Source organism: Phyllostomus hastatus, unplaced genomic scaffold, assembly GCF_019186645.2.
Source record: "Phyllostomus hastatus isolate PE091 unplaced genomic scaffold, TTU_PhHast_1.1 phas_scaffold_1674, whole genome shotgun sequence".
Taxonomy (NCBI): domain Eukaryota; kingdom Metazoa; phylum Chordata; class Mammalia; order Chiroptera; family Phyllostomidae; genus Phyllostomus; species Phyllostomus hastatus.
The window spans coordinates 8,649,032-8,793,210 of NW_025334011.1; the positions used below are offsets into that span (position 1 = coordinate 8,649,032).

Consider the following 144,179-nt stretch of genomic DNA (forward strand, 5'->3'; position numbering starts at 1 on the left):
CACATGAAATAGCCAGAAACGGATTTCTGTCACTTGGTAATCAAAAGAGATTTGACTAAAACCACATCAAGTGTCCCTAGGGCAGCTCCTCACATGTGGTCATTAGTGTATTTGGTAACCAGTTTTTGTTCGTTGAGTATGAAGTCCTTGGAAATCCTTAAGAAGCCTCTTAGAAAACCCTAAGAAGGAACTGAAACATCATTTCTACTGATATTAGGTGAGCCTGCCAAAACAATTGATGGGGATATATATTTTATACATGTTAAAAGTAAACAAGATAATAAAATTGAGTTTATAATGAGAAATATTGGCTCATCCAATTTGTGATTTATCCTTTTTTTATTTTCCAAATTCACCTTTAGCCAAACAACATGGGTAAAATATAACAAATGAATAATAAAATTATCCAAAAAAATCTTTAGTCCGTGAAATTATATCAGATTCTCAGGATGCAGACGATCCTAGTATTCTAAGACTACATTTACTTTCTATTGTAGGGCACTCCACACTGTGCCCTACACAGAAAGGGCATCATCTGGCTCTCTCAGAGAGTTCCAAAAGGAATATGGCAAGAGGAGCAAGCATGAAACAAAGAAAGAAATAAAATGCAGAAGGTCAGATCAATGGGGACCTTTCTGAACTCATTTTATAAAATTTTCAGAACCATACAACACACAAAGTATTGGGTATATAGAAAGGTGATCGAGACTGTACCCTCAGAGAAGTTGCAGTGCAATAGGAGCTGTAAGACAATTATACAAACATAATACTTCAGTCTACAGCAGTGCTCTATAAGGGAGGTATTCAAGGGTAGAAGACTATGCCACCCAAAATACACCCCTTTGGCATACTGACTGTTTTGAACTGAAGGTATTTGAAGAGCAACAGGTGCAGCAAGAGGCTTTCTGGTTACCCCACCCACCCCCATCTGCCCAAAACCAAAAGAAATTCTCCAAAAGAAACTAAATTGTCAAAGACCCCCTTTCTGGGAGTTTCACCAGCCAGCAAAAATTGACTGTCCCCCAAGAGAGGAAATTAGAAGTCGACACCACACCCAGGCAAACCTTGTCACAATCATCCTACCTCCCATCTAGTCTGCTACAGCCCATTCGTCTCTCCTAAAAGCCATTCACTCTTGTTTAAGAAGTCGGTATCCCTTCCTCTTTTCCCTATCAAGGTGGTATTTAATCCTGAATTCTAAGCCACCTTGGGGAGTTAGTCCCTTTTACCCAGGTGTCTCCCTTGTATACAGGAGGTATGTGCATTAATAACCCACATTTGTTTGTTTTTCTCTTGTTGACTTGCCTTTTATTACAGGGGTCCCAGTTAACAACTCTAAATTGTAGAGGGAAAACAAGCCTTCCCCCTGCAGTAGGTCTATGGTTACACAAAGCAGAGAGCCACCACACCCAATTGAGGACATGTGGATTTAAAGCCAAACATAGCATTTGAGATGGGTTTTTGATAGCAGGTAGGTTCTGAGGCAGGAATGTGAGAGGAGAGAGAATGAGACACAGAACTAAGCTCAGAACACCCTGCTCCCTCTACGTGGACACCACTCCAACCCCTGTCTCATCCTAACCAGCTCCTTCCTCCTTCAAGATGTGGCTCACAAGTCTCCTCCTCCAGAAAACATTTTATGACCAATCTCCTTTGCCTAAGTCCAGCTGAGGTGCTCAGCTCTGTGTTTCTCCCCATCGAAGCACTTATTCATCACATTGTATAGGATGCCTCTGAGTCCCCCATCAGGTCAACACTTCTGAACATACTGATATGGGTCCATTACTTCTCAGGTATGTTGTCAATTTGTTACTAATAATCATTCAAGCATTATCATTCATAAGAAACTTTACCCTTTTTTTTTCACTTTTAGAGACTACTCAAGGCATTTCCATGATACCCTCCCCCATCGTTTACATTATGGCAGGTTTACTTGGCTGGGAGAAATAAGGTGCTACATGAGAATTTAGGCCATGGCTTGAGCCTTCCAATGCCCCATTAGGGCAGTAGTCCTGATGTTGCTAAGCTTGATGTGCCACTGTGATCTGTGTGGCTTCAGCAGTGCTATGACACTTAGATCATGACAGGCAAGCCATTTCTTAGTGGACTGGAAACAGATGCACTCACACTAGAATTTGGATAGTGATATTAAAATTATTGAACAAATGCAAAGGGTATGGGCAGTGGCCAGCCAGAACATGCACTGGTAGTGCTGAAGCATGACCATGGAGCCTCTGCTGCCCACTCCTTTGCAAATTAGCCTTTTTTTTTTTAGAAAGAGCACAACTCTAGAGGATCTCAGAGAAGAAGCCAGGATGGCCAGGACTGCAGGGGGTATTTTAGGGGTCAGAGAAACTGCTATTTACCAACTGGTACAGAAGTATTTCAGAACATTTAATAGCGGGGCATGCTGCACTGTTGTATCCTGCAAATACCAGCATAGCCAGCTGGAAAAGAGAATTGGGGCAATTAATGCTGAAAAAAGAAAACACTCAGATTTCATGTGTGCTGAGACTCTGGAGAGGATTCTAGACTGTGTTTCATGAAAAAAACATAGCTCATAAGATATTTCTAGATGTTCCAAGAGAAAGAGTTTCTGTGGTCAAATAAGAATGAGAAATAACCATGCACATTGTATGCCTCTCATATTCCACAACACATCAGTGAATCGCAAGTCCTGGAGTAAAGGAAAGCTCTCATGAGCTTTGTTTAGACTGAATGGTTAATGAACTTGGTTCCCAGAGGTAATCCCTTTCTCATGAAATGACTTAATTTTTGTATAACACTAGTATTCTGTGCAACAACATTTGGGAAATGTCACCCAAAATATCCTCTCCACATTTAGATATACCCAGGGTGGTGAGATCTCGCAGACAGCTCTGTGAGATGATGCATACAAAGGTCAGATCAGTCCTGCTGCTGTCATTTCAGGAGGTTTATCCTACACTTTATTTCAGAGGCTCAGGAGCTGTGGCCACTTGATTGCTTGTTTCCAACATCTGAGAAAGTCCTTACATACTAACCCCTAATGTCAGATGTCATCAAACGTTTCCTGAAAAGAGCCAGATTATTAATATCTTCAGTTTTGTATACTGTCATGACTCAACTCTCTTGTTGTTGCCACAGGCACTATATAAATGAGCATAGCTGTATTCCAATAAAACTTTATTCACAAACATAGGCAAAGGGCCAGATTTGCCCTGTGGTCCACAGTTTGCTGAGCCTTGATCAAAGCTGAAAAAACAGTAGCCTCCTCAGCCTCCCTTCTTTCAGCCTTAGAATGGTCTTTGCTCTATTTGTGTCCTCTTGGGGAGGAGGGAGGACTACATCTCAGAGATAAACTTAAGTTTTCTAAATTAATGGAGATAAATTAACTAAACAAGTCCTTGTTACCATTCAAACTTATGCAGAGAAATAAAGGTGGGGTAGAGAAGGTAACAAAATTCCCAAAGGCAATATAAATTGTGCACCAGGGACAACAAGTAGGAAGGCCCTTTCCTGAGTTCCCCGAGACATTTAAAGTTAGCCTCACTTCAGCTACTTCCATGACACTTCTTGAGACAAAAAGCCTAATGACAATTCTTTGGCTCAGAATCAAGAAGCTGTCACTTTAGTGATCCTGCTGCTTGCTACTATTTTTATTTGATAAGCAGAAACTCATACTTGGGCCTAGATTTGGGGCAAGATTATCCATGATTCGTGGCTTAGAGACAAGAGGGCCCCATCTCCAGGTTGGCCTGTGTTCGGGTTTCTCTGGCAGAAGTACTGTAGATGTTTTCAATTAGGTGGAAAACAAAAACCCCAAGGAGTATGGCTTTACCCCAAATAAAACCTCCCCTTGAATATAATTTCTCTCTTTCTCCTTTCTATATGTGTGTGGGGGTGTGTATGTGTGTATAAAATGGTTGAGACAGCTGCATTACACAGGTGGTATCCTAGGCAGTAAATAACATGACTTTTATAGATGGCTTGAGACACACAGTCTCAGAACAATTAATTTTACCACTACACATTTGACCTGAGAGCACTTTTTATCACAGCAGGAATTCCTTATCAAATTCTCAGGTGCAGGTGCCCCATAAACACTTTGAAGGCATATGGACCTCGTGGCCAAGATGGCTCATAACTCGAGAAGGGAGGGAGAGGTGGCCTGGGAAGAGAGAGAAATATAAAGCACTGACCTCAACTCAAATAGGCAAACCTGAAGAGTCAACTCTGCCCATCTGTGAAGTCTGTATATCCCACACGCATAGTGCCAGAAAGCCTTGGGAATTTAGAAGTCAGCCATAATAGGGACAGTTTCATTTTGTTGTCCTGAGGCCTGCACACTCATTTAGTTACAAGTAGCTGTATTTACATTTAAAAGAACTGACAAAGATTTTCAAGTGGAGGAGGAGGACTTCAACCTGCTTACAAGCCAGGTCAGTGGAGGGCTCACCAACACAGCTAGCCAACAAGAATATTTTATAGGAAAAAAACTTATATGATTGGAAATATATAGTTCTATGTGTATTTAAATATTTATATACTTGTAATGGGTGAAAGGGGTCAAATGTACAAAATTCTAGTTATAAAATAAGTAAGTCCTGGGGATGAAATGTACAGGCTGGTGACTGTAGTTCATAGTAACTGTGTTGTGTATTTAATGGTACTTAGAGAATGGATCTTAAAAATACTCTTCACAAGAAAACATCTGTAACTATGTAAGGTGACAGATATTAACTAAACTTATTGTATACAAATATCAAATCATTATGTTGTACACCTGAGACTAATATAATGCTATATTATCAATTATATCTCAAAACTTAAAAAGAACAAAAATCACACATATTGATTTAATAGTTCAAGGTTCTGAAAGTAAAGCTCCACCAAATCTTCCTGGTTGGTGGGACCAAGATTAAGAGACAGAGACCAGAGACTGGGTGCTTCAAAGTTGTTTGCTTCTGCAGTTCTATTCAGCATGTCAGTAAATCTGTGCACAACTATTACCTGTGATCACTGGATTAGGAGGTGCAGGAAAAACAACCCATCCCAGAGACCCACATTTGAACAAGTAAAGGAACTTTTATACATGTTAAATCCCAACATGATGATGTCTTTGATGACCTCCCCATTCTCACCAACCACACCCATTCAAGTATGGATTTACCAGTGCATTTGGGACGTGTGTCAGTGGTATAAAAATAAAGAAGAAAGGAAAGAAGGAAGGAAGGAAGGAAGGAAGGAAGGAAGGAAGGAAGGAAGGAAGGAAGGGAGGGAGGGAGGGAGGGAGGAAGAAAGGGAGGAAGGAAGGGAGGGGAAAGAGAAAGAGAAAGAGAAAGAGAAAGGAAAGGAAAGGAAAGGAAAGGAAAGGAAAGGAAAGGAAAGGAAAGGAAAGGAAAGGAAAGGAAAGGAAAGGAAAGGAAAGGAAGGAGGGAGGGAAGGAAGAAAGAGAGAGAGGGAGAGAGAAATTCATGTCTGATACTACAGACAATTGCTTTTATTTGTTCACAAATTATTTTATGAAAATAAAATGCCTAGTCCAATTTTCTCTACTTGATTGGCTAAACAAAGATTTACTCAACTCAGACAAACAATCTGCAAATTAGAGAATCCATAAGAATTTATATTTTAGGATTTTGTCTCTTTGTTTTTCCATTACATAACTGCTGGGGCATGACATTTTTGTTAAAAAGTGGGGGGATTACTATTATAATTAGCTTTTGAGACCCATCAAAATCCTGATACTTTTCCAAGTTCAACAAACATTTGTGATGGACTAACAGCCCTGAATCACAGGTACATGAACAGAGCATGACTGTTAAGGCAAAAGTAGAGAAGACATTCATTTACTGACTTTCCAGAAGCCTCTCATGAGACATAGATTCTTACCTTCCGGGAGCAAGGAGAGAGTTGGAAGGACAGGAAAAAGCACTAAATGAAAAAAACCTGACAAGAATGGCTCTTCTGAGTCTGAGCCCACAGGTTATTTTCATGTAGAACCATAAATTTATAGATTTTAAAATTCCACTTCTACTTAAAAATGGTAAAGAGATTATATAACACTTCTCTAACTCTCTTCCTTAAAATCCCCCTTTTTATTACATCTTTTATATCCACTGTGTCATTATAAATAAAACTGTTCCAGTTCCTTCCTGACCAGAGACTCCTGACTTTTGATGGCCGAGGGCCTGACTTCAGGGGGGAATTAAGTGGCTGATGCGACACATACATGCCACCAACACATAACTAATTAGAAGTAATCACAACAAAATTCCAAGGCAGCCTTTCACCCAGGCCTCTTTCTAGGAAGATTTCATTCTTTCTTTAAATTCTACAATGCCTCTTTCAAGTAGCATCTCATTATTTTTCTCAAAAGTCTGAAATGTTTGGCACTTTGTAAACCTCTGATGACTCCTTCTCTTTCAAAGGACAAAGTGTTACAGAGATTCTCTTTGAAGGAAGGAATAACTGCTAATAGGATAAAAATGACAGAATTTTAAAACTTTAATTTGGTACTTGGGCATCTCCCTTTTCCCTACAAATAACGGGGAATGGATATTTGAGAGGACCACACATAGGAGGATCTTCAAATCTATTTGATCAGCAGCCAAAAGCCCTTGCACGTCGGCCCTGCGAGTGGAGTAACTGAACACTCCAGACACGTAGATTTACAACGCGAGTCTACAGGTGTTCGTCGGAGACACAAACCACTCTCCACTGAACTATGAAGTCGTGAGAACACCCCATAAATTTTTTTTAATTTAAAGAAAATAATGATGAGACTACAACTCTGTGTCCATTATACTTTTATAAAACAAACTGGAGAGAGAAATCTTTCCTGAGCAGAAGGCCCATCCCTTAAATGTGGCTGCCCTCCATAGACTGGAGGAAGCCACAAAGCCTTTCCTCTCCCACGTGTGCTCTCACAGCTTTCTGTCTCCTGGAGAATTTCCCCAGGTTCCACTGAAGTTCTTCTATCTCCCCAATAATTAGAGAAACTTCCCCAGGGGTTAGGAGTGTACGGGAACTGGCTCTGACCTGCTCGTGTGAGCTGATTCTCTGAATCTCTTCCCGACTCAAGGTTCAGTGACATCATGTTGAAGCTAGAAATTGGTCATGGTGGGGGTATTTATACCATGGGAACTTGCAAAGGCTGTAGATCAGGGCCTTTTTACTCCCTGGAGATATACCAGTTGTCAAGCATATAGCAGTGAAGCAGTGCTGTGAACACACTGCCCTACTCTTTCCCCCTCCCCTTCTCCCATATCAAATTCTATCCTCCGATAACCATAAACTTGAAATGCCCCAGGAAATTAATTTACGAAGTTATTTGGGGGGGGGGTAGTATTTACTTTACTATTTCTGTCAAGCATATATTGAACAGCATCCAATGATAATACCTTAACTCATAGTAAAGCATTTCTACCTATTAAAGCCTGGATATTGATGAGGGATAGTGTTTTTGTCTAAGACAAACTTCTCAGCATCCTTTAAGTTATACATTAAAAGCAGCTCATGACTGTGCCTGAAACCAGTGCTGGCAAAGGGTGTTGAAGGTGGGTCTGCAGAAACAGCTACCTGGACAGAGGGTTCAATGTTGCCTGGAGTGCAGAGACAGTCTTGTCCAAACAAGAGTGAGAAGTTGATTTTTAAATAAATAAGTATCTTTTTATCATAGGGGGATGAGTAAAGAAATAAGGGTGTTTCTTTGACGCTGTATGTCTCAGGATCTACAGAAAGAAGGCTGCACACATCAGTTTTGCATTTAGGGCCTAAGTGCTAAGGCTCCCTTGGAGGCTAAGGCCGCCTTGGAGGCTAAGCCTGCCGTGGCATGAACACACTGAAGCAGGCATCAGCACAGCTTTCTGTAAAGGGCCAGGTAATAAACATCACAGGCTAAGTGGGCCATCTCTGTCACAACTACTCCTTTCTGCCACTGTAGTATAAAAGCAGTCGCAGATAATACGTAAAGGAGAGAGTGTGGCTGTGTTCCAGTATCATCTTGTTTATGAAAGCAAGTGGCATACCTGCGGGATTTGTCTCATGGGCCTTAGAGTTTGCGACATCTGCATTAAACCACCGTGGAAGTGGAGCAACCAGATATCACATACCTGCCGATGTCATGTGACAGGAACTACAAAGTGCCCCTTTTTAATGTAATTTTGCACCAACACCCCCCCACTCACAAAGTTTAACTAAATGTGATTAAAACTAGCTGCAAGTTTTCCAGAAATACAGGAGCTAAAGAATCAAGTTAAATGACATCATAAGAAACTACACAGACATATCTAGAATGTGGGACATTCTAGGGGGGCTCAGGACTATTCCTCTGTTTGAAGCCTAAGTCAAACTAACTGTCAAAAAGTTTTTCAGACATCAAGGAAATTTGAAAGTTCTTGGTATTAGATTGATACCAAGAAATTATTAACTGTGCCCTGGCTGGTGTAGCTCAGTGGATTGAGCGCAGGCTTGCAAACCAAAGCATTGCCGGTTTGATTCCCAGTCAGGGCACATGCCCGGGTTGCAGGCCATATTCCCAGTATGGGGTGTGCTAGAGGCAACCATACATTGATGTTTCACTCCCTCTCTTTCTTCCTCCCTTCCCCATTTCTCTAAAATAAGTAAATAAAATCTTTAAAAAAATAATACAATTAAAAAAAGAAATTATGAACTGTGTTAGGCATGATAATGACATTGGGATGATGTAAGAAACTATATTTTTTAAGATGCATCCTTAAATATATTCATGAGTGAAATGATGTGGGGTCTAAATTTTCTCAGAAATAATTGCTTCAGGAAAAAAATTAAGATAATAAAGAATATATGGCATAATAATATTTTCTGCATCATAGTAAACATATCTCTGGAGTTCCTTCCTTGAATCAGATTTTTTCTCAAAGCAGAGTTAAAGTTAGTTTGACACTTGAGTTAAATTGCAATATAATTAAAATGCAAATAAACAGAGTTGATTGGAGAAATTGGAGAGAGATTTTAGTGATGATTTCTTGAAAAGTGGCTCTGAAATGTTATTTAATTTTATTTTGAGGAGTTACCTCTATTTCAGTTCCTTGTAGATGTGCGTGACTGAACTGAGTCAGGGTGTGGATGCGAGCACATACCCATGAAACGTCTCTGAAAGCACGAACAGATACATGGAAACATCGTTGCCTTTGAGGAGGAAAACTGGGTGGTTCAGGACCAAGAGAGTGAGGGAGACTTTTACTCTACCCATTCATATCTTTGAGTTTTTAATCCTGTGGATGAATTTCTCATGAAAAAAATAAATACAATTTTAAAAATAAATAAAATCACCTCGTACATAAGCTTTCCCTTAAGGTTTTGTAGCCCCCTTATGTCTCTCAAGTAGGATGCCTATCAATGCCTTCATGAGTTACTGTCATATTGTGACTTATGATAAGAAATATATTTGGTCTTTACCCCATTTCTGGCACAGAACTCATAAAACCCTTAGAATTTCCTACATGATGAAATCTACAATAGTGTCTTTTTTATATTAATGGGATGATTATTGGAAAGTACCTAAGAATCAGGACTGCTTGTCAAGGTAACCAACCCTGTGGTTGGAGGGTTTCAATCCCATTCCTTGACCTTCAGGGAAAGAAGAGGGATTGAAGTTTGAATCAATCACAATGGACAACGATATAATTGACCATGCCTACATAATGAAACCTCCATAAAACCCCAACAGGACAGTTCAGAGAGCTCCCAGAATGGTGATACATGGAGGCGCTGGGAGAGTGTCAGTCTGGAGAGGGCACGAGAGCTCTGCCCCTACTCACAGCCTGGCCCTATGCCTCTCTTTCATTGGATATTCATCTGTATACGTCAATATACTTTGTGATAAAATGGTAATCTAGTGAGTAAATAGGTGCCCTGAGTTCTGTGAACCGGTCTGGCAAACTAATTGGAACAGAGGAGGGAGTCATGGGAATCTTTGATCTATTACTGGTTGTTACCTGGGGTTCTGACTGGTTTCTGAAGTGGAGGGTGGTCTTGTGGGACTAAACCCTTAACCTGTGGAATCTGGTGCTATCTTCTGGTAGACTGTGTTAGAATTGAGTTGAATTATAGGACACCCCATGGGGGTCAGGCAGCATTGCTTATAGGAGGTATGGGGAAACTCCACACACACATATTGGAATTGGGTGGCCAGAACTCAAAGTAGATATCATAAAATCACTTGGGCAGTAATTTATTGTAGTTTATAGAATCATTACATGTTTGACCTAGACATATTAGCCTTACCCCAGTCTATTCACCAAAACCAAAGTCAGAGTCTCATGGAAACACAAGACCATCAATCAAAGGGTGGATATATTAGCAGGGGAGGAAGGACAGGACCAGCAGAAATATACTGGGAAGAACATGCTCTTTTTCTCTTTTCCTTTTCTTCTGCAGAGTGAGCTGTCTTCATGTCTTAGCTTTTATATGAATGACCTGGCAAGATCAAACATAAAGGCTTCTTCTGATCCAGGGTTCCCCAAACTGAGAATGTAAGAAGGGAACCAGCTTGGATCCCAGAGGAAAGCAGGACGTAAGGAAGGGAATTGATGATTTGCAACATATGCCCCTTATCTGTAGCACCTTGAGGACAAAGACAACAATGTGTAGACTATTCCCATAACTGGGCCCTGCCCATTGATAAAACTCATTTATTTAATGTTCCCAGAATGTATCTTTTATTTTCCCACTTCTCCAATTTTTTGTATTCTTTCCCTTCACTAGAATAATGTTTCCTATCTTCCTACTTTCTAATGTTCCACTTTCCCAAAGTCCATCCATCCTTCATACTCATTTCAAGTGCTCTCTTGTGCAAGAAACCTGTACCAAAATGCCCCACCCCAAGGGACAGGGGAGACACCTAGGACTTTGGGCTCTGGACTGGGGGTCAGTGGCCCTCCTCACTCACTGGCTGCAGCCTGGAGGTGCTCCCTAACCATCCTGGCTCTCAGGGCCACAGCAAGAAGACAGAACTGAAGTAGATCATTTTCTAAGTTCACTTTTTGCTTTGCCATTTCTCCTTCCTCTAAATTCATAGAATGATTATCTATTTAGTCATTTTTCATTTTAACTAGAGTCCTACGATTTGCATATTTATAGTTCCCAGCACATAGAAGACAATACCTATCACTGATTGAAGGACTGAGTTGTCTTTTTCTTAGGAAAATCCTTTTTAGATTCTTTTATTTATTATTTCATTGGCATGTTTATTTGTGCCCTTTTAAATTGTGGAGCTTACTTAAGAAGAAGGAATTTTACTATTATAAAAAGGTTATTTTACTATTTTAAAGACAAGAAATGACTATCTTTTAAAAAGCAGAGCATTACTGGGGAGACAGACTGAACCCTGTGTGGCCCTTACCTGGCCGTGTGGTCTTGACCCTTCTGTCATTAAGCTTGGGGCTCGCAGCTTGCTCTCTAGCAAAGGGGGCTCTACATCCTTGGCAGCACAAATCCTGGCCACCAGTCCTGACCACCATGCCCTCAGTTACTCTTGTTTTCTGTTCAGAGTTTCACTATCTGTCAAAACTAACACTAATGACACATGGGTCATTAGTAAGCTAGTTTAATGGAGCAAGTGACAGCTCCTCATTATTCAAGATTGATCTTAAACATATCTACAACTTTGTATTAAATTTCTACCACTTCACTAAGCTTGCTAAATATGTCCACTAAAAAAACAGGATTCAATAAAATTCAACAAATAATTATTATAATTCCCAATGTACAATAACTATTATACAGACACTATTAAGTACAAGATAAATAATATACTTCCACATATGAGCTTTTATTATGGGCTAGGGTCTGTGCTAAGCATTTTATCTATATTATCTCATCTAATTGGTATGCTGTTTATATAGTGACTTATTATCCTTGTTTTGTCATTGAAGAAACTGAGGCAAGGATATTAGGGGACTTTTCAAAGGCCACATAGCTATTAAAAAACAGAGTTTCTACCTAGATCTGTTTGGCTATAAGCTTGTGCTCTTATCTCCTTTGTCATGCTCTCCACTTGCCCCAGATGCTTGTGTCTAATAAACTGGTTAAGAAATCTGAAATTAGAACTCAGACTCCCAAGGGCTGGGTTTAGATCCAGGCAAATTCCTGTGACAAAAGTTAGATTATTCTGTGTCCCTTGCTTCACCAATTCTAAATGATGCTACCAACATTCCCTCCACTGATGTTTGACTAAATGCCCCTGAAAGATAATAAATTCCTACATAGGGACTCCCTTTGACCCTAGATAGCAAGAGACCATTTTTGTCGAAGCACCCATGGTGTGGAGGAGGGGTGAGGAGGGCAAGGATGACAGAAGCAGCTCCCTCTCTGGGGCCTCACCTCACCTGATCTCAATGCCTCAGTTCAGCTGAAGTGAGATTAGGATGTTTTTAAAAGAATGAAATTCTTTTATGGAATTTCACTTCCATACAGCAGTAAGAGAGCAACTAAAGATAAGAAAGGAAAACACAAAAGCAGAGAGTGCGGTTTTCTTGTGCTAAGGAAGCATGGAGTGGTTTATAGCTCATGCTCTTTCAAGTACAGGTTCTGGTTCCTTCTGACCAACCCAGTCAGAACCAGGACTGGACCACAGCCAGTTTGCACTTGGCACCCATGCTAGGCGAGGTCTGGGCAGGTTTGTGGACCATCCAGGAAGCTGCTTTCTCTGGCTTGGCTCCAGGCATCAGTGTTGAGGCTGGGGGTGGGGTAGGAGCCAGGGAGTGGGACATTTGTCTAAAGTGGGGCTTTAACAACAAACATAAGGAGGATATGTGTTGACATAACTATTCTTAAGTCAATGATAAAAAAATTAGAGAAGTAAAAATAAGACCTATGGGCAAAGGGAGATAAGGATTGTGCCATTTTTACTTGAACTCTTTTCTGTGATCAACAGTGTATATTCCACCTTGACCTTGGTCTTTCTATGTCAGGCCTTAGGCATCCAGAGCTCTGAGCTTTGCTAGGCCTAGTTCTGCTGACCTCCTGGCATATTCCCCCTTTTTCCTTTCTATTCTAGCCTACAACAGCCCTCCTGACTTGCCTACGAAACCGCCTGCTTCAGTCCTCAGAATGTAGCCCTGATTCGGGTGCCCCATTTTGCTCACGAGTCTTTTTTGCTTTGCTTTGCTCATTTTCCTAACACCACATATCTGCAGTAGCTGGTTCTACTGCATACTTCTGGGCTCACTCAGATTCTTCACCTTTTCTAAGCGAGCATCCACTTCTAGTCCAACTTAGACTCATGATGGCTTAAAAAAAAAAACCCAAAACTCAGCCAGGATGCAACATGTACAGCGAAGACAAGAAGACCAGTCAGATGGAACCCCAGTGCTCCAGCAGAGATATGGGGTGAGGGGACTAGCCTGGGACCAGTGGGGCTGGGAGAAACGAGCACTATCATGAAGGACAAATTTACCTTGGCCACTTACCTCATAGGACAAAATGAGGACTGACATAATACATGTAGCACACCTAGAACAGTACCTCTTACATAAGAAGTGTGTGATGAATGTTAGCTATTATTTTCATTAATTATATATACTGGAGTTTGCCTTCATGGCTGAATAATGCTATTATTGGTATTGATTATGCATTCTGGGAATCATGTCTTCATTTCCTGAAGAAGCAAAAAGTAATTTGCTGTAAAATGTTACTGTTCCACTTACTGCATCTACTTAATATTGTACCTACTGCAGACCACAAATTAATTCATATTCAGGGCCAGATTCAAGAGACAATTTTCCACATTGGAGCAGAATTTGTAAAACTGCATTTGTTAAGAATGAGTACAGAATGGTCATTTGGGAACTAGCTTTCCACGTCCCTGGCTTAAAACTTTATTCTTATCCATGTCTCTCATCACCTCTGCCAGTTATTCAGCTCCAGCCCTTTTTATAACCACTATGCTACACGTCCTGATTGTTTTCTCTGCCTGTTTTCATGAGTTTGTGTCATGCCCTCAAGGATTATGACAGAATTATCTACATCTCCTAAGAGGTGAACAAGGGCAGTCCGCTGCTACTGCCATGAAATGCTTGACTTCCAATAGCCTTTTGTTCTCATTCAAGAAAACAGAATCCTTTCCTTAAAGGATTCTTTCAGCACGTTTGACTTCTGTCAGCTCTGGGGCCTGCTTTAGTCAATATTTACCTATCACCCCCAAACATGTTGATGTAGAGCTCAAGGGAATTAAATCGATCTACTTTCCATATACCTTGTTGGGCCTTTTGTTAGCTATAGCTTTTTGTGAGCTGAATATTTTTTGACAGACACAGTAGAAACCCTTTATACCACAGACAATGGGGCTGGACATCCACACTTAAGAGCTCTACAGCTGTGATTCATTAGGCTATTATCATCTCTAGTTGCAGTGGTTCTAAAAGCATCATTAGACCTACAGGGTATTGAACCCATACAATAAATGTTATGACAAGATTCTTCTGTACCTGAAATAAAGCAGTGTCTAAAAACAAACACATTTAGGCAACCACAAGTACTGTGTAACCTAACAATTTCATAGATTTTGGCTAGTGGGATTTTTTTTCCCTCTCAGCCTGTTCCTCTACCCCTTTCCCTTTTCCCTCTTCCACCTACCCCTCCTCCTCCCCCTCCTCCTCCTCCTCCTCCTCCTACTTCTCATTCTCCTTCACTGAGAAGCCATATATTTGACTGTAGGACATTCCCTCGGCAGTGCCGTATATCTTTTAGTCATGAATATAATGTTTTTTTAAATGAATATGATGCCTTCAGTTATCTTGGAGCCTTTTCTTCACTTGTTCTCTCTCACTTAGGGGTCTGAATGATTTTTCCAATATAGGTTTTTTTCCACCCACTTGCCCCCTACCTCTCATTGCACTTATGTAGGAGCTATTTGGAAAATGGAACAACCCAAAACTTAGTCTTCCAGAATCTTCTCTTCTTAATCTTCTGGATGTGCTCAAAAGGAGATCCCTTCACACAGGAAGCATGAACATAAGGCATCTACATGTACAACATGTTTTCCTGTAAAACCTCAGCAGGGATACTCAGGGCCATTAGCAAGGTGAGATATGATCATTTCCAACAATGTAAGTGTAAGATACAAAACCAACACAGACTTGTTAGGCAGAAGAGACTGTATCAATTAAATCAGTCTTAGTCGTCCTTACTAATTACAAAAATGGTCTACTCTAAAAAACAGAAGCAAACAAATAACACATATTCCACTTTAATCTTTCTAAGATAATCATTATGAAAACTTCACAGTAGGGTACTCTAAATGGTGTTTCCCTAGTGCATTTTTATAAAAGAATTTAGGTTATATACAACTTGAGAAACACATACCATCTGCTTAACATAGGTCTACCCAATTGCAGTCCAAGACGAGAGACCAACCCAATCTAGAAGAAAGAAACCATCACAATTTCTGGAGTCCCAGCAACAAGTCCGTCCATCAGTCAACAGGTATTTGCTGGTTGCCTGCTCAGAGTCGGATGCCACTCACTCTCCATGTCTAGACACCACAAGGAGCAACAGAGGCGGCGCTACTAACCTCAAGTTCACAGCCACATTATCAAAGAATATTTCATCTCTCAGTTTTGGGTTGCTTCGCTGCATTTAGTTTCTCTTCCAAGAACTATGATGAATAATTTTGCATAAACCAGTAAAGTATTTCTGTTTTATTTTAGGTTTCCCAGAACAAAAGGATAGTATGATCCACAGGTAAATTTAGCCCACCATTTCTAATAAGGCAGAAAATACTTTTAAAAATATAAATGAAATGTTTCTTGATTGTTCCTCAATCACTTTAGCAAAATAAAGTCCAGTTCAAGTCTCTTCCAAGATGCCCTATTGTATTACCTCTGAAGAAAGAAGAGACAGGGATATAGGATATTAAAAGGAGACAATTTAGGTAGCCCTTGTTAGAAATACTTTTGAAATTGTGGATTTAGTATCAGAAAACTACTAAACAAACACAAGGTGACAGGTGCCATTCATCGAAAACCCTTCTTCTAGGGGCCAGCTGGGCCAGTCGAGTCGGGAAAGCAAAAGCCGGAAGACCACAGTCAGGGCTCCACCCTTCTTGGAACAGACTCTGAGCAGCAATTGGCCTGCTCTGTTAAGTCAGCCCCAAGCTGCCTCTCCCAGTCCCTGCTCCTCGGGATAAAGGCACGGAGAGATCCACTGAAGAGTCTACATGGCTGCCAAGCCACTTGGACCTCACTCAAAGGGACAAGAGCATTATCTTAAATAGAAATTCCAGAACCACTTGTTTTGTGACCATTTATAGCTTCTAATTGTTCAGCTGAATAAAGGAAGCTATTTAAAAATAAATACTAGCTACACTATTATTGTCATTCAAGGTTTTACCCCTTTTCAGGTGCACATTAAGTGATTCTCTTTCCTGTTAAAGAAATGTCCCAAAACTCATGCCCTTGGGGAGGTCCGAGACAGCAGGCTGGGGTGACGTGATGCAGGGGTAAGCCTGCTGTGTGGTGATGGTAGACTACACTGCACACTCAGTTGGCCAGGAGTAGGGGAAAAACTGTTTTCACTTTGGTAGCTGAGAAGATTACACCTGGAGGAATGTGATGCAAGCTGGCGAGATCTCATTTCTATAGCGTGGATACATTTTGCAAGGTTCACAGCTGGAAAAAGTGTGTCTCAATCCCCAGTGTAGTGTCTACAGGTGCTCCAACCTGAGCAGCCTTCTGGGTATACAGAGCATAGCAGGTGTGATCCCAGGAACCCCATATCTAAAACCGGAATGAATCTGCTTTGGGTCTGGCAGTAACAGTGGTCACTGTACTGCATTGTGATCACATCTAGCATGTGATGTCTCTTAGCTGGGAGTTACGGGTGGAATGTGTCTGTAATGCAGTTATAAATTGGTTTGTTTTTATTGGGCCAGACCCTCACTCTCTGAACACAGTATTAACTCTCTCATAGAATTTCAGAGGCTAAGAATCTGGAATCTGGCCTGGGGGTTAACCTTTGCTGAGCACTAGTGTTTGGTTCCTTACAGGATGTTGCAATGGGACTTCTGAAACCCTTCATCCCCACATTTGGGGAATGGTGTTAACTTGCCCTGTGGTGGTAGCACAGGCAGGACAAGCTCAGATCAGCACTGATTCCTAAAGGAATTGCCTCTATCACTGAGTCACAGAGAAGGCTAAATCACAAGCCACAGGTAGCTAGGGGGAGGTGAAATCAGGAAATTGATCCTCACAATAGTCAGAATGACTTACAGCTCCCTGAATATCTTTGACACCAGCATTCGTTGTGATGTGTGGCATGGATTTACCCATTAATGTCAGAGCATCCTCAGAGACATCTCTGCAGCTTCTAATTCAGAATTATAAAAGTGCAAGCTGTAACCATGGTAACAACACTACCAATAACAAAGACCCAAACATAACCCCAAATAATTTTTGCATTTACCATTCTCCCATAGTCTTGTATTTTCTGTTACACAAAATTTAAAGACTATTTCTTGAGTTGTACTTACTGTATATACACTACTTTCCATTTTACATTGAAAGTCCGTTGGGGACAGAAGCCACATTCCAATCATCTTTGTAGCAAATATGGGACAATGAGGCCATAGTCTTTGGTACCAAATTGACTTGTGTTGAAATGTCAGATCTTCCTAGGTTGGTGGCCTTATGCAATTTAATTAGCTTCTCCATGCTTGTTTACTTAGGTGTAAAATGGGGATGACACCTCCATCATAAAGTTCTTAGTTCATTTCTTTAGTTTATATCAACTGTTCTATGCCCCAGGGTCTACCAGAGCATTTTACGTGAACATGGTTAATATTAAAAATATTTGAACTCAATTTCTTAAAATAAGCAGCTAACATTTTCAAAAAGGGGAAAATGTTTTACTCAGCAGTCTGACAGGAACGAGTAAATGAAAACCAGAGAAAGCCGGAGGACTGTCCAAGGCCATAGAACACATTGGAGTCAGGTCCCAGGGCAAAATCAAGGCTCCTGAACCTTAGGTGAGTTCTTCAAGGCCATCTAAAGCCTTCTTTAAATGTATGACTTCACAAAGAACAATGGTCCCTCAGAAAACAGAACAGAGCAGGAAGGCGGCAGGTCTTTAGCAATTCTATCAGAGCTAAGCAGCTGCTGGATGCACCACACACCAGTTTCGCGGTCTCAGTCAAAGGCATTAGGAGAACAGAAATAGGCACTACGATACCTGAAAGGTACATTTGATTAGGCAGAAGGATACTATCCATACTGTGGCTTACAAGCAAAGGGCAGGGAGTTGAGAGAGATAAGAAAGCACAGTACACATAATTTCCCCACCCACACCTTCTTCTCCATACACTGTGCTTCCTTCCAGTTTCATGCCACACTTGAAAACAGAGAGAAGGAAAAAAGAAGCACTTTCAGACAAATACCACAAATGATATTACTATAGGCATATTAAAGGGGCTGCCGCCAAAGGCCCCCCCAATGGAGTTTTCTCCTGGCTCAGGTGACAGGGTATGCAGGAGGAGCTCTGGCCAGGGGCAGCGGGCCCCACTGTGACTTCCTGCATTCTCGCAGAAGAATAGTCCATCCAAGGGTTTCCATTGTGAAAACATACATTGCATCTAACTCAGTGATTCTCAATCCCTTTAAATCTCAAATATTATCCTTCAAGTAGTCAGTACGGACTAGCACGGACAGTGCCAGTCTTCTGGCCTTGTGCATTAACTCAGCTGCTCCCAACGGTCTCAGGTCCTAAGTGTTGGACTCATTGGACTATCTGATTTCTTTATATGTAAAAGTGTCTCCAGGATAAAAAAAACAATGAAGAAATTGGTATAGATAAATGAAGTCAGGGGCAAGAACCACTATCTACTAAAGATCAGACAGATACTCTGATCAAACATCTCTGAAGCGAGAGGCTCATTTCCCATTGGAAAATCGGTCTTTCTTCATGGAACCCACTGGAATGACACACTACTTCAGATGAGTCCCTTGAACAGAGTGGGACACTAAAGGCCACACTGTGTGAAAAGTTGACATATGCAGGGCTGACAGACCCTTGCAGGCCCTTGTAAGGTTCTTCCCCAACAATATGTGCCCCTCTCTCCCCTGCAGGACTCGACCTCCCCTTTGAACGTCACTGAACTGAGGGAACACAGACTCTAGGGAAATTGATAAATGCTCTTTATCATCGAGGGGGAGGGCCCCTGTTACTCCGTCTCCCTAGAGCCATCTTTCCCCTCACCTTCTGCCTCCACTCCTTGCAAAAGAAAAGGTGACATGCTGGAACTTTAGCACAATCTACACTAAATAAAATTCCATAAAATGAGCACACACATTGAACACCCAATCACACTCACTTTGAAAAGCTTCATAGAGAAAGCAAAGTCTTGAAAACCAAAGAGTGATGTGTCTAGAGTCGCGGAAGGAGCGTGCTGCAGCATCAGAACCACAGTGTCCATGTGTCTGACAGTGTCAGGGGGAAGGGCGGGCGCAGGGGAAACCAAGGTGCCCACAGGTGTTCGCTCAGCACTTGCACTCAACCAACCGTTTTGCTCTTCATTGTCTGTCTCTTTCGAAAGGATGGACAGTTGGCATAAATTGGTATCCAAAACACTGTTGTGTGTCAAGTTTTTCCTTTTCTTTGAAAGGAAAACACTACAAAGGAGATGCTAATTCACTACAGGGAAGCCCCAGGCCATTTGGCCCTGACTTAGTACCTGAGCCCAAAAGATGCCAAAGGCCCCAGCAGATGACCCCAGAGAGTGATGCCTGGGCCGGAGGGGAGAGCCCAGAGGGAGGGGTAAGGATGCAGTGACCTGAAGCACCCGGGCCCCATCAACTCAGCTCAGCTTGCATTTATCAAGAGGGAACACGGATCTGGTTCTTCCAAAGCAGTTTGAAATCCAAATTTCTATGTGAATTATTCTCATTTCTAAATATAGGTAAAATGCTGTTCATCATAAAGAATAAATCTGCAGGGCAGATCTGCCCCAAGGGCCACCATGTGTGACAAGTGGGTAAGCAAAGAACAGGTGAGGAAAGGGGCAGACACCAGCCAGGGAGGAATGGGTAGGTTTTCACAGCACAGAGGGGCAGCCTAAGAATAAGCATCAGGAGGGGGAGTTGGCAAAGGAGCCATGCAAAACACCACATAATCAGTGCACGGGGGTGGCGACTGGGATGTGCATCCTGGAGCCTGAAACCGTCATTTGAATGCCAAGTTTGCTGATAAGTCACTTGGCCTCTGTGAGATTCCACTTCCCCGTCTGTGAACAAGGCAATGATGATGAGCTTACATGGTGGCTGAGAAGATTAGATGGGCAATTACTGTATATGGATCTGGCTGATAGATGTTGGTTAACTTTCTTTTTCCTCCTTTCAGGAATAGTTGGGTCTCTAGAAGATAACTCACTGTTCTGAAGAACCAAATTCTTACACCCTGGACAGTCATTTACTGCAGAAGGCCACTGCAGGATTATGCGTCTTTGTGAGAACTCAAAAAAATATGCGGATTTTCTCCTCAGAAAAATTTTCATAACAAAACACATACAAGTAAACTTACAAATACAGTTTACATTCCATTTCAGGAAGTCACAAGTCCTCTAAAACCTATCCAGGAACTCCAGGTCAGAACCACTCATTTATTATAACTCTGCCCCAAAGCATCGGAAAAGAGTAGGTGCAGTGACCATCAGTCCCTCATGTTCATGACAACAGATTCAGAGCCAGATACAGGCCAGGGTGAAAATCTGGATGTGTCTGAGAGTGGGAGTGCATGTTTATGGGCCTGGCTGATTTTCTTGGTCCCAATATCAGGAAAGGAATTGTTCTAAGGTGTGTACCCGAAACAATACATGATAAAGAATAAGAAAGAGAGGAAGGAAGGAAGGAAGGAAGGAAGGAAGGAAGGAAGGAAGGAAGGAAGGAAGGAAGGAAGGAAGGAAGGGAGTAGAGAGAGAGGGAGGGGGGAGGGAGGGGGGAGGGAGGGAGGAAGGAATCGTGGATACCACCTGCTTGGATAACCCACATCTGATTGAAATGTTTCCAGGGAGCAGGAAGTCCCTTGGGATGTAGAGAGACGGAATTGAGTGGGAGGCAAACTGTGTTTGTCACTAACCTTAGAGGATGCTCTAAGAAATGCTGCCCCATATGACTTGTGAGCGACTGGGGCCCACAGATGGGCACATCGAGATATTCAAAAACATCTCTTAGGAACAAAATGGGAACCAAAGGCAGTGATGGAAACTGGTCTCCTCTCCCTGAAGGTGATGCCCTCTGTGTGTCCTAAATAAACACCTCCAGGTCTCAGGCAACAGTTTACCGCCACAACATCTGCCCACCTTATCTGTTGTGTTAAGCTTTGCAAAGTAATTTTCAGAGGCTTTTTTTGAGAATTCCACCTGGATACATTCCTCACCTCTCAGGAATTACTGCACTTAACACAGAAATGGCTTTAGTAAGCAATTGCTCTTTCGTCTTCATGTACCTAAAATTCAATGCTGAAGCCTTCTAAATATTTTCTAAGTAATATGTTTGTAAATACGGCTGGTCCCTCTAAAGCTCTGAAAAAATCTATGATTCTGTGGTTCTCCCGTGTTGTGAAGTTAAGATAACCAAAGCTAAGAATCGGATATCGAGAAAGTTCTGTGCAAATGGAAAGGAGGCGGGGCCTAGAGATCCCAGGCTGAGGCAGGGGTCCTCTCACCTCAGACTCCGAAGGCCTCCCACCGCTGGCCACCTGTGAGGCAGGGAGCATCTGCCCAGGGAATCCAGAGCGTTCATGAACCCCCACACAGGGCGGTGTCACGAATCTGTGTTTCTCCTTAGCGATAGTACTTCTAAAGAAAGCAGATGGCACTTTGGACTTGCAGACAAGGAGCAACAGCTCTGGGAAATGTAAGCCCCAGAGGAACTGGTTTGCAATGCACGGGTCACCATCTTTCGAGCTCTTTACTTTGGAAAATGGAAATCTATGAGCCCTTTTTTTGTTCATTGTTAAAAGCGTAACTTCATAAAAAGTATTTTTCCATTTTTATTATCTATTGCTCCCCTTACCGCTGCAAAGAAACGGGAAGAAATATAATACATAAGCAGGGCTTTCGAATCCATAAGTAGGTAAGACTTAGACAGTGTCGTCGGACACTTTCCTGGGAGACCTGTGTTTTGTGGGTGCTGGGGGCTCCCCTGCGCTCAGGACCTGCCTTGTGTGGAGGACGAATACCAAAGTCAGTGATGACCTCACAGCGTGGCCTGTGGATGGAAGGGGCAGTGGAGGCTTGAAACGGGAACTGAGTTAAATGAATCCTCAGTTTGATTGGAATGCTACTGAGTTGAACTGGAAAAAGAAGGAATCGCCAAGAAGAGAGAGAAGGATCCAAGGTCTAGAAAATTATGTTTAGCTATAAAAATAGATTATTTTTGTATCCCCAAATTTTATGGAGGGCTATAACAGTAGAACAGCTCACCATTCATACATACTTTAGCGTGAATTAATGTGAACAGAACGTTTGTTTTCCATCCGGGGGATAGAAAAATACAAGAAGCTCTTGTAAGGAAGGAAAGAATAAAAAGGAAAATAATATTGTGTTCTGTATGTGTTATTATCTCCATTTTACAGATAAAAAACTGAGGCTGGCAAATTAATTTACCTGTCATCACACAGAAGTAACATAACTACAAATTCTTCTGACTTCACAATTTTGCTTAGGGCTAAATTCCTATTTTTAAGATCCCAGATTTCTCAGGTTAAACCATTTCTTGCTCACCCTCGGTGCTTCCATTCACATCTGCCACAAGGTGGCAGCATTTCTCCAATGATACAGTTGTCAGTAACTAAAGCTGAAGGAATTGGATAAAACAACTGGAAGTAGAAATCAGGCCCCTGATGCAGAACATGAAAAAAAGAAAAAAGTTCCAAACTTGGGGCTTTTTCTAACAAATAAGTGTTCTAGCAAAATAAGAGTTTCAAACCCAATCATTACTTTTAAATGTAATAGCTTCCAGCCCCTCGGCTGCTTAAAAAATTAATTCCTATTAGGTTACTTTATAGCCATCTTTTTCTCCACCACACCACTAGATGGCAATAAAGACTCTTAAATTCCTAATACCCGTTTTCTTTTCTGAAAGTTGGTGATTCCCTCCCTCCCAGAAGTCCAGCCGTTTATGCCTTCATCCAGGGTTCCCAGGTCCATTCTGTATATACTGAGGTGGGCAGGCTGCTCTGATCATGTGATAGGCCCATCCCCTCTCTCCAACCTATCGCTGGGAGCTGCTGTGGGGCATTCACAGACTCCCACTGTCTCTGGCTGGTCTAATAAATTTAGTAATTTTCCACCTCTAATCCTCATCCCTCCACACTTAACTAAGGCTTCTCTGCTTCCTCCTTCAAATAGCTTCTGAAGGACCAGCTCCTTCCTGTTTGGCATATCACACCTACTGCTGCAACACCTGTGATGCTCTGTTACCTGCCAGTCCATGCAGGACCTTAGACATTGACAGTTCGTGAAATGTGGTTCATAACTCACTGCATCTAGTGCTGCAAGCGGCCCCCAGACACAGCTCCTTGTAGCTGAAACCATGTCTTGGATGTTGTTTTTGAGGCTGTTTCAGCAAACAGCCTAGCTCAATGTACTCCCAGTGGGGTTATTAGGAGAATGGGTAATTGTGAAATTGTGATTTCCTTTGTTTCAGTGACACTGCTGGTAACTATCCTGAGAGAGGGCCACTCTCAGTACCTGTGCTCTGACATAGGCCTACCGCTGGCCTGGTGATCCACGAAGTTGACGGTAGCAGTGGTGACTTCATGTCACCCAGAAGGAGAGGAGACTTAGCAAGAGAGGGAGAGTGCTGTGAGCACAGGGTGCTGACTCAAGCCCGTGCCACACTCTAGGTGACTTTCACAGCAGAGGTCACGGCACAACTGAACCTCATCTCTCCAGGCAGGTGAGCCCCCAAGATCGGCAGGTGGCTTGAATACCTGCCGTGGAATAAATTTTTCTGAGATGCGTTACATTATGCACCAAGATGCTATCCCTTTTCAGCAATAAGTTCTTGGCTGAGCACTGCTGGAAAGGGAGAATGGAGAGGATTTAGGCAGGTCACCTGGGAAACAAAGACAAGGCTGCAGGCCGGCACCTCTGAGGTGTGTGCGGGGGCGCACTGCAGAGCAGGCTCCCATCCAGCTCCTCAAGCACTTGCAGTTGGCAGAAGAAGTGAATGGATGAATGAGTGAATTAATGAATAGGAGTTGTCCTCAGAGAAAGAACGTACTTTTTATTAAATGATTTCGATCTCTATACTTTCCTTTCCTGTAATTCAAGACTATTTCTTCACCTGTCATGTTACTGTTCAGATGGCATCTCTGTGCCGAATGAAGCAATGGCTTCTTGGCAGTCACTCATGCATGCTTGGTGTTTGCAGACAGTTATCATATCGTTAGTCATTGCCATTTGGTCCAATTTTCATGTTTCCACACAAACGAGTCCCTCCCACTCCCTCAGTCATGTCTGTCCTTACTCTCTGATCTTCTTCCAGTATTTCCATCTCTTTTTAGGCCCCAGAGCACCTCACTGATAATTCATTGTCTCACGCAAAACATCAGAGGCACCCAGAACAAAAATAGGGTGTGCAGACTCAGGGGAGAATTAAACATTTTCATGCTGCTCCAAAACTGGAACCAGGAAGAAAGCAGCCTCATTACTGAGCACTCTACTTGTAAGAAATGTCCACACCATTTGAAGGACTTGAGAGTGAGCACCACCCTTAAACTTTGTGTCAGAGGTGCTGCCTTGTCTGGCCCTGCTCCTGGCCCTGGGGAATTGGTTACACAGCCATGGGTAACTGATAGGAGGATCTTCCCGATTTGGCTCCTGGAAAGTTTATTCTGGACAATCACAGTGCCTCTACTACTCCTTTAGTCTCCCTACAGCATCCTACAACCTACTGCCCTGTACTCCAGGGCCAGCGGGTGAGCACCAGGGGCAGGCACCTGCCCAAAGCTTTACCGCAAATTAAAAGTGTACTGTTACAAACAGTTCTGTTCAGACAAGGTCAATGATGTTTAGCTAGGTCAAGAGATTCTTGACCTTGGATTTTGAATCAGGAATTGTAGAAAAGATCTGTGAGAAAACTAAAGTAATAATTCATTAATTCCTGCCTATAGGATTCCCAGAGCACCCTTGAATCCTGAATCTCCCCCTTGACCCCATGCAGCATTGGTATACTACAGTTCTTTTTCTTAGATTTCCTTGCTATCCCTGTCTCTCTTGAGCTAACCTGCTGGAATTTTTCCCCTTAGCAACACAAAAATCGACCACCCTAGGTTTTTAGCCTTTTCCTCCTCAAGTTCTATTCACCTTTTATGTGGAGTGATACTGCATTGCTTCCTCTAAGCATGCATCATATTTCATTCTTCTGCCCTTTGGCTAGAAGGCTGTCTATTCCATGTCCCCGAGAAGGGACACTGTGGGTGCAGATCCAGACTCGCCCTAACCACACATGACCCTTTAACTCATCCTGCACCCATCCTCCAGCTTCTCCGTGCTCTGCTGTGAATGTCTTGCACCAGCACTTCGGACCCTCACAGGCCTGCCCTGGAGAGGCCCGGCCTGGACCTGCTCTCCATCAGGGTTGCCCATAAGCAGTGGCAGACTGGCACACTGGAAGTGCAAAAGCCCAGCTCTTTGGCTTCAAGGAGGACAGACTCTGAGGTATAATTCATGCTCCAGAGCTCCCTATGGGATTGGGGATAGGACATCACCTAAAATTACAATCTTGCTTGGCTTCCTCCTCTCCCTCCATGATAGTCCTCGCTCCCTCACTGGGTTCTCCCAGGAGCACTCCCCTGGCACCTATCCTCCCACAAAACTTATACCTGTGCTTCCAAGTTATGCTTAATTGTCCTTCTGTGAAGTGTCCCTGACCACCTAGGGAGAGAGAATCGGTCACTCCTTCCTCTGGGCACTGCTGACTTGCAGAGGACTTCAGTGGTTGTGTACACAGGACAGCCTTCCTAAAACAACCAACCGTCCGTCCCCCTGGCCAGTGTGCCCTGAAGGCGGGGGCACGCCATCAGACACAGACAGACCTGTGGGTCAGAAAATCCCTCACATTGACTTGAGATCCGCCTTCTTGTAATTTTCACATTTTGGCCCTATTTTTACCTTGCAGACCATAGAGTCGGACCCAGATTATGGTTATTTCCCATCAAGTCTTCCCTTCAAGCTTAGCAATTCTGGGCCCAGCCAGAGTCTCACCCACTGGCTTTGATTCCTAAAACTCCACTATCCTTATTACTGTCTCCTTGGTGCTTTTGAGTTGGTCAAAATCCATCTTAAAGTCTGGCACTCAGAACTTTAAAAACAGGATAACAAAGCAGTGCAATAAAATTTAAAACATGTGCTTTAGTAGCCCAACTGACTATAGACTTCTAGTCTTCCTCAATCTGAGCACAGAATTTTTCTTAGTGAGCAAGATAGCTACTAAGAATTCCTGTGTGATGCTCCACACTACTGGTCCAATGGGGAGAGGGGTCAGTTAAAATCAGTGGGGTCCTTTATACAAACTTTTGTGAGACCCATTTTCTGCCACCTGAATTTCCAAGAGTGACTTTTGAACCTAACTTAAGGCTGTCCATTTTCATCTGATTTAGTTTAACTTACTATTGCAGCTAGACAAACATTTTTGAATACTGATACCACATTAATCTTGCCACCTTTTCAGCATTTAGTTCAGTCTGTGACAAAGAGGAGAACAAGACAGGACTGAGGCAGAGCACGGTCACTCCGTGGTGAACCCGCACCCAGGCAGACGCCGACTTGTTAACCCACAGCCTGCGGGAACCAGTGCTCAGCGAGCTCCGAGCTCTGAATTTTCCTGTGCAGCGATCCAGGCTGAAATTGTTTGCCGGTAGCGTGACATAAATACTTCTTTTAAAAATAGCCCAAATCGAGTTTTAACATGTCTCTGAAATCTTCCTAACCTACAAAGCAAAATTACACGGAAATTAAGAGCCTGACTTTTAGAGTCTGACCCAGATAAATCTGAGTTGTACCATCTACTAGTCTGGTGACTAACTGAACATGTGCCCAGCATCTCTATTCCCTGATTTCTCTGCCCCCCTAATAAAAATAACAATGGTTTCATTTCATAGGATAGCTGTACGTAAATGAGTTCGTTTCTATCAAGAGTTTAACAGAGAACCTAGCATGTAGCAGTAACACATTCAATGAATGGCATTACAAAACAATGGACATGTTTGGGAGGGGCTGCTGGTTTAAGGGGGACCAATCAGCAGGACTCACAGAGAAGAAGACATGTGCTGAGGAAGCAGAGCTGATGAGGAAGAGGAAATGGTCTGTGGGGCCATCTGCAGAAGAATGTTCCAGACCAAGGGATGGGTCAGGACAAGGCTTAGTGAGTGCACAGACTAGAGACGGGAGTGAGACTGGATGTGCATGAGCAAGGAGAGGATGGTAGGAGATGAGGCTGAAAGGCATCAGGGTTGGATCTTACGGGACCTCAGATTTCACTTTGAGTGAGATGAGAAACCACTGTATTAATGTGAATAACAGGATGAGCAACATAAATGGACTTCTGTTCTAAGTGACCATCTAGCTGATACATGGCATAGAGGCCACAGAAAGCAAGGGTGTGGGAGACTGCTGCAATAATCCTGCAAAAGATGATGGTGTCTTGATATGGTAGATGGTGAGAAGTGGTCGGTTCCTAGATCCACTTGGTGGTCTGCAGGACTACTGACGTGCAGTGAAAGAGACAGGAATCAAGGATGAGGCCAAGTGATTTGGCCGGAGAGACCCAGGAAGATGGATCAGGCAGAGACTGGGGAAGTGGGTCAGTCCTCATAGGTTAGGTTATACTGTTTGTGGTGCTGAACAGACTCCCGAGTCTCACTGGCCTAACCCACAGAAATCTCTTTTTCACTCTTAGTACACGGCCGGCTGCCGCTTGGCAGGGAGCTCTGCTCAGAGTACTCACTCAAGGACCCAGGGGACTGAGGCTTCGTCAGGACACTCTCCTGTTGTCACCATATCAATCAGAAGGGAGGACGTGAAGTCACTTCCACTCCCGCTTCCTCAGGCAAAGCAATCACAGGCCTCTGCCTCACCTAAAAGGGGACAGTGGGAAGGGAAATGCTGCCATGTGCCTGGAAATCAGACAGCTGGGAATATTTGGTGACTAGCACCAGTGACTACCCCTGGCGGTAAAATAGGGAGATTCTCTCTTTTTTGGATGAGGCCGTCTGAGTGGAGGTGTAATGTGCAAGTCTGAAGCCCAGGAAACCACAGTATGGAGTGGATTCAGGCTTGTGGGACCCAGAACTTTTATCATTTTAGGGGAAGTTTCTTTAAAATAAAGAATTCAAGACTCAGAACAAAGTTAAGTACAGGGCCTTAGAGGGCCAAGTGAGAAGCCTAAAAGTTTAAGCTTTGTAAGCTTCAAGATGACTCCGCCTCTGGGCAAGAAGGCCTGGAGCTATGGATGGGCGAGTCACCATGTAGTAGGTTTTAACGTAACAGGACTGCGTGAAGTCATTTATGAAGAGAATATAAAAAGGGGTCCCTGAATCCTCGGGTCATCCTGCGCTTGAAGACTAAGAAGCAATCAGCAAAGAGACTGAGAAGTAGCCAGTGCCATCAACTCACTAACAAAATAATTTCCTTTCTCTTTATTTCCTTTGTGTCTGCTCCCCATAGGCTGCTATTTATTTTTATGACATCTCTTTTCTCGAACAATTGGCAGGATGGCCACTTTCTCAGCTCATTTGACCTTTAACATGTGCATTCATTCAGACACTGGGGGTGGCCTCAGACCCGTCCCATTCAGAGGGAACCTCAGCCCTGCATCTGCAATGTCAGGGGAAAGAACTGACTACTTGTCAAGAGATTAAGTCTTAACTTCTAGCTCTGTTACCAGTTTATTAAGTCACTAGCTCAAGGTCACGTAAATTCTCTGGACATTAGTGTACGCATCTGTTAAATAAGGGAGTGCATTTTGTTCTCTAGAGTCTTTCCAGCTCTGCCTTGGGCCCACGCAGTCCACCTCCCCACGGCTGGGCCTCAGGACTGGGACACATCAGTTCCCACCATAGGTGTTTAACCACATTCACCGATTTGTGTCAACATGTCAAGTCCCCTATTCATCTCACATTGATTAAGATATGATACTACTGAAGGTAGCAAATAAATGAAATGTGGAACCTGAAAAGGATGTTTGGCAATAAAATGGAATGATTATGGTTGTGGAGTTCAAGGTAAAGGGTAGGAAGTATTACCTAATCCCTTTATAAACCTCCCCCTCTTTTTAGAGGGATTTATTTAATGAATGGAGACTTCAACTAATAAATAATTTAACCATAAAAGAGATAGACAGCTTTCTAGGATTGCGGGAGCAGGGGAACACACACTGTGTATCTTAAACAACAGAAATGTGTCCTTGTGGAGGTGTGCAGGTATGCAGGTGTGGAGGTGGGGAGGTGGGGAGGTGTGCAGGTGTGGAGGTGGGAAGGTGGGGAGGTGGGGAGGTGGGGAGGTGGGGAGGTGTGCAGGTGCGGAGGTGGGGAGGTGGGGAGGTGGAAGTCCGAGATCGAGGAGTCAGCAGGGCCAGCCTCCCTCCTAACTCCCTACATCCTCGGCTCGTGGCAGCACAACTCCACTTCTCGAGGCACTTTCCCTGTGTGCCTGTCCCTCTCTGTGTCCACATCCGCCCTCTTTTTAGCAATGCAGTCGTATTGATTTAGGGCCCACACTAATAGCCTCACTTTAACTTAGTTATCTCTAAAGACCCTCTTTCCCAATAAGGTCACATTCAGAGGTACTGGGTTAGGGCACTCACATATCTTTCTGGGGGGGACACAATCCCACCCATAACACAGACCTACTTACAACAGCTACTCCCCAGCTTCAGTCTCTCCTCATTCTCCAGGGTATCTACACACTGAGTCACATCCACCCTGAGCTTTCATCTCTGCCTTCTTAGCACTTCACAAATCCATGTCCTTGCATCCTCCTGTTTTGGCTCAGGTGCCCTGGATCTATCCTCTGGTCTAAGACAAGAATCTCCCACCCAGTTCCTCTACATGATGGTGGTGGTCACCCCCCGCCCACAGGCCACCCCATACCAATTCACCCTCCCCTGAGCAGCCAGTGTTACTTTGCTAGGATGCACCTCTGAACTTGGCACCTTGCCGATAAAAATCCCACAATGGCTCCCTACAGACCTTCAGCATAAAGTACTATTTTCCAGCACAGAACCCAAATCTTTTCTCCATCTGGATGCTGACTGCCTGTCAAGCCTCAACCTAAAGGCTAACAAACACGAGGTGGTTCTTTGAAGAGAGCGTTTTGTCTGCACCCAAAAGGGCTGCTGCCAGGGTTTCAAGAGCCTCTGTACCATTTAGGAAAAGATGCCTGATCAAGGAGGGTGGATCACAATAAAGCACCCCTTCCTCCGGCAGAGACTGACTGCCTCAGTGCAGGCTGCATACACAGCTCAGGGAGTGAGGGCCGGACAGATTTCAGTCCCCAGCCGTCTTCCTCCACCAGGGCAGAATAATATGACACATCTGTATATGGCTGCCCGGTCCTGTACCCACATGCATGAGGAGTTCCCCAGGAAAATATGCATAAAATCTCAGGTTTGCATCTACCATTAAAACTTCTCTGATCTCCCAGCTGATGAGCTAAGAATAGAGGGTTGAATGGGAGCACCAAGGAGAGACCCAGGGCCAGCACCTGTTGCTCTATAAAGTTGATTTCCTCAGAAGGTGAGCTCCTTCATGCTGGGTGCTGGGTCTTACCCCTCAGCATCTCTGGCATTCTGCATGGTGTGCAGGTATGTAGGTACTCATTAAATCTCAAATAAGATTCTTCCATCTGTTTTTCTTGACAATTTCAGAATTAGTGCATTCACAAGTCCTGAAATGGCTGAAAACACTGTGAATAACTGAGGGGCATGAGCCTGGGCAGAGTCCCAGGCAGGCTGGCCCACTCTGGAGGGAGTCCACTCAGTGCAAGGGGACAGTCCTCGATTGTGGCTCTAGTCCCAGGCCAGTCACCAGCCAGTGTGATGGCTAAACAAATCAGTCACCTGTTTATAACTTTAAAGCTCTTATATTCACAGCTTTACAAGGTCTTGTTCACATTTCTTTTCTTGCTACCTAAATTTTAAAATTTCACTCTATCATATGACCTAGAAAGTGAGCATAAAATGATTCTCCATCAATTATATAATAGCATGAGTTAATCAATGAATGTAAACCTTCAAATTGCTACCTAAGGTCAATAGATCGTGAAGAAACGAATGTGTTGATGTGGGGAGAGAAAGGAGAGGGCCCAGAGCATGGAGAGGCAGTGGCGTGGGAGCTGGGAACTTATCAGCCGCACTGAGAACAGCGTTGTCTGTTCCTGGCGGAGCTGAGCTTCTGCTTTTCATCCTTCAATTCTCGACAGGTGTGGGGCAGGTGACCACTGACCCCCTGGGGCCCAGGCCCATCCCAAGCAAGGGCTCTTTGTTAAAGCAAAGAAAAAAGAGACTCTCTAGACACAAAGGCACCTGGGAATTATGCTGAAAGAAGTGGCCAGTCCTAGAAGTAACAACTATCTTCCTTGATTCCCTCCTTCTCTGCTAGAAACAACAGTTCAGCTGAGGAGAAAGCGTCTGGGAATTAAAGGCCTAATGGCCTACATCTGGGCCAGGCTGACAGCAGAGTACCATTCCCTTCAGGGCCGTTCCATCCTGACAGAGTACGGACCCTACTCTGAGCTTTGAACAGAGGAAATTCTATTCGTAAAAATAGTTTGGTAATAACCCTGCACCCTCACCTCCTTTCCCATTTGCTCCTGGTCACCACAGCAGGGCTGGACTGATCCCTAAGCAAAAAGAATACCCTAAAGCAAAGAAAGCATTTTACGATTCTTGAGTCTTTGGTGGGGCGCCTAAGAACTCCTTGGCCTATGCTTATTTTCTGTGTAAGTCTGAACCGGCTGAGACAGCGAGCACTCCAGCCTGCTCCTCTGTGACTTGCACCAAGGCCTTGTTTGTTTTTGAGTAGGTAGAAAGGATTTGATGATGCTTATTCTCCAGAATTATATGAAATTTGTTTTATGGTGTTAGCTCAATAAGTTACTGCCATTGAAAATAATTCTCCTAGTTAGCTAATTGTATTCACTTACCTAACTTATCTAATATCTATTTGCATAGCAAGCAGTTATAATTTCCCAGGAGAATGTATTTCCTGGCTTCATTGTTGTCCCATCAGATTGTACATAAGTGAGTTTGTATTTCAGAAGCTCTGATGCTGCTAAGGTCACACCTCTTCTTACCCTCCCACTTGGCAAAGCTGTGCTATTTATACGCCCCTCTACATTTTTCTTCCTCTCAAGTCCTTTTGTCTTTTCTTCCTCTCATCTTTTTCTCTTTTGCAGAGGTCATCCTGGATTAGGATCCAGGGCTCACTGTGGCCAAGGGAAGGAAGGTACCCAGTTCCACCCCAGAGCTGGAGCAGGCCCCTTCGAGGACTTCCCCTAACAGGTATGTCAAATGCTGTCGCTGACCACCACCTTGGCAGCCTTCCGAGGAGGTCCCGCTCTGGTCCACCGAAGAGCAGCTGACGAAAGGCAGGAGGGGATTCTGATCATCGCTTGTCTGAGCCTTGGTCTTTTAAGACAAATAGTGACTCATTTATAAATGACTAAGTATGAACAGGCACTTTATATGTGATTTTATCTATATAAACAAGAGTAATTACAATAGCTGCTGTGGCAGAGATGTAGTCTACACAACAAAGTGATTTTTGCAGTCTTTGGAAACTATGCTTTCTTAATCCGGTCCCTTTGAAATCATACAACTGGCTTCATACAAAGGTGTTTTCTGGCTTTGGGTCTGGGTAGCAATCGTTGGTTACTATACTGAGCTCTATCCTGTTGTGTGGCATAGGGTGCGTCTGGAGGGGTGAATTACCAGCCTTTACCATTCCTTTGTTTCCTATCTGGTAGCACTTAGCCTCTCATCCCTTCCTCTTCCACACACTGAAACTAAACACAACCAGGCAGAAAAAAGAGAAGGTTGGAAGCACAAATGCAGGGTTTGCTTGCTTATTCACCTTTCAGTCCAGCAAACTGAGAAAGTGTTTTCCAAACCACAGACTCTTAGACTGCCAGTCCACATCACTTAGTCCAGACCTACTACTTACGAATGAGGACTCTGAGGTGGAAATGTGGGGCGGCTCCCCCAGAGCACCAGAAATCTGAGAGTGAAGTTTAGCCCTTAGTTCTCACATTCCATGTCTAATAATTTCATAGGATGTATTTCAGACTTTTCCCATGGCTGTAAACATGTTTTTTCTTCAATTTTTTTAATGATGAATTTTTATATATTCTTAGAAGATAGATTTCTTATCTTGATTGGTACTAATAAACATAACTAGAAAACACTAATAAATGCTAGTAATTATTGGGAGTATTACCAATATAATAATAATAATAATAATAATAATAATAAACTGAGAGCCTTAGATTTCCTTTGCTGATCTCTGGGAATAGTGCAATCCATAGGAATGGATCAGAATCACTTAAGTTTATACTTGTTTCCAAAACCCAGTAAAGCAAAGCCCTGTGTATCTCTGACAGCCAGACTGATAACAGGCTGGTTCATGGATTCAATATATATTCACTGAGCACACATTTACTCTCCACACAGCTCACGTGTACTTATGAGGATTCATAATGGCATTGCAAAAATAATTAATGCCCATGGTCCACCAAACTGCAAGGACTCAACCAAGTTGACCACACATTCTGCTGAACTTACTTTCCCACAATGATTCACTCAGAAAAGATGATTTCACACTAACCTTCGTTTTCTCCAAGCAGCGTAGGTGGGAGGAGGAAAAGAAAGCAAACCTGGTTTCATAGCAGAAAACTCCCTGGTTTGGCAACCTTCAGGGAGTACCTGATTCTCTTGTTTATTCTAAGAAATACAAGTTCCCTTCTTCCTCTTTAATTCCCAAAATTATGATTGCTAACAATCATTACTTAGAAGTCCTAAAATGTTGAATTATGTGCACACTGAAACTTAAGCATGCTAACAGGTAACAATATTCTAAGACAGCTGCCTCATACTGTCCAATATTCATACCCATTCAGATGTTTCCTCTCTTATCAAATGGACTCTTAGAAATAAAGCAGGGTTTCAGGCTGGCAGAGTGGAACAAGTCTGCTGAAGGCTGCTAGGGATTGGCTGTCTGGGAATTTCCTCATTGCATTAAAGAAAATATATGCATCCTTTAAGAGTAGTTGATTCTTCAGCACAGAATTGACGCAGTGGTCTCCTCTGCATGGAGACAGCCTCATGTGCTCCTTGTGAATGACGGGTCCCTCACCCATAAAGTTTGGACACAAACCCCAAATGCCAGCATATCTTTTGTCAGCATGGGACAGAGTAAGACGGTCTTGATTTTATGAAGCAGAGACTTGCGGCAGTATTCTGATCATTCACACGCAGTAAACACAACTTCGGCTCGAATTACCCAGAAAGTGCCTCCGTTGAAAAAGTGCCTGCTAGAAGCCCAAGCTTTGCAGGAGTCTTCTTTCCCTATAAAACGTCTTAAGGGTAAGGCTAATAGAGTTGCCATCAGAATAGCTTCAAGTTTTATACGTTTTGTTAGTGGTTTCCAGGTCACTAACCACATTTTTCTTCCCTGGAAACCGAATTCAGGAATCCCTTTGAATCTTTAGCTCCAAAAGAAAATGAGCCTAACCCTCTTTCTACTGCAGTTGTGAATTCTCTGTCAGAATAGTGAGACATGTTTGGAATAGAGGCAGGCCCTGTCTTTTGTTGAGACAGGCCACAGGGTAAACAAAATGCACCCAAGTGGAAGGTACATTCCTATGTAGTTCAGCAACTCAGCTTCCAATTGTGTATGTCTGTCGGGGGGTTGGGGGGGTGTGCTTCTTTGAGATTCTAAGTGCAAAAGGCATATGGACAGCCCCTGGAAAAAAAAAAAGAAGCAAAAGTGGAGTAAAAGTGAGGGAGAAGTACAAGAGATGTGAGGAACCAAGCAGGGGTGCCAGAGCCAGGCCAGTGGAGAGGCAAAGCAGAAAACCTTCGGAGACTGAGGCAGGACAACCCGTTAGTGTTGATGGTCTTTGCCAGATGAAAGGCCGCCCTGGGGAACCTGTGTCCTCAACGGGGACACTTCAAAGAGGGAAAGGCTCACTCTTCCTTCCCTGCTAAACTCAGCCTGTTCTGAGGCTCCCTCCAGGCCTCAACTCCAACCCTGCTGCGTTGGAATGCATGGCGTGCCTGGACGGAGCGTCCTGAACGGGATGCTGCTGGCTGAGGTTGCGTGCTGCTCTCTGTGCTCGTGTTTACCCAGGCTCCCAGCCAGCCACGTGAGCTCTCCACACAACTACAGTCTGCTGGGGAGTCCAAATCCACAGCACTGAGAAGAGGAGAGTAAATGATCTCCACGGACAAGTTAATACATGGTTTATGAACACAAGTTTAAACCTCTGGCATACATTAAAACAAGAAGGTATGTGTGCGAATGGTAGCTCTTGTGAAAACTTTTTGATTAAAGTCAGAATCACATTTTTTAGGCCTAATACTACTTTAGGAATTTTTTTTTTCAGTAGCCACATTTACCTAATGCCATGACATAGAGACCCGATAGCGTTTTTGCAAACTCACTGTCATGCTCAAAATGACCACGGAGATTGGGAGTCAGCACAATTTCCGTGAAGGGCCAGAGTAAATATTTGAGGCTTTGCGGGCCAGCTGTCCAGTCTCTGTAGCAACTACGAGACTGCAGCAGGAAGCAGCCATCAGAGAATGCATGAACAAATGAGTATGGCCATATTCCAAAAAAACTTTATGGGCACTGAAACTTGAGTTTCATATAGTTTTCATGTGTTATGAAATATTATTTTTTTAACTATGGCTATTTTGTGGGCTGTGGAAATGGGCAGACTTGGCCAAAAGCCCGTACTGTGCTGCCCCTGATGTACTGGTTGAAAGATAAATGTTGCTGCTGTCACGGCAACAACTATGGGGCCACAAGGTTCAAAGACAGGCAGTGCAGGGGGAAAGGAGACAGCATTTCGGGGTGCCTTGCTACGTTAAGCCGATGCCAGAACCAGCAGCATCAGCACCCCTGGACCCCACCTGGGACCTACAGATCCAAATCTGTATGTAAAGAAGATTAGAAGGCAATTTGCAAGTTTGAAGGTTATGTTGAGGTTTGAGAAGGCTTGGCTGTGTGGCAGAAAGTTTGGGCTCTGGAATCAGAAGGCTTAGTTTAAATCATTGGGCCTCTCATTAGCTGTGTGGTCTTGCACAAATTATTATTATTTTATTATTAACCTGCCTATTTCCATGCCTAAAATGTGGGGATGATGATCTATGCTAAACACTTAGTACCTGGCAAGTGATGCTTAGTAAATACTTACTATGATTCATTTTCATAAAAATCAATGCCCACGCACATACTCCTGAAGGCCACTTCCAAAGGACACACACAGTTTTAGCCAGTCACTTGAGTTGCACTTCTGCCAAGGATAGCCCCCACCCACCCATCAATCCCATCCATGAACGAAAAGAAAGACGCCACACCTCCGGCTGCAGAGTGTGAAATCTATTGAGAGTGGTAAAGGGACGGCAGGGAGATGCGTCAGGTCTGCTGAGACGGCGTGCAGCACACGTACATGCTCTGTTTGGGGAACCGCGTCATTAAAGTTTCCAGACACATCTCTGTTTTGAACAGGATGTTTTGTTTTTTCATTAGCACGGTTTACTACTCTATAGCTTCTCCTAGAGTAAATAAATATAATGGCATTTTACAGAGCAACTAGAGACATATTTAGATGTTTGACAAGGTGAACTATTTCACAATTGGGTGGAACTCTGAGTTAACAGCAAGATGTTTGTCATTTGTTTTGCTCACTGCTGTGGCGGGGGTGGTAACTTTTCTAATTTATTCTTTGTTCACATGTTTAGTCACCAGCAGCCTCCAAAAGGCAAGGAAAAATAACAGTCTGTTAAAAAATTAAGTTGTAATTAGGCTTTGGGTTTTCCAATACCCTTAAAGTCAGATAATTTAAATTTACAAGAGAAAAAAATATATGCGTTATGGAAAACTAAGTAACAAAAAACCACTGAAAAATACATCTGTCCAACACAGTAGTCAGTGGTAAACAGCTCAGACGGGTAAAGAAAAGAAATACTCCTTCTAGAACATTAAGCAGTCCAATGACAAACTCTGCTTTTTTTTTTCCTAGTGGCTATTTTCCTACCACAGTGTTGAGCTTCATTATTATATTAAATAACTTATATGGGTACAAAGGAGTTTGCTAACCAGCAGCCAACTCAAAACCTCTTCGGAAGAGGGAGGAGAGAAATTCACAACACAGCACACACTAAGTCCAGTCAGCTTCCAACCAGTCCTCCTCCTCCTGGCCATACCGCTGAGCTGAAGTTCGGGATCTCATGGGAGGGTTCTTTCCTCTCCCCCCTCTCCCTTTTCCACTTAAGTTAACAAAGAAACATGGGCTTCCTAAGAGCCAGCACTCTGCTGGACAAGTCCCATTAGCAGCAAATGTTCAACCAAATAAGAAAAACACACACACAAAGAAAGCTCCATCCAGGTGCAGAGCGGTGATTCACATGGAAATTCCAGGAGATGAGTCATGTGTGGAGCCAGGGTCTTCGGAGAGTTCCTCCTCAAGTGTCTTCAGAGAACACTTCAGTCTTGCAAAATCTGAGTCAGTCTGTCAGCTGTGGGGAATCAGATCCCGTCTGCTCTTGAGTGAGACTGCTTGCAAGGACTTTATGACTTCGTAGCACTAGATGCCAGAGGACAAAGGCCAGGGCCCTCAGGACTGCGTGACCCAGCAGCAGCCAGAATCCAGTTTGTTAAACTCGGCCTAAGAGGCTTGACCTGAGCAATAAAAAAGACAACATATGAACAAATGTGTCAGATTGTTTTAAATAGGGTTAAAATGCTTTGCCAAATACTATAGTTTAATTTTTCCTATGTTTTAAGTTTCTTTTTTTATATATATATATATTTTAAAAAAGAGAAAGAAAAAATGGTAAGTGTTGTAGTCCTGGTTTTGGGGGCAACACTTAGTTACTTAGTATAAATATGTATTAATGGAAAAGGCAAAAGCTTTGTTTATAGGTAAGTCTATATCTTGAGTGTCTTTATATGAAAACAACAAAAAAAGAAAAGTCATTAATGATAGCTTTTAGCTATGTGCTAGTCTTATCACAGGTGGGTTTATTTAGTGAATAGAAGCATCTTCATACTCCATGCCCACTGAGGGAATTTAAATAACAAGTGACGAGGAAGGTGTGTCCCCTCAGAGGTGTGCAGGTCATTGCCACTGCTAAACTGAAGTGTCTGACTGGCTCAGGGGCCAGCGGGAAATGTACAAACATCTCGCTGCCTTCAAAGCTAATGCTTGTACATGTTTTCAGGTAGAGTCATTAGCCTTAGAATCCGCCTAACACATGTGGTTTTGCAAATGATCATAACCTCTTTTCTTTTCTTTATCCTCTTTGTGGTTGCTGCCACGCCTTGGCCAACACCTGAGTGACCCAGTCTTATTCCTCAACACTGCAGGAGCCTGTGTCCAGCACTGTGGCCGACATGGGGACAGATCCTGTGCCAGCCCTTAAGGGGCTTACGGAGTAGTAGGAAAAAGCAGCATGTATACCGCCAAACCACACAGGGGCATAACAGGAGGGGAAGGTGGCCAGAGTGCAGATGGGTCAGGGCGCGGGGGGTATTGGAGGGAGGGCTCTAACGTTGGACAGGACATGGAAGAGGCAGGGTTCATGGCTGAAACTCAGACTCAAAGGAGAGTTGTTCTTCAAGGCCCCTTACAGACAATTTTAACATGGTTAAACTAGTCTTTAATGCCAAAATACCACTCTTCCGTGTTTGTACACATACTCCCTCATACACCCTTCATTCAATTTGTACCACTACTAGTCCCTCAATGAATTCTTATGCAGAGCATTATTACTGAGCACTGCTGAGCTAAGCTGCATCGACGGATGCACTCATGGCTTCGCATCTGAATTTACACCAGTGCAGTGCAACCTCTTTTTTAATGTCACATTTCTAAATTGTCTCCTGAATTCTTGGGTCACATTTCAACCAGTCAGCTGTTAAATGTCACTGTATACTGCATGTAAGTACATACAAATATGGGAGGAAATTACATAATTCAATCTTTAGCTTTTACAATCAACCTTTGCACCTACAGACCCTTCCAAAGGAACCACTCCTCCATGGGGATGTGGCATGAAAGAATAATACTGTGAAGGGAGTAACAGCCAGAAAAGCATGTGGAAGGTCTGGATTTCACAGGTGAGGCAGGGGCCAGGTGTCACTTCTATGGAGTGAACTCAGCTGCTTAACAATTTTTTAAAAATCTGTATGAAAAGTAACAATAGCTAAGTTGCACTCAGGGGTCGTACCAGCTTAATATTTTTTTAAAAATAGAAAGGAGGATTAGAGAGGAGAAATATGGAAGGCAAGTTTTATCTAAAAAGGATAACTAAAAAGAGCAATTTCCTAATTTTTTATCCAGCATGTTGTATTCTAAGGTTCATGTTTTATACATACGTAAGTAATAGTTAAGAGTGCTGTTAGTATCTTTTCATATCAACGCTGAGTAACAGAAGATTTTAATATAGGTGTGCACTAGCGGGCACAAAATTCCATGAAAGTAGAATTGGGCATCAGCCCAGCAAGTGGTTCCATCCCCATGACACCAGGTATTGGCCATACCTTCTTCATGTTTGGGTTTACCTAGCCCCAGACTTGTTCTAAGGATGATAATTCCTGTGACAATGGAATCCTCCCTTCACCCTTCCTCACTGAGAAGTACAAGGATGGCCTAGATTTTCCACCAAAACAAAATCGCACAGAACCAAATACACCTTAGATATATATCCTTGTTCATGATACCTTATCTGACAGTATTTAATGAAGGCTCCCAAACGACTGTGGGAAGAAGAGAAAATGTGCTTGTCCACTGGTATAAAAAGGTACATATTCCCAGTGTCTTAGTTTAGAAATACAAATACAACAATTTTGATTATATCATTATTATATCCTGGAATGCTATTGCCTATTAAAGTATTTCAAATGGTTAAAATACAAATCTACCTATCCTAGTTTTGTTTGAAAATACATTTATTTAAAAATACTAATAGATTAACAAAATATTTAATTAGAAAAGATTCTGGGTTATGTTTAAAATCCCAGTTCTCTCTCTTTCTCAAACCAGAGTGGGGACTAAGATCCAGTCGGGATGTGACACAAATGTACTGAGCCAGCTGGCACCGAGGTCTCTTTTATCTCAAGTCAATAAAATTTTAGTGTTAGAACTATTCAGAACTACAGTCCAAACTCCTTTGAGATGAAGAGAATGAGTCAGTGTTCTCTTAATCACAGCACAGGGTAATTTCAGTTCCTCCTTCCTTAAAATAATGGGAGATAGAAAGAAAAACAGGCACTGTATAAATCTGCCAATATATAAAAAAAGAAAAACAATAAAACGGAATGATGGCAATGAGGATTTTAAGCCACGGAGAGTTCAGTTAACAGGAGATAAGACACAGAGGACTAGGAGCACACAGGCAGGGATATCCTACAGAAAGTGTGGCTCTCTTCAGGGAAGGCCGGCCCCTTTAAATTAAGCCAAGCGAGGAGAAGCAATGAGACCCACCTTAAAGACTTCCATCTGTCTTTCTCTATGTGATTTTCAGGTCCTTCGCTTTCATAGGAAGCCAAGTACAGAGCTACAATCAACCAAAAGTGAGAACACATTAACATTAAAGCCTTCTCCTGACATCTTATCTACCAGCATTCATCCCCCCTTTCACCTGGGCTGAACCCTGCGGCAAGAAGCACTCCTTAACACATCAGTTATGACAGCAGCGTCCGAGTTCCATTAAAACACAGAATATCATTTTGCCCCTGATCGACCATCTCCACAAAAACTCAAGGGCCTCTAGGCCAACGTGGCACTTCATTAACTATGAGACAATTTATGAGGCAAAAAAGGCTTACAAATGCAATCGCACGATGTTATCCTATACTCACATTCATGCTCTTTACAAAGGAGGGGATGGGAGGGGGATCCACTTCTGGTGGCCTAGATTTTTTTTAAACCCGTAGGTGAAAAGCCAATGGAAATTGTCTAGGCCAATTTTCCATTCTTTTAATATACTTTCTTTATTTCTAAACCTAAAAGCATCTTCATTCAAAGATTTAAAATCTTGTTATTAATCCCATATAGAGATGGAAAATGATCAATCAAATCCCTTCTAGAATGGTAATATTTATTCCAAATGTTCTTCAGTTATTATCACAAACATTATCCATCTGCTACAGGATTATTAGTTAATAGATGCTACTGATTTCTATAATATTAGGATAAAACACATCAATAGAATAAACCCCCAAGTCTTTTGTAAATAACTTAACTCTCTACTGGTCATTTTTCCATTTGTCAATCACTTTATCTGCCTCAAATTCCCTATTATTTTAATAAGTAAAGACTTTCCACTGCTTTTTCAAACAGCAGGAGGAGGCAATTAACTGTTTTTTCACCTTGAATATGATCATGCCACAAAACCTCTTCCTTTCTCCCTTGAAGCAAGCTCAAACAAAGAAAAAACATTCCTTTAAAAACTTTCCACTGATGCCCAAACCTTTGCAGATCTCATATTATAAAGAATACTTAACCCAGAAAGATATTCTTTATGGTGAATATTAAGTGAGTATGTGGAAACTATGTTAGGGATATATAATCCCAGAGAAAATCCCAGTTTTCTCTGCAACAGAAAATTCTTCAGATGGAATAGGTCAGAAGCCATGCCTCCTGCTGTATGCAGAACCAGGCACCAAGCATGTATACACTCATTTCCTAACAGCAGGGTTTGGGGGTGCCAGTGGCAGCGCCAGTGGAACGGCCTACTCACAATCCTCACTGAAGACTGGCACTGTGAGCAGGTACTGCAAGATCTTCCGGTCCCTCTCAAACGGACATTCCACTTGTTTCCACGTCATGAATTCACTCACTTGTTTGGCCAGTTCCCAAAATTTCTATAGAAGAATAAAGAATTTATTTGTTTATTATATAAAAAATTATAAAGAAGATTATTATATAAAGAAATTCTTTATTTCTTTATATATAGAAAAGCTTACTATATAAAGAAATTCTTTATTACATAAAGAATTTAAAAGTAGTCATCACAAACTATAAGCTTAGGCCCTGCCTGGTGTAGCTCAATGGATTGAGCATGGGCCTGTGAACCAGAGGGTTGCCAGTTCAATTCCCAGTCAGGGCACAAGCCTGAGTTGCAGGTCAGGTTCCCAGTCAGGGGCACATGAGAGGCAACCACACATTAATATTTCTCTCCCTCTCTTTCTCCTTCCCTTCCCCTCTAAAAATAAAGAAATAAAATCCTTAAAAAATTATAAGCTTGGAAGAACTCATTTTATTTAATGTTTTTCTCTGGCTTCCAATATTCTGAACTACATAATTTTTTAAATTTCATAAAAACTAGGTGTAGGTATCTGCTAGGTACAGGTAGAAATTTACTCAAGTACTTCCAAATAACTAATAATAATGATGCAGCTCATTTATTCTGCTTGGTATTATTATTCTCTTACAAAATGTAGGCAAAGAGAAGACTTGGTTCTAGAACTCCAGAACCAACTTGGCTGCCCAGCCTCAGGTGCAGGGCTAGGGGCGCTCAACCCCACCGAGCTCAGACTTTTCAGCCTTACCTCAAAGTTGACGTGGCCGTTTGGAAGGCGGTTGGCACAGCCCTCGTTGAGGAAATAAATATCTTTGATTAAAAGACTGAAGAATGGTATCACAATCTGAAAAAAAAAAAGATTCTGGTTTGTTTTGTGCAGATAAATATTTAGCCTCTTGTCAAACAGTATAAGAAATTAATGAACAACATAACATTACATAACTCAGGGTTATGTAAAAGGCCAGAGTGAATTAAGATACAGTGTTTCATTTACCATCCATGACAGCAGCTTCCCAATTTACACAATGTTGCTTAAGACACAAATGCTATTAACAACCAAAGCACAGCAAACACAAGTAGCATTGGACAGTGGATGTCTTCATGTATTCCTATGGTATTCCTAGTTTTCTCAATGCAATGGCATATAATAAAATCTGAAAGTTCTAACTATAATCAAAGGGAGAAGATCTAAAAGAACTCTTGTTTTTCATTGGTCAAATTATTAATAGCATACCTGTCATGGAAGGTACCAAGATTTTAAGATGTGTCACCCATCTCCCTACTAGAATCTGTATGGTTATATCACTGCCTCATTTTAGATTATTTTTTTTATGAGGATTTCATTTTACTCTAGAAGACATTGCACAAGGTAACGTGAGAGCTCAGGGTTTTAAGTATTAGCTGCCCCAGACTCTGCACTGAGTAAACCTGCCTTCGGATGACAGAACAAGTCAGCACCTGTTCTCAGGGGAAATCACCAGAGAAGTACCTTACACCAATGTGGTGAGAGGTGCTGAGTGAAGGAGGAATATACATTTGCATATTAAAATTAATGGTTATTGGAAAAACGATGAGCCTTTTCCTGTCTCATATCTTTGGTTTGATGAGTTCGTATTTAATTAATGAACCTAAAATACTAATAATCTCTAAGAAAGTCTCTGAAATCATACTAAGCCCACAGTCAACAGAGAACAAAGCTGGAACACAGTAACTTACACCTTCTCTCAAATGCCATCATGACTTTGAAGATTCTAACCTTGCCACAATGCAAATAATGCTCCAAACACAACTTGTGGGCTTATGCTGTTTACCCAAGAGCAGGTTTTTGAAGTTTGCCTAGCTTATGACTCATGTGATACATCTACACCAAATGAATGGGAGGTCTGCAAAACACACACTTTGGCTCATCACCAAAAATATTAAGTATCTATTTCTACTTCTAGAGAGCGATTCGGATTCTCCCCTAAAGTCTTTTTTTAAAGCTTTGATTATTTTTTTTTGTTTCATTGATCTCTGAAATAGCCTAAGTGAATGAATCTTGCTTCTAACCACCCCTTGGAATATCATACTTTTAATCATCTGCTACTTGTCTGTGATGGGAGTCTCTCAAGCTGAATCATTGAAGATCCCCCTCTCCCTCAAATGATACTAGTGTCTCTGTTATTCTAGAATTAAACAGATGCAGTACCAATGACAAGAGCACAACACCTAAACCTCGTTTCTTGGAAAGACCACTTGTGACTGAGCAGCACTGGACTTTGGCCTCCAACAAACGTCAGTTTAAAATCTGACTCCACCATTTGCTGGAGGCGTAAGCCCGGGGCCTGGAACTGTGGCTGGGGGTCCAGCCCACCAGCTGTTTTGGGATAGCTGAAGAACCACAGTTTATGTTTTTAAATGGCTGGAAAAATATCAAACAAATAATATTTTGTGAGTGTGAAAATGATATGAAATTCCAATTATAGTAGCCATACAGCTCTACCAGGAAGGAGCCATGCTCGTTCATCCACATATTGTCTGTGTCTGCTGACATGCTACTGACTGTATCAGAGTTGAGCAGATGCAACAGAAATGGTATGGCCCATGAAGCCTCAAATATTTAGGATCTGATCCTTAACAGAGGAAGTTCGAGGAACCCTAGTAAAGCCTAACATAAGAAAGCCTAGTGCCCTCATCTTAAAATGGCAACAGCAGCAACTAGCTCATTGAGTCATGGTGAGGATTAAATTAAATAATACAAGTTAGACTTCAATGAAGCACTCCCCCCAAAAACAATGGGCCCCATACAAAAGATGGGTATATTACTGATGTGCTTAAAAGATTATAAAAATGCATCATCATAAGGTAGCCCCAGGGAAATGAGGCTACATTATAATCGAGATGCAGTGTTTACACATTGTAATAGCTTTCAAGCAAGAACTCTATTTCTGTGCTCTGTTCTGTAGTGCTGGGCTGTGAGAGTCACAGGGTGCTGATTACACACTGTCTTGTACTGGCATTTAAACTTTTCATAAGTTTGTGTTGTGTGCCTCTTGTTGGGTGACGAAGGCTACACATTATGTGATTTTTGCATTCATGGTGCCTGCCAGATGCTCTACTGCTGACTGAATCACTCTTCCAAGGAAACAGAAATATAAGTAATCTTTCTTAAGATACTTTCCTGCTCTGTTCCTTATGCTCCTATGCAAGAAAAAAATCTCATGGGCTTCTTCAACTTCTCTTTTACTCACATCTAGTTCCCTTCAGCTCTCTAGCCCCTATCTAAATCTAACAGAACAAAGGTCCTACGGACTTTGCATTTCCGTGAGCTAAGGGGAATGTAGGGTTACTAACAGCAGAGAGCAACAGTCTGGTTCCTAGGAGGTCTCCGACGATGGAGAACTCACATAATAATGGCTTCCAGTTCCCTCTCAGCATGTCCTTAATTCAGAGACTTGGCCACTACACGGTAAAGGCACCACCAGTTCCACACCTGGAAATTCAGGCTGATGAACACACACAAGCTCCCATGAACAAAAGGAGAATGGGAAGAGGATTTAAAGCCACATGATTGTATGAAAAATAGTTAAAAATCTGGAGGCACGTGTTCCCATAGGAAAAAAAAAACTATTTGAAGACCATTTCAGGCCCCTGTATGGAAGACAGATTTGATTTGTTCTATTGGAAAGTATTAGATGTGCAACTTTGGCCACGTGAACTCGAGATCTGAAAGAATATCAAAGATTCTCTTACTCTAGTTTTGTGTCTGGAAAGATTTTAAAACAAGAAATTACTTAGGAATGTTTATATCATAGACTTTGAGACTGTGAAAAAGAAATAGCATATTTCTTTTTACAAGATGGTAGTTTCATTTGTTTTATAAACTAGAGAGTACAATTCATGTGCTCACACAGAACTGATTTAAAAAAACACCCAGACTGCTTCAGCTGGTGTGGCTCAGGTGTCTGGGTGTCACCGCGCAAACCAAAAGGTGGCCTGTTGGATCCCTGGTTGGGGCACACACCTGGGTTGTGGCCTCAGTCCCCAGTTGGGGCATGTGTGGGGCACTGGTCAATATTTTTCTCTTGCATAGAAGTTTCTCTCCTCCTCTTTCTCCCTCCCTTCCCCTCTCTAAAAATAAAAAATTAAATTAAATTAAATTTAATTAATTAGAACTAAGAAGACAGAATTTATTAAATGATATAAAGGGTAAATAATTTGGGTATTTTTCCCCTGGAGAGTGCTATTAGGGGCCCACAGATATTCAATGAGATTTGGGGGGTGGTGAGACTGTTTTGACCACTGCAGCAGCTCCCCGCTACGAGGCATGATTCTGTGGCTGCCCCGTGAGGCAGAGCCCACGGACCTGTCACTGTGGGCCGGGCAGATGTGCAGAGGGGCCCGAGCCCCCGACACAGACTGGTGAGGGAGAAGCTGCAGGCAGCCTCCAACGTGTCCTCACTCCTCAGGGCGTGGGATCCTCCCTGCATGTGCTCACCTTCCGAAGCTCAGAAAACTTCGGATGCAATCTTTTCTCAATCTAGTCACAGGAGTCCTGGGATTTGGCCAAGTTAAATTGAAAATCTTGGCTACATTAAAGAAAACTCCACAGGGCTACATTATAGAAAGTTAATTCTGCTTCATCCCCTCTCTGATCTTGTTTCTTTATTTAAAGAAAAGTTCATGTATTTACAGTATCTCTCCAATATTATCAGAACTGCTATTTCAGATTTTGTTGCACCCCAAGTTAGCTTTTTTAAAAGGTGGGGGTTATTTTGGTGTTTGCTTTTATTTTAGATCCTGAGGCTAAGGCTTTTTCAGGGGAAGTGATTAAGAAACTCTGAACTATTTTTACCTTCATTTTCTTCTATTTGTTGAAGATACAGTTTAAGTTAAAAGGCAGACAGATTCTATGCAGAAAAGAACTTTTATCAAGCAGCCTTCGTCAGCCCTTTACCACACCCAGGTATTTACTTCTTGTATAGCATGATCTCCAAATGTTGAGACGACTCATCCTTCCAATGTAAGGAAATCAAACACTGGAATGTGCCGACAAAGGGCCCTCAGAGTCAAGAGCACGGTGGAGCCAGGGTGGTATGAAATTGTTCAAGGGCAGGGTAAATAGAGTAAGAATTATTCACTTCTCAGACATCATTCTTGTGCTTTTCTGCCACCCACATATCCAATTAGTAACAGCAGGCCTAATGCTGCAGCAACTAACCTACTTTCTGAAAATAAATGACTTAACCACGGGAGGTAAGCTGATTCTTGTAAGGGAAAAGGTTACATTCAGTCAGCTACCTTGTGCAGAGCTTAAAACATCTATTTTCCATTAAATCAAATTACTCTCTAATAGTATTAGTCATCTTAACATATGACTGAATTTATTTCTTGAAATGAGGCTGACACATCATGAAATAATTATTTAAATAATGCAGTAATAACACAGTAACATACATTCGCAAAATTCTACACCAAGTTACTCTTTCCCTTTCTGCAGCACAGCTTTCCTTTAGCACCCCCCCTTCCCTGTGTGGCAAGAGATAAAATTTCTACAGTATATCAGCTTTCTTAGCTTTGGACAGGTAGAAGAAGCTCAGTATAACAGTTCACATTGCATTTCAGTGCAACACACGGCAACTCGGCCATGAATACAACTCCTGTAAACACATACCTTCTCTCTGCTGCTGTGAGCAGTTAAAGACCTCTGTGCGGCCCCACGAAGAGCTGTTCGGTAATTATAGAAATTGCTGGAAGGGTCCATCTGATGCTGTAGACAAAAGAGAGGAAAGAATAAACTATTTACTTCTCACCTGCAGAAAGCTCACAAGATCAGGCTTTTAACTCTACATAAAAATTTCAAAATAACTTGGGAACTCATTAAGAATGTGATTTATCTCTTTTATACACACACAGGCATGAAACACGTAAGAACACAAATGGTTTCTTTTCTGAGGTTTGGTTTATTCCCATAAGCTAATGTCAGCTTTGATAATGCTAAACCCAGACCAAATTCTTTCCAGGTTAACTGTTGAGATTAGACTTCAAACTGGTAAGAACAAGTCAAGCACCAACATAAGAGACCACCCCTGACGACATTTGAAGGTGAATGTATGATGGTTAGCCATCAGACAGAGAGCCAGTACTTTATAGTGAACTTGCTCTTTGCTGTTGGTAACAAATCATTCATAAATGATTGAGGCATACTACCTCATGAGAAGGAAAAGAAGTTTATTACACACTATGAATAAAGCAAAATGTAATATATCCAATGTTAATTCCAATTTGGGGCAAAATATACTTTCTTAGTATCTCTAAAATTAGCAGATTCAAAGCACCAATATACCAAGGCAATAATGATATGAATATGGTTCAAACACAAGTGCCTTCATGTACAAGTCTTACTGCCCTGAGAATCATATGGGAAGGGCTTTTTCACAGGTTAGCTAACTGTGTTGAAAAGATGGAGAATGAGTGTTTTTGTGGGGGTAGGGAACTCCTTCCTTGGGGTGCTGTAAATAAGTAAGGTCAGTGGGTGCACACTGAAGTAGAACTCCAGACTGTTCAGGACCCAAATTCCACCCTGACACATGATGGGATGAGACTGACAGGTCACCACTTCTTCAGTCAATTCACCCTGAAATGCGCACCTCACTCTCTGAAAGGGCTCATCTAGAACCTGATTCATCACCCCGCCCCCCAATTCTACCACCTTTCCTTTCCCTGGGTCTGAACGGTAGGCTTTCTTCTGTGTAGAACTATCTGATCAAGAGGCAGGATCACATAGAGGAATCAGCTTTTTCCAGGTATATAATGTTACTTAACAGCAAAATACAGCTTCACGTACCTCAAGAATGTCGAACTTCGCGGTCTTCACTTTGGCCCAAGTTTTCTTTAATCGAGAGACTGGGCTCATATTCATGCCAGCTTCCCATTTAAAATGGACGAGGAAAGAAAGTTGAAAGAGAGAAATAATAAAAGTCATTCTAACTCAGAAAACATGTTAAGTGTAAGTTAAACTTTATAAAAAGAAAGCTGCCAAGAGTTTTGCTAGGGGATTAGTACCATTTTACACTCCCACATCCTCACCAGTATTTGGTGCAGCCAATCTTTTTAATTTTAGTCATTCCAGTGTGGGAAATGATATTTCACTGTGATTTTAATTTGTATGTTTCTGATGATTAATGACGTGGATGGAGTACCTTTTCATATACTTATTATGTACACTTAGTACAGCTTCTTTTGTGAAGTGTCCGAATACGTTAACCTTTTTTTCACTGGGTTACATGTCTTACTACTGATCTGTGGGGTTCTTTATAGATTATAGATACAAGTCATTTTTCAACTATGCACATTATAAATACTTTCTCCCATGATATGTCTTGTCTTAACATTTCTCTAATGGTAAAGAGGAAAAATAAATAAGTAAATACTAAATGTATTCCATGAATTCTTGCATACTTAAAATTAAATCATCATCTATTACCTAGACTCTGGATCTTCAAGGTCCCCTATTTAGATACCATTCTGGTCAGTATTTTTATGGAAAGGACAAAGGGGAAATGATATGAAAAGAATATGGAAAAAGAAATTGGTGAGAGGATTTATTAGGATCAAAATTATTGAATTAGATTTGGTGGATTCTCGGGCTCACACTGAGCCTGACTCTAAAGAACCAGGTAAACACACAAATGTTTACTGAGCACGTGCAGTGTGTGTGAAAGTTGTATCACTTATGAAAACGTTCCAGTTTCTTAAGCCACCCTCTTGTCCACGCTGATTAAATCATATACTTTAATTTCAGGTCAAATATTTCTATAATATTGGATACACAAGCTTCCCAAACACTTTTTTAGCACAATTTATACAAATATCTCATCTACAAGCTATTATATGTAAATATTCAGATGAGGATAAATTGACTAAATGTATTTCATGAAGTTTAGTACACTTCAAAAAGATTATACAGACTTGTACCAATTCTGTACATTCTGAACATTCTGAAACAATTCAGGATTAAAAAGTACAGTTTTCATGAACAAAACTGTATTATTTGCGAATTTTCAGAAGATACATTTCACAAGACCTACAAAAATGGACCTAGAAAAATAAAGGACATGTATCCTGCAAAAAATACTCACAGATTATTGCCATCAAGGAATTAAAGTTGCCAATGTTAAAACACTCTCGAGCGACGTCAATGAAATACTCAATCATCCTTGCCCGATGCTTCTTCTTTACAGGCTGTACAGAAAAAAGAAAAATGAGGGCAGTAATCCAACATGCAGGCCCAACAGATGTAAAATAACTATAGAAAAATTATAGGGAGTACTCAGAGAGAGAAAATTCATTTCCTCACCATGCAGATTTCCGTAGCAACCAAGTAGCTGAGGCGATTGAACCATTCCACGTAAGCCTCTAAGTTTCGTGTTTTCTTCCGTTCAGCGTAGCAACTCTAAAAGGAAAGCAAAGTGAGCAGATGAGTTGGGCAAAAAGAAGAGTGCATTAGACTCTCATTTTTGTCAGTTTATTCTCAGTTTATGGATTAGGAAATCTTTATAGGAAAAGAGACAGAGAGAAAGATGGAAAGAGAGAAAAAGACAGAGACACTAATGTTTTTGACTTTCTTTACAGAAATATCAGAATCTCTTAGTATATAGAGTCCAGTGAAACCCGTAAGGTCTAGAAATGTACTCTGATACTTTCATTACAGTGTCCTTCCCTCCCAGGAAATTAAGTTACTCTGGGTGGGAACTGTTTTCAAAAATACAATTCAAAGGAAGGGTTTTAACTGCATTCTAAGACCACATTGCCTAATGCAAGGGGTATGAATACCAATGACTACTAACGTAACAAGAAGAAGAAGAGAATGCCTGAGACTAGAAATTTTTTTCTAAAAACTAAGCCTAGGACAAAATTTTGGAGCATGACGTAGCAAGAAACCATATTTCAAGACAGATAAATGGAAGTCTACACCATCATGGTCGTTAGTAGGGTGAATAACTTATTGTTGAAAAACCAAAGAAGTTAAGCTCATCTTGGAGATCAAGGCCAAGCCTGAACAAGTTAATTAGACCCCTTTTTCCTCCTTTCAAAAGAAACAAATACATAAAAAAGTCCACTAGCCTTCTATTGGTTGCAAAACCTAATCTTCACTTCCTGTACTGAGGGAAGCTGTTCTAAGGCCGGAAAACAGCTGTGGCCCCTACTCCCAAAGGGGAATTTTCATTAGTGGGTGATACAGTCTTTGCCTAGTAATTTGAAATGCTTCTGGAGGTCACTGGGGAAAAAATGTCTATGTGTGTACACTGATTTGACAGTCCATGCCCAGTGTAATTTTCCTTATATGCTCGCTTCACTCAGACAATAAACCTTTCATGAGGGATTCACCTTAACACAGGAGGCTGAGCAGTAGGGTCCCTGACTCACCACCCTGGATGTGCATCCTGTCTTCACAGCCCCTGCGATTGTTGAGTCACGAGCAGAGCATTCTCTCGTAATTTCTTTTTCATTTAATCTGCTAAAACCATTATGATTGTATCTCCTAACTGCATCACTGCAAATGCTTGCATCTACTTGCTCATTAAATTTCCCAGTAAGGAAGAAGAGGCTCAAAGTCGGTAAGAGGGTAAGAATACTGGAAAGGCATTTGGACACCTGGCTCAGGACAACTGCAAAGAATCAGACATGGCTGATTTTAACGAACTATAAAAATGATCCCTGAAAGTATAGTCTTAGACATGGCTGATTTTAAAACCTAAAACAAAATAGTTCCAATTTTTGTCTCCTACATCCACTGTTGTAGGCTAAGGAATTCCATTTCTGATTTCAGGGCTGACCTCTGGGTAGACTGATTACCTTGTCGTTGTCCAAAGGGTCCTTCTGCACAAATGCCTGAACAAATTCTTCTGGTCCAATGTAATTGAGCCTTTCCTGAAACACAAACCCAGCAGGTCAACAGTGTTTTAAAAAAAATGAGTAGAAATGGACTTTCAACTGTGTATTGACTTTTGGTACTACCCCCATTTTTTAATGCAGCTTGTAAAATGAGCCTTTAACCCTAAGCAGAGGCAATTTTCTGCTTAAGTCAGTGTTCCACTAGATAGTGAAAGGCTGACCTAGTTAAGGGAAAATTAATTAGAGGGGAAAGATGAAGAAGGTCAATGAACTCTTTGCTCTTTCAGTCTTGCTTAGTATTTATCTTAAAGTGAATTCCTAGAATATCAGAAACATTCATATTCAAACATCTAAACAGAACCCATTCCAGCTATTCCATAGATTATTTTCCACTTGGATCATGCTAACCTCTCCCGTGGCATCACTGCTGACAAACACACTGTCTAGTTGCCACAGCAAACCAAGCCTGTGGCTGCAAAGAGTAGGACAATAACCTTACCAGCTCTATGTGAGTCAGCTGCTGGGCCAATGTGTAAGGGTCACTGCAGGCAGTGATGATGTCCCTCTGTATGGACTGTGGCTTGGTCTTGAGTACTGTGAGCCGATCTGTAGATGTGGAGCTGATTTTTGCCAGGACTTCCTCGTACTGGCTGAGAGCTGCAAGTTTGCGGATCAGACACTGGATCATCTGCTGGACGTTCTTCCTATACGTCTGCCAGGAAAGAAGCACTGGATTATGCCTTCGATCTGCACATCTATTTCATTGCTATGTGAACACACAGACCATGTACTTAAAAGATTTCACCGTGATGGTGAGGAACCACCTTGGCCCAGGGCAGTTACAGAAGGGTTCAGCGAAGCTCATACAGTTTAAAAGAGACACATACACAAAATGTATCTTTTCAGACTTGTAAGATTTAGTTTTTTTACTGGGCTGCTTTTGAGAGTACAATTCAGATTGGGTCAAGAAAACACTACAGTGATGTTTGAGATTTGCTATAGAAGAAATCCAGTGTACTAAGAATCACATATAACTAAATGTTCTCTGAGCTGGTATAGGAATGCACTGGTTTAATTTTGGTGGATTATAATGCACTGATCCCAAGTCAGAGCATCCTTTTCCTAACACTTTTTCTTTTGGACTGCCTTTGTGATTTCCCCATTCCTAACATTCCCAAACTCACTAAGGGCACAAACAGCTACCTGACAGAAATACACCATTACTTCCCACTCAGCCCTCAACCACCTGCCTGACTTCCACGCATGACATGGGTGACCACAAGGAAGCAGTAGATATTGGTGTTTGGTGCCTGATCTCTTCTTGACTCATGCCTGTTTCTTTTGGATTCACGAGCCAGTGCTAAAGATCATAACCAAACTCTTCCACGTGGCAATTCTCCTCGTAATGCTACTGTCATCTGCTACTTTGTTCACTTCTGCATTATGCTAGAGCCACAACACTTAAGAAAAATTGGTTTTAAAAGCAATGCATGTATTATCAATAAATGTCAATGACTGACTTTTAAAATACTTGTTAAGTCAAAGAAATAACTTCCCAATCAATCTCAGGGGTACAGTTATCTTGAAGTAAGTTATGAAGTTCTTTCATTCTTCCTCTTCTAGCCCCAAATCGCCAAACAAAAAACAGTCATCCTTCTTGGTAAAGTCCGAGGGCCGTCAGAACCAGACACATGGGCTGATTCAATGCCAGCATGGTCCTCAGGTTAACGGCCCCATAAAGGGACAGTCCCAGCAAATTTAAAGATGTGGAAAGCCCTCTATATGCTTCACTGCCTAATCAGCTCCTTTTTAAAAGGTTACCATAATATTACGGAGATTACTTATCTGAAAATTAAATGGTGTCTTACCTACAAATATAAAAACCACATTATTTACAGAGGCAATTTGGTTACCAGCGCATATTACAAGACCTCAAATGAGTAGATACCTATATATTATTAAGCCAAGAGAAACTGCATCTGGAAATGATCAGTTCTCACAGACTCAGGGCAAAAATACATCCCCAGACTTTCTTTTCTTCTTCTCGACTTATCTGGTGTATAGTCCACTGAGTTCTTTAAACTCGGTGGAAAACACACTTTTTTTCTCTTAACATTCACAGACTACCCTAAAGTCACTAATGAAATGCTTACGTGTTTAACTGAACCTTCAAAAACCTATCTTCCCCACAGCATTAAGAGGATCAGTTTTGAAGATGCTATCTATTGGTAAATATGCTTGTCACACAAAGAAAATGCCTCTTTCTTTGGAATTCAAAGCAGTTAAAGGCTGAATTTAGTGCTACTTCAAATTTTACATGGAGGGACAGGTGGGGAAGGGGAGAAAGCACAAAATGTGTGAGGAGGGTCAAAGGGTACCAACTTCTGATTATGAAATAAGTAAGTCCAGGGGACGTAATGTGCAGCATGGGGACTGTAATTAATCATCTTGTTCTACATATTTGAAAGTTGCTAAGAGGGAAGGTCTTAAAAGTTATCCCAAGATAAAAAAATTAACTATGGATGGTGCCAATGTTAACCAGACTTATTGTGGTGATCAGTTCACAATACAGACCAAAGTTAAACCATTGTGTTTTACACCCGAAACTAATGTTCTATGTCAATTACACCTCACTAAAAACAAATAAATAAATAAAACTAAATCCCTGGTCCCTATTTTCCTTGCCTCTTCTACTTTCATTGTGTTGGGTTACAATAAAAATTTATGAACTTAAGATGGTTTCTTCAGTCTTCTGTTTGAAATGTCATAAGAAATGCTCCTCAGGTGATTCTGATATGCAGCGAAGGCGGAGAACTGGCGCTCTACCTGCTACCTAGTGAAATAGTCTTATTCTATACTTCAAAGAATGCCTTTTTAGGGGAGAGGTAGTAGTGGAATGTACATTCAAGGGTTCGGCCAGGGAACAAAAACAGCAAAGCATAAGGGGAAGATGTATACAATAGAGAATAGGGGGAAAACTATTCAAATAAGAAAGAACTAATCTGTTTGCCTTTCCCTGTCTCTCTTCCTCCCACCTTGAGTGTGTGTGTGTGAGAGAGAGAGAGACTGAGAGAGAGAAACAGGGAGAGCACGTATGTATGTGTGTGACCTCTTTTACAAGTTTTCTGCTGCCATTGTTCCTGAAGAAACCAAGCTTTGTATTGTTAAGCATGCTTCCTTACTGAGTCATGAATTGCTAAATATGTACTGATTCTTTCTTATAACTTCAAATGCCAATGACAGTAATTACCTGGCAAATAAAGATAAAAAAGACTAGCCCTTTAACAAAAAGAAAACTGCATTGAACCCACTATAGTCATTTGTCATGCAATTCAATCATTAGTTTCATTTCATGTTCCTTGCAAGCAGTCCCAATAGTCCACTTTATTTGGGGTAAATCCCCAGGGGGGAACATATTAAGCCAAATTGTGTGGAACTGTCCTAGCAGATTCAGAAGAACCTGACTAAATTATGTGTGGGGCACACCTAGATTCATTGACTGTCAAAAAATATCTGTGAAGTCCCAGGCAAGAAGAAACAAGTCCCAACCCCAGCCCACGCTTCTTCCCATGGAAAGAAGTAATATTTCAGTGGAGGGAAATATTTTGTTCTTATTCCAGTAATTGAATAGGAAACAAATAGTTTGTTCATTTATTCATTCAAACAGTACTGAGTGCCTATTAAGTGCCAAGTACTGAGCCAGTAGTTAGGGATGCTATGGGAGCAATGGGGGCAAAGCATGGAGTCTAACGGAAAACCAAGTCCTAAGAAGAACAAATGATCACTAATGACAGAGTGCTGTGAAGGAGACAGTGAAAGCCAATAACGGCAGGGGCGTGATTGTGACTGGGGTGGTGAAGGAAGGTCTCTCTGAGGAGAGACACTTAAGCATGCGACAGGTAAGTGGCACGCCACACAAAGAACTCAGGAGGGAACATCCATCACAGAATTTTAGAGCTGAAAGGGACATTCAGCTCTAAACATAACACAGCATAGTCACCTCTATGATGAACAGAAATGAAGAAGAAGCAAGGAATTTAGGGAACTGCCAAAGCACAGAAGATCAACCATTGGCCAAAAGTGGACACAATTTTGAATCCTAAACAGAAAGGAGGAACAGCATCTCACTGTAAAACCCAACCTGATCCAGGCAGGTGACATCTCTCCACTCAACCCCAAGCTTAATTAATTCCTGGGGTGGACTTGGCAGATGTTTTCATCTCTTCACACTCAATAGCATCTGAAAACTTCAAGGTTTATCAAGGGCTTGTTATTAACACAGGAATGCTGGTCAGAAGCCAGAGCAGAGGCTCTTTGGCCCTCTGCAAAGTTCCACCCACCCCTTGAGTGGCTTGATCTTGTTTAAAAAAAGATCCAGCTAACCGACACAGATAGAAACGATCTCCCTCTCTCCCATGACAAGGACAAAAAGCCATCCATTTGGCACTTTCAAAAACTTACTTTTTATTAGTGTTGATTAGAAAAAGGTGTTTCTCTTGGAAAGGACCAAGTCACCATTTCTACCTTTTATCAGAGAGGCAGGCTGACTGCCACGTCAAGAACCCAACACAACTGACCTGAGACAAAGCACCCACAGACTCAGGCTCAGCCTTCGCACGGGAAAGCGTTCTTATGAAGTCACTAATCTTTTGAACAGCTTGTCATAAAGTCACTGAGCCAGCATGGACCCTGGCAAGCAACTCAACAGCCAAGCCCTCTCATGAAAGATTGACTACAAAAGTAAAATGTGATGCTTAACTGTTGCCTTTGCGAATGAGGGGCTTACCAACTTATACCTTGCTAGACCCTGTTACCCACCAAGTGGCAAAGTGATTGTAACAGACCTAACTTGCTAAATGATTCAGAAAACCACTCGTTCAGCCTTATGGAAATAATGGCTGTCTTCAGCACCGGATTCAATATAATGTCATTAGCAAACAGTAAAAGGGTTAATTCCATTTTCCCAAGAACATAATGCAGGAAAACAAGTGCACATTTTTCAAGTGCTAATCTTATAAAATTTTATTCTGATTTTTTTAAGTTGGGGTAAATGGTATTAAAATGTATTCATGAGAAGTAGAAAAGATCCGGTGTCTTGTTCCGTGATCCTTACAGCACAACACCGAAAGAATGAGTTCCCAAGGAAACGCATCCATAAATGGGAAAAGCATTGTAAAACGCATGAAACCAGACATCACTACAACTGCCCAATGCTTTGTCTATCTCCTCCTATGTGAAAATGGTGTACCTGTGCCTAAGTAACTTGCTCCCAGGAGCTCACTAGCAACACCGAAACTACAAAGACATCTTCCCCCAACAAGCCTCAACACAGAATACCAGCCCTCCAGGCCTGCTTCAAAGAGGATAACCCTAAATTTGTCATAGCCAGTTAGCTCTTATCAAAGGCTCACTTGAGGAAAGTGGTATTTACAAAAGATTATCTAAGGGACTTTCCATCTGCATCTATTGTAAGTGCTAGCTTTGAATTAACTTCCGGGCACCAGATGACTTGGATCCTTCTCTTTCTCCTCTCTCACAGAGAATCACCTTTGCTAATTTGCACATTAACTGTTTGTTTGTTTTATTTCAGCAAGGAGCACTTGTTATAAACACTGTACAGAGCAGTTTCCCTGATCTCATTCTATGGCCCCTGTACAAAGTCTGCCATACAAAAGTTTTTGAAAATTGCATTTAATATAATGCCCTGAAAAATTAGGATGCATTCTCTCTTCTGACAGCAAAAATTATATAACCAAATGTATTCACCTTTTATCTGGAGCTTACACTCAAATCTCAGCAGTCCTGTCTTCTTGGATGGGTTCTCAACATTAGCCTATTTGTTTTCTCATTTCCATCTAATGTGGAGACACACTATTTCTATTAACATACTACTTGTACTGTTTATTATCTATTAACATAGTAATGTTACTTCATATCTACTAGTGTTTATATCTACTAATATGATATGTAACATCTAACGCTGCACCAAACCTTTTTGGAAGGAAGAAAGGTGTAAGTAAAGTCAAATTACAACACACTTGCAAAGGGAGATGCTCTTGCTTGGTTAACACTCTGGTCCAACCCTTGAACCATGATCTCCTTTTCCCTTTGAACTAGCCCAGCTGAGACCAAACTGGAAGAGTTGAAGAAAGGGGGAAAAAAAAGACTTTGATACATGATAGAAACTAGTAAATAATAAAACCAGAGAAAAACCAGGATTTAGTCAGTCTGGCTTGAAAGCTAGGGCTTAATCTCCACATTCTGTAAAGAACTCTGGGAAAAAAACCTTCATTTCTGACTTCCTGCTTGGAGGGTTCATTCATGTGCCATCTCTATACCCATGAAGCCAGAGAGCTTCCTAGACTGACTGGGCCATTTTCATCCAGGCCAAGAGCTCCTCAGTGCCTGCCTTCTCCAGTTTGTAGCATTCCTACTCTCCTCTCTTTATGTGTGTCCTCCTGGTGCCCCACCTTCCCCGGGGACTCTTAAGAAAGCACATGTGTGGGTTATAAAACAAAAAACAACAAATGAACAAACAAGCTCATGGATGCAGACAACAGAATGGTGGTTCCAGGGGAGAAAGGGGTAGGGAGTCGACAAAGAGGGAAAAGGGGGTCAAGTATAGGGAATCAGAAAGAAACTAGACTTTGAGTGGTGAACACACAATTGAGTATGCAGATGTATTATAATGCTGTACGCCTGAAGTTTATATGTGATTGATCAATGTTACCCCAATAAATTTAGTAGAAATTTTTAGAAAATACACATGGAAGGGGGTGTGGAGTAAAGAGGGTCAAGTATATGGTGACAGAATGAGACTTGGGGTATCCAGTACACAATGGGATAAAAAGATGATGTTTTATAAAGTTGTACACCCCTGAAATTTATATAATGTTATTAAACAATGTTATCCCAATAAATTTAGTTTAAAAATAAAATTTAAAAATAAACAAAAGAAACAAAAAAGCCCATGCTTGCAACATAAATCCTGTACATGAATTGACATGAAATGAACATACCCCAAAATTAATCACATTAGACCATATCCTTTGAGGTGGGATTGTATAAGCATCCCCATTTAACAGGAAGCTGTGAGATTCCGATGCCTAATTCAGCATCACTCCCCACCAGGCTCTGCCTAGAGATACAAGCAGTTGTTCTGAAGTCAATCACCCACCTCCTCGCCACTGGCTATTCGGTGAGCCAGATCTTTTAAGTTTCTCATCATTCTTTCATCCCGGAAATCGTAAGGAAACGTTTCTGTCCATTCTGTCAGGAGTTGAAGGATTTTGGGTGCAATTTTTCTTATCTGACTCTAGGGAGAAAAAGCAAAATCTAATTCAGTGATGTCAGTTACCATGGACGACATCAAATAAATAATTACAAACAGTGACACTGATAAACTTCTAGTGCAAAGTCTTTGGGGTTGAAGGAGAAGTTCTAGTCCCCCTGTCCCCAAGTCAATGCCAAGTGCCACCAGCTTAAGGCAGGATCTAGGAATCTTCCATGACATTGGATCTGTACTGTGCTCTTGATGCTGTTCCCAATTCCCTTTGCTTAGACATGATATCATGTACGCACCTCAGCCTGGGGATAAACTAGGGTTATGTAAGGAAACCAACTGCACAAAATCCAAGCCACAGAGTTACCAAATCTAGTAGAAAAATATGTAAAGTTCAAAACATATCATTACCTTATCACTGTTAGGGTCACTTAGTCTCTGGTGCTCAACACATAAGTGGCAAACTTTGGCCATTAGCTCATACGGGTGCATAAATAACCGAGAACTGAGTAGAAAGGTAAATATGTATGTTCTCTGTGGCAAAAGAAAAAGAAAATCACATGGTTACATTCCCTTTGAAACTCACATTTTTCCTACATATGTCACATCTTATTTCATTAAGTTCTGTTCATCAAAGTTAATTGGTACAGTTTCAAAAGTGATGCTTACTAGTAGTAAAACACCCATAAAATGAAGTTCTCCTTTGCTTTCCCATGTATCTTTTCCTTTAAACCATACTAAAAATAACAGAAATACAGGGTAAGTTTAGCTACTGAAATTATTCACAGCACATATTCACATCCATCTTCTGGGAGCCAGCACACCTGGACATACAGCTCACTCTAGTAAAAAAGAATGGGATTCAGCCCAGAGAGAGAGATCTCACTAAAATATGAATCATGTCCTATGTCCAAATATGGTAATTCAATGGAAACCAAAGAAATGCCCAATCCACAGCAGCTCGAGAACGTTGCAGTGTGTCAGGGCAGCACACTGAAGTGTTTGTGTGCTGTGTCTCAGTGTTCAAAGGCAGGCTTTCAAGTATTCTATTTACTCACTCAAAGGCTAAGCAATGTGATAAAATACAATATCACACTATACACTTTTCTTTAACCACATTGTCTCCCAAGAAGCCAGTAATGAAGTAGCTCTCATTTGTTATAACAGTTTCAGACTCCCAGTGCAAAGAAAAATTCCATAGGTCTTTTTGCCCCATTAGGCGCCTTTAGTAGCTCATAAACACTGATAGGGCTGAACAAGGGACTCCTTTTACTTTTGATTACAAGTTTTCCCTGTGTGGCAACATATCTGAAAATGCTGTGTAAGAAATCACACACAAAGAAATAACTCAGTAAGAAACATTATGTTGAATTACAGTGGTGAGCACAAACTCTCCTATGCACAGGAAGGTCATTGTTACATTTATAAAAATATATGAATCTGCTGTCTACATATTTTCACAAAATCATTATCAACAACAAGTTGCTGGTTGACAGGGCAGCTGAGGCACAAAGGAAGGAAAAAAATATCACTTGGTCCCAAATTAGAAAAGCTGGGTTTGACTGCTGATACCAGAAGTGAGACCATATGCAAACTATGAATTTGTTTTCTCTAGCCTTCTGGAATTGCTTTAAGGACTAAGCCAATAAAATGAATTGTCTAGATTGGAAAGTATGACCTATACAAATGCCTATTATCAAAGTAAAACATAAGCAAGCATGTCATCTGATGTCCAATCACAAAGAATTGCGTCTTGAACATAACACTTTTTCTCTTTGCTATGACATTTTTCTAACTTTACTTTTTCTAGCATAGTGATTGTCTTGGAAACAAAAAGGCATTAAATATTCTGAGAGTATCCTATGTTCTCTGGCATGTCTATTTAAGGACCAAGCTATATGCCAGAATCAAGTCTATAGATACTTCATTTAGATGATATCTGACTACCTGCAATGTGGTACCAACCCTGAAAAGAAACTGACATGCAGACCACAACTAAAATCTGAATCATCCCTAGGCTCACTTTGATCTTAAAGCAGTCAGTAATTGTATGCAATTTCTTACTAGAAAAATTCTTATCATACCAGATATAATCCTGTAGTTCCTAAGGTCTCTGCTACTATATTATAATTTCTGCTGAATTATAAACCAAGGGTGTGTCTAGAGTACAGGGATACCTACATCAGGATAGTAGTCCACAGTAGGTACTAAGTGCTGGATGAGTGCTTCCAGGGATCCAGAGAGGAGGTTGTTGTCATGGTAATACAGCCCTCCACAGCTGTCCTCTGCAGACTGATAGAGGTTTCGGTTGTAACCACTGCTATCAAACATTGCGGAAAAGGGAGGCGTCTGAGGCATGCTTTCCTAAAATAAATAAAAAAGGAGAACATAAGTGTTACTGCTGTGAAGTCCAAAAGAAAAGTAAGCTTTAATAGGACTAAGTTTTAACAGTAAGGAGGCCATTTTCAAAACAGGTTAGGTTCTGATACAATATCAGAACTCATCAAGAAGCAAATTGCTCTTTGAGTAGCATGCATATGGATACTTTTGAGTACTAATCTCATTCAATGAAACAGCATAAAATGTTTAGATCAAAGGAACTAATTTGGACTTAAACTCAAGTCTCCGGCTGCCATATGTAGATATCAGTCCTTTACATTTAGTCATTGCTTTACCCCACTGAAACACATATTATCCTAAGGAGGAAATATGTAAGCCTTCAAAGCTGGGAAGTATTACCTAACAGTTAAGAAATATCAGACTAGCATTGGGCATAGATCAGGAGCTAACAAAAACAAAAGTTGAAAAAGTGAAATTGTAATAGAGGCCTAGAATGGAAGTACACTCTGTGTGTGTGGTCATAGATGTATGTATGTATCAAGAGATTTAATGCTGACTGCTCAGCTTTCACTGGAAGGTGGGATATTGTTGATTTTCACTCCTTTGTGTCAAATTCTTTTGGGGGTGAGGAGCTGTACAAAGCCTCAGTTCTCAGTAAACACATGGGCTGAGAAGACACTTGACTTGGAGAACAAGAAGCAGTGTGTCAGTCCTCTCCATCTGTGGGCTTTGCATCTCACAAAGCCTTGTCAGAGGGTGCCCAGCAGAGTCCAGTGGCTATTAAATTATTCCTTGGATTCCTAGGGACAGAGCTCCCAGCGTGGAGAACAGATTCCCCAGTTCTGGCAGCATATCTGGACAATGGAGGCATTCAGGAACTGCCCAGACTGAGGGTTTCAGAAATCAAACAATGAGAGGAAGCCGAACTCCAGCTTTGGGCTGACAGGGACAGGGTGTGTGGAGGCTGCAGGAGGACAAAACCTGGGCTAGACCTTCTTCTCAGGATGCCAAAAGACACTGGCATCTAAGTGGGGCAGGGCTGTGCAGCCCTGTCTGAGAAGACACATCCCTTGCTGCTGGGGCATCTGTTCCAGCTCCAGTGAACGAGGGCCACAGCCTCACCAATGTGTGCAGGTGCCTTGGCAGGGGGCAGCCAGGGGTGAGGTGTTGGAGAAAAACAGCATCCCTGATACAGCCAACCTGGCAGGTGAAAATGGCATTTAGGGAAAGCAGCATTCCAAAAAGAAATGCAGAAAAAAACTTCAGCAATTTTGTACTCTATTCCATCCACACACCAATGCTGAGGGGAGAATGTAAAAGGATCCCTGAAATCATAGCCAAAAATGGGAAGAGTGATTACTGAGAATCACTCTCTCTGGGGAGACTGGTTAACATCAGGGTCATCATCGCTGTGCCTCTCACTTAGGCAGGACAAGGTCATGGCCAAAGGATCAGGAACTATGGAATGTAAACGTTAACACAAATGCTCCACACTTCATTGGCAAGACCTCACATGTAGGATTCCCAGTTAAACAAATAACTCAGTGTTAACATTTCACAAGGCAATGGACAAAGTATGTTTCTGTCCTCTTCCAGTTGCCAGTTTTCTATGAGTATAATTCACGTGCAATATAATCTTTGTGCAAATTCATGTGCAAATCCTTGATGAGAATAAAAAACAAGAGCCTGTCTATCCTTGCCCAGAGAAACGCGAAATTGTTCTTAAACTAGAACATGGGGACCTGGGATGAGAAACATCTAAAAGCTACATCTGAGAGCCTGAAGGGAACACTAGGTCTGGCTTTCCACAGCGTTAGATGGTTAAAGCCTCACAGTGTCCTGCATGTACAGGATAACAAGTGTAACTCATGCCATCGTGCCCTGGGGGTTTCTTATTTCTCTGCCTGGAACCATGAATTTTCCTCAGTTTCTCCACTTACTACTTGTCACTACTGACAACATACTTGTAAATTGCTTTTGAGAAATGGCTGACCAGGATTTGAGAATTTCAGAAAATGTTGTAAGTTCAAAAGGACCATACAAATCATCTGGTCCAGGACGGAAAATGGATTTCATTTCACGTTCTATAATAACAGCAATCAATTAGAAATGGTTGCCTAAAGGCCTAAGGATGAGAAGGAGGGATTCAGAGGCTTCAAGTGGGTGGAAGGACATGTATCCTAAGTCATTAACAATGACTACAAGACAGTCACAGAAGAAGCAAAAGTCCAGTGCCACTACAAATCTGGTCCAGTCTCCTCTTTTTGTAAGCGTGCGAAGTGAGACCCTGGGAGGTGATGTGAAGTGACCAGGCTGAGATCCCACCATGATGTGGCCACAGCCTCAAGTGCGCCCAATGGAACTGCCCAGAATTTTGCACCCAGGCTGCCTTCAGTTTATTAACACTAGGCGTTAACCCATAAACTAGTCATGAGTCACTCAGAGTTCCCTTTCAAGGAATCAGCATCAAAAGCCACCAAGTATTTGTACATCTTCATCACACGCTCCCACCAAGCAGATGAGCACTTGGATCTGGACAAGGACCCTGATTTAGCGAAGCCCTAATCTGGTGCTTAATAGCCCTGAACACTTTGAAAAGTCACTTACCCTGCAACACCCACCCTGGCCGGTTTTTCATCTGGAAAATGACTTCCAATTTTCCTTACCCCTTCTGAAACTCTAACAAAACTGCCAATTTTCCTTGTAGAAAAGTTCTTCTTAAAGCCTTATTAGAGCAAAACCAGAAGGCTTTTGTATTGTTCCTCGGAAATGTGTCACACACGGAATGTGTCTGAGGAGGTACAAAGTCCCAACACTTAGAAAACCCCCTCCACCAGACACCAAAAGAAAATACTGCTAATAGCAATGGAAACCAAGTCAAGAAAAGTTCATTGGAGTTATAGCTTATCGTACTTAAAAATCAATTTTAAGAAGGTAGTATGTCACAGATCATTTTCTACCTTCCAAAGTTCTGTTGCTAATCAGCTGATTTAATTTTCCCATGAGCCACCTTGATCGTTGAAGTTGAACATAGCAACTGCTGAGATTCAAGTCATTCCAAAAGACTCCAGCCCCTTATTCATACACAGTAGTCATATTTTCTACCTTCCCATATATTCACAACAGCATCTTACAATTCCTTAGGCCTTCTCCCTTCCTTAGCTGCACATTCCTCTACTATGGGATCCTGTGTGCTAGAAAGGGTCTCCACCTCCCATAGTCCTTCATGTCTCTGTGCCCCTGAAGGTCCCTCACCTGAGGAGCACAGTATGCAGCCCCTACCTGTGTGAGGTTTACCACCTATGGCCAAAGTTTTGGACTCTACGACCTCCATTCTGTAGGCATCCTCACTCAGTTTTGACTGCCTAAGAAGCTAAGGTTCTTAACCTTAAAGCTGTAATAACTCTCGTGGGATTTTATATCAGATTAAGAGACAGAAAGGGCAGGGTTTCAGATGTCAAGTTCAAAATTTATTACGCCACATCACATTCTACTGCAAGTGGTCTTCTTTGAACTTCTTTTGACCATACAATGAAAAATCTGTCAGTTTGTCCCAAATTGTAGGCTATTAGAAAAATTTATATTTTACATGCGCTACATAAATCCTTGCTCCAAAGATGTATTGAGGACACTAATTACTTTTCTTATAAAGCAACACTATCAATAAAAGTGTTTAAGCTACTGACCTTTGCAATGAAAACACAGTCCCATCTAGATAAAGATTTCAGAGATTGTAATACACATTTCTTCATGTTTTAGTATCTTTGTAATAAGTTTGCACATAGTCAAGTGAAAAGAAAACTAATAAGATGTTTAAGTCTTTTTTAAAAATATATGAAATAAAAGAGCATTTTACAATGGATGGCATCTTAAAGTCAGTGAAATACAGTAATATTTGCTTGTGTAGCCTTTATAGATTTGCAGTAAAAAATGTTAATGAGACAAGTGACCGAAAGAAAGATCATGGGTCACAGAATTTGCTCTCCATTTCTGGATAACCTTTAACAAATGGCCTGCCTGGCCATTTTCTGGAAAGATCAACCGCCTAGTGTAATAGATACACTTGATAAACAAGGGGAAAGGTCAGCAGGATGGTACAGAAAGTACTGTTTGTGAAGTGTATTTTTAAATACCTAACAAGTAAACATAGTAGTTTTCCTACCAAGTATCACCCACATCAAGAACTACTGTTGTTCAGTATTACTCGGATTTAACACCCAGGATTTGAGTTCTACCTGCTTCAGTTCTGAAAATGAAAAGACTCAGAAGATTAAATATTGGGCTTGGTTGTTGTGTAAGAAAAATACAAGATCCAAGTATTAGACATGACAATCCAGAGGACTACTTATCCCTGGGCACTGCTAACTCCAGGACTCATTTGCTGATGATTTCCTAGCAGACAAAGGGCTAAGTGTGAGGCTCCTATCCCATAGCTTCCATTTATTTCTCCTTCAATCTCAGTATAGTTCTGATTTCTTACCTGCAGCGAACTTCTTTATAGCTCTTACATTTAATATTTTCTGTCTCTGAGGTCCTGTGACATCTCAGTTTGCTCCTCTCTGCCCTTTCCAACATGATTTTAAAATCAATTTCTCCAGGTCATTCTTCTTTAGCACAAATTTTGTCCAACCCAACATACCTATCCATGGGTACCTGCTAACCTAAAACATTGTTTAGGAAAAATGTACTCTTTTTCAAAATGAGAATGTGTGACAGCATCAAGTTAACTACTGCCATTCATTTGAATATTAAGTCAAACTTCAAATTAGTTCATCCCTTTGGAAAAAGAGAGATTTATGGGAGACATTGAACAAGCTGCTGACTTCTTACTGAGTGGTTAAAATCATTCCCAGTAAGATAAGGCAGAGGGCAGGTTAAACTCCCAAGTAATACTCACCTTACAAAGTTTCATTTGTAAACCAGTTCCTAGAAACTGAGAATACATTCTATTTGTCCAGAGGCTTTTAACTTTTTTCGGGAAATCACAAACCTCTCTCCACAAGAAAGGCAACAACTTTGTGTGTGTTCTTTCAAGGAGCTCAGACTCCAGGTTAGGATGCACATGTGCCAACCTGCACAGAACCTAGATTTGTATCTACTCCACCTCAAAGGAGGAGAGCAGGGGGGTTCTGAAGGGAATCCTGGTCTAGCACATTCAAGACTCCTCCTTAGAAATCAAAGAATACTGTACTTTCATCAGGTATACCAATCACATGGAGCTGAAGAGGATTTTAAAAAGGACACTTCTTTTGGCTTGGGTAGAGATATTTAAATAGGCATTTTCCCCCAAATTGGGGCAGTCCTTTGGGATGGAGAGGATGCAATGAAACAATGAAAAACAGATTCTGGTTTTTAAAACAATGAGCCAGACTAAAAGAAAGTTTGGCAACACTGAAATTAGCATGCAGATTATAGGTCCTGCTGGAAAACTTCCCAAAAGGAAGTAAAAGATATATCTAACCCAGGTACACAAGATAAATGTTCCTTTTAAAATTAATTTGGTAAGCTGAAAGTTGGTTGACAGACAAGATATCTTACTGGGGCAGCTAATCCACAAAGATATATCATGTTCTTCCAAGGACCCTGCAAAAGTTCAGCCTGACATTGATCCAGCCGCAAGGAAGCATGCCCTGGGTGATTTAAGGGATGAATGGATTTGAAAGGCATGCCTAATGGTTTCAAAGCAACGAAAGCACCAGATGAAAAGCTGCCTTTTTCTCAACAGCAGACTGTGTTTGGATTAGCAACTGCTTTTTCACAATGTTATTTATGACGAGGCAGGTGCACCAGGAGAAGGTGGTTTCAGGTGACAATTCCAATTGGAAAAGAGGTCAAGGAAAAGATGGGTATGGGAACTCAATCAAAAGCTATCTTTCAGCATCTGCTATAGCTGCCTTGTAAATCTCTCCCAGAACGTCAAGTCAGCATTTCCTTTTCACTCAAGAGAAAGAGATAGAAAAAGTAGGAGTCGAAGAAAAAAAGTGTTTTTTCAAATACGTAATAAATCCAAAGCCTTTACATTGATCATTATCTTTTAGCTTCTGGTCAATTGCTGAGCATATGTCTCAATTTAAAAAAAAAGAAAGAGAAAAAACCCACCGAGGTGCAGGAAAGCCTCCCTATCACAGCTGAACATTGAAAGCACATTTGTTTAATGAGGAGAGGCTTAATTTAATATCCTGGAATACCTGGTTCCCCAATAATCATCTAGAGTCCAAAGGAACTTTGTACTTTGGTAAAATATCTTCTTTCTATTCTCATTTGAGGTTCCAGAGATCTGAATGAGAAAGCATTTATATATTTCAGCTTTCCCCAGCTGGTATCTCATTGGCACTGCTAGATCTCAGACTACAAGGACTGACTACAAGTTCATAGAGTGTATCTAACTACAGATTTGAGCCAGGAAGAAAGTCAAAGTCAAGTTTCTGAGCTGTCTAAAATGTGGCTTATTTTGATCTTGAAAATATCTAAAAGATTATCTTCTCAGTCCTTTCCTCGGCCATAGGAAGTCCTAAAAGCAGAGATATCCAGCCACAGCTCTGGAAACTGCAGAAATCCTACACCTCTGCTAACCTGGAAAAAAAGAGGTATTGTGTTGAGAGGATAAACATACAGAGCTGACGACTCAGAATCCACTCACTTCTCTGGCATGTGAACAAAAAGTAAGTAACTCCCCGATAAGTACACTCTTTGAAAAGAATCCATAAATGCTTAGTAGATTCCACAGTCAAGGGGGAAAAATCAGTATTTTTGAGGAAAAAAGGTCCTATTCCTCTCCACTATAATGAAATGATGGTATTATTTTCTGATCTGTTATATAGGCTTCCATACAAAAAAATGAATTTGCATTCCTCTTGATTTGTCCTGGATGTTACTTTAAAAAAGTCTTTACTAATTCTTAATTGATGGAAGCAGGGGATTCTGACTTAAGTAATTACTACCTGGTTTCCCCGGAGGACAAACAGAGCTAAAACTTTTCATCTTTTGTCTTAGGAATACCTTGCTAGCAGTTTATTAAAACACAAAACAACATCTCAGTACATGGAAACTCTAAATGGGCCTGGATAGTCATTTAGAACTTATCTATGAGGTAAATCTGTGTTCTGGGAACCAATGGCAGAACATGCTGACATTCTCTTTGCATTGTTTTTAACCACCTACAACTTCCATGCAGTTCCTGAATTGAACAGTAGATGGCTCTACATTCATGGTCTTTAAAAGAGATGGCGCTTTCCAGCAATAACAGCTGGTGCTGGTTCAGAAAAGTAAAAGGACAACTACAGTTCCGGGAAGAAAAATTGAGAAATTAGTATTTGTAATCTTGGCATATTGTTGAACCTAGGAGAATGGCATAGTTCATTCTGTACTGCTGAAAATATATACTGGCTGGTAAAGCCAGTTAGTCTTATTTCCTATATCTTAGGTGTCTATGATGAGATTAATTATTCATTTTCCCATAGGAACAAAAGTGATCTTCTGGATAATCAAAATTACCATTGGCTAATTAAGTAATGTCAAAAAAGAACTTTCTGGGATATTGGAAATATTCCTCTTTGGCACAGCCCAATATAGTAGCTGTTAGGCACATGTGGCTATTGAGCACTTAAAATGGCCAAATACATCTCAAATCAAATTATAGAATATTATTTGGGAGAAAATCCTTTCCTAAAAGGGTATGGTTTTCTAAACCCAATTCACCTCAGCAGGAAAATGAGTAGATACTTAGTGAGGACATTTAGTACACAAGGAGAATTTTCTATGTGCAGTTTACTATAAAACATAATTACTAGGATAATTTTAATTTTTGGCTGCAAGTTATTGAAAACCTACACTAATGCCTCCCCCTCCATTCTTCCAGATAAATAGAAAGATACTGGTAGTCTACACAGTAAAATGTTTCCTTTCTTACAAGGCTTATTTGTACTTTTCCTGTGTTAAACTAATCCTCATGCCAGGGTTTCCTAATAAAATTTCTATCAGTTAAATATTTCCTAGATGTAATAAAGTAATAAACATATAAACCTAAGGGGAAAAAAGACTGACCAAAAAACTTGTTTAAAATTTAGTAAACAGCAATACTGGCTTAATTCAAAAATATTTCCAGATTCAAACTTCTTGATAATTAGTATTTTTAAATATAGCTGCAGGAGAAAACTGAAAGCAGTTTAAGGAAATATTAAATCTCTACAGAGTTTTCATCAATAACAATACATTTCACTCTCCTCTCCTCACTTCCATGCACCCAGAAAATGGCTGAATATCTGACTGCAGATCACTTCAACCTTCGTTCTTCCACCACTAATACAGGGTGCAAATGTGGGAAGTGATAGTACAGCAAAATAAATCAATGATCAGAGAGCTAAAAGAGACTTGTAAATCATCTAGTTCAACACCCTAATTTTACAGATATTGCAGGTATAGGGAATGAATGACTTGTTAGGGTTCCAGATTGGCTATAATCTTAGTCTCTCTACTCCAAAGGCTGAAATCTGTCCACAGCGCCAGGCTACAACACCTGCCAGGGCAGGATAATTGAGGGTTGCACAGATATCATTTTTGTGGATTTCACTGGAGAACCAAGAAAGGGCAACTGTGGTTCTTAAAAAGTGAAAGGGAGGGGGAGGCAACCCGTGAATTCAACCCCAGTATTTTCAAAAGTACAATTTGTATCTTGAAGATCTCACAGAATGTGATAACAGCCTTTCCATTTATTATCTGTAGGCATTAGAATCAAGATTCTCAATCCCTGCTTCCGATATTCCAGATTTTTCTCTCAAGTTAAGGAGAATACCTGCCTTTCCTCATCTCCTGTCCAAGGAGATACTCTCTTTGGGGTCATCCAAATGCTCCTGCAAGTCTAATTCCACCAGGTTGCCTTTGCAGATTGATACAGTTGATCCCATCACTTCCTGTGCCATATTAGGTACCTTGCCTGGCATGGACAGTCACCCAGCTTCTCCCTTCCAATATCCTGACCATTTCTTCTAGATAGGTGATAGTCAATTGATTTTCCCTTTATTGTCATTCATTAACTACTATTAGCCAGTAGTTAATTTTAGATAGTAATGTTAGCAATAATATAAGAAACATGTCTTATTGTGATAAATGATAAATATTTAGAAATATATACCTAAGAATAAGTTAAATTAGATGCTATGCTGGGGGGGGATACAATGTATGTAAATGATTTCTGGTGGTTTTCTATTTCAAAAGATATGATCCCCAGGTATCAGGTGTGGTGGTAGCAGATTAACTGTCTAATGGAGCACATAATATCTATCAAGAGTGAAAATGCACATGGGGGAAATAAATTATAAGAATTTAACCCTCCATTAGATAGCCAGAAAGTCCAAAGCCTGTGTACTTAGCAGCCAGAAATGTTGCCACCTCTAGGAAAACAAAGGATTGGAGGACATGTAGTGGAAGAATGCCAACGAGAAATTTGCTAATCAGTAGTGATCTTCTCATCTTTGCCAGAAAATCTGCTTGAAAGGCATAATATAGCACTACTTGTGAACCCTGATGTCTATCAAACATGCCCTAGGTCCTCATTGGCTCAGCTACTATCTCCTTTCCCAAATAAAGAACCATTAACTGAAAAAGTCTAACAAGCTGACACTTTTTTTCTATGAAAATCTCAACAGCCAAGAATTTTTCTTTTTATTATTCCTTTTTAGAGATCAATTCTACATTTGCTCTAAACCCCACCTGACCTCCTATTTCCCTCCCAAATCTCCAATCAGTATATACTCTGGTTAATCGTAACCTCCCTGTTTCTTAGTGTGGACTTGCCACCATAGTCCAACTGTGTTTTAAACTGAGACACAGTGATCACATGCCAAGCTCTAGCTACTGTTTTCGAGAGGAAAGAATAATTATTCACCCCATCTGAGTCTGACTGTACCAGACATTATTCAAGAGTGCAAACCCCTCATCCCTGGACTCTTCCTCATTTATGTACCCAGTCCAGAGACCTTCCCTGTAGAGATCATCTAGAGCTAAATATAGATCCACGCACACCAGCAGTTCCTAACCACCGTCACATGGTGCTGCTGACGAAAGATTCCTCGGAGATGTATTTGGCCCAAACACACCTACGTACATTTCTATGTGTTTTCATCTATACACGTTATACCCCCCGAATTAATCGACGATGACAGACATCTACATCCACCAGAGAAAGGCGCTCCCTAGAGATCTTCTGCTATTTAGTGCACTTGCGCCGCCTTCTGCACGTTGCTTTTGCTGAACTGCGCCAATTCATTTGGGGTAAGGTGAGAAGCAATATTCGAGTGGTACGCGTGCGCGCGCACACAGACTCACATACAGAGACCCCGATTTTGCTTTTTTCTTGTCCCTACAGTTACCCTAGAAAGAACCCAGGAGGCTCCCGGGTACCCTCAGTTTACATTATTACCTTCCGGCCAGGTCACCCACGGCGACTCACCTGAGCTCTGGTAAGTGCAAGGCAGGCGACTCCGTGTGCCCCGAGTTCGCCAGCTGAACACGAGTGGGATGAAAGGATATCTCCCCACCGGTGGCGAGCACATCACTTGAGTCCCCTTGTCCCTTTCTAAATCAGACCCTAGATTATGCGGCTCCGACATTAAAAATCAACAATTCCACCTCCACTCCCCCCACTCTCACCCCTCTACACACACACACACACACACACACACACACACACACACGGAAACGAGCCAATAAGTATGAGGAAACAACCTAGCTGAGTGCACTGGAAGGGAGGATGAAGAAAGGATGGACATGACTATAACTCGGACAAATCCTCAAAAACTGTACCACGATCTCGCAACAGAAAGCCTGGCTGCGGGATCGGGGCGAGAGAAGGAAGGAAAACCCCAAGCTTGTCCTGAGCCCCAGAGTCTGGACGCCGCACCTGTTGGCACAGGGTCCGCTCCCGGGGCAGCCCCAAGCGCCCTCGACAGCTGGACTGGGGTCCTCCCCAGTCCCTGGCTCTTTGCGGGGCGCTTTGCGCCAGTGAGAGCTCGCTAGGTCAGGGTATCCCGCCGCCCCGGGGAGTACTCGCCAGCGGAGGGGCAGGACGAGAGCCGGGCTGCCACTGCTCGCTGCTCCCGGATAGCTGGGAGGAACGCAGCGCACAGGGTGATCGTGCGTTCCCCTTGCCGAGCTCCGTTCTCCGAGAGAATATCCCGGCCAGGGAACAAACCCACCTGCAGATGGACCCCAGATCCTCGCCTTCCCGGCTGTTCGCTGAGCAACCACAACTGCAACCAAAGGACAGGGAGCGAAAGCGCGCGGGAATCAATGTGGAAAAAAAAAAACCCCACACAACCAGTCGGGCTCCTTGTTTATACTGAAACTACAGCCCAACCCCGGCGCACACCCCCTGAGCTCAGAGCACCCGCCCCCCATGGAAGCCCCGCCCATCCGGGTAGGTGAGGGCCAATCACGGCACAGCGCACCGCCTCCAACGCCCGCAACCCGCCCACGGGTCCCCGGGAACAGACTCCGGCTGCGCTGTTGCTCCCGGGTGCCCTCCCACGCTGCTGCGGAGGCCACGGGACCCCAGCGCCGCGGTGTTTACCTGCACTGGCTGGGCTCTCTCCGAAGGCGAGCGTTTTCTCCCGGGTGCACTTGCCGGGGGCTGTTTGTGCAGTTGTGTGTGTGTGTGTTCATTTACCTGTGCACTACCTGTAAATACCCACCCGACTCGTTATACAGTATCTATTAACATAATTATGAGCTAAGGCTTACTGTCCATGTAACTTTCAGAAGAAAGCTGGGAGTAATCATAAAAACATTTGCTCAGCAAGTATTTACAGAAAGCCTTAGTGCTAGGCATTGTGCAAAACGCTGGGGGCACACTTCTGACAAAAGTAGGGTGGTCTCTGCCATTATGAAGCTTGAGGTCTAATGGAGGACAAATGCTAAGCAAATGGTCACCCAAACAAAATGTAAAATTGCAGCTCTTACAAGTTCCACAAAGGTAGGGAACCTGTGTTGTGAAATATGATTCTAGAAGCAAAAAGGGGAGGTCAATCCTCAGTAAATGCTGTGTTGTCATGGTAACCATATACTATTATCATTGGATATTTGATAACTTTTTTTTAAGGTAAAAACCTAAATACCTCACCTTGCACAAATAAAAGCAGATGGAAGGGGAGAAACAATGGAAACAAATAAGGGAAGAAGGAAACCTAAAGAAAGAAAAGGAACATCAGGAGAATATTTTGCTGCCTAGGTGAACTTTCATAAGTAAAGTAGCTTTTCTGAGCTTGTTTTCCCATATATAACACAACACTATTTATTCCTGTCTTTTAGTACTGTAATTAGGATTACTGAGATATAGAAACCTTTTTTGTCCCTGCTGCAGCTTCTCCCTCTCCCTCCTCCTTCCTGGGTGGAAACAGTTATCTTGAAGTTCATATTGCCTATTCTTAGCTGATCTCTACCCTCATTTTCTTCATCTGTGCCTCCTCTCACTTCTTTTCTAATTATACTCCCTCCTTCTCTTCTGCAAATGGGTCTCTCTGACTCAGTAATTCACTTTCACTTATCCCAGCTTCTCTGCAGTCTGAAGAAGAAGTTACACAGCCAAGAGAAGTTGGCTGGGGCCAGCCATACAGAATAAAGCACAGAGGCTTGGGCAGCCTAGCCCAGGTGGTGTGGCTGTGCTGGCTGATTAGCCTCTCATGCCCAGATTTGCATCCCGATTCTGTAAAAAACAAGCCTTGGGAAGTTAAGCGAGTAATTTACAATCTTAAGATTCCTAGTCTTATAGCAATAAATTTAAAAGGTTGGACAAAATCAGGATTCTTAATGGAAAATATTTAATATATACTTTGTAACACCTGGATACACCCAGCAGCAGCAGCCCAGAAGATTTTGCCCAGTTTTACTTTCAGAAGTTTTTCCCCACCTATACAAAAAATGTTTTAGTTCCTCAAAATATAAAATGGATACTATGATAACATTGTTCAATGCTTTACCAAACCACATTTCCGCTTCCCAGTCTGGTAAATCCCCAGGGACCCTCCCAGCACTGCATATGAGAGATGATGTACGGGGGACATGTCCAAAGCTAAGTGGCCCAAACCCTAACCTGTCTCTATCACTTAGCCAGCTCTTAAACCTTAGAGAAGGCCCCAGTTTACTTATCTGAAAATAGCAATCATGGTTTACATAGGTAATTTCTTCAATAACGTGCTGGGAAGATTGAAAGAGATAATACATGAAATGGGTTTGGAACAATGTCATTCAGACCCTACTCCACAGTGTTCTTCCTGGGTTTGTTGTTGTTTTATCCATAGAACTTACCACCATTTAACATACTGTATATTTTACTTATTATTGCTTCTCTCCTCTCACTAGGATAAAAACTCTGTAAGAGCCAGGTTTGTTGTTGTCATTGTAGTTGTTGTTTTCCTACTGTATTTCCAATGTCTAGAAGAGTGCCTCACACACTATAAGCACTAAATAAATATATGTTGTTTGACTAATTAATGACTAGCACATGTTGGTTGAATTAATTAATGTCTATCACATGATAAGCACTCAATAAATAATATGATTATGTATCAATTCTCTATAATGAAAATACATTCTTTACCTTCTTCTAGTAGTTTCTTTCTGGTCTTTTGACTCCATTAACTCAACTCTTATCTCTGTAAATGTTGCTATGCTCAATAATAATAGCCAAATAGATGCAAAGAAAGCTAATACAGCAGGGAATAGAATTGTCACAGTTGAGTAAACTAATCATGTCCTGTCTCCTGGGACTGGCACACTGCCTCCTGAAATAAATTTGGAAGATCATTACCAAGGGAGAAATAAGGGATTGTGTAACAGTTAGCCTTTGCATTGTAACCAACATCCCCAAACTTAGCAGCTAAAAAGCCATTTACTTGCCCACAGTGCTGTGGGTTGGCAGTTTGGGCTGGGCTCATCTGAACAGTTCTGTTGATGTCACCTAGGGTTACTCTTGTGACGGCATTCAATCAGCAGACACCTCAGGTGAGGCTTAATGGTCTATGATGGTTTAACTCACTTGTCTGGCTATTGGCAGGCTGTTGGCTGTGTGACTTGGTTCTCTTCCATGTGGCTTCTCCAGCAGGTTAGCTCAGGCTTAATCACATGACAGCCTCAGGATTCCATAAAAAAGAGAGTAGAAGCTTCAAGCTTCTTGAGTTCTAAGCCCAGAACTAGTACAATCTCTCTTCAGCTAAGTACTTTTGGTGAGAGAAATCATAAGGCTGGCCCAGATTCAAGAGATGGGGAAACAGACTATTCCTCTTAGAGAAACTGAAAATAATTTGTGTCATTTTTCATCTATCACAAATGAATGTCTTGCATAGGCAAATAACAGTGTTTCCCTCTCACTCTGTTTCAGTCTCTCTCTCCCCCTCTCCCTCTCTCTTTCACAGGGCCTCCTTCTGCCTGGACTGAAGTTGCTAAGACATTGTCCTGGCCCTCAAATCTCAGGGAAGAAGTGATGGGTCCGGGGTAGGCCCAGTCTAGTAGGGGCATCTCTTCTTGTCTGCACTGGTAGGGTGAGGTAGGCCAGGTGGGACATCTACAGGGGCTTCTGAAAACCAAGAGTCCTGGCTGGAGGTGGGTGGGAAATGTAGAAGAAGGGTACATAGTGAGGCTGGCCCCACTAAGGTGTCTTAGTCCCTTGGTGTTGCCAAGCCTCAGTTTCTCCATCTCTCTAATAAAGACAACAGCGTGCCCACCCATTCTCTGTCTCGTGGGAAAATGACTGGGGTGACCAATCAAATTTAAAAGGAATATAGTTCTAAATGTAGTGTGATATCCTAGATTGGATCTTGAAACAAAAAAGGGACTTTAGTGGAAAAAGTAGAACTCTGAATAAGGCCTGGATTTTAATTAATAACATACCATGGTCAGTCTCTTAGTTTTGGCAAATATACCATTAGAAGGGGTAAGATGTTGACTTGGGGTAGGCTAGGTACCAAGTATATGGGAACTCTCTGTTATCCCGACAGCTTTTCTGTAAATTGAAAATCATTCCAAAATAAACGTTTATTTTGTAAAAAAGAAAACTCTAGTAGATATGTGTATTTAATTACACTGGAAGTCAGTTGTGTTCATTGCAAAGCAATGTTTATTATTTGTCTCAGACACAAGTTTAATATAATTATTTTGGTTTATGATATTCTTAATACACTTGAACTTTAAATGAAAATCTCACAAAGCATCAGTACCTTCAAATATTTAAAATTCGCCGCATGAAAGAGGGATGAGGCTCAGAACACAAGATAGGATATGAGGAAAAAGTGTACAGGAATGGATCACAGCTTCAGTGTCAGAAACACACTAAAGATGTTCTAAGTGGAGTAACAGTCTTTTTCAGCATTGAGTTTCCTCTCTCAATCTTAAAGGACCCTGTGAAATGGCCAAGTGACTTTTCAAAACACATCCACATTTTCTCTTTCACTTACTTTCTCAATATCATTGTAGAATATGGAGATGAACATTCCAAGGATACAAAATCTTCGCTCCAGTTTATAAGAAAAAGCAAAGACATTGGTCACACAACTTATCAATAGTCCATTTAGACTACAGCTTACAAAAGCCAAGAAGACAAGCCCACTTTTGATCAATTTGGTGCATATTGTCACTTCTGTATGTTGACAAAAGATTATGAGTACTTTATAAAGCAAAAACATGAATAAATTTTTGTGAAAATCACTTACCAGTTACTAAGCAAGGTATGTTAATATTACTTTGCTGTTGGTCAACTTAGCCTGCAGGATCTATGATCTAATCACAGCTTCTCTGGAACACGCAAGTTCAGTTTTTTTAAAGGGTAAATAATAACAAAAACCCTTAATACCTAGAGCATGGCACCAATACCAAAATGTTGGTTTTATATAAAGAAAAAAGCTATTGGTATTGCACAGAAAATAGAGTTAAAGGAAGAGGAAGGAAATATAGCCCTTCCACTCCCACCCCCAGCCCCTTTCACAGAGAACAAACCTTAGAGAAAATCCCATATTTTCCCCTTTCCTTTTAGTGTGCTTTTCCTTGACTTCCCTTTCCTCATTATCTGAGAGCCTAAAGTGAAAAGGGGAAGGAGACCTCTTGGGGGCTTAGGTTTCAAGTCTTCTTCCTCCACCTAGCCTGAGTGAAAGGAATGCTGCTCATGGGCCAACCCAGCTTACAAGAGGGTAGTGTTGGAATTTAATAGTAGTAAAAAGTGTGCATGTACTTGGCATTGCCCCAGTACATACATTTCTCTGTTACCTGAGAGAAGTGTCATGATGGCAGGACATGAAGATTTAGATAGCCAAGATCCTGAGTCCCTGCCTGGTAGTATCAGTCCCTTCATAACTGTTAATGAATCCTGCCACTTGGAAGGAATTCTTGTGAGAAAACACATAATTGGGTCAGCCTTGGAACAGTCATCTCAATAATAATTCACAACATTTATTATAGTTTGCAATGTTCACATCCATTGTCTTATGTGTGGAGAATGCTGTGTCAGTGAGGGTCAGTCGATTATAACAGTGGTCACTACAGAGCATATGTTTTCCTTTCCTGGGATCACTAAAAATATTATAGATAGCCACTTATTTAAATTTGCTAAGAAAACACCCCTAAATAGAAGGGAATGAACTAGAAAAGATAACTTCAGGCAAGTCTCTTCGACCCATCCTCATGATCCTTTATCACTGCCACCTTTTACCTCCCAGACCACAGAGGTGTACCAAAGAATGCAATGGCTGCCTGGAAAATTCCACAACACATGGGGGGAGGGGTTTCCAAATCCTCTAAGACATGTCTCTATTTTCATTTATAGTAGATAAGAACTATTGAAAGGCAAATATATTATTTTCCCTGTATAAGCTTTAGCATTTTGCTCATTTGTCAAATCTTATATACTCTTCCAAACTAGTAATTTGCAATATTCCCAAGAGGGATATTGATATTGAGAAATTAAATATAACTTGGCCTAATTACAGGGTCATGGGACAGTCTCACCATCTTCACTGATTATATAATGCAGTTAATTATTATTACTGCACTGACAAAGAAATGCTTCACAACCTTAAACATGCATCATTTTCATAGGATACATATATCATTGTTTTAAGTAGAAATTCAACTATATTTAAAATGGTATATTTAGATAAATATTCTTCATCCTATAAAACCTTTATAGTTAATAGTAAATAAATATATTTCTATATTTCTAGTGTCCTTTTCTAGCAGTTTTTGTCTGTTTCCTTGTGAATGAGTTAATTCTACAATGAATTTTTTTAAAAAGATTTTTTTGTTTCAAATTCTTATAACCTTTAGTATTAAGTCTGATTATTTTGCTAGAAGATCCCCTTAGTTTTGATTAGTTACCAATCTATATACTAGAATATTGAGTGGGAAGGGAGAAGGGATAAAATGAATAATAGTATAATAAAATTTTAGAGCTGTGAGAAATATTAATGATAATCTCTTTTCACCTTTCCCTGCCCCAATGCCACCAACCAAGGAAGTTTTTTTTTTAAAGGACTTATTTGAGATGAGGAAACTGAATCCCAGGGAAATGAAATTATCTCTCTCCAAGGCCATAGGCCATCCAACAAGATAATAGCAAAGTTACACCAGTCACAGAGCCTGGGTGATAAGCACAAGACTTCAAACCCTACACAATTTTACTTCCTAATTATTCCTACAGTAGTGAAATCTCTGGAGCTACTTGGACATTATGGAAGTACAATTTGTTTTCAAATATTGATAACAAATATTCTCTATTACACACTTCTTGATAAAATGATAAAGAATTCTCTAGATGTTGCTAAAGCCTTTTATTAGAATTCTCTAAATATTCTTAATACCATTTAACTTATTTAATATTCAAGGTGATAAAATAGGAAACTCTTGTTTGTGTTATCATTAAAGTCACATGGTCTACACTATTAATAACACCTCAGAAAGTATATTGAAGAAATTATATTGACTGAAAAAGCTTATCCAGTAAGCATTTACTATTGCCATCATGCAAACATATCTCTAAGGTATTTTCTCTTTCATATAATAGAATCATTGATTTTCATAAGACTCTATCATTTTTAGAAGTATTAGAGCATTGTTGTCATTTCCAGATGATTCTAAGGAGGTTAATTTTGTGAAATGTCCAAACATTTATTTTGACACATAGGAATCATTATTTCCACAGTAAAGCCAGAATTTCTGTGTGGTATATTTAGCTAGATATTGCTACAGAAACACATAAAGCTAAATATATTTTCTATATAAAAGCAAATGGAGTGGATCATGGTAGTTGAACTATTTCCCTAGTAAATTAAAGAGCACGGGTGTCACTGGGAAGGGGCAAAGGTCAGATTGAGGGCAGAAGGCAGAGGGAACTTCAGCGTTATATGTGGTCTTCGATTTTCCTCATAAAGAAAGACGTAGAATGGATGTGACAAAATGTTCATTATTGTCATTTGTGCATGGTGGGATACAGGTATTTATACTTTTATATGTTATACATTTCTTAAAAAAACAAAAAAATTTATAATCAAAATTGGATATCTCCATACTGCATAATCTTAAACTATATATAAAGCTTACACTTTAAGGCAATATATAATAGTATGTTTATTATTTTACCTATTTCCTGCTCACTAATTAGTCACATTTATACAATATAACAGTCAATAGTACAGAGAATTTTACTTGGTCCCACAGTACAAAATACTATGTGAAAAGGTTATTAAAGGATGTTATGCAGCTCACATAGTTTATCAAAGTTAGCTCCTCTCTTGCTTTTTGATGTGATAGTGTGTGTCCCCTCTCAGACAGAGATGTGTATTGTGAATAAACACACAAAATAGTTTTTTGATTCTTAACTGATGCCTGCTTTAAAGTCAAATCTCCCACAGACCAACTCCACTAGCATATGATTAATGTTTCTGAGGCCTGGAATTAACTGGTGATAATTTTAGAATCTACAATTATTCACATAATTGTGCATAATTAGCTGTTGCTGAAGAGTGGTCAAGGACTAAAGGCAAAAGGGGGTTGAAAATATAGACAAAATGTCCCTGTTAGTGGAACAGACCATTTACTTCAGGTCTGTTGGGAGAGCCAAGGTGTGTGTTTCAAGAAGTGTTTGGACAAGCAGGTGGGGTGGAAGGACACTGCTCTTGCTTGTCCAGGTAGATTTTGGAAAGAGTTGGAGGAGAAGAGGAACTTCCTGGCCCAGGCTACTGCTCAGTGATTTTAAAGAGAGTTTCCCCTAAGAAAATGTATGTAAAGAAAGACACCTAAGAAAGATCAAGGCCTTTTCTATGGAGGAATGAATTTAACAACTTTCATGAGACCAAAGTCATAACAAAGGATAAAATGAAATGTCTCACTCTGGATAAAGTTGCCCAGCTAGTAACACATTCATCTTTAGTTCTAGTTTTTATAAAGAACTCATAAAAAGTTTTTTAAATGCCTGGCTTCCTAAGTTAAAAGTTGAACACAAACTGTTACAAAAGGCAGTCATGAACCCAAACTTTCTAAATTCCAAAACACCAACAACAAGCTGCATATTTTCCCCAAAACAGTTAAGCTAGAACATGCTGATTTGAAAATATCTCTAAATAGATGCAATTTTTGTAAGCCCTACTCCTGCTTTTGCCCTAAGGCTAATGGCAGACATGTATCATTTTTTTGATTCAGAACAGACAACAAAATATAAATGAATGTGAATTTGTTCTGTGCTTTCCATGAAGCAATCTTTTAAAGTGTATCACAGTGACAAACTCCAGGAACATCTCACCTAACAAGCAAGGTATCTATTAAGCTTCATAAATTTTTATAATTTTTAGGGTTTTTCACTTTTCTTCCCTCCCTCCCTCCCTCCCTCCCTCCTTCCCTAGATCAGCAAACTACATAGTGGTGAAAATCTTATTTTTTACACCAAATCTCAAAGAAGAAGGAATGTCTAAACCTGTTAAACAAGAGTCCTTTTAGGGAAAAATGTCCAGTATATTGAAATAAGTCATTTGCAAAAAAGGTAGCAGAACCTGTTCCAGAGCACACAGAATGAAGGAGGAAATGCACAACAGGACAGCCTGCTCAGAGTACACAGTGGGCGGGACTAGAAAAGGGGCATCTAGCCAGTACTGCAAAGGGACTCTGGTCAGTGTAGGAACAATTAAAGAGCATTCCATAAAACTTGGCTCTCCATTGGAGAAGTTAGCATCTCAAATTCTTAGTTTTCTCAACTGGAAAATTTGGGGTGGACTGGATTATGTGACTTCAGAGATGTCTTCTAGCTGCCAAATGCTACTTCATATTATGACCATTTCAATTGTCAGTTTTTAGTCCAGTTCTGTCTGTCTACCTTAAAAAGGAGCCGAGAGGCTTTGGGAAACCCAGAAGTGATAGACATAACCCAACCCCAATGATTTTATGACTCTTGGCATATTCTTGCTCTAGAGTTCAATGTCCACAGTAGAGTAGTGATTATGATGCTTGCAAGTGTCCCAATGGATCTGCTTTCACTTTCCTCTAAGGTTTGGCTGATCTTAGAGGCAGGGGCTACAACTAAGTGTACCATGGCACAGTGATGCCTCTGCTCAGGGCTTGACTAAGGAGACTTGAGATTTAACTGTGATGATGAAAGGTCTATTTCTGGGACTAATTTCTTATCCAAATGATATTCATTCTATATAGGATGACCAACCATCCCAATTTGTCCAGGACTGTGCTGCTTTTAGCACTGAAAGCCCTATGTCTTAGGCAAACCCTCAGTTCCTGACAAATTGAGATGGTTGGTCACCCTAATTCCAAAGATATTTACTGAGAATCTACTGTGAGCCAAGCCCTAGAAAAGGCACTGGGAACCCCATAAGAACAATAGACTAGGTTCTTGCTATCATGGGGATACCATCCAGGTGGGTAAGACAGACATTATACAAGGAAAAAAAAATAAGTAGTCAATCATTACAGAGAGTGATCATTACTAGGATGATGAACAGCTGTGGGGCCTTGCTTAGGGGAGGGCAGAGACATCTTCTCTCAGGGTAAGACCTGAAGGACGAGGAGTTAGGTATGAGTATTGTCAGGACAGATTAGTTCTAGGTCATTGCTAAGAATGAAGAGGCACTTCAAGAAGAATGTATCACTCTCTAAAATTATCTTATTTATCCACTTATGTATTTACTATTGGAATTATATTTTTAAAATTCTGATAGAATAATTAGAATAAAAAGTACATGAGTGAAGGCCTTATATATAACTCCTATGCCTACAACAATACTTGGTGCTTAATATATGCTGAATAAATAAATGAGTGAGAATATCGCTACCTTTTGACCTACTATGTAGCTTCCTAAACTCACTTTTCCTTTTCTCAACCAGCCCATCCATGAAACAGATGGAGTTACAGATCTTATGGACCATGGAACACTCATAAGCTCTAAAGCAGAAGCTATTCTGAGCAGTCTATGCACACTAGTTCCAGGTGAGATTTCTGAAGCATTTTTCTTTGCTCCGTGCCCATGTATTGGCTCATAAAGTGTTAGGTGCTTTGTTACCTAAATTGAGGAGAGATTTATCTCATAGTTTCAAGCCTTCAGCTTTATGATAACCAGCCTCAAACAGTGGTTTGGTTGTAGTATTACAAATTAAAAGAAGGCAAAGGTCAAACAAACTCACCATTTCCATCAGGAAATTTCCCACCTCCCCCAGAAAAGCTACCCTTTATGACCTTCTAAGTTCTGATTATGGTATCTTTTTCTCAGGGTTGAGACCTCACAGTTCTCTTGGCCTCTTTATTTGAGATTGTTACCGGAATTCAGTCCACAGCTATATCCTCTCATTTTCTACCCCCAAAATTCTCCTTACCATTCCTTGCCACTTCTGGTCCCATTGCACTCAGAGATTAGGGAAACAGCTGCCTACTTGATTGCCACCCCTTACCCCATCACTAAGACAGATACAGATACACATATATTGCCAGAATAGACTCCATGATATGTGGCATCTCAGGAAATTGAATTACTCATTTGCTCCAAAATTGCCAGTGGTTTGCTCTATTGAAGCAATCAAGGTTCTCAACCAATATTTCCAATCTTTTCTCTTATTTTTATTTTTACTTATTTTTTATTTTACTATTGTTTTGAAAAGCAAGCACACATTTTATTACCTAGAAACAAATATTTTAAAAATTCCTCACAAAAGATGCTATTCTCTCATCTCCCCATCTTCTTCCCCTTCTTCAATACCCCTGATATAAAGGACATTATTACACCTTATTAAAACTTCATGCAGGTATCCAGACAATGCTCCATCTATGTATTCTTCTGTGTTTACAAGCTGCATGTTCATATAGCCATCTACACATACCAGATAGCCTTTGTACTCCATTTTCCACTTAAGTTTCACCATTACTGGCTTTCCTGTTAATCCATTGAAGAAAGGTTTGGGATTGAGGGGCAAACTCATTGTGACAATGAGCAAATGCTGCAGGCTACTTGCTACCCACCCAGTTCTCATCTGTCTCTCCTGACTGGAGCACCTAGAGCAAAGCCCGAATTATGGAGCTTTAAAAGAAATGCTTATTTTTACTTTTACATACATACTAATCCAATTGAGTGAACTGCTTGTCTGTGTTTTCCCATCTCTATGATTTTTATCATACTATTCCATTTACCTGGAATAAACTTTCATAGTCCCAAGATATATTGTAAATTGCTCTTTCTGCCTACATTTTAGAAACCCATATTTTTATTTTTTAAGTTTATCTTTTTTAAGATTTTATTTATTTACTTTTAGAGAGACAGGAAGGAAGGGAGAAAAAAAGGGAGAGAAACATCAACATCTGAGATATACATTTATTGATTGCCTCTCACACTCCCCCAAATGGGGACCTAGCCTGCAACCCAGCCATGTACCCATGACTGAAAATCAAACCAGCAACCTTCTGGTTTATAGGCTGACACTCAATCCACCAAGCCACAATAGCCAGGACTGGAGACCCATTAAAATTATCTCAATTTTAAGTTCCGATAGGGAATTTTTAATACCTTGTACAGTTGTAATAATGAATCATATGCTATCATACTGATGATTTAATACCACAAACACATTTTTGAACACAAGTTGCATTCTCCTATAATAGTGGAAAATTGTAAGAGTGGGGAATTATAACCCACCCCACCATTCTTTTGACATTGTTTCTGTAAGTGCTGACTCTGACTAAAATGTAACTTATAGATAAACATCATCTTTGTATACGAATCCTAGGTACTGGCTTCAAAAAATACAGACTTGGACCTTTAGGCACCCCAGTTCCAGAAGATTTGCTGACCTTCAACCATGGAGTCAGGATGATGTAAAATCAAGATATGTGAATTCAGGATGACTAAACAAGGATGCTATACACCAGATCATCACTTGCCTTATTGAAACGGACTGTGCTTGTCTGCACATAGAGAACTTTTCAACCCCCTCCCTTTATTTCTTAGTTCTATTCCCTTCTCCTTCCTTAAAAAAAAAACCAAAAAAAAAACCAAACAAAAAAAACCCCAAAAACCTCTACTTCCACTGAGAGGTGGAGATGGGCTTTGAGACACGAGTTCCCCATCTTCCCAGAAGATGGACATTGTGATACGAGTCCCAACTTCTAGGTTACCAGCACCTGAAAATAAACCATTTTTCTTTACATCAGCACCTGCCTCTTGAGTATTGGCTTTCATAGCAGCAGGCAGCTGGACTTGCTTTCAGTTACTATTCTGGTGATTCTGCCAGGACTATGTGAATCCTAGTAAGGCCTGAAGGGCCCAGGCTGGGGGGTTCCAGATACTTGCAGCAGATTTACTCCTTTGCAAGGGTTGCAGGAATTTCCCAGCAGCTGTCAAGATTTCTTTATATCAAGAACTCTTCCTGTTCTCCCACTCAAGGCACCAGCAGCCTTTAAATACTTTGCTAGTGAAAGGAAATGGTTTGTTGGTGGGCTGATAAGCCCAGTCTGGTTAAGTCCCTGGTGCCACTGCCCCACTTCTTTGAACCATTTGGGATTCTGTAAGAATCAATAGGCACTGCTGGGCAGTAGGCATGGCTCAGTGACAAGAAAAAAATTTCCAGCCCCCCAGTGTTGGATTTGGTTGGAGCACTCTTGGTTTTGTTTTGGATATTGTTTGCTTTTCTTGTTACATACTGCTTCTTAATTGTCTGTTAGTTTTGTTTCCTTTTTCCTTCATGGGAGAACTTCAGGTTCTGTTTGAGAGCTTCAACTGTTTGTTTTGGTTACACTTGCTTTATTTGCTTTCTTTTCTTCTCCTTCCCTCTCCTCCCTCTCCTCCTCTTCCTCACCTTTTTCTTCTTATTATTCTTTTTTGCTTTGTTTGCCTTCTTGTCTTTATGGGGCTTGGTGTGATCTTTGCTATTTTGTACACACCAGAAATCCTGTCTCCACCATTTGGGCATCCTACATTTGGACTTCATTAAGGTCATTTGTGGTACTGGTGGGTGTGAGATAAGATTCTAAGACTATTCTCAGACCCTCCTCTTAGAGTATTTAGTTTGAGAACACTCATTTTTGAAATTTGTCTTTGCTTTGGATTTTGTATTTGCTTATGTTTTGAAAAGGAGCAACTCAGTCTCGGTCCCTAACTGTTTTGGCAAGGTCTGGTAAATGGAATAAGATCTCTTATGTGCAAGTTTTTATGTTGTTACATCATAAGGATTCTAGTCAGAAAGGATTTAAATTGATGGTTTAAAGAGGTGGAAAGACCTTACTCCCCTCTCAGACAGTAAAAATCAGAAGAAAAAATAATAAAGGAAAGGGATTACAGATAAGAAGACCATTGGGGGAGGAATTCTCAAGAAGGGAGATAGAGATAGGGAGAAGATAATATGAAAGAAAAAGAAAACATACATAGATAGATAGTAAAGCAGAGTAATAATTTTAATGACAAATGAAAAGGCCAAAAGCTCCCTTTGATTTCCCAAAACCAATTGTTTATTTCCCAAAAGAAACCCCAGGTACAATTGACAGTGGGGAACAAATTAATTGATTTCTTGTTCTGATACACTTTCATCTATAATACTGGTTGTTATCTTAAAATGTTTTTACCAAAAAAAGTCAAATTCCTTTGTCAATTGCATGGTAATCTAATCTATAACCATGTCATTGTAAATATTTTTTTGTTGTTTAGAGATGGTCATTGTTTTACATTTTGATGCATTTGTAAAAATATTACATCTTCTAACTTATTCTAGAATATGACTTTCTGAGAATAAATTTTCAGATCATACCTTTAAAATATATGAGAACATATGTGGCTCTGGGGAATGACTAGGATCATAGCGATGCTGGTGGATAATTGGGATAAACAAGAATTGATTCTGGGACTGAATGAGCTGAGGATAATTATTGTTCTTGTGACTTTGTTAAAAAATATTGCTGATTAAAAAATTTTGTTTGTTTTCATAGAGCAATTTGGTAAATTATAGCAATATTGAAGCATTTATACTTTTCTCCCTACTTGAACCCTCCAGAATTTGAAAACTTTTAATGAGTAATATTATTTTCTTGGCAATATGTTTGCATAAATTCAATAGGAATGTGATTTGTTCCACTTTTCAATTGTGGATTTATTAGCCAAGAATTTGACTGGAATTTCATGTCTGGGAGAGACATGCCTAAATTCTGGATGTCAGAAGAAAGCTTTAAGAAATGAATATTTACTTTGAAAGCCAAGAAAAGCCCCTTGTAGAAAAGGCCTGGTGCCTGGCCTATTTACATGGTTCATGGCAACCTTTCCAGGTTAGGAGTGAAGGTTGACTTCCTGGGAGGTCTCAAGAAATAACCTCAAGACATTTGGGGGACCTTGAGAACTTAAGGAACTCCTTTGTACCTGCAGGTATTGCAGGCAAAGTCTGGTGCAATTGTTTGGCATGGCTTCTCTGCCAGGTGGAGCTAATTAAAATTCAATCTGAAAATTCCTTGTAATGGTCCAGCCAAGTAGATTTAAGAAAGCCTATATGATCAATTCCTGTTGTGATCATGCAAATAATCAGGCTGAATTGAAACTGTACTTAATGCAGTAAATGAATTGGTTTTGATTAGGTTCTTTGATATAAATGAGGGTGATCTTAGGAGAAAAATTGCTTTTTAATAAAATCTATCATACACAATTGTGAATATTATTCTCTAGTTCAGTTAATTGTCTGTAACATTTTATTTTTCATTAATAAACAAGACTGGATCCTGAATTTTTCTAGTTTTCTGAAGTGTTTTGGCTACCACCATCTAACTTCAATGGATAGGATAGAAAAATTGACAGTGGAGATTTGTAACAGTTGGGAATTATAACCCACCCTATCATTTTTTGACAGTATTTCTGTAACTGCTAACTCTGGCTAATATGTAGCTTATAGATAAACATCATCTTTGTGTAAGAATTCTAGGAACTAGCATCAAAAGACACAGACTCTGACCTTTAGGCCTCCCAGCTCTAGGAGCTTTTCTGACATTCAACCATGGAGTCAGGATGATGTAAAAACAAAAAATGTGAATCCAGGACAATTAAACCAGGGTGATGCACACTGGACCATCACTTGCCTTATCAAAGTAGACTGTGCTCATCTGCACATAGAGTACTTTTCAACCCCCCCCACTCTGATCTGTCTCTTCTGTTCCCCTCTCCCTCATTATAAAAAACCTCTACCTCCACTGAGATGTGGAGATGGATTTTGAGATATGAGTCCCTCATCTTCACAGGGAGATGAGGTTTGACACATGAGTCCCCCATCTGCCAGATTGCTGACACCTGAAAATAAACCACTTTTCTTTACATCAGCACCTATCTCCTGAGTATTGACTTCTGTAGTGGCAAAGAGGTAGACCTGCTTTTGATTTTACTACTATCATAGGTTTTAAGGATTCAAAGCTATGGTCCCTGATGCTAAGTTGATTGTTAATGTATATGATTGAAGGATTCAGCATCAGCAATCACTTTGAGCATCAGAGGGTTTTCTATATAAGCAGGAATCATATGTGGCCATTCAAAATAAATTTAATAAAAGGTGATATAGGGTGACTAACATATATGGAGCATTTACTACATGTCAGGGATTGGGCTAAGTGCTTTTTATATACATATATTTATTTAATCTGTATAACAGTCATACAAAGTCCTTAATATTATCTCCACCTTAATACAAGAGGAAATCAAAGCTGGGGAAGTTTTTAAATATTGCCTAAGAATAAGCCTCTAATAAATGACACAGCCAAGATTGGATCCAGATGGGCCTGACTCTGTGGTCTTTGTATGACAAGGAGGACACAGTCTATAGAGCTGACACATAAATGTAACGTGGATTTTCTTTGTAATAGGTACTATATTTGAATTAAATCCAAAGCTTGTGTGCTTTCCTTAACCACAGAAATGGCTATGGTACAATTTAGTGGCAGAGCAATACTACGTAATGATCAAGATCACCCATAACGGAAACAGGAAGAATTTGGTTTAAATCTTGACTCAGTGTGAACTTGAACAAGTTGTTTAATCATTACAAGCTTCAGTTTTCTCACTTGTGAAATTAAAATAATAATGCTTGTTTTAGAAGAGAAATAATATCATGCTTCAGTACAGTATCTGGAATACACAGTTCACTCGATAAATGGTAGTTAATTAAATATAATTATCATTCCATTCAGCAGCCTCTTTTATCCTTAATATTTTAGCCTTTTCCAAACTCCTTTAAAAGGTATGACTATATTTGCTTATCTATTTGTGTGACTCAATTTAGTGTTGTCAAAGAACCATTTAAAAGTTGTTGCCACTCTTAAATACTTCAGTATGCAGCTCTGAAAAATATGAACATTCTTGTACATAGATATTTATATACTTAAGTTCCTAAGAAAAATCAACAATATTAACTAATATCATTTAATTTCTAGTATATATAAATATTTAAATTTCCTTTTAAAAATTTATTTTTATTGCATTTTTTCCATTACCATTTATCCCCTTATATTCTCTTCCACCTCCACCCATCCCTCCACCCCTCCACCCCCACAATCAGCACACTGCTATCCATGTCCACTGGTCCTTTTTCTTTTTTGCTTAATCCCTCCAGTCCCTAACCAACCGCCCCCCATCCCTGGAGCTGTCAGTCTGCTCTCTCTGAGTCTGTCTCTACTTTGCTTGTTAGTTTAGCTTGTTCATTAGGTTCCACAAATGAATGAGATCATATGGAATTTGTCTTTCTCTGACTGGCTTATTTCACTTAGCATAATGTTCTCCAGGTCCATCCATGTGGTCACAAGGGTAAAATTTCCTAAAGTGTTCCCAAAAACTACTCCAAAGAATTTTTTGAAACAATGTAATCAAGGTTAATAAGTTACATTTGGCTGTTGTTTTCTTTGCTCTCTTTCACAGTGTGTCAGTCCCCACTCCATAATCAGGCCTTTTTTGTTTTTCATGACTTTGCCTTTTCTGAAGACACCAGGCCACTTGTCTTCGAGAACGTACTGCTTTCTGGGTTTGTCTGATATTTTTCCTTAAGGTGCCATGTAACTTGTTCTTCTGTCTCCTAAGTTATCTATACATTGGAATACTGCTTTTTAGTTAAACATTGTGACAAGAATGATTCAAAGTTGATGCTGTATAGTTCATATTACATCACATAAAAATTTCCATGACCACTTCCTCTTCAAAATATTTTGTGGTTTTCTTGCTCTCTCTGGGGTATGGCTAGACCAACCAGTGGTTTTCCACTCTGCCTTCACTTTAGAATCTTTGGGGGAGTTTTTAAAAATATTTGTTACTGAGTTGCACCCCTAAAATTCCTGGCCTAGGGTAGGCATGGGTATTTTAGCAAAGCCTCCCCAGGTGATTCTATTGTAATCAGGGTAAAGAGTGACTGGTTTACAACACAGATTCTGAAGGCAAGAAGCACACTTTCCTTATTTACTACTAGATATTTTCAGTATTCAGGAGAATGCCTGACTCATAATTACTGCTTAATAATACATGCAAAATTAATTTTCAACATATAGCCAACTAATCTTCCCATCATACCATAACTTTTTCTTTTTTTCTAAGTGTGTATTATAAAGTCAATAAGTTAATTTTATAACTGGTTTAATAAGGACATACCACTATTTTCCAAATCTTGAAAACTGTATGTTGACTGAATAAGAATCATTTTCAAACTTCTGAGAGAGGAAAGTGCAACGATTTAGCTATAGTGTTAGATTAATTTGGTTGCAGACAATTCCACCTTTTTTTTTCTTTTCACATTACCAGTTCTTTCAGTTCTTACTGTGAGGACTGGTAAAATTATTCTAAAATTACTTACAGAGGAAGAAAGACAGGGAGTTTCTTAGGTGTTATTGTTTCTTTCAAATATATTGAGCAAATTTCAACCAGGTGGAGGAGAGCAATAGAAAGAGAAGGAATATATGTAGTTATGCTTCCATTTGCTCAAATTTAACTGTGTCCAAATCTTAAAAACAGAGTAATTTGTTAGGGCTTGCCAAAACTAACCATCTGTAGTTTCAAATACAAAAAAAAAGATAAAAATGGCCACATTTTACTAAAAAAGCTTATCCCAAAGCAAACTTAGGACATAGAGACTGTACACTTATTTACTGTACTTCTACTAAGTGGAAATCATCAATAATCTAAGAAAAAAATCAGCAAAGAGTATGATCACACAGTTTGTATCTGAAAAGGCTTTTATACAGATGGAAGATGCTCAATTTGACTCATTAACAAAAATGTGAATAAACACTATACTGAGAACTTTTCCTTTAACTCAACAGATTAGCAAAAATCCTTGTGGAGGATTACAAATGCATGTACCTTTTGGACCAACAATACCAGGCAAAGAAAATTATCCTATAGATACACATTACTTATTATGTGAAATAACACATGAAAGGTAGATGAGAAGCAACTAATTGTCTTAAGTTTTGATATATTCACAGGATAAAACACTTTGCAAATATAATAGAAAATACTAAGGAAATTGTCTTGACATGGAATGCTCATGAGCTATTTAGTAAAATAGCTATAGATTATTATGTAGTATATGCTATAAAATATATAAAAGAAAGAAAAAAGAAGCAACACATATTTGTACTATTTATGTATTATTTTTTTACCTAAAAATTTGGGGGGCAGATAAACAGAGGTGTTAAGTGGTTAGCTATTTGAGGGAAACAGTTGGAACTAGGTAGGTGGTAGAGAGTGAGAGGGGAAAAGAGGAAGGAAGCCTTTCACAAGACATCTTTTCATATCTTATGGTGTTTGGAGTGTGTGAATATATGTGTATTCAAAAATTGAAGTATTCCTGAGAAGCCCTATCAAAACTCCTGAGAAAATGTATTTTTTAAAAAATTAAAAAATATCCCAGATATTTTTATAGTCCTTATTCTTGTGGAGTTTCATAGTCAATTCTATCACTTCTCAGTTTCATGAAAAGTGAAACTGAAACTCTACATACTTCTCATACACTCAGACCTAAAACATGGACTCAGGAAAAACCACAGAAGAAAACTTATCAAGATAATTTCCAGTCTTGAGTTTTGTTGTTCCACAGAAATTAAAAGTGTTAGCATACATTTAAACATGCCCTGTTTAAAGTCCAAACAGACCATTGTTGAAAGACAGCCATCTAAAAGCTAGTGCTTACATAAAACTGAAGTAATATTGCCAAAGTACAATTAGCCTCTTTCTGTCATGGACTCTCCATGGAACCCACAGGAGACAGGGCTATCTGACAAGATGATAGGGGAATTCTATCTAAGAAAAAAAGGAGACTCTTTCTTCACAGACCAATCAATGAAAATGAAAGGAATTTTGGGTTATTCATTTGGCTCTTAGCATCTAATACTTTCAGTTATCAGTTTAATTTTTTGCACTTTCTGTTACAAAAAGTATGGGGCCCTTGCTGCAGCACCAGTCCTTTGCCAGTACAATGCATACAGGAGGTGTGTTGTAAAAGCCTGATGGACTACAGTAGAATAAATCAGTGTTCTAGGGTTTTTGTGACTTACCAAATTATATATATATGTCTTCTCTCAGCTCATTTTTCTCTGAAAATGGAGTGACAGTGGCTAACTGGAATTCCTCAGAATTTTGATCTGGTCACTAACTAATACAAAAAATATATAAGGCTTTAGAAAGTGTAAATTGAAAATAGTACTATTATAACTTCTATTATGACACAGATATAAGGAGAAAGGACAAAGGAGAGAAAAAAGGGATTCCAGGATATCCTTCATGGAGAATTGGTCTCATTTTTACAGATGAGCTAAAGGAAACTTAGATATGTTAAATAACTTGCTCAAAATCATATAGCAAGTCAGAAGAAAACTGTAGACAAATTCCCATTAAGTTGTTTTGACTGAATGTCTCATTTTTCTCCTACTCTACTTTTATTATTTTGAGCCTTGAGAACACATGGAAAATGAGAAGGAAAAGGCCACTTGATGACATGGGTCTTGGGGAGGCTGAAGAAAATGCTGAAGAAGTGATCAGAGAAGGCAGAAAAGGATAGCAAAATATTGGTGAAGCCCTGGTTGAAATGGTTATAAAAAGGAAAATAAGATGGGAGGGAGGTCATACAAAACTAACTTTTACTAAGCATGTGTGACTTACCAGTCTTTAGAAAGTCATCTTATTCAACCATCACAATCTAATTAATGGAATCTCTATTTTCTGGCTGAGCAAACAGACAAGAAGCAGTTAACAGACTTATGCAGGACCAGACAGCTAATAGGTGGCAGAGTTATGACAAAATCTGGGACTATGGAACTCTGGGTATGGCCCCTCATCACTCTTCTCATTCCACAATTACACCTAAAACTATATAATCTTATCAACCATTGTCATGTCACCCCAATCACTTCAATAAAAATATTATGCATATGTGTGTGTATGTATAAAGATTGTCATATTTAAATATTAAATATGTCATTTTAAATATTTATCATATTTAAAAATATTTATAATATGTGTTCAAAATTTTTAAATGATTTACATTCACTAAATATTTTCTTTCTGAACTTGTAGATGAAATACTAGTGAAAAGTTCAAGATAGACCCATGTTGTGAATTTTCTACATAAGAGTGAAAAATCAAGGGCCACTTCTCTAAGATTCACACCTTTAAAATCTTCTAAGAAGGAGCAGAACAGGTGGGTTCAGTCAATGAGTAAATACTAACACATAGTACTCTTTGAATGAAACTAGCCTGGAATGTTTTATTTTTCTTTACTAAGTCCCTGAATATATGACAATATCTAACACATAGAACTTTCCAAGTGTACTGTTCTGGGGGGTTACACATTCATTGAATCTTTATAAGTTTATGAAGTGAGTTCTATTATCTCCATTTTGCAAATGAGGAAACTGAGACACAGAGAGGTCAATTAACTTGTCCAAGGTCAAATGGCTAAAGAATGGTAGAGCTGGAGTTCAAGCCCAGGCAGTTCAGGTAGCACTCATCAATGCTGTGTAGTAGATGGCACTTTGGATAGTCTGTCACCTAGTGCTTCATTTAAAAAGCAATCTTGCTGCCTAAACTAAAACTCTCAAATTATGCAGTTGGACAGATAAAAACTCATTTATTTATTAAGTCATTTGAATATTCATTCATTCATTCAATATGTATTATCCATGGGGATCAGTAATAGCAAAAATCTATGTGGTTTCTGCTATCCTAGAACTCAGACGTGAGTGGGGAGAAATGCTTAAATCATTTAACTACATATAAAATGACAAACTCATAATGACTGTGAAGGAAAGGTAGATGTCATAAGATTATAAGAATTGTTAAAGAGGTATCTGTCCTAGTTGAGGGCAGTTCCTGAGGAAATGCCCTTTGACCTGGGATCACAAAGCAAGAGACCTTGAGTCTTTTAACATTTCTAAACCTCAATCCCCTGTTGTAAAATAGGGGTAGGGGATACTAAAATCTTAGTGAGGTAATGCAGAGGTTATTTCCGCACTTAGTAAGTACTTAATTAATGATAGCTTTTGGTCTTGTCATTTTTATTTTTCTCACTATTTCTTGACCAGTATCCAGTTAGAGAACAAGATAAAAGAAACAAAGATTTAGAATTATAACAACCACAAAAGTAGAAAGTACAGGGGAGCAAAAGAAAGTATTTTTTAAATGCTATGTATTTTTATTATAATTTTTTTAATAAATAGAGTTCTACAGTAAAATGAGCAGTATGTTGTAAGTAACCAAAAGGAAAAGTAAATGCATACAGGAAACCTAATGCTTTGTTAATGCTTTTCTGACACCCCAAGGGTGTTGTCATGATATTCCTTATGTCTGCTAATAGCATGTTCTTCTGTGTTTTTCAGTATTTCTTTCAGCATTAGTCCTAGATTGACTGATTGAAATGCTCTTTTGCCCAGAGGTTAATCTTACAGCATATGGAAGAAAGGGTTAGACTGACTTTCCTTGGATGAGTAAGGACTGTGGGCATGACGGTAGAGGACCTGGAGTGCTAAGGAGGGAAGGTGTTTCCAAGCTGATACAGGTATCACAGAGGACTTCCAGCCCAACTGCTCTCTGCTCCAGCTTAGCAAGGAAAAGAAGAAGAGCATGAGTTGGTAGATACTTATTTACTCTTAGTTCCTGAAATGTGAGGTGTACTTGGAAGAGCCTCTCAGGAGCTGGGTTAAGTAATGCCACATTCTTCAGACAGAAATTTGCTCATGTCTCCTTGGGGAGAGCACTTCAAAGGTCTAGAGAACACTTGAAAAAGCTGGGAGCCTCGTCAGTGACTAGTGTTGTCAGATGGAGACATGCGCCCTGGAAATCCATGAGTACACAGCCAGACCAGCAGGGGGGTGAGGTGCTCCTGGGGGGCTGTAATGATGGGGACAGAGCCCATTCTTATCCACAATTCTGACTCCACACTGCCTCATGGTGGTGGGGGACAGGGGAAGACCTGTGGAGGACAGGAAGGCAGTGGGGAGGGGGCCTACGAGCATCCAGGCCCATCTCTTTGTCCAGGCTCAGTCTGGACTTTAGCTTTCACCCCCCATTTAACCCAGCTGGCTTTGTCCCCATAGTGTCCAATCCTTGCAACAGCACCTTTCAGGACTTTCCTTGACTCTGGTACTCTGGAAAAAAGTTCTCTGTCCTTTATTCCTGTTATTTTGGGGCACCTTTAGCCCTGGCATCTTCATCAGTGAAATATTTCCTTTTCCTTAAGTGGTCTAAAAGCAACTGACATATGTGCCTAACCTCCTTTCTTTCTATTCCTTCTGGGAGAAACTCTAAAATATTAAAGGGAGCTAGCTTACACTAGGAGATATGGGACATTAAGTGTAGACAGACCTAAAAAGCCATCATTAACTACAAATGGAATTACCATGTTCCCTTTAAACACAATGGTGTTTTTCTCATCATCATGGGTAAACACTGGAGGTGTCTCATGTTTCCAGGGTGATTCCAAGGGGGGCTGACCTTCTATTAAAAAGATAAGTTTTGTAGCTACATGTGCATTTCTCCCCTTGTAATTAGACCATTGAATCTGAATATTGACCAATGACACAGCAGTATTTTTAGTATTTTTCCCCCTCCTCTTCCAAGCACACACATATGCACAGACTGGAGGCAGGGAAGGGTGTATAAAGACCAGGAAAGAAATGAGGCAGGAAGAAAGCTTGAGGGTTAAGGAGGCAATAAATACAATCACCACAGCAAATCCAGGACTGAGAGAAGCTGCTTAAAGGCAAGATTACCTCCAAGCCTCTTTCTCCAGAAGCTCCCTTCTTCAAGTTCCTCATTACATAGGCAAAGAGGGCAGGCAGGTGCTGCTAGAGTTACAAGGGTGGGGCTCTACTTTGTTTAAATTCTTAATCTTAAAACCACACAGCAAAGAGGATGCCTTTTCTTCCCTAGAATTTAAAGAATGTGTTTTAAAATATATTTCCTATGTACATGTAGTCACTGGGTTATTTACCATGCCTAGCATGGAGTAGGTAGCGAGTACGTGATTGTTGAATGAACTGTGTGTTTCCTGATGGCCAGGTAACTGACTCCTGCTGCCTTCGCAGCAAAAAATTTGAATTATCTGTCCTGTGTCAGAAACAATAGGCCCCAGTCATGCAGCTCTTCTGATTGAGGTCTCCAGAAATAGGAAACCACTTTTTGTTTATTTCTTGACCTGTGACTACTGTATCTGGAGCTTATCTCTAGAAATAAAAGGAAAATAAAATCTCTCCAAACAATTTATTTTTTAAAAAGGGACCCTCCCCCAACAATGTTTGCTGCCACCTTCTTTTTTTCTCTGCTTCCTCCTTTCAACTTGACATCCTCTCAAACGCTACCTGACAGACTACTGCAATCACCCCGTGAATGTAAGTAATTTCCTTATTGACAGCCTCCCATTCCCTCTGACATCTGCCAGCACTCCCTGACACTTGAATAAGCATTAAGACATTAACAGTCTGGCACAGGTTTAAGAGCTGGAATAGTAATGCTTGGCAGGCCTGCTGCACAAAGCCACATGCACAGAGAGACCCCCCACTCATTCAGCTCGGCCGTCCTTCTGGTTAGAAAATGTGGTGGAGCTCAGAGTAAATGCCGATTATTCGCTCGACTGCTCTGGCATTTCAGTGTCTCCTTAGACACACCAGATTGTAAAGGAAAGAAAAAGAAAAGAAAAACAAGAACATGTCTGCTTGTAAGACAGTGTAAGTGAGAAATGGATGTTCATAAAAAGGCCAGTCTTGACTCATTGGGATGAGTTTGTATTTTAGAGACTGACTTAGAATAAGAAGCAAAGTCAAGCTCCCCTGACTTAAACATAGAACTTGCATCATGTTTTTCTCTGATAATATCATTTTTTCCCCTAATATAAGCTGGCAAATGTTATCTTTGTACCTTGGATTTCTGAAAGCCAATTTTCAGATCCTCATACAGAAAATTATTAGGAAAGAACACTACAGTAGGCTTTGTTGCCAGATTCTGTTCATTGAGGAATGGCAAAGCTATTAACCTGCTTGATATTAAACTGTTAAAGTGAGTCAGAGAGCTGCCTCCACTCTATTCTAAGTAGGGCTTGTTTTGAGTCAGAAACCCGTACTCTGCATAGGTAATGCTAAAATTAATGTCAAAATAGAAGGGGCAGAACTGTGAATGTGACACTTTTTTCTTGAGTGAAAAATGACTCAATATAGCTGCACTTAGGAAACAAAAGAAGAGTTAAGATAGCTTTTACATAAGGTCAAGGCAGTCAGTCTAATAAATGGATCAGGCTAGATGTTTCCGTGAGGAGCATTCTGTGGCTCAAGGCCTGGACAATCTTTGGGAACTAGGAACCCAGATTTCTGCCTCCCCTCTTTTTGGCCCACAGTTAGGGCAGAGTCCTCACAGAGAACTGCTATTTACATAATGACTCCTTTTGCATACACCTTATTTCCTTGTTGTTTGATCTGAGCCTGTGGTTATTATCTCTGATTTGCAAATAAGAGAGAGAGAGAGAAAGAGAGAGAGAGAAGCTCAAAGGATACAGGACTTTCCCCAAATCACACAGGTAGTGAAAGGTGGAGGCCCAAATTGGCTCTGGGTCTTGACGCCCGAGTTGTGTGTTTCCATCACATCAGCTTCCTTCCAGCCCAGAGAATTTGGTCAAAATTACCAGAGGAAGGGACAGTAAACTGGGAGGACAGCGGGCAGTCTGTGATGGTAACTAGGCTGACTGACTGGTGTCTGAGTGTAACCACAAAGCATCTTCTAATTCACAGAAAGTAGCTGCTTAGATGGGCAGGGTGGTTCCCTTCAGACTGAACTCATTCCATCCTACACAGCAGGATAATCGGATGAGGGCCAGCCACATGGGGGTGGGGCAGGCATGGATGGGCAGGGGGAGTTGCAGTTCTTAAACTAAATTACAGTCATTCGCTATTTAATGGTGGGGATGTGTTCTGAGAAATGCATTGTTAGGAGATTCCATTGTCATTCAAACACCAGATTGAACTCACACAAATCTAGATGGATAGCCTACTACACACCTAGGTTATATAGTATATAGCCTTTTGCTCCCAGGTTACCAGACTGTACTGCATGTTACTGTACAAAACACATGACAGTAATTCAATCAAGGAGAAAATGATGCCATCAAGAGACACAGTATACAAGAAAGGTATGAGGCTGCGGCTAGCATAACACAACATGCTGTTTACAGCAAACATTTTTCATATAAGTAGAAAAAGTACACTAAAATAATGATAAAAAAGTATAGTATAGTAAGTACAGAAATCAATAACATAGTCATTTGTTATCAAGGATTATGTCCTGTGCATACGTGTACATGCTATACTTTTCTGTGACTAGCATCACAGTAGGTTTGCACCAGCACCACCACAAACCATGAGTAATGTGATTTGCTACCCTTTTAAGAGGGATACAACATTACTAGGTGATAAGAATTTTTCAGATTCATTATAATTTCTTGGGACCGCCATCATCTGTTTAGTAGGATCTGTTGCTGATAAAAGGTAGTTACCCAGTACATGACTATAAACACCACCTCCAAGAATGCTCACACAAACCTTGGATGTTTAACAATAAGGTCTTTGGTTATGTAAACAGTATGGAATTTCCTTAAAAACATAAAAAAATGGAACTGCCTTGTTACCCAATGATCCTACTTCTGGGTATTTATCCAAGGAAACACAAAACACTAGTGTGAAAGAATGTATGCACCCCTATGTTCATTGCCGCATTATTGACAATAACCAGGATATGGAAGCAACCCAAGTGTCCATCAATAGAAGAGCAATAAAAGAGTAGTGGTACATATATCCAATATACAATGGAATATTACTTGGTCATAAAAAAGAATGATATCTCACCATTTGCAGAAGCTGGATGGACCTAGAAGCTATTATGCTCAGTGAAATAAGTCAGCCAGAGAAAGACAAATACCATATGATTTCACTTATATGTGGAATCTATAGAAGAAAATAATAAATAAATAAATAAATAAACAAACAAACAAAATTGAAACAGACTCATAGACACAAAGAGCAGGCTGGTGGTTGCTGAAGGGAAGGAGGTTATAGGGGACTGGGTGGAAGTGGTGTAACAAATAGGCAGTTACAAAATAGTGACAAGGATTAAAGTACAGCATAGGAAGTATAGTCAATAATACTGTAATGACTATGTTTGGGGCCAGGTAGGTACTGAAATATCAGGGGGAACACTTTGTAAACTGTATGCTTGTCTTAACCACTATGCTATATACCTGAAACCAATACAAAATAATACTGAAAGTGAAGTTTAACTGAAGAAGAAAAAAAGACTATGGGCTTTGGAGCCAAGGAGGCCTGAATTCGAATTCTGCCTCTTCTCAGCTACGTAGGCTGGTCTAAATTAACTAAATCGAAATTTCTTCATTTATAAAATCATGATGACAACCATGGCTTCCTTACAGACTTGTTATGAGGACTAATTGAGCTAAAGCTCATCAATGTTTAACATAGTAGATGCTCTAACATAAATGTTAATACCTTGTTATTATTAATTGATGTACAGGCTCATCACTTTAGTGATTGTCCACTCAACACCTGTCTTTGGATGCCCTACACTTACTTCACATTCATTCCCCAAGCCAGTTAATCCTCCAGGTAACTATAATAATTGCAACAAAAGCTATTGAAAGTTTAATCTGTGTCCTATGCACAATATTTTTCTTATTTAATCCTACAAGTTATGAGTTATATTTCATTTTTACAGATTGAGCAATCAAAGCTCAGAAAGGTTAAGCAACCTACCGAAAGTTTCACAGATGCTAAGTGTCAGACTGGGCTTCAAAGCTAGGGTCCTCTGATGCCAAAGTCCACCTTATACTTCTGGGCTAAGCCCATGCCAAAGAGGCTGCAAACTGTGGGCACTTTGATTCTTCTGCCTTGGTCTCCCATCCACACGATCAGGAATTCCTCTTCTACTATTCCACCTGCTGGGAATCTTTCACATCTTGTCTGTGCTTTGCATGCACTCCAACTGCCCTGGTTCAGGACTGCTTCTCCATCTGCCACACATCAGTTGCTTTCAGGATGTCCTTTCTTCTACTCAAGTTTCTTTCTAGTTCACCCCCACCACACACACACAAACACACACACACACACACACACACACACACACAATACCACCTGAGTAATCCCCCAAAGCCTAGTTCTCATGTTTTTCCTGCAGAAGCCCTTCAATGACCCCCATATTATGCAGAAGAAAAATTATTCTGGTCAGCGTGATGATAAAGGTTTACTTCCTCTATAAATGTGCAAGTTAGCTTTTTGGTTCCCACTACTTCTCTTTGCACACTCAGCAGAATGCAGAACCCATGGGGGGCACGATTTGTGCCTCTTGTTCACTCCCGCATCCCCAACACCTAGAATAATGTCTTGTTTGTAGCAAGTGCTCATTAAATATTTGTGGGTTGAAGGAAGGAATGAATGAAAACAATTTTCCCAGTCAAAATTATTGTTGTTTCTTCCCACTGTGTTTTACTGCAGGGCCTGTTGGGCATTGAAAGACATGAAATCTTTCATTTTTTGAAGTTGCTGGGGTATTTTTTAAAAAATGAAGAAAAGCCAAAACCATGATTTTAAAATATTTGATGTATTTTAGAAGATAACATTGATCAGTTTGATGTTTTTAATGTTTCTTAAACACAATGTAATATAATTGTGTTATTCAAAGATAATTATAGGAGTTGTAAATATATTCATTCCTACTCACTATAGGCAGTGTGACCCAGCATTAGAACATCAGTTGAAAGTAGAGTGACAAAGGTCTTCTTGACTCTTGCCAGTGTATGAGATGCTGAGACAGGGCCTAAGCCCTTCTGAGGCCCCTGCTGAATGTGTGTGCCTTGAGCTGGTGGCTCTGCTGCCCCACGTCCTCCCCTCAGGCCCTGTCTCCACACATGCCATTCCTTCCCCACCATCTGTCCTCCTTCCTTCCCAGCCTCTCCCATCCTGTTCTAGGCCCCCCTCCTCACAAGAAATCTCTCATTTCTTTCCATAGCACTCTAAGGATAGGTTCATATGTGTTTAGAATGTATCAGTCTAGTCCACACATTTTAGTTAGGCCTATGCTGGCTGGGTTTCTGAGAGCAGGGCTATCATCCTTTCTGGTTTGTCTTTGTAACTGCTCTCTGCCTACTGCTTTGTATTGTCAGCTCACAGGTGCCATATGTTGGTTTTTCAAATGTAATAACATTTATATTATTTTAAATTTAATTTTTAAATATATATTTTAATTTTTTTCAATTATAGTTTACATTCAGTAATATTTTATGTTAGTTTCAAGTATACAGCATAGTGGTTAGACTCTATGTTTTTGAATAAGTGAATGTGGCAATACAGGTAAAAGTAGCAGGTGGCTGAAGTCTCAGCACTAGGCATTAGGCAGACTATACTTGTGGACTGAGGGAGAGGGAGAGAGGTGAACTGTGTCAGAGGATTATCAGAGTGAAGGCAGTGTGTTATTAAAAGTGACTTATTGATTATAGCCTATTACTTAAGTGTGGGCCCTTGGGCCACACTGCTTGGGTTCAAATACCAGGTCTGTCTCTCAATTTTACAAACTTTGGACAGCAAGTGATATTTTTATCTACCTCATAGGTTTTTTTATTTTTTTTTTAATTTTTTGTAAAGATTTAAAAAGCTAATGTGAAGTGGTGATTCCCAGTGTGGTATATTGCAATATTGTTTCAAATATTTTGTTGTCTTTCATGTTTAAAAAAGTACATATATATTTTTTAAAAGAATATTCTTTTAAAAAGTGTATATATATATTTAAAAAGTGTGTGTGTGTATATACATATACATATATGCATACATACACATTTTTAAAATATATATATATGCATATATACACACACAGACACAGCCCCATTGCCATCTGACTCACTGTCTTCCTCTCTTTGGCATTGGGCTTGGCCAGACGACTTGCTTTATCCTGTGGAATGTGAGTGGGAGTGGCTTATGGAAGTGCGCAGAGGCTTTCGGGCCCCTCGTGCCCATGCCCGTTTCTTTCTGCTACAAGATTGGCCCATTGCACACAGAGCCCTCCCATTCACGCCAGATCCTGCCCTGGGGAAGACATGTAGAGCAGCACCTCAGCCGTCATGACCAACAACATACAACACACGAGAAGTAATCCTGTGTTGTGAGCCACTGCGACTTCGGGGTTGTTGCTGGGGCATAACCTGGTGAAGCTGACTCACTGCCCAGTGAAGGAGGTTCTCTGTCCATGTAAAGTACTTAGAACAGTGCCTGGAACATGAGTAGGGAGCAGTGGTGGTTGTCATTGCCAACGTGCTATGACTTTTGACACAACTTCTGAATTTGTCCTCATGTGTCTTAAATTAAAGGCCTCATCTTTGCACTCTTCAAAGCATTTTGTTGTAGACAATTATCTCGCTAACAGTCAGAAGGTTGGGGTTCCAGCCCTAATTTGCCTTTTCTGGGGCTCTGCTTCCTCACAGATAATCATGAAGGCTCCTTTCAGCTCAAGTAAATTTCAGAGTCCACAGGCCAGCAGCTGCCAGGATCTTACACGTGAGTAAAGTGTTGGCTCTCCCAGTTACAAAGCTGGGTGATTCAGACACCTCCTTTTCCCTTCACAAGGTTTATGTGAAGCTTTTTTTGCCATTGTTTACAAGGCCGTGGCATTTGTATGGGCTCCTGAAGTACCGCATTGTTTTTTGGTTTTTGTGTTTTTTTCTAAAATTAAGTTAGGTCACAAAACTCATAGCCAGAGGAAAAAAATGATTTTCTAGGAAAGGGGTTATTAAAAATTTTTGGCTAACCAAGTATGTGTTTAAGTTGAGGGAGTTAAAAAAAAAGGCAGAGTATAATCAGGAAAGAAAGGTAGGCTGCCCTGATGGGCAGAGCTATTGCCTAAAAGCTAAAGCTTGGGGTTCCGGCCTATCTTTTGCCATTAGTCAGCCAGGTGACCTTGGGCAATCAATCATTTCTCTGGGATTCTATTCCCCTCTATGTAATAATAAAGGATCTCCAATCCATGCCTAGCACTAATATTTTATCACTGTGATTCCATCAAAATTAATTCACAAGGTTTTTTTTAGAAGCTTTAAGTGGCAGTTGTCTTAATTTGCAGAGATGGGAAAATACACTAAAGTGAAATGTTTACAGGGGAAACCCAGTCCACATATATCTTCCAGGTTGCTAATAAATTTTGATACTAAAGGAGAAATAAAAGAAAGAACCTGATTTACAGTCATTTAACAAAACAAGCACTACTCAGTTTGCCAGAAGAACAGGTGGCCTACTATCATTTTTCTGCCCACTTGTGGGAGATTTTCTGTTCCAACTAAGGAAAACTCATCTCTGCCATATCCTTCCCTGCTCTACTGAAATATATCCAGATCCTCAAAGTCTCAGCCAAGGTCTGTCAAGTAGAGTGTGGGTACCAAAGCTGGTCTGTGGATTGATGTATTATTGGTTTCAAATTGAGGTCCTCCTATCACTTGGGATGGCAGGTGCTTCCTGTTCTCATGCTGCTGGCTTTGGCAGAGTTAGAAGAGAGTCCAGCTTCCACACCCCCTTTTCCTAGATTCCCACTGCCATCCTTTTTCAGCCCATTCCAGCTCTTGGGCAGAGACAGCTCCAAGATTGCCTTTGATAAATATGCAACCTAAGTAAAACCATGTGCTCTAAGGTAAGTCCCCAGGACCCCACCTTAAAATCATATTGTCCTTCCCACACAGACTCTGTGATTACTACCCTTAGCTTCTAAAAGGCCATTCTAGAATAAAGGTCATGAAAGCTCCTTGTGCAGAGAACCTATTGTGGAGTGCAATTGACTGACAGCCTCCAGCCGCTGTGCTTTGGATCTACTGCAGCATTCACTCCAAGAGCACACTTCCACAGGGCTACCCCCAGCCAGTGTCTGAGCACACTGGGGTTCTAAAGCTGGGCAATTCCTGTCTCGAGGGGGATTCCTCAGATGGGAACTTGTGGCTTGGGGCTCTCCATCAGGATGGCCAAAACTTTCTCAGAACTGTGCTGTGGTCTGAAACTCTTCCTACTCAACCTTTCCTTCCCTCTTTGCTTTTACAGGTCTTAGGCTTGCCTCATGAGCTAAAGGCTCCCCCTACATACTCCTACTCCTCCCTACTTCATTCCTGCACAGGCACTTCCCTTGGTAAACCTCTGGCACATTTAGTTTCATTCTGCATCTGCTTCTAGGAGAGGTGGGAAGAAAAGAACATGCCATTTTCAAAAGTTTGTGTGACTAGCACACTGTATTAGGATTCTCCAGAGAGAGAGAACCAACAGGTGGTTTTATATCTATATATATTATATAGAGATATTATATAGTATTGCATATAATCTATATTATATATTATATTACATATGAGTATATATAATCTATATATATTATATAGATTATATGTGTGTGTGTGTGTGTGTGTGTGTATATAATCTCCTCTTGGTTCATAATAGCATCTGTATTAGTTATTCGGAGGAACTGGCTCAAGTCTGAGAAGTCCCAAGGTCTACAGCTATCAAACTAGAGATCAGGAGAGCCAATGTGTAGTTCCACTTGAAATCTGGAGGCCTTAGGGCTAATGGTGAAGCTCCTGTTAGAAAGCTGGCAGACATGAGACCCAAGAAGAACTGATGTTTCAGTCTGAGTCTGAGGAATGGAAAAGACCAATGTCAAAGCAGTCAGGCAGAAGGAGTTCCCTTTTAACTTCAGAGGGGCAGGGAGGATGCTATAGTGGTGGTGGTGTGGTGTCAGCCTTTTTGTTCTACTCAGGTATTTGATTGATTGGATGAGGCCTACCCACATTAGGGAGCACAATCTATTCAGTCCATAGATTCATATGGCAGCTTCATCCAGAAATACCCTCACAGACACATCCAGAATAATGTTTAAGCAAACATCTGTCTACTCCATGGCCCAGGCAAGTTGATGAATAAAATTAACCATCATACCCAGGAGTCCAACAGCTAATCAATTAAGTCACTTTTACAAAGTCATGAGCACAAGTCAAGTTCTAGTAAGAGTCACATTTATGTTTATACCTGGATCTCAAAAAAGTCTATGAATGCTTTGAATGTCTTACTTATTGGTAGATCCTAAGTAATAGCAGAAATTCAGTAACATATTTATTGAGTTCCTACAATGTGCCATGAACAAGTTGCTAGGGTTATAGCAGTGATCAAAGCAGACCGGTCCTTGGTCTCAAAGAGCTTACATTTAGGTGGGAGAGACAATGTATTAACAAATTGAATATGTAACATAATGTGGCAGTGGTAAGTGTGAAAAGGAAAGAGTAAAGCAGGTGAAGAGACAGAGAGGACTGGAGAGGCATCATTTTCCTAGGTGCTCAGAGGTGACTTGGATAGATAATGGAATGGGTGAAAGACTATGAATGAAGGCATCACGAAGGTTGCATAGGTGTACTGGGGCAAGCAGGAATCTGGAGCTACACAGAGCCCAAGGAAGACCTCCTCCTTTAGGCAAGGAATCAGCTCACCTAAATTGTTATTTCCCCCAGTTCTGGCCTATATAGTGTTCTTCTTTGCCCTTCTTACTTCCATTTTTACAACTTTTCTTGAGTGGGGACAGAGTTCCTTTTCTTCAGTGACTTCATCACTGAAGTCAGCTTTTAAGTCAACTGACCTGCTTCACTGTGGGGGCTCAGGGCCAGTTTTTACTTTGGAAGAAACTCCTCTAAGAGTGGTTCTCTGGAGACACTTCAGTAAATGAAGATACACTTGGCAAAGAAATTCCAAGTCTACAGGCAGATAATTAAGAGAGATTTTCAAAGCCTAGGGGAAAATCAAAGGCCATTATATATGTATGGTTTGCACTAAACCACTTTTATTTCAATTTGAGCTCCATATAGCTGTATAGCAATTGAAGGATGGGAATACATGGTCAAAAGAAAAAAAAATCATGTGGATGCCAACCTTCTAGCAGCCTATAAGAGCCACACATTGGTTAAGTTTTACAGCTTCTCTTGAGGAATTAAAAAAAAAACCACCCAGAATAGGTAATTTTATTGTAGTTCTAAGAAGGGAATGATGATGTGGAGATGGAGAAAAAAGTTAAAAATTTCCCTTTTCCTCTTCCAGCTCTCTGACTCAAGTCCTTACTGTAGACAGGGATGTGATAAGAGGAATGAGATTTTGTATGGAGTCATATGAAGCCTTCAGAACATTTAGTAGAGGAGTCAGGATTTTAGGACCAGGCAGGTGTAGAAATGCAATTTAATTTTGCCAGTTAAAAGCTGAGTGATCTTAGGCAAGTTAGTCTCTCCGAGCTTCACTTTCCTTGTCTGTAAAACACCTACTTGATAGAGTTGTGATCACGTGAGACAGGGTGGAAAAGGTGTCTGGCACATGATAGGTGTTTAAAGAGTGATGGTTCACCTTCTTGGAAAGGAAGTTACTTAAGGAACTCAAAACAGCATTTATCATAGTTTCTCTCTTGTTATGACTAATAAAGGTTATGACATCAAAAATTCTTTGTTATGAGCAGTTATCAGAAACACAAATGCCTTTGATGAACCTACAGTAGGATTTGATTTGTAGTTTGTGGAGAACTGTGGCAAACTAAAGGGCCCATGCCTGTCTAAAGGGAACAACTGGAGGATCTGTGCCCAGTCTGAAGGGGAAATTAAAGGATTTATGGCTGATACAAAGGAATCACCTCCTCCACCCCCATCTACTGGAGGGCCCGAGCCCTACCTAAAGGGAGCAGTTGCCACTTAGCTCCTAGGGGTAGTGCATTCCCAATACTGACAGATTTTTTAAAATTTCAAAATCCATTTCTATGTGAAATTTCCAGTTCACATAAAATGTTTCCTAAGTCAATTAATAAAAAAAATATACAGACCACAAAAAAGCATGTCTCCAGGCTGGATGTGGCCCGTGGGCTGCCCACCGAGTTAGCAGCTTCTGGAAGAGGAGCATCCCGTGGTGGCATTCTCACTCCTTGTATAGTAAAGTACTTTAGTTTTAAAATAGTTCTTCAAATAGCTCCACACAGAGCAAACAGTTCAACATACAAATAAATCTCTTCCCACATGTTTCCATATCTAAGACATCAAGGACCAAAAATAACCTAAAAGAAACCTGTGAAGGATTTTATTGTTATTTATTCCTCGGGACTCAGCTAAATGCCGGTGGACAGAATGTTCAATGTCTGTGCATAGGTAAAGATAAGCTGATGCCTACTGATAAAGCTCTTATCTAGAAATGTGCTTTAAAAATGTGATGGTTTCCCACACTTCAGGATATCGTAGACCATGAAATTGTTGCCTTCAGATCTTAAAAGAGAGAGAGTGAGAACAGAAATAGCTTAGAAGAAATTACTTTGGTTTTTAAAGAATCTTTCTGTTGGCTCCAGATGAGCTTCCTCATAACAAAGACTGTTCCAGAGAAGAGCTGCCTGGGAGCTACCAGGGACTAAAAAGGATTAAGCCACCAGTGTTTTAATTAACTTGTTTCACTCCATTTCTGACTTACAGCAGAGGGAAAAAAAGGAATTGTGTTTCAGTATCAAAAGTCACAGTAAATGTTAAGCTCCATTTTTGATTGACAGTCTCCTACACATTCATACCCCTTAAAACTAGTAACTATAAATGTGGAACATTTGTAAAACCCAATGGATTTGCAATGTATATGACAATCCAGATATCTGTGCATCACTTGTCTACAGAAGCCATCTCCTGTGGCGGAAATGTACTGTGACATGCATGTTGATAGGTAACAGGCACAGTAGGATGGAATTACCTCAGTTAAATACGACTGTGATAACAAGGAGAGAGAAGCATTGGGCCAGAAGAATTATAGGGCATCTTTAAGTAACATAGTTCCTCTACCAACTCATACAAGGATTTGTTCAGAATTGACTGGGGAGGGGGTAGGGATATGAATTATTACTACTTCTTCCTAAGGTATCTATGTATTCTGCAGACATATCTTTGCCAAGTAATTGTTCAATCTGTAACTATCCAAATAGTATTTGGCAAGTCTTTGATCTGAGGTCCAACAGATTCACTTTGTAAACTGGCTACCTTAGTGACATGCAATACAAGTGAATTCAATATTCCTCTGCTTCTTTTTCCATGTTTCTAATACTGAATTGAAAAAAAAAATTCTGCAAAGAGAATGTAGCCTGAAGATGCTCATGTTCCTATCCATTCTATGCAGTATAGGTTTTCTTTCTCTCTTGAAATATTAGGTTAGTAAATAGCAATAAGGATCCATATAAAGAGACAAAATAACTATTCTACCAAAATTATGATTCTTTCATTACTGGAAAAAGGCTGTTTTTGAAGTTACAAAATTTAGAAACTAAGACAATAAAAGGATATTTTTGGTAAAGTGTATTGAGATATTTGAGAGGCAAGCATTGAAATAAAATAGCATTACTATAAAGTAGCATATCAAGCAGAATTTCTATTTGAAAAACTAATCTTCAGTTATTTCTCTTGTTTCCCTCACTCTTTTTTCATGGTTCCCTATCTCTAATACTATATTGGCCCAAATAATAAAAATATTTTGCCTCAGAAATCCATTCATTTGAATGTTAAGTATATTCTAATTATGATATTGAATATGCCTCAGTTTGAGAAAGGCTTTTTGGAAGAGATGAGTCAAATTCAAGTAACTGTAAACCAACCTGTTTGCCACCATGTCCCCTAGGATTACGATGTTTCCCCAGATATTTCATAATCTCCATTGGCTCATCACTGCAGTTGACTCGAATGGCAGAACTCCAAGAGAAGTTGCTACACTGGGTTTGGCACTTAATGATGCTGGAGTTGTGCTTTCCCTTGAGAGAGCACCCCAGTGTAGAAATGGATGTCTCGAAGTGGAACTTAAGGGGGAGGTCAAGATATTGCTTTGCAAGGTCAGTGAATAGCTGATTGGTTGTTTGGGTAGAAGACAAGACACAAACTCTAATTGGGTTGGTGGTAACATTTCAGAGCAGACTCTTGCATTCTGCTCAAATCCCTGCTGTCATTTCAAATAGAATCCATGGTCTTCTTTCTCACCAATTCCTTTAAATGGGCAGTGTTGCTGTGACCTGCCAAGCATGTATTAGGTTTCCTTAATAAAGACAGATACATCACAGCAGTGGGTTAAGTGATACAGCTAACAGTTAATTCTTGCTTCATTAAGCCAAACCAAATAATTCTTGTTTAAATGAAGAAAGCCATCCTATTTCCCAGTAAATATTTGGTATCAGAGCAGCAATGAAAGCTCATTCTACGTAAACCTTACTTCTCTTTGGGGGTTCCTAGGATATTTCCACTAGCACCCCACTGTGGATGGCAAACGTTCACAATAAAATGACAGTTGTCCAAATAAGTGGGAAAATAAGCTTTGTGAAATCTCTTCCCAGAGTATGTGTTTTTGAAAAAAGAAAAGTGTGTATCTACTCTCTTGCCTTCTTGTTCAATCATGAAAATGTTGTAACCCTTCACGGTTCTCTCCACTCTTAGAATGAATTAGACAGTCCTAGTGAACAAGCTCAGCACTTCATCCTGTAGAAATTGCCTGGGCTTTGCAGGCTAAGTGAACATTATACACATGAATCATTATTAGTTTGGGGTTGATTAGAAAAGAGCAGGTATTTTGTAGTCTTAGCAACGTGTATATGCCTGGGGCAACTGATTAGCTATTTCAAATTAATAACAAAATTAAAACAAGCCCGAGGTTAGAATTAAGGGAAATGGGTTTTCTATGTAAGGAAAGCATCAACCTCCTCAAAAAAGCCCCTTCCCTCCCCCTTTTCCTTTCCCTTCCTCTTCTTATCCAGCTTTAGAGTGATGCTATCTGTCAGCCAGAAGACTTCCAGGGCTATGACTTATCATGTGAGTTTCCAGATCTCACCGGAAGGAAAGGCGGAGGGAACAACCGGAAACAAGATGTCAATAAACTATATTTTTCTGTATTCATCTCACAAAAGGGGGAGTTGCCCTGCTGTGAGACAGGCTACACCCCACACACCATCCTGCCTGGGTCAGGCAGCTTCTGGACACATAGTCTGCCTTAGCCCAGCACATCCACTACAGGGCATCCGTGTCTCCCATTCAGTGAGAACCATACAGGAAAGAAAAAAAGTCAACAGAGAAAAAAGAGATGAAACAAATACATACCATGTTTCCAACATGGGTGGGGGCCAAGGAGCAGGGAGAGTGGGTAATGTGGCTGAGGTTTACAGATGGAAAGAGGATATGGGTTTCCAGAAAAAAAATTTTTTTTTGCCATTTTGCCTTCTTGGTATACTGGGCCTAGGTATTGTTTTGGAAAGTACTATAAATGAAACTTGTACTACTATTTAGTTGGTCTTCTAAAGTTAAACTAGAGAGAAAGGAAGAAAAAGACTGTGTCTTTAAAAGACCCTTTTGACAGCAGCAGAAAATATAACTCAATATTCTTGCTGCCTCTCTAAGACATGGGGGAGCCTGGAGTTTCTCTCAACTTGGGACTTCTTGTTAGTTAACTAAGATAGGCGAGGCTTTGTTTCTCTAACAGTTAACTTTATTTCCCTAATGACACCTGGTTGTTTACATATTTTATTTGATAAATAGAAGCTGTCCCCTATGTAATTTTATTTTAAAAGAAAGATAAAAATGCTATTTTATAGGCAAAACTATATTTAAAAAACCAAATTACCCACTAAGAATGGACACTAAGTTTTTACACTCTTCAGTCTCAAAGATTGTCCCCACTGTTAACTACCAGTAAAATGCTGAGTGAAAAGAAAAAAACCTTTGACATCAAGCAGATGGTTTTTCAAAGTCCAGTGCTGCCACAGACCAGCAGTATGAGGTTTGGTAAGTCACTAAATATTTGTGAACATCTGTTGGTTCATCTCTAAAAGACAGAGCTAATTAAGACATACTTGGCAGCATTTTGTGAAGATTATGTTAGATAACGGAGAATGAACACCTATCATGGCAGTCATCACACATTAGTTCTATTCGTTCTCTTCCAATCTGAAATGCTTTCTGGAGATTCCATTTGATTTGTACACTTAGTCAGGGGTGTCAAACTCATTTTCACTGGGGACCACATCAGCTTTGAGGTTACCTTCAAAGAGCCAGATGTAATTTCAACTCCTTAATAGTTAAGGGGTAGTTACATTTATACATCCTAAAATTATTTCAGGACTTTGAAGGCAACCGTGAGGCTGATGTGGCCCCCCAGTGAAAATGAGTTTGACACCCCTGCCTTAGATCATTTACTCAGCCCAGCCAGCTCTGCAGTGGGCATTATGAGAAATGATAAACAAGTAGCAAACCCAAGCTGTGTCTCAGGAGAACATTCCTTCTAGTTAAAGAGACAAGATGTATAAATAAAATGCAACTGAGAAGCAATTAGGGCACATATAGAAGTATTAGATGTTATTATATAAACAGCAGGTGCCAAGAAAGATTATGGAAAAGACATGAGTTTTATTTAAGCTTTTTATTACACATAAAATTTTAATTGGCATAAATAAAACAAGTCACTTTAAAAGCAAACAAACCTAAGAGATTTATTTAATGGGAAGAATATGGTTTAAGATTTGAGGGCAGAAATGAATAGAGCATATGTTTTCACAGTGCTGACTGACCTGGGGAAAAGAGAGTAAATTAGAAGCAATTGATAAAGAGCCTTGAAAATTATCCTAACAGAGGCTGATCTATGAGGCCTTCAGGAAAACAATGAAGACAGGGTTCATCATGAACTGGGGATGCAGAGTAGCCCCAGGAGCTCTGCTAGAGTCATGTGAACACAGGCGGAGAAGTTGTTTGTGCATCTCAAGTGCTTTCCTCTAGAATGTTTGCAAGCTGTAGGCTCAGTGGGTCTTGAAAGTCATTTTCACCAAATTACCTAGAGGTGGTTTGATCCATATTAACTAAACCCAGAAGAGCTGGTTCATAAAAAGCCACTTTAATGATTTAGAAAGTTACAGATAATTACTAAAAAGAATGGGGTGTAAGTACATCAGTTAATTTAGCCTATCTAGTTCATCTCTGATAGAAACATCATTCTGCAAAATTAAATCAATACCAGAATGTTTATTGGTCATTGATTCATCAACTTATGAAATATTTATGAATCATGTACTAAGTGGCAAACACTTAGGTAAGAAGCAGCGTGGAAACATGGAGACCTGCAAATGGTAGTGACATTCGAGGGCTCCAGGAGATGAAAAGGGTAGAAGACAGGGACCAGGCCCCAGAGGGCTACATACTTCCTGTTAGAAGGCCAGGATTAATTCTTTGTGCAAGCCATTGAAATGGTTTGGCAACTTTCTAAACTATTCTTTTAACAACTAAGTATATCATTATTTAATTTGAAATAGCATTGGTAAATAATATTTTATCCATTACAGAATACATGTCTTTGTACAAATAATGCTGTTGGAATGAAACAATAGTATATAGAAAAGTGTATGAAAACCAGCTATAGCCCTGCCTGTTGTAGCTCAGTGGATTGAGCACAGGCTGTGAACCAAAGAGTTGGCAGTTCAAATCCCTGTCAGGGCACATGCCTGGGTTTCAGGCCAAGTCCCCAGTGGGGGCCATGTGAGACACAACCACACCTTGATGTTTTTCTCTCTCCCATCCCCTCTCTCTAAAAATAAATAAAATGTTTAAACAAAAAGGAAAACCAGCTATAACAAGCTCTTAGAAGCTAAGTTTCAATTACAAAAATTAACCACTAGGTAAGAATCGTTATTATCCATAGGAGTTATTTGTATAAACAAAGAAATTTGAATACTTATGTGTTCAAATCATAGAATAAATTAATTCCAAGGAAGATTTAAAAAAAGAACAGAATGGAATACAATCAATTTTTGGGAAAAACCACTATCATAAAATTAGGTAGGCTTATTTACTAGAGCAGCTCTAAAATGTGTAGGTCCCAAATTAAGACAAATTATAGACTTCTAATTTATTTTTTTGATACTTAATACATTTACATATTTCAAAATCAAAACAAGATGAAAATTATATATAGAAAAGCAGTCTTCCTACTCAGCTTCTGGCTACCCCATACCTACTCTTTAGCCCTTATCATTTGTATTAATTCCTCTTGTACCCCTCCAATCTTTCTTTATGCATAACCTACATACATTTTGATAAACATGAGATGCAGTTAGAAAAAAAGAGGAAGGAAACAAACCAACCTTTATTGGGCAACCACTACTTTCCAGACACTGACAGGAGTTTGTTTCATAAGTTAGGTCACTGATTCCTTGTAACAACTCTGTAAAATTGGTCTTTTTTTTAATTTAAATTTTTTTTTCAATTACAGTGGACATGTAATATTATATTACTTTCAGGAGTACAACCCAGTGATTAGAAATTACATAACTTCCAAAGTGACCACCCCAATAAATCTAGTACTCTTCTGACACCATACATAGTTACTACAATATTGTTGACTGTATTTCCTATGCTGTACTTTACATCCCCATGACTACTCTGTAATTACCAATTTGTACTTCTTAATCCTGTCACCTTTTTCACCCAGTCTCATAACCTGCTCCCATCTGGCAATCATCAGTATGTTCTCTGTATCTTTATGAATCTGTTTCTATTCTGCTCATTCATTTAGTTTGTCTTTTTATTTTTCTCATATAAGTGAAATCATATGGCATTTGTCTTTCTCTGATTTATTTCTTTTAAGACAATACCCTTTAGGTCCATCCATGTTGTTGCAGATGGAAAGATTACATTCATTTTTGTAACTGAGTCATATTCCATTGTATATATGTACCATTCCTTCTTTATCCATTCATTTATTGATGGACACTTAGGTTGCTTCCGTATCTTGGCTATTGTAAACAATGCTGCAATGACAATATGGATACATATGTCTTTTTGATGTAGTGTTTTGTGTTTCTTCTGATAAATAACCAGAAGTGGAATTGTTTAGTCCTTCTTTGCCCCTTATTATACAACCTTTGTTTAAAAGTCCTTGTTATACAACCTTTGTGTGATATAAGCATTGCTACCCCAGCTTTTGTTTGTTTCACTTTTGTGAAATGAAATACCTTTTTCCATCCCTTTACTTTTAGCCTGTCTTTTGATCTGAAGTGAGTCTCTTGTAGACAGCATATGTAAAGGTCTTGTTTTGTTATCTATTCAGCATCCAGATGTCTTTTGATTGGAGCACTTAATCTATTTGCATTTAAAGTAATTGTTGACACATATGTGTTTATTGCTATTTTGTTATTCATATTTTTAGTCTTTTTTCTTTTTCTTAAAGAAGACCATTTAAAATTTCTTGTAATATTCATTTGGTGATAATGAACTCCTTTAGCTATCTCTTGTCTGGGAAGCTCTTTATCTGCCCTCCTTCCATTCTAAATGATAGCTTTGCTGGGTAGAGTAATATTGGTTCTGATTCCTTGCTTTTCATCACTTTGAATATTTCTTGCCCAATTCTTCTGGCCTGCAGTTTCTGTTGAGAACTCAGCTGACAATCTTATGGGAGCTCCCTTGCAGATAACTAACTGCTTTCTCTTGCTGCTTTTAAGATTCTCTCTTTGTCTTCAACTTTTGGTACTTTAATTATGATATGTCTTGGTGTGGGCCTCTTTAGGTTCTTCTTGTTTGGGACTCTTCTGCACTTCTTGGACTTGTATGTCTGTTTCCTTCACCAGGCTAGATAAGTTTTCCATAATTTTTTCACATAAGTTTTCAATCCCTTGCTCTTTCTCTCCTTCCAGAATCCCTGTGATGAAAGTGTTGGTATGCTTAAAGTTGTCCCAGAAGCTCCCTATACTATCCTCAAAAATTTTGATTCTTTTTTTTTCTGTTCTGATTGGGTGTTTTATACTTTCTTTTCTTACAAATTTCTGATGTGATCTTCTGCTTCATTTACTCTACTGTTGGTTCCATGCTCTTCATTTCAGTTAATATATTCTTCATTTCTGACTGGTTATTTTTTGTTTTCATATCTCCTTGTTGAAGTTCTCACTAAGTTCATCTACTCTTCACTAAGTATACTGAGCACTCTTATAACCAGTGTTTTGAACTCTACATCTAGTAAATTGCTTGCTTCCATTTTGTTCAGTTATTTTTTGGAGTTGTGTTCTGTTCTTTCACTTGGGACATGTTTCTCCGTCTCCTCATTTCAGCATCCTCCCTGTGTTGCTTTCTTTTTATTAGGTAGAACTGCCATGTCTCCCAGGCTTAGGAGAGTCACCTTATGTAATAGGTGTCCTGTAGGGTCCAGTGGCACAGTCTTCCCTATCCTTCAAACTGGGTCCTCAAGGTGCATCCCTGTGTGGGCTGTGTACAACCTCCTACTGTAGTTGAGCCTTGATTGATGTTGGCATATCAATTGGAGGGATTTACCCCTAGGCTGATCAGCTGCCAGGTCTGGCTGCAACCACTGACCACTATGGAGGATTATCTTATGCAAGGGCCAACCCTATGGAACAGGGCTCTGGTGCCAACTGAGTCCAGCCCTTAAGTGTGTCACTTGTGGAGGTGGTTGGGTGGTATTTTGACATGATCTGAACAAAGTTTGTTTTTTTTCTGCCACAAGTCCAGACCGCATGTCAGGTGGGAAGAAAACCCAACTCTTTATATTATACTTCCTCTTTGCTCTTCAACCTCTAGAGTTTTATAGATTGAATATACATTTTGATTTTTATATTTCAACTCCTTGCCCCACCTTCACAACATCTTGAAAATATCTACCTTTCAAGATGGCTTTGAGAATTAAACTGAATTGCTAATGAAGAATGTGGCATATAGTAAGAGGCCTATGAATAGAAGCTATTATTATAATGTCTCTGAGAGAACTTCCTATTTCAGGCCTTTGAGCTTATTCAAAATGTACCGATTTCTGTGTAACTCATAGAGATAACCCCTTTTTTGGATTTAGTCTGTACTAATGGTGACCATATCCCCGAGTGAGTAAAATCTTTGTCTACTCCTTATATAAATAGAAACAAAGCCAGGTTTTCGGTGACTAGATCCTCTCCTGAGTAGTCAAATTTAAAGCCTATGGACAAGAATGAGCACATTCACTCTACTTCAAGAGTGAGCAAGCTTCTACAAAGGACCAAACAGCAAATATTTTCAGCTTTTTGGGTGTTCATTACAACTACACAACTCTGCAATGTACCATTAAAGTAGCCACATAAATTCATGAATGTAGCTATTTTCCAACAAAACTTTATTATGGAGACTGATATTTGAGTTTTGTGTAACTTGCATGTGTCACAAAATATGTTTCTTCTTTGATTTTCTTCAACCATTTAAAAATATAAAATTACCCTTAGTTCATGGGCCATACAAAAGCAGGCAGTGGGCTGGATTTGGCCTGTGGGACATAGTTTGCCAACTCCTATTATAAAGGTAAAGATTTGCTAAGACATCCCTTGAATTCTCTCTCTCTCGCTCTCTCCTCCACAGCCCCCTCTCTCTCTCTGTCTCCCTTTCCCTCTCCCTTCATCCCTTCCTGCTACCATGAACATACAGACAGGAAAAACAAAAGGCCATTTTGGATGAAATATTCCTACTCACACAGGTAGCTACAGTTTTATTTCTATCATAAGCAGATTCAGGTTTTGTAAATATAATTTAATGTTTCATATACAGATTTAGATATATGATGTCAACAACATATCATGACCTTGATGTTGGAAAATCAATAGTAGACAGTATATCCAGCTGCTAGGAAATTATGCAGCATTGGCATCCAAAAGTGAGTAATTGTTTTATTTGAAAAACAATCTACTTGGGTCCTGTGGAGGCAGAGGGTTCTGCTTTGTGGTACCAATTCAGGCAGGGAATGCAGGGAGCTCAGGAACTCCCTGGATTTTTGTCCTGGATGAGAACCTGGAAGGCAGACATCTTGGGGACACATATAGCCACTGTCACCTCTTTGGAATGCTACACAGCAGACTCTGCCCTTTCTTGAGTCTTCAGCAATTATCTCTCCATCTCCTGCCTCCAACCACCTTCATCTCTCCCCTCCCCACCTCCATGATTTCCTCAGGAGCTCAGGTTTTGAGGAACAAAAGCAAGTTATCTGTAGAAACTGCTTTCTTCAACACACTCCTATCCTGAGGCAAAGGAGCCCCAAATCTCTGCTGTTTGGAAATGGTTAGGAAAAAAAAAAACTGCCTATGATCCCATAAATTATCCTGAGACACCAGCATCTCTTTATTACATAGGAAAGCCAAGCATTTCAAAGGGACAAGTAGTTAGCTGCAGTCCACTCAGAACAATTCTACCTGCACCTGCCCGTGGATTTGTCAGAGTTATGGACTGTTGGAAAGGATACCTGCACAGCTCAGGTGACCAGTGAATAGTTTTTAAAATTCTTTTTTTTATATTAGAAAAAATTCTAATTTCATTTTTATTGAAATAAATATAATAATATATTCATTTTATTTCATATAATTTTTAAATATATTTTATTATTTTTATTTTAATTGTTCAAGTACAACTTTCTGTTTTTTACTCCCATCCCAAGCCCCCCCAGCCCTCCCCACATCCCTCCCATTTCCACCCCCCCCCCAGTGTTTGTCCATGTGTCCTTTATACTTATTCCTGTAAACCCTTCCCATTCTCCCCTGAAATGCCCTCCCCTCTCCCCTCTGGTCAGTGTCAGCCTGTTCTCTATTTCAGTGTCTTTGGTAGCACAGAACCTAGCCCTTTCACAGTACTCAAAAGAAGCCTAAATTGCAATTTTGAAGAAGAAGTGTTTAAACAGAAGCTTAAAGAATTATAATTGTCGAGAGACGTGTGGGGAGTAGGAAATAAACAACAGCATAGGGAAGTGAAGTCCTGAGATATTTTTAAGTTTTAAGAAAGCAAGGACATTTTCTGTCTTATTCACCTTGACGTGTTTCACCTTGATGTACTGGCTCAGTGAATGTTTGCTTAATGAATGAATGGATTTAGGTAGAGGTGGGGAGGAATAAAACTAGAAAGACAGTCTATCATTCAGGTCTCAGTGGGAAATAGAAGCCCTCCCAGATAATTCAACTGCGGCTTTAATGAACGGATGACTCGAAGAGTATGGTTAAAGGAAGAAATAAGATGAAGAACTCAGAGACCAGCAACAAGGGGTTGATAGCATTGCTAAGGCTGAAAACACAGGAGCGTGGCAGAGAAGATGCAATTATTACCCAAGGAAAGCACTGAAGTAGGGAGCTGGTGAGGAAGAAATACCCTACTGACCTCTCTCTCTTCCAGTCCTCCATGTTCCTGCAGTGCCTCCCCTACCCAACCAGAAGCCAGACAGCATGAGACTGGCTGTGGAGATGGCTGGAGAATAGATCTCGGAATGGGGATAAACAGAATCACCAGCCCATAATGTGAGCTGAAACTGAAAGCTGGTTTAGAAAATTCTGTACCTTCACTTCCCTATGCTCTCCAAAGACATATCCTGGCCCATTCATCTCTTGTCAATTGGAATGAAAGGCTACTAGTTGAGTTGCCATTGGAGATTTTGGATGAGGAAATGGCAAAAAAAAAAATAAGGCTTTTAGAAGCCTTATCTATGTTCACATTCCAGCCTTGCCACTCCTTAACTGTAAACATGTGCTAGTGACTTAAAATTTCTGTGCCTCAACTTCCTTATCTGTAAAATGAAGGAAATTATGGTAGCTGTTTTATAAGGGTTAAATGAATATAAAATGAGGTCATCTAAGTAATGTGCTTTGGTCAATTACTATTGCTTTTTAAAAGTCTATCCTGGATCCAATTTAAGCAAATTTGTCTTATACTGAAGAATTTACTATGTTAGACTGAGGGTTTAGTGAATTTGGCAATCGTAAAGGAAAGATTACAATTTTTTTATGAGTTCATGACCAAGCAGCCTTACTCCGCTTCTGGCAACTCAGGCTAAGTACCCTTCCTTAAGCATTGAGTTTTCTGCCTTTAAATAATATTAGAATATTACAGAGTCTTCAGGTAACACCGGTGAAGTCCAACTACATGTGATACACAGACCTGCGATTCAGCTCCCAGTGCATTTCTGAAAATTGCTTCCTTGGCATTTCAGCATTTTATTTGAAAAAAACAACTGAAGCAGAAAGAAAATCAAGCAACAACACGAGGGCTTCATTTTTAAACTCATTAGCTGGCAAGCTAAAAATCTGCTTAGATCAGTTGGGGTTTCAAATGTGAGAATTGGCCTCTGATACAAAAGCAGTAGCTACAGTTAAAAAGTCAGAAGTACATTTTCTTCCCCTTCCCCCACCCACTTCCTTATTTTTCTAACAAGAGCTTCATGTGCCTTCTTATTAGGTGAGAGGTGTACCCATGGAGCGCGACACATTCCTGTTCATACCACCATTAAAGTCTAAACAGACATACCTTTTATAGAAAGACTGGCTATAATTACAATTTTTCACTCCCCTCTCTCCCCCATTTCTAATGGTTAACATTGTTATAAAAGAAACATTATTCTTACTGAGCTTTTGATGAATACTTGTGGAAATTTCTAAAATTGTAAATGCATTTACAATTCTGATGAACAAATTTAACTTGTATAGGTCAAATAACAAGAAGATGTGAACATATTTAAATTTCATTTTGATTCTTGGGACTTCTAGTTATTTCAAGGTGTAGGTAAGCCTTCACGATGATTCTTAAGTGTAAATTGCTTATTATTATAAGTACACGTCACACAAGTAGATGACTACTTTCCCAGTGAGTTAAGTTTTTTACATGTACCTGAAAAATGTAACTTTTGGGCTATGAAAGCCTGTAAGCAATAATTTTCTAAGACGTCTAAGCATTGCTAATAACATTCAAGGCCTACTAACTTCAGAATTGCAAGTTAAACACTATATATACAATATAATTACAACTGTTTGTAAAAACCCAACTACATAGCAAAAACAGTTGCATAGAAAGATGAAATAAAATTCACCAGGTGCTCAAAGGTAGTTAGTTTAAACAAAGGTTTAAAAACAGCGCTACTCCCTTCCGAGGGAATCCCAATGTGATCTGATCTGCTCTGCTCTCCTTTTTATACCTTTTCTTTAAGATTATGGTGTCAGAGGCAGCGGTGAAGGACATGGAATCTGAGTGGAATCTGGCTTCCTGGCTCACTTCTGTGAGACCATGCAGGGTATGAAAATCCCGGTGCCTCAGTTCAGTTATCTGTAGAAAAGGGAAGATAATACTTATCCCACATAGATTAAGTGAGCTAGTTAGCTACTGCACGCTAACAACTTAGAACAGTAGCAGGAACTCACTTGGGTTAAGTAAATGAGACCTGTCATTTATATTCCAGTCTCTTCTAGCAGGTGTGACCTACTGAATGCAGTGATAATCCTGCTTTATTTATCTTCTGTGTTGTGTGTGTCCCTGGACCATAACCCAACCATGGTCTAGCAAATAAGAAAATGCTCAATAAAGACTTGGGAATATATGAATGAATGCATGTCACATGTAGTATACAGTGACAGAAAATGTCACTATTTCATTAGTAATGATCTAATTGGAATTGTTTTACCCTGGTCTATGACCTTTTCTTATTTTAGCCATTGCTGTTTAGCACCTGCTCCAAAGGTATTCCCAGACTCTCTGTACTGATCCAGGTCACTAGCAAATGGTTTGATTCATGATGACCCTGTATCATCCTACAAAGGACACATATAAGAAGTATCACTCTAAAACATATCAACCTTCCTAGTGTTAGAAATTTTAGTCATCTTTCGTTTTCTCATATAGATTATGAAGACTAGATCCCTTCTAAATTGTGAGTTCAATTGAATCAGAGGCATTTAATCCACGTGTAAGGTAAAGGGTTAAAACCCAATCAGCACTTCTCTTTGGTGCCACTCTCCTCTCCAGCAGCTGCAGCCAAAGCTTTTGGGCAAAGCCACACTTGCCTCAAAATTTTTCTGGGAAGAGTAGGAATATACACAAATGGCTAGATTATACCTTTATACAGAATGAGTTTGATTGCCTGAATTTTCTCAAAACCTCATTGGATTTTTCTACAAAAGTGTAATATGCTTAAAACCTATTCAGAATTTCTTGTGACGAAACAAAAAGGATCATGTTCAATGGACAGATATTGTAAATACTAATATTTGTCTCACCTCTCAAAGTTAGTCTTTGGTAGAAAACAATCTCTTTAGTTTTCTTTAGTCCTCTTTCTTGCCCTTTTGCTTAGGCAAAGACCCAACTTTCAAAATATTAAGCATACATGCATGTGCCATATGTATCTCTTCACTTGTTTGCATCAATAATAAATGTGTGGCCTGGCTGGCGTAGCTCAGTGGATTGAGCACAGGCTGTGAACCAAAGCATCACAGGTTTGGTTCCCAGTCAGGGCACATGCCTGGGTTTCAGGCCACGACCCCCAGCAACTGCACATTGATGTTTCTCTCTCTCTCTCTTTCTCTCTTTTTCTCCCTCCCTTCCCTCTCTAAAAATAAATAAATAAATAATCTTAAAAAAAGAAAAAAAAAAGAAAATCGTGTCTGAGGGTGTTTAAAAAGAAAAAAAAGAAAAAACCATGTCTGAGGGTGTTTAAAAAGAAAAAAAATGAAAAAAATAAATGTGTTATTATTACCCCCCTTTCAGATGAGGTAACTAAAGCACTCAGAAGTGGGAGTCAATGAATCACCCTAGGGAAATACCTTACAGATTTTCAAAGGGCTGTACCCTAGCATCCTTAACTGCCCTTTATTAACCCATTATGGGTCATTATTTTATTAAATGAAACCATTAACATACCCAAGGGATGAGGTGGGAGAAACAGATTGGTCAGTGTTAGTAAGTACCAAATAAATAAGGTACAATGGAGGGAATTAGGCATAGAAGAGAAGGGTGAGTGGTTAGATCACACTGCCTGGTATTTATATAATGTCTGGTAATTTATAAAGTGCTTTTTACATACAGGAGGAGAGTAAACAAGAGTGAAGAAGAAGCACTTGACTAGGTGGCTCAGTTGGTTGGAGTGTCATCCTGCACACCAAAAGTGTTGGGCGATCAATCCCCAGTCAGGACACAAACCTAGGTTGTAGGTTCTATACCAGGTTGGAGGAAACCAATCAATGGTTCAATGGTTTCTCCCTCTCTCTCTACCTGTCTCTCTCTCATCAATAAACATATCCTTAGGTGAGGATAAAAAAATGAAGAAGAGGGTAGTAAATTAGTATAGGTAGGGAAGTTTTAGTAACCCAGCCTTTAGACCTTAAAATTGCCTTACTGTGATTTTAGGTTACGCTGAGGTGGTAAACTATATTGGGAATATAAAGAGATCTGGCTATCCCCTTAATTAATTTTAAATGTAAAATAGGTCATTCAAAATCTGCCATAAAACTTTGTGAACTTAGCACCATTATTCCTCCTATTACAAGGACATTTGGTTTTTATAATTCTAAATCTTGGTGCATAAAGTGTGTGTCCAAGAGCTTTCATTCATCTGTTTCATATGGCTTTCCCCCACGTCATGGACGTGGTACTCAGGTATCACAACAGAATCATGACAAGCATGAGAATGACCAATGTTCCTCAGAAGCCTGAGGTTGACCAGGAAGACATTCACACTTCTGAGCACTTATTCTGAGGCAGGCTCTGACTCTCTGAGCTGGGTCAAGAAGCAGAGCAGTATTTCTACAGAGAGGAACCAGGCACCCCCGTACTCAGTGACAGCTTGTCTCCTCAAATCACAGCTCAGAACAAGGCCAACTCCTGCAGGGTGCAGTCTGACACAGTTCCCCCACCTTCCCACACTGAGGTTTAATATTGTTCTGCATGAAACTTTAGAAGAAGGAAAGTGTGAATGTCTGAGAGCCAAGCCTACCCCTCCACCCCATTATGTACCATTTTACTGCAATTTCTCTTTACTTTGTTTTTTCCAATGATGCATTTAGCTACAGTAAGTAGAGAAAAACCCTATTCAAGAGAGTGGGGTCATTATCCACACACAAAAGGCCATTTAGAGAAAGAACAGCTCAGTCAGTTCAAGCTGTGGCTGCCAGAATCCAGACCCATTAGAAAGAAAAGGTTAGCTGTTTAAGTGGGAATGTGAAACAAAATGTAATAATTAGGGCTAACTGGGCAGCCTCCCCCCCAACTGAGAAAGCTGCCTGGGATCATAAACTAATTCCCCGAAAGCTCTAAGCTTAGGGGAAAGCAAATCATCAACTCTAAATGACAGTTCAGTTGTTAACCTTTACCCCAGAGGCTAGGTTTTCATTAATTTTTTCTTTCTTTCTTTTTCCTTTGGTATGTTTTTTATAGATGTCACTTTTATGGGCTAGGGCTGTTCTTTTTCTACCTCACCACTACTGACATGTTTCAGATCACTGGTGCGCATGTGTGTGCATGCCCATGTGTAAAAACCATGAAAAGAAACAGATCCCCACAGTTAACAGTAGTTACCTTTAATAATGAAACATACGGGAGAATTGGGAATTATTTTTTCTTTGTTTCCTCCTCTGTACTTTCTGATTGTTTTTTTTATTATATGTAATATAAAAGGAAGAAAAGACATAAAATGTTTCCAATAAAATTTTCTACCATTTTCCCTTAAAGGAGAAAAACCAATTAATTTCAACATGATTAATTACAAGGAGAGAAGAGATATATGCCTCAGAGAAGAGGCAGTGTCATGAGGGAATGAGAACTGACATGAATGTCAACCACCCATCACCTCTCTTCTTTAGCCAGTTAGCAGCATCATGGGTAAAAGTAATTTCAGGTATTTGTAGTTATTAGTAATACAGTAAATCCTCAGCATCTAGCATGCACAGAGGCACAGTGTTCTGGTTAATAAAAACAATGCTAGGATGAGCATATGTTAGTGATTTAATAGACACTTCCTATCAGATTGACTGATTGGAATATTCTGGTTACTAGAGGGTATATGTAATGGGCATGGATAACCAATAGCCAGTTCATAAGATAGATAAAATACTATTGAAGATTCAGTGTTTCATGATTCAGAAGGGATTTTGAGATTGTGCAGAATCTTGACTATTTTGAATATCAATGATGACTATAACAGAATGATAAAAGTACAAATTTATAAGGCTCTTCTTTTGCTAGCGTATATGACAAATTTGCTTCTTATAAATATTTCTAAAATGACAAAGATAAAATGGAGATAGAAATTAATTGCTTTATGGACTTTCACTAACACTTGTTTTCATTTTCATTATTTTCATTGGTCTGATAATAAAATATTTACTGACTGCAGGACATTAAATCCAAAAATCATGATTCTTGTGTTCACATTGCTTAGTTAATAAGTTAGGTAGTATGTATGGTAAGGGCATTTCCTTTAAATCATATGAGACTTCTTTTAAAATTTTTGCATCATAAAGTTTTGTCTAGGTAGAGGAGAGGACAAGGGAGAAATTTTAAATCTATAATTGCCTTTTGGTTTATGGAAAAAAGAATAGATGTGAATGAAGAAGTGCTGGCCAGTGACAGGTTGAGAAAAGGACACTGAATTAATTCATTCAGCAAATATAAATATTCATCCTCACCTGAGGACATTTTTTTTCATTATCTTTTATAGCGAGAGGAAGGGAGAGAGGAGAGAGAGAAAAATCTTGATGTGAGAGAGAAACATCGACTGGCTGCCTCCTGTATGCATCCTGACCAGGGATCAAACCCACAACCCAGGCACGTGCCATGACTGGGGACAGAACTCAAAATCTTTCAGTCCAGGGGACAATGCTCTATCTAGCCAACTGAGCCACACTGGCCAGAGCATCAAATATTTTTGAAGGCCTACTGTGGGCATCTGAGATATATAGATTTTACTAGAGGAGACAGACAATAAACAATAAGCATCGTAAAAAATATAAATTATGCTAGGCAATGATAAAAGTTATTGAAAAATAGAGCTGGGCATAGGAGATTTGGGGCAGGGGCTACTTCAGAAATTTTAAATGGTGTGATTAGGGTAGGCTTCACTGGGGAAAGTTTTTAGCATAGCCTTGAAGGAGGTGAAGGAGTTAGTCACATGGATACGGGCAGGGTGGTGGAGGTGGAAGGGCATTCCAGCCCACAAATAAGAGATAATGGAAAGAGAAAACTATTCATTGAGGAAAATAGAAAGAGCAGAATATGCAAAGAAGAAGAAAGGGACAGTCATTTGAGGCAAGTAGGCAGCCAGGAAATTCCTAACATAATGTAACTCTGAAATGCTTGGCTTTGGATTTTGTGATTGAAAAGAATGAAAAATAATCTCTTTGTGCAAAACATGGTTAGCATATGGGGCATGGATCTACAAAATAAATAGATAAATGCAGTCCACTTATATACACCAAAAGATTGGCATATTTTTAGTTAGCAGCTAGCAAATTGAGTGCATTAATTCCTTTATTATTTATGTTCTGAAAACCACCTGTGCCAGACTTTGTGTTGGGAGTTGGGGGACAGTAATGAGCAAAACAGATGTGATTCCTACATTCATGGCAGAGATGCACTTTAATTCCATGATGTATTTATTATCTTCTTATAAGTGCTGTGGAAAATTACATACAAAAATAAAGTACATAACAGAGTTATTTGACCTACTTGGGGAGTTATAAAAAGCTTCCACTAGGAAGTGCTATTTTAGCTGAGATTTAAGGAATGAGTTAGTGTTAACCAAGGAAAGAGAAAGACTTGTCTAGGCAGAGGTAGAAGGAAGCGTGGAATATTTGAGGAACTGAAGGGCCAGTAGCCTAAGGATGGAAGAATGATTTAGTCAGGGTTCCAGCAGAAAACAGGGCACACTCAAATGGGGCCATCGAGGACAGTTTCATAAAAGGACTCTTTATAATGGCATCTTAATGGTTAAGGGAAATCAATAAGGGATGTACAGTGCCCAGAAATGAAAAGCTGCTACTATCCCTATATTTATCAGAGAAAAGAGCTCCATGAAAGAGACTCCTCAGTAGCTGTGACTATAAGAAGATAGTCACAACCTGAGGCTACACAGCAGGAAGAGATCCAACGGAATAAATACTGCAATCTCCAGCCACCTTTCCATCTCTGGCCTTTCTTTTGTCAAATGAACTGTAAGTCAGATGGTGAGGGAGCTCTTTGAGGTAGCCTATAAAAGTCAGCTCCCAGGGCACAGAGCAGGATAGAGAAGGATGAAGTGTATTTGGAGGGGCAAATGGAAAATACTCTCAGAGTATGGGCCAGATCATATGAGATCTGACGGATGAAACAAAGGATTCTTGTTTTTGTTTTTCTGAAAGTGAAAGGAAGCAAGGGAAAGGTCTGATGAGATTTGTTTATATAAAAGAAGGTCACTTGTGTAATAGAACAGATTGGAGCCACTCATGGCAGATGCAGGAAGCTGAGTTGGAAGTGGACCTGTGAGAGATGATGTAGCAGCTTCTACCTGTCTGGTGGTTGTAGAAGGTGGGGAGATGTGGGAAGACTCAGGAGGTAACGAGTTTATGTTGTTTTGGAAATGGGAAATGTGGAAAAAGCTATGACATGTGTTAGAGATGAATTCTAGATTTTCATTTGCGTAAGTGGATGGGTAGTGTTGCTCTGCCCTAAAGCAAGATTGGGTTTAGGAGTTGGGAAAAATCACAAACTTGGCCTTGGACATACTGTTTTTGAGAAAAACAGCTATAAATTTTAAATCAGCACCTCCACTTGACTAGATGTCTAACAGTCTACTTTCATTGCACCCAGCAAGGCACTACACTAGGCATTTTATATAAAACATATTCTGCAGTCTTCAATACAGAGGCAGGCATTATTTTCCCCATTTTATTGATGGAGAAACTGAAGCTCCAGGAGGTTAAATATCCTGCTTTAGCTCTAGCTGGAGTGGCTCAGTTGCTTGGAGTGTCATCCAGTAAACTGAAAGGTCAGAGGTTCAATTCCTGGTGAGGGCACATGGCCAGGTTGTAGGTCTCTCCATGGTTGTAGGTCTCTCCAGGTTGTTTGTCTCAGCCTGTGAGAGGCAACCAATCCATGTTCCTCTCTCACACTGAAGTTTTTCTTTTCCTTTCTCTCTCTCTGTCCCTTCCTCTCTCTCTAAAATCAGTAAGTATGTCCTCAGGCAAGGATACATACATACATACATACATACATACATACATACATAAATATCCAGCTTTACAATTCAGTACTCAAAACCCAGACCTGTTTAACTCCAACTGTAAGTCCTTATTTTTTGTACTACTACACCTGCAAGTAACAGAAGGAACAGAGAGGCCTATAGAAGGGATTGAGGAAAAGTGAAAAAATTCTGTTATGAGGTCTTGTTTTATTTGGGGGAAACAGGAGCTTTGTCACATTGGATTATAGAGTGGGCTCATGTGAGTTGCAATTAATCAATCAATTAGCACTCCCTGAGCAATTATTCTGTGCTTAGGACTTTGCTGGCCATTATAAAAAAAGATTATGAATAGTATAAAATATGATCCTTGATTTTAAGGGCTTAAAATCTAGTTGAGGAGGCAAATACACTCAGGAAATAATTTTACATATGATAGCATTATATGCTTATAACAAGATACCAGACTGCATAGGGCTGACAGACTGAGAAAAGGATAATGTGTATCATGATTAGGTCTTATTTAGGGGAGGCTTGCATTGTATGTACAAAAGGAAATTGAAGATGGAAAGAATACTGTGTATTGATGATCTAAGAAATTCCAGTAACTGAAGACTGGATATCTCCTTCCCAGGAAATTTCTTAAGATATGCAATTTGTCATAGTTAGCTAGATGAAGCATGCATCAAATAGTCTGAGAGTTGAAGTATCTGGAAGCCTATTTTATTTAACATTTATTTTTAAAATTCCTGAAACCAAGAGTGCTTTTCTTTTTCTGATAGACAAGGGACAGCAATCTGTTCCTATCTTTGTTGAAGGAAAAACTGAAATTGCAAATGTGTTTAAATCTGATACAATCTAAATCCTTATCCCAAAAATGAAAAATGCCATCAGCAAATCTTAGTCTAAGATCTTTGAGGTTCCATAAAGATTATTCTTCATGGGAAAATCACCTAGCATTTATTTCCAAAAGGAAAGATAAGCCCTCTCTTAAATAACAGCATCAGAAAAACAGACATTTTTTTGGTAGTAGGTATTATAAAAACTGACATTTGTATAGTAGCTTATGATTTGCAAAGTCCTTTACATACTTTATCTAATTTAATAGCTAAGCAAAGCTAAACTTTCATCGGTAAGTTATGTTGGCTATATATAGTTCCCCAAAGGGGATAAAATGTGTTGGTTTTAACAGATTTAGAAACAAAAAAAAATTAGCCTCTCCTTCTTAGGCAGTCAGACAGAGGATGTGGGTTATCACATAACATAATAACTGTGTAATTATCAGTAATGATGAAAAATAAACAATAACACAGATTGAGACTTTGCTATGCATCTGGTATTGGTCTATGCACTTATATCTGAGGTCTGTCCAGAAAAATTCAACCATTGTTAATATAATAGAATGGTTTGCATGCCATTGATGTAACTGGGAAGCCAAGGAGAGTGGGCTGGAATGCACATGTGTGAACAATGACAACTTCATTGTACTAGTCAGTGGGGACAGTAGACACCAATGACTGAGCATGTGTACTGTGTGGGCATTCAAAATGACTGAGCCAATAGAGCAATGAATCTGCATCAAATATTGCATCAAGCTTGAACATTCCTCTGTGGAAACTATTTGGATGATTCAGAAGGCCACAGCTATTGGCAACTGGTGACTGGAAACTTCATCATGACAATATGCTCACTCATGTATCACACTGTGTGCAGAGATTTTTGGCAAAACATCAAATCACCCAGGTGCCTCAGCCCCGCTATAGCTCAGATTTGGCTCCCTGCAGCTTCTGGCTTTTCCCAAAACTAAAATCATCTTTGAAAGGGAAGAGATTTCAGACTGTCAATGAGATTTAGGAAAATACAATGGGGCAGCTGATGGCGATTGAGAGAAATGTGTGAGGCCACAAAGTGCCTGCTTTGAAGGGGACTGAGGTGTCATTGTCCTGTGTATAATGTGACTTGTATCTAGTGTCGTTCTCAATAAATGTCTCTATTTTTCGTAGTACATGGCTGGATACCTTCTGGACAGACCTTGTATACTGATGTGCGTAATCCTACAAGAATCCCAAGATGAAGAAGATGTCATTATTACTTCCATATTGCAGATAAGGAAACTGAGGCACAAGTGTTTAAGTAAGTTGCCGATGTCACAAAACTAGGAAGTGAAGAATTGTGCTTTGAGCCCAGCACATCTGGCACCAGAGCTCTCACTCTTAATCACTTAACTCTCTCCAAAACGCAGATTTTCTCTTATATAAACATTGTTTCTTAAATAAAAGTTATGAAACAGCCAATAATTTACAAATAAAAATAAAGGGAAAAAATAATAGGCACTATTGTGAATGCTAAACAAAACCCCTTAATACAGTTATATAGAAAGAAAAATAATGAAAAAAATCTGCTTAAGAATTAGACATTGAAATATTTATAACTTTTTGACTAGTATTTGAAGGAAAAGAAGAAAGTTTAAGGAGGAAGAGACTAATTTATGATCCAAAAATAACACACTGTTATCAAAATTATAACAACATGTGTTTAGTCCTTTCTAAAAATATTTCCTGTTTTACTTGGGAGGATACTAGTAGTTCTTCTAATATAGAATAATTCCATTCCTAAGCAGGAAAGAGAGGCTCTAGAGACAAACAGAATATTCTAAAGTTTGTTACCTCTTTGAGGACCACAAACTTTTTAACCCATTGCTCAGACTGGGTGCGAGAGGCACAAAGGGGAAAGTTGGTGACAGAATCGTTCAGTTAACCCTGTCCTTTTGGGGGTGAGGATACCTGACACACAGATGTGCCCCACTCTCCAGAGTTCTTTTGTTATGGGAAGGAAACTTTGTCATGTGAGGTCTGAGATGTCTGCAATTTGGGGTGGGAAATGATCGATCCCATCAACTCTGATATTGTAGAAAAAGGAGCTTTTAGAGCTTCTTTGGATTTGAAGATAGATGAAAGAGACTCTTCTCCAGGGTTCCTCTGAGGAGACTGAAATACAGATTTCCCCCCTATGTTTATATACAGTCAAGGAGAGGTAGGTGTAGACCTCATGGTATCAACATCTCTTGACTGCTGCTTAGAGTTAGAAACTCAGGGGGAAAGGCCCAGGCATAAGGTCTATGGTGCTTTGCTTTCTGACCCCTGCTCTGGAAGCAGCCTATCACCTCCTATGACAATGGAAAGAGAAAGTATTTTGCTTTTTATAATGATGAAATTAAAATGTCTAAAATTATATGAAAATTTATTTTATTAAAAACTCATATTGTGATTTTTTTTATTTTACTTTAGATAAAAAGACTTCTGGAAGTGTTTGAGCCTGTGGAACTTTTTTTATCTTATTAAGGGAGTTTTAGTGATGTAGGGGACAAAATCTTATATAGTATGAATATTATATAGATTCTGCCACATTGTTGTTTCTGACCCCCCAAAATTCATAGTATTAAAAATAAGCCTGCTATACTCTTTGACCTACTGGTCTATTCTTCAGGGTAAGACTTAAAGCTGTGTTTTAAAAATTGTGATTACAACAGAGGCGGTAATGAACTCAGTTTGGTTGGCCTCACCCAATGCTAATTAAGCATTAAAAAGTAAGTATGAAATAGAATGGTAAAATCAGTATTATTTCACTAAACTTTGTTTCTATTATTTATATGTGTATGAGTACTGAAATATAGTATATAATATATTTGTTTTTGATAAGAGTAAAACTAATTTTTTTGAAGCCACTGACTTGGAGAGATTGTTGGAGAGGCACACCAGCCCACCAGTCTTGATTCTTAATTTTTTACTCACAAACCCAATAATCCACTGTCAAGAGTGACTAGCTAGCCCTGGCTGGTGCAGCTCAGTGGACTGAGCATTGGCCTGCGAACCAAAGGGTTGCCAGCTGGATTCCCAGTCGGGGCATGTGCCTGGGTTGCGGACCAGGCACCCAGGGGGGAGTGTGTGAGAGACAACCACACACTGATGTTTCTCTCCCTCTCTCTCTCCCTTCCCCTCTGCCTAAAAATAAATAAATAAAATATTTTTTAAAAAAGAGTGACTAGCTAAATTTGATATAGTTACACAATGGATGTTACACAGCAGTGAACATGAGTAAACCACAGCTTTAAGCAACAAATAGATGACTCTTAGAAACATAATACTGGAATAAAAATTAAGGTGAAGAAAAGTATATACAATATGATGCCATTTCTATGAAGCTCAAAAAACAAGCAAAATACAATATTATAGTGTCTAGTGGTACATGTTTCTATGAGAAAACCGTTAAAATAAAGCCACAGAACAGACAGACATAAATCCAGGGCATGTCTCCCTCTGTGTGGAGGGTGGGGGACACTGGAGAAGGTTGGAGAAGAACATGTAAGGAGCTGGCATTAATATTCTAGCTCAGAAGTTGGGGATGGGTATTGTGTTTCATAACTTAAATATATTCCTCAATTTGTATTACAATAATTTTTGCTTTTTCCAACAATAAGAAGTAAACTTGTTAAATCGTTTTATAAGTAAAAAATAGGTCTATTTTTCCTTAAATTATGTCTTTGTGAGATTTCTGATAACTAATCTTATTCCTAAAACACCGCCTTCCCCATGATGGAGTGGCCAATAATATCCCAGACAACTAAGCTTATCTAAAAATAAGATTAGCTCTCAACCAGCTGCCTGGAAATGATAGAGTAAATGAAGATCATTTTCTCAAGATTGCAGGCTCCTCTCTGTGACCCTACATAATGTTCTTTTTCATTGCCTCAGTTTCTCCCGCTGCAAAGAAAAAATTATGTGCAACTCTGGACTCCCGTTCCCTCCCTATCTTGCTCTAATCTTCAAAGAATCAGACCATGCACTTTCAGCAGCACTTCACAGGCTTGCTGCTGTATGGACACACCATCAAAAAAGACTTGAATGGCTGCCAAACTACCTGGTTCCAATCCACAAGCACAGTTCATTTCATTGCTCAAGAGCTGTAAAGAAGCAAAGTGCATCTTGAATGGGGGGGAAGCAGCTTCCTGTAGTTTCCTGTCCTTAGAGAATTAAATTATAAAAAAATGGTAAGTGCTCACTCAGCACTCCTTACTCAGCAGTTGGACAGTAGTTGGTATCTGCAACTTCACTTCCTCAATGTAAGTACATACAGTCCCCAGATCAAACACAGCCTGTGTTCCAAATGCATTGGAAAGTTGATTGTTTGGAATTTAAACTAACTTTCCCAAAGGAGACCATGTTAGAAATTATGGAATGGGTCTCTCTCCAGGCATCTAAAGGAAAAATTACTGAATGGTCCTCAGGTCCTTGTTGCCTCCAAGGTGAGAGTGAAGGATGAAGTGTTTAGAGGGGCAAAGACTCCGGGTCAGGATAGCAGAGTTGGTGGAAACATCCAGCAGAGGTACTGTGTTAAAGGCCTGGTTGGGGAGTGTTCCTTGGGGGTCACATCTCTGTGAGGCTGGATACATCTCTGTATCCTGGGCAACTGATAGTGACATTGGGAGGGGACCAGTCAGGAGGGCTTTTCAGTGGAGGACACCAGTATCAGGGGAGACTTTCAAAGGGAGGCAGGCCAAAAGGGACCTATTTGTTAAGTACTAGAAGAAAAGTGCCCTTCAGGGGTGTTGGAAATGTATGTCCAAACATTTGCCTGCTGAACTGTTCAAGGCTCAGAGAAAGGAAAAACTATGATGGACTGACATGGACTTTTCTTGTCCTGTTTTCTTTTACTCCTGCATGTCTGAAGCCACAACAGCTCTATTTCTGGTGGCCAGACAGCCAAAGGCCACAGCCCTAACCCAGAGGCAAGAGGAAGTGTGGCAGTAGCAGAGAAACCAGTGGTCCTGGCAGAGGGACACCATGGAGGAGACCTGTGGGCCACGGGAGACTTTACATATGCGTTAAATACTATTATTCACTGTCACCAAAATGAAATTTTTTTTCTTTCAAACTAATGAGTCCTTCCAGTTGATGGGGTGATGAATATAATCACTGAATACTGATGGGAGATCCTGGGTATTTGAGGAAGCCTCTCCGCCCCTCAGAGCTCGTCAGTTCCACATGCAGTCTGAAAAGGTCCATGTAGATTCACATCAACAACTGATCAGTGCTAATGAAACCCTTTTTATATTTTCTTCTCACTATTCAAAGTAAAAATAAGTATGTTAGAAAATATTTAAAGTTGGCATTCTGAAATTGAAAGATTTAATAATAAAAAGAAAAAAAACCAAAATATAGTTTAGGTTTACCTCAACACAATTACACAAATTAGCAAAGACACTAAGACTAGGGCCTGAAGTGGTAAACTACATCTCAAAGAGATAGATTTGCAAAAAATTAAGAGTTTAATTCAAACTCACTTTGTCTCCAGCCTTGGGACAATTCTGTAGGCTACCATGTTTGAGCTACCAACTGAATCACTCCCCTCCCCTCCCATTCCCTCCCCTCCCCTCTCCTCTCTCTTTCATAGTAATTGATGTGAATTCAAATATTGTTTGAGACAATGTCAAAGAATAAGTGGCAACAAAACAAAAGCTAAAATCATTTTTCTTGAATGGAAAAGAATAGATAAGAGTTTTGGTAAATTCTAATGGTAAAGAGACTGCATCCTCAATGTGATCTGAAAGCCTAAGGAAATAGTAGAAACTATCATTGGGTAATAAATTCCAAACTACAACTTTATGTAATTCTTTACAATTTTGACATTGAGTTGACTATTAACTGAAAGAAAGTTTTAGAGCAAAAAAAAATAGTGTAAGAATTAAGACACTAAGGATAAATTATTTTAATAACATATTCTCTAGAAAGTTAATAATTTAATTAAATCAAAACTATAACATCACTTTGAAACAATATAAACATCCTCAAGTAAAGGCATGGCAAAAAAAACTTTGCAAAAGATTCAGCAATAACAACCAACTAATAAAGTTAACTACAAATTTTATAGGCACCAGGATATTTCTTAGCCTCAAACTCCTCAGTTACTCATGAAATCAGCACAGTCAAAATCTTCAATCAGAAGTATAGACAGAGTGATTGACTCATTCAAGAAATACTTACTGAGTGGCCCTGTTTGGGATTCTGTGAAGGATGTAAAGATAAATCAGGTATAGGCTTCATTTTTCTAGGGAACTTTGTATCTAATAGGTGAGGTGAGACATACCCATAAATAACTAGAATATAAGGTCAAAAGTGGTGAGTGCCACAGAAGTGTAGAAGACATATAAAAAAGAAGATCTGGGAAAACTTTAGGGAGGAAAGAGAAATACTAGACTGTGAACTAGACATCTAGGATAGACAGGAAGTACAATCCGAATGGAGGGAAAGGTATCACAGGCATGATCTGGGAGAGTTCAAGTAGTTCATTTTGGCTGGCTGGAGAGCAGCATAAAGGGGAATGCCAGGAAATGTGGTAGGGAAGGACCGAATGACTCCATCCTGTAATGGAGGATTAGGAAGGTCAGGACGAGGAGATGTGCTGGACAGCTCAGCTCTCAGCTCTCAGGCAGTTTGTTTCTCTTCTTACACCATCATCATCCCAGACATTGTCTAAAATCTACCATCACAATACAGATGTGCTTCGGTTTATGATGGGGTTAATCCCAATAAACCCATTGTACATTGAAAATATCATAAATTGAAAATGCATTTAATACATCCAATCTATTAAACATGCTCAGAACACACACAGTAGTCTACAGTTGGGCAATCTTGAGTTTCATCTCGAATAATTGCCTTCCTCTTCTTCTCACTAGAAGCAGGAGACGCAGATGGGCCTTTTATAGACATAATGGCATGCAAGAGCACAAACCACAATACTCAAAAAACACAGTGTAGAGTATCTGTCATTTACCCTATTGGTCTCTGGGCTGACTGGGAGCTGTGACTGGCTGCTTCTGCATAGTATCACAAGAGAGTATTGCACTGCATATCACTAGTCCAGGAAAAGATCAAAATTCAAAACTAAAAGTATGGTTTCTACTGAAATCAAACCAAAATTAAATCAAACCATTATAAGTCAGGGACTATCTTCTTTTCACAGATTGAGAGTTTATCACATAAGGAAGTATATTATAAGATTGTAAAAAAACATGTAATTAACTCTTTTACCTAATTTAAACTCACAGATTGCCTTTGCTTTTACTTCATAGTTGCCAAAAAGCAATGTCACATATTGTTGAACAAATTAATATAAAGGAACAGGTGTGGGGATGGATGGGTGGGTGGACAGACGCTGGGCATGGGACGGAAAGGATATGTGGAGACTGGGTGTGTGAGTGGATGAGTATATGGGTAGGCAGGAGGGTGGCTAGGTGAATGGTAGTGGGTGGATGAGTAGGTGGAAGAGTAACGAGTGGCTGGCTTGCTGGATAAATAAAGCAGTTGGGTGATGTGCTGTGTGATCCCATGATTAAGTGTTCATCAAAAAGGTCGATAATATAAATCCAAATGATCATTTGCTAGTAAATTTTAAACTAGCTATGAAAGTCAGGTACTTTTTTTAGTGGGCTCATAAAGTGAGCACATCCTTCAGTGCATGTTAGAACAGAGCTCCAGAGACGTGTCCTTTTGTTCCATTCACTGCTTTCTGCAGTTACAACGGATTTCAAGTTTTCCCAAGCACGACCTGAGTGAAACAAGGCAAACCCATTGAAAAGCTAAAAGTTAATTAGGTAAATTTAGGCTGAATTTTAAAAATGATGGCTACAATCCTATAAAATTATAGGATTCAACTATATTAGCAGTTTCAAAAATTGTAGATCACTGATGTTCATTTTCAAAACTGACTGACACCAACCAACCAACAAGCCCACCAGCCAGCTAGCCAGCCAACCAATCAACCAAAAATTATAAAATACTGTTTGTTAGGAGGGTGCAGTTCACTGGCAACATAAGGTTTTAGGAAAGACACCCTTACCCGGACTGGTGTGGCTCAGTTGGTTGAGTGTTGTCGGCAAAACGAAAGGTTGATTTCTTGCATGTGCCTGGCTAGTGCGCCCATGTGCAAGAGGCAACTGATCAATGTTTCTCTCACATATCAATGTTTCTCTCCCTCTCCTTCTCCCTCCCTTACCCTCTCTCTCTCTAAAAAAAAAAAAAAGAAAAGAAAAAGAAAAAGAAAGAAAGAAAATAAAAAAGAAAGACACCCTTGCTATTCAAAGTGTGGTCCTTGCACAAGACTTGTTAAAAATGCAGAATCTCAGGCCCCATTCCAGACCTACTCAATATGAAATTTTAATGCACATTAAATTTGAGAAGCATTGTTACATGCTTTTCTTGGAAATCAAAGTGTATATAGTGTTAAGTGTTTAAGTTTTGTTTTATCCAATGTTTACTGAAGTTACTGATCATGGATCCCCTTTGCAATGGAACAACCATTTAATACTGAATGGAGATTATGGAACACAGTCTGGGTGATGCTGAGCTCAATGAACACTACATTCCTCCCAAATAAGGCATTACACACACACACACACACACACACACACACACACACACACAGAGTATTTAACTATGTATTTACCTATTTATCTATATGATAGAAAATAGCCATGATTCTATTTATATATTAATTTTAAAAAAGGAAAGTGAACTTAAATTTGAAAGAAATGGAAGACTGCAATTTTAAGTTCTTGGTTAAGAGAAGACATTTTTGAAAATGAAGCAGTTCAGTCAAGAAGGTCATTGTCACCCTGGCCAGGTTATCAGTTCATTGGATTATCATCCCATGCACCAAAAAATCATGGGTTTAATGACTAGCTGGGGCATAGACAGGAGGCACCTGATCAATATTTCTCTCACACATCGATGTCTCTCTCTCTCTCCCTCCTTTCCCCTTCTCTCTCTAAAACCAATAAACATATCCTTGGGTGAGGATTTTTAAAAAAGAGGGTCAGTGTGTACTGGGGAATATTTATGGGAGGCTGGGATTTCCTTCCACTCTCCAACATCTTTTCCAAAATATACATTCTTATTAATGGCTAATTTTTATGCACTTTCTTCTACTTGTTTCTATTCAAATATTTTATTTTTGAAGGACTGTTGTTTGGAGGCTGTTATAATTTCCATAGACTTTTAGCATGTTATTAAAGAATGTTAGTTTTCAGCAGCTTTTACTACTGGATGTGAAAGATTTGGACTTAATTTGATATAACTGGAAGTAATCTGAAAATAAATACTTCTTAGTGGTAGTGTTTCAATACTTTAAACAGCATTTCAAACAGGAAATTTTACCACATTTGGCACTATGTTGTCTTGAGCCTATCCAAAAGCGCATGGGTCCTACCTGACCCTCCCCCACAAAAGTCCACATTGACCCAATAGGGTGGATTGTTTTCTAAATCCAGAGACTAAACACTTGAGAATAGAAAGGGCTTTGTCACTGCAAATCTTACTTCATTCTGACAGATCTGGGGATAAGCAGGCAGAAGAGTGAGACTCTACTAACACTACAAGGAAGCCAAAGTGTACATGAGGCAATTATATACAGACCTTTTCTATTTTAATAGTCATAAAATATCTTTATATTAGAAAAAATAGAATCAATATGGCAAATATGCCACTTCCCAGATATTATTGTTTAGGCAGAGGTTAAATAAAAAAATGAGGCTATTTTTTAAAAAGCAAATATTACAGGTATGAATACAAATAAAGACTGTGGCAGTGACAATGTAAAGGATTGCAAAGTGGGGTATATTCCTCTGGTCCAACTTGTTTGTGCTGCTGATGAAAAGAAGGCCTCTACATGTGGTCAGTTCATGGGGATCAGAGCTTAGGATTTCTTCTCAGAATCAAATGGATAGTATTAGGAACAGGCTCAGATAAAAAATAGCTTAGGTGTATCTGCAATGTCTTCAGGATGTAGAGTTATTAATCACACTGAATGTCTACTTCTTCAGATACTGGACAACTGATCACATGCATTCAGTTTATAATGCTCAGGATTCTAAAGCACTCAGATGCATGATCAGAGGAAAGTGAAGGAGTCTCACTCAACATACATCAGCTTTGTCTTACCTGTGAACTGCAAACTGTCGCCAAGGCTTGCCCCGTACCTGTTTCCACTTTTCTAAAGGTTTGTTTTGCCTGCTCTTTTCAGATAGAAATTTGAACAAGTAATGATTCTGCTCCAGTTTCTTTACTATACAAAACATGTGAAAAAAGACTCCTATGTTGTGCCTTCCGCATTTGTGAAATACCACTACCTAATTGATCTCGAAGGTAACTTCTAACCATAAAGTCTTATGAGTTTATAATTATTTAAATAACAAATGTTATATTATACACATAGAGATAGCTGAGCTTCCAGGAAGAAATATATCACTAGATAATAAAACTGGCACTTTTCAGAGCCTGCTCTGTTACCAATGTGTAACAAACATTTTGTTTAATCTGCCCAGCACAGGTGCATGATCCTGACTTTACATATGCAGGAAATGAGGATCAGAGGGGCATAGTAACTTACTCCAGATCACACAGCCAGTAAGTAGTAGAGCTAAGATCTGAGCCCAGTCACGTTTTTTTCAAAAGTCCACTCCTTTCCTCTGTCATAGCAAACTGCCTTTCCATGATCAGAGCGCACATGTTATATTGCCTTTGCGATAAAGCGACCAGGGCAGGATTGTAGAAAAAATATGTTTGTCAATTTGTCAACACAGCTGGAAAAACACTGTAAGAATTGCCTAATCGATGAGAATACTGAGAACAATGTCATTTTGTAACTAATACCTTTAGTACATGGAGTACATTGATGGTACAAAACTTCATTAAACTTAATTCAGACACAAAATGTTAATTTGAAAAACCCAAACTCTAGCCCTGGCTGGTGTAGCTCAGTGGATTGAGTTTGGGCCTGGGACCCTTTGGGTCGCAGTTTGATTCCCAGTCAGGGCACATGCCTGGGTTGCAGGCCAGGCCCTCAACAAGGGGTGTTTGAGAGGCAATCACACATTGATGTTTCTCTCCCTCTCTCTCTCCTTCCCCTCTCTCTACAGATAAATAAATAAAATCTTAAAGAAAATCCCAAACTCTATTGATACAGTCTACAGAAATTAACTGATACAAATGTTACTCTTGAGGACAAAAAATAAAGCCATACGAATTATAACACAAATAAAAGTATTTCCATAGTTTCAGAATTAGAGTAGCTTCCATTTCATTGGGAAACAAATACTGCCACTATCTGGAAAGAGGGTAAGTTCTTATGTATGATTAAAAAAGGAAGTAAGTCATAAAATTTGGACAATATCTAAAATTATAACTATAATACTTATAGATGAAAAGATGCATATTATAGCTAAATAAAATTGTATGTACATGTTTAGGTGCCGAGTAGGAACCAAATTTTAAAAATGCATTAAGTCCCATCTACTTGTTGGAACAGCTTTCAAATATGAACTGTATGCAGATTTGGCATTACCCTTTGAAATAATAACTTAGCTAAAAGAACTTCACTTTGAGACCAAACAGTTTTGATCTACAAGTTGGTTTTGAGGTGTCAACAGAGAGAATTCTTTGGACATAAAGAATCAGCTTTAGATAATGATACTGGCTTTGAAAAATTTTAAAGGAATAAACTGTCATTTCTAGTTTGCAGGCTTACTTTTCACTATTTCACTATACTCCAAAGTCAGGACACACTGAAATAAACAAAAATAAATTTAAAATTTCCTAATTAGCCCATTAACACTTCATAAAAATAATGGCTTTCTTATATCAATTGATAATTCTTTAAACAACAGCATCTGTAACGGTCAGCATTTCAAGTGAATTAATTAGTTCATATTCTTAGTACAGTTGCCTATTTTGGATGAGCTGCTCTGATGAATGAGTGCTCAGATTGAGAGTAAAATGAAGAGAACTGTGATTTTCCCAGCAGCCATCAGTTTGTGAATATGAATGGGATCACCTAAAACAATAATTTTCACTGCCTTCACCTGCATGATGTAAGTCCTCAATAGCCATGGAAAGCTTCCCCATCCTCCAACATTCCTGGAAACCATCAGTTGGTATCTGGTGAATAGATTCCTGCTGGGCACTGTAGCCCCTCCATCAATGCTGAGCTTCTCCTGCTGCTCAGCCATTCTTGGTGTGCTCCATTAGGTTGGCATGCTGGCTTTTCTAAGGCACATGTTGCTTCTCTGCCACCACCCTATTGGGCACAGCCCACTGATTGCCTGGACCTTGAGAGTGTCAGAGCAGCATCTCAGTGATGTGGAAGAGGAGGTTGTGATCCACTCTGACTCCCCACCAGATTCCGGTGGAGAAAGTGCAAACTCTAGGAACTGATAAGCTAATTGGTGGTCACTTGTAGGTTAATTAATGGACCACATTATTAATGAAGTGGGCAACTGCCCAAGATGCCTGCAAACTCTGGTTAATTTTGGAATGAAGAATTCAGATCTACAGCTGAAGTGTTTCATTCCATCCCCACCCAAATGCAGACCACAGGGCCATCTGGAACCTGAACTAGGCTGGGGGGATAGGGAGAAATGGGTCTTCAGGTGCATGAAAGACCACAGGCCTCTCTCAGTAACCCTGCTACTGGCTGACCAGGGAGTAAAGAAGAAAAGGAAGAGGTAAATTCTCTCCCCTTGTGCTTTCTTGTGACAGAAATGAAGAGAGCTAGAGAAACCCAGTGCCTGCTGCTCCCACGTAGGTCCTAGAGAGCAAGCCTTGTGCAGGAGCAGTAACTTGCAACATGGGGACACTCCCAGAAATGAGCTATCCTCCCCTTTGTGGGGAAGCAGGTATGGGCTTGCTTGGGAGAGAAGCTAGAGGCCTTCTTTCAAAGCCACAGCTTTGATGGGGAGGATAAAGGATGCTCCTTTCTCTGTGAAAACATTAAGATGGGAGATTAAGGGTCTTCCCTTAAGACTATGTGGTAGAATATGACAAGGAGCTGATGAAGAAGGGGTAGAGGGAGAATGGCTGACCCTACCTTGTGTTGCACTCTGTTTGAGGGATCCCAAAGTACCTCCTGAGGACAAGAGAACGTGCCACTGCCTTGGCCTGTCATGTTTAACTATTTTCCCTTGAAATTAATTCTCTTCCAGAAGATACCACAGCCTCTAAAACCCACCTCCTAATTCAAAAGTCTTTGGAGCAGATGCAGGAATTTGCCAAACATACCCACATCTGCTAATCCCAGTGATAAACATACTGTAGTTGGACTTTTTTCACCAGGAGTCTCTTCTTCCCTCATTACAAAACAGCAATTGGTGGTCTGTCCTGTGAATTAACCAGGCACTGCCAACCCTGCCTGTGCTGCAATAGCAGACCTGGGCCAGGCCCAAGCAGGGGCCACTCTCTGCATTAGTCATAATCTACGCAGGTATATACTTGGGAGCTGGCTAATTTATGTAGAATTGAACTTTGAGGTACCTACAATATGAAACTAGCAAGGACAATAAATAATAAACAGGAGTTCACGAATTCATTTAAATGGAAGAGTACATTAATTCATCTACTCATTCTTCCCTCAACATTTATGTAGTACCTTTAGAGGTGTCAAACACAGTGTTTGGAGATAAAAGATAAAAATTATTTGGTCCCTGTCCTTAAGAGCTCATAGGTTTAAAGGCAGACATGCAAAGAGGTAAATGACACCTCTCATAAATTTTATAAAAATGCAACATGATAAATGCCATAACACATAAAGTTCTGTGAAGTATAGTGGTGGGGAGTGGGGATCTAATTTAATATAATCATTAGGTAGTCTCTAGATTAGAAATATTTATGAATATATGAAAGATGATAAGTACTATGCCTGATTTTTTGGTACATGACCATTCCCAGGGATGGATTTTTATGATAGTGTTTAATGTGCTTATATTTTTGGTTTATTTATGATATACTCATGGTAGCAATGACCACTAATGACCTTTGGCTTATGAAAACAGATCTTTAATAAAGTAAACATATTTACTGGAAAACTATTTGAACATTTTGGTCCTGTGGAAAAACACAGTTATGTGTTTACTGATAAATTATTTCCTGCTTATGTAACTGGCTTGCCGCATTAAAGCATCATTCATGCAACATTTTGGAAAATCAAACCAATATTCCTCTCTGAAAAGAAAGGATTAATTTCAAGAGTTATTATTTGCTTGCTTCTTGCTTTCTTTTTTTTTAAATTAAAGAGTTGAAAAACATTTCTCTTAGTTTAGAATTTTAAATTACTTGGAAGTAATTTAAAGGCAGCCTATTTAATCTATATTATCTCTCTGGCTGGTGGGACAAATCTCCTAAACATCAATGGATTGAAGGATTTAGAAGGATTGAAGGATTTATTTTTGCATTGTTCTCCTTTTCTTCATGTTTTTTTTAATATTTTTCAAAGTTATTTAATAAAAAGGATGAAAATTATTCTGTCATATGTATTTGATCTTGGAATTCTGTTTTTTTGTCTTTGTTTAATTTTTATTGCATTTTTTTCTGTTACCATTTAGTCCTCTTTTACTCTCTTCCCCTCAGCAATTACCATACTTTTGTCCATGTCCATGAGTCCTTTTTTCTTTTTGCTCAGTCCTTCCATTCCCTCACCTCCACTCCCACCACTAGCTGTCATCCTCCTTTCCATCTATGAGTCTGTCCCAATTTTCCTTGTTAGTTCAGTTTGTTCATTATGAGTGAAATCCTATGGTATTTGTCTTTTTCTGACTAACTTATTTCACTTAACATAATGTTCTCCAGGGCCATCCATACTGTCACAAAGGGTATAATTTTCTTCTTTTTAAAGGCCAAGTAGTACTCTATTGTGTAAATGTCCCTAAGTTTTTTATCTACTCATCTACTCATGGACACTTGGGCTGCTTCCATATCTTGCCAATTGTACATAACCCTGCAATGAACATAGAGGTGCTTATGGTCTTTTGAATTAGTGTTTTGGCTTTCTTCACATATATTCCCAGAAGTGAGAATGCTTACCTAGGAATAAACCTAACCAAAGATGTAAAATATCTGTACTTGGAAAATTATGAAACACTGAAGAAAGAAATAGAAGAAGATACAAATAAGTGGAAGTACATACTGTGTTCATGGATAGGAAGAATTAACATCAAATTAACATCATTAACATCATCAATGTCGATAAAATCCAAAACAATCTTTGGATTCAATACAATTACTATCAAGATTCCCATGACGCATTTCACAGAACTAGAACAAATATTTCAAAAATTTATATGGAACCACAGATGGCCCCACATACCAATAGCAATCCTGAAAAAGAAGAATAAAATTGGAGGAATCATGCTATCTAATATCGAACAATACTATAAGGCCGTAGTAATTGAAACAGTATGGTACTAGCATAAAAATAGACACATAGATCAATGGAACAGAATAGAGAGCCCAGAAATAAATGCACACATTTCTAGTCAATTAATATCTGACAGAGGAGGCAAGCACATACAATGGGCTAAAGATAGTTTATTCAAAATAATGGTGTTGGGAAAACTGGACAGATATGTGCAGAAAAATGAAACTAGACCATGTTCTTACACCACACACAATAATAAATTCAAAACAGATCAAAGACTTAAATGTTAGGTCCGAAACCATAAAAATTGTAGAAGAAAACAGGGAACAAAATCTCGGATATTGCTTGTAGCAGTATGTTATCAGATATTTCCCCAGGCAATGGA

The 144,179-nt window shown here is 39.9% G+C and overlaps 2 protein-coding genes across 4 annotated transcripts; both read right to left on the reverse strand.

Moving 5' to 3' along the window:
* Positions 1 to 36,609: 36,609 nt before the first annotated feature.
* Positions 36,610 to 100,601, reverse strand: RASGEF1B (RasGEF domain family member 1B). 3 transcript variants are annotated; one of them, XM_045858067.1, is made up of 15 exons: positions 100,316 to 100,601; positions 99,395 to 99,493; positions 61,393 to 61,575; positions 59,623 to 59,745; positions 59,107 to 59,244; positions 52,429 to 52,641; positions 51,891 to 51,965; positions 50,392 to 50,487; positions 50,174 to 50,276; positions 48,880 to 48,959; positions 47,707 to 47,802; positions 42,802 to 42,897; positions 41,991 to 42,114; positions 40,733 to 40,805; positions 36,610 to 37,926 (listed from the first exon to the last, which is right to left on the reverse strand). In XM_045858067.1, the coding sequence occupies exons 2-15, from the start codon at positions 99,395 to 99,397 to the stop codon at positions 37,902 to 37,904; spliced, it is 1,428 nt and encodes a 475-aa protein (XP_045714023.1). In that variant the 5' UTR covers positions 99,398 to 99,493; positions 100,316 to 100,601; the 3' UTR covers positions 36,610 to 37,901. The 3 variants fall into 3 exon arrangements, with proteins under 3 accessions (XP_045714023.1, XP_045714025.1, XP_045714024.1); XM_045858069.1 differs by lacking the exon at positions 99,395 to 99,493; XM_045858068.1 differs by lacking the exons at positions 99,395 to 99,493; positions 100,316 to 100,601 and adding an exon at positions 72,744 to 72,877.
* Positions 83,601 to 83,997, reverse strand: LOC123831251 (small nuclear ribonucleoprotein F-like). The gene has a single exon (XM_045858070.1). The coding sequence runs from the start codon at positions 83,995 to 83,997 to the stop codon at positions 83,737 to 83,739; it is 261 nt and encodes an 86-aa protein (XP_045714026.1). The 3' UTR covers positions 83,601 to 83,736.
* Positions 100,602 to 144,179: the final 43,578 nt, after the last annotated feature.

Excerpts from the sequence above, each read along its gene's own strand:
- LOC123831251 (XM_045858070.1), bottom strand. The coding sequence starts at position 83,997 with ATGAGTTTGCCCCTCAATCCCAAACCTTTCTTCAATGGATTAACAGGA.
- RASGEF1B (XM_045858067.1), bottom strand. Across the intron at positions 59,746-61,392 it reads CTGTGGACTACTATCCTGAT|AGAACATACATATTTACCTT; the intron begins GTAGGTATCCCT and ends CTTTTGCCACAG. Across the intron at positions 48,960-50,173 it reads TTCCTTGATGGCAATAATCT|CTGGCATGAATATGAGCCCA; the intron begins GTGAGTATTTTT and ends TTAAATGGGAAG.